The sequence below is a fragment of the Phoenix dactylifera genome, chromosome 14 (genome assembly GCF_009389715.1).
Source record: "Phoenix dactylifera cultivar Barhee BC4 chromosome 14, palm_55x_up_171113_PBpolish2nd_filt_p, whole genome shotgun sequence".
Classification (NCBI taxonomy): Eukaryota; Viridiplantae; Streptophyta; class Magnoliopsida; order Arecales; family Arecaceae; genus Phoenix; species Phoenix dactylifera.
The window spans coordinates 17,394,950-17,539,128 of NC_052405.1; the positions used below are offsets into that span (position 1 = coordinate 17,394,950).

A 144,179-nucleotide genomic window follows, 5' to 3' on the forward strand; every position below is an offset into this window, starting at 1 on the left:
CAGGGATTTGACAGTGAACAAAAAAACTAAAGGCTAAATAATATTCAGATTTACGAAAATATAACTAAGGCATTAGGATTCAGCCTAGCACTTAAACATGCTTTTCTTAAAATCATATATTAATCATAATAAAATAGATTTAGTTTTATGGGCAGCATTACAGTAATTCTATTTTAAACTATAGGGATTTCTAAGCATCTGTTATACCCGGGGGAAATAACAAATCAAAGAAAATATATAAGTTTGAAATAATTTGTTTCAATCTACTGCACCATAAATCAAATCTAAAACATTAAAATCCAATTGATGATTAAAGGAAAAACATGAAGAAAATGCTAGGCTTTTCCCTAGCCTTAGCTAAGAGAGATTTAGCTATCCATATGAGATGCAAGCATTTTTATAAAAGGGATTAGCATAGAATAAATAAAATAAAGCATAAATCCCCTTTATAGTTTTTTCTTCTTTCTTCTCTTAAGAAAACAGGGCACTCTATTTTTTCTCTCTCGATGACGCTTTCTCCCCTCCGTGGCCTGGCTGGATGGATCCGCGGCTTCTTCTCCTCTCTCGCCCGGCTGAGAAGATGGATCGGAAGAGGAGTTAAGATGTTTTTCTTGCTGGTTCCCTTGGCCTCTTCCTCCTTCGTCGCACGCTGGTCTCCTCCTCCCTTTGGTTCCACCGGATGCCTTCCTCCTTCCTCCACCGGATGCCGCTCAGACTTGGATGGATCCAGCCGGCTGCCCTCCCTTTACTGCTGTCTCCTCCCCTATGCCCTCCCCTTCCGTGTGGTTGCTCCCTTTTATAAACATCTTCAGCGGTGTGGCTGGGAAGACCGAAGGACACTGGAAGATTTTGTTGCGGACGCTTAGGAACTGGGAGCGGATGAGACGCGGGATGGAATGAAGAGCCTGTTTGCATTTGCTGGGAGGTTAAGAAACCATGCGGCTGTTTGGAAGTTGAGAAGACTTCATGGAACAAGTTGGACTTTAATTGCTGGAAATGAAATGGAGGACTCGGCTTTGAATTGAAGAGCCGGTTTGGCCTTCCTGTTCCCTTGACCTATGATGTGCCACGATGCTTGGAAGATTCACGGTCGATGGGATGAAGGAACCGTGGATGACCATTGGGAAGAAACAGGGGAGACGCTTGGAGATGATGATCGTTTGGAAGCTCCTCACGGCCGCTGGCTCGAACGGATGGAATGTGGCGACGGTTGGGAAGCTTTGAAGATGTTGGAAAATCACTTGCTTCAGCCCGTTGACGTGGATACATGGGAATTTTAGGTTAGGAACTGTTGAGTTGCCTCATCACGGACACTGGAGAATTTGTTGAGCTCGGGCTGACAGGCGTTGGGCTGAAAACCAGCATTATTGAATCTCTTGAATTACTTGCACTCAGACAAAAATAAAACATTAATTAATTAATTTTATTAATAAAGATTAACTATAATACTAATTAAGATAATATGAAAATTTTACTTTTGTACTCTCATCATTGGATTCAGTTGCATCAAATCCAATTAGATGACATCCATATCTTAACTAATTTTACACTATATCTTAAATTAGTTTGTAATGGCATCAATCCTTAATGCTTAGTCACTTTCACTTGTATAGTCCTGCATAACCTGCTTTCTATAGTTTTTACTTATTGCAAAAAAAAACCAAGTACAAAGAATGACAAGTACAAGGACCAGACCTAATCTTGATCCGGACCTGACTCAGACCTAAATTTTTTTGGTTGGGACTGGGTTATACATGAACTTGACTCGACCTGAATAACCTGTTAGTTCAGAAATTTTAGCCGTGGACCTGATCTGACCTGATCTAATCTTCTATTAGGTTGGGTCTAATATTTGGACCCAAACAAGAAATTGGGTTGGATCGGGTCACTTATGACCTGGTCCGATCTGATCCATTTGCATCCCTACCTAAACTTCCCCAGTCTCTCTCATATGTAAATAGGAGGATGGTGTCACCAACCTCGGATCCAGTCTTGAGTCAGGCTTGCTCGGGCTTGATTCCTGTCGGGCCCATTTGGCTTTGGACTGGGCTTGGTTTCAATCCTTGGTTGGGCTCAGGCTTGGTCGAAAATTTTTTTCTTGAGGCTGAGTTCTGGCAGGATTGTAGCCTAGCCTACCCACTTCTAGTCCTTTCTGTAGGCATTGCCCTAAAATGATCTTTACTCCTCTCCTATAGGTGGTCAGTGAAAATGTTCTTGGGGTACGATTGATTTTGAATTCTTTTATGATGTCTTCTATGATAGGGTGAGCACATGGAAGGATAAATAACCCGATCAAATTATTTAATTTTGCGGGGAATTAGTTTAAAAAAAGTAGAAGAGATAAAGGAAGAGTATGTAGAATGATGGTAGGGAATGTTTGGAAGTGTAAGGGAATGAAAAAAATGAGGGCATCTCATGGAAGCTATCAACAGAGAGGAGAAAACTTGGAATATTTGTGTGGAGCATTTGGAATTGGGCTTTATTATAGAGGTTTGTTTAATAAACCCCTTAGCTGAAAAAAGAGGATGAGCTCGAACAGCTAGTATTTAAGCAAGTCCATTAAATCTCCAATAAAAGCCTGAAGAGTTATGTCTAGGAAGAGCCATTGTAGACTGCTTATAGCAAATGCAAGGAGGCAAATCCACAAATCCAAGCTGGATCCACTAGCTGATGAGTTTTAGCACTAAATGCAACTCAACTTATATTAATCTTCTTACATGATGATAAATGAAGATGTTGAGCAAGAAAGTTTCAATAATTGAATTTTTCCAAACAAAAAATTAGAAAAATCTCCAAATTCTGAAATTTTTTTACAAATCAATTATTTGACAATAACTCCTCACTTTTGTAATTGGACATGATTATCTGTAAGCTAACTAGAACAAACTTCATTTAAGGGAACTTGAATTGACAATTTTGGAGGCTGCTATGGACAAGGTTCATGGTACCGGTGCGTGATGCCCTATACTGAGTTTATTGTACCGTATCTATAATAAATTAGGACTCGATACAGGAGGGTACCAAATCTCGATATGCCAAACCAACTTTTATACTAGGACTATTGATACTGTACCAATATAGTATCAGATAGTGAATCTTGGTTATGGTCATGTTTAGGTAATAATTAAATTGATCATTTGTTTATAAGCATCCCATAGGACTAGCTTACTTTTCTTTGGTTGCCTCTTGTTCTGTGTCAGAGTACATATTTTTCCTTTTCCAAAACAGCTTGATAAGTAACTTGTAATCTAAGAATTTAAGGCTAGTCAAAAGTCCGCAATCTTCCCCCTTTTATGTGGTTCCTTGCAATTGAGATCAGCCCAATTGATTCTCTCCCCAAAGAGATCATATTATCAAAGCTCTGGTCAACATACCCTTCTATTCCACAATCACACGAATCCAATGTTAGATGTAGCAGCTTATTAAATTAGGACGCAATCTCATTAAAATTGGAATCATCAATCTATTGTGATCTGGCTCCCACAACCCGAGACCACATGAATGACTGGCAGCAGCCTGCAGTTCAAAGTCCACCCCCCGTTGATCACGACAGTCACACCGAATCCAGTTGGCTGATGCCACTTCATCCATTCAGCCCATCCAGATTCGAGTCGTCTCTCTCAGTCTTCACAGATAGCTTTGGATTTTTCTTGCACGCAAGCATTTAGAGGCCAGGGGTCCAAGTGCACCGCACTAAAAAAGAAATTGGAAGACAACTTACTTTTTGGTGGCAGAGGTTGCTGTGCCGCATCAATCTGGATCAGCTGCGGTGGGAGCCCACATGGTGTGTGATGTCGGATGGTGGTTCATCTCTTGACGGCAGTCATCTATGGCTGCACAGCATTTTATGGTGCTGCACACACACCGTAGAAAATCTATGCTCTCCTTGATCTCGGCCGCATAGCGACCATCAGCAGCCCAATCCTAGCAGATAAAGAGCATATGCACTTCGGGACCTCGATTCCTAGGGCAGAGATGCGGGCGGCCTGGATGGACATGTGTTGAGCATAGCGGGTGCTTCACACGAGTTCAGTTCTACTGGGGGATGATTCGGCCACAGTGATCAGCTGTATCTGAAAGGGTCCGAGCAGTGATGGAGGAGTTCATCCTCTGCTCCGCGATATTTGGATGATGATGAGAGAGGGCGTTATATTTCAGGCTATGCATGTATATCGTGAAGCTAATGGGGCGGCCGACTGGATAACGGCATATATAGCAAGCCACTTAAGAGGTACTCTATGGACTGAAGAGGGAGAGATACCCGAAGCACTTCGGAGCCTTTTGTTTTTCGATTCTATTGGATATATTCGTACTCGTGATGTATGAAATGCCCGTTTTAGCGCAAAGAAAAAAAAAAGAAAGCACATGCATGCTTAATTGTAGAGTTCTAATGAGATCTGGAGATATTCTTTGGATTGGGAAGAGGGAGTTTAGTGTGCTCCGAAATCTGTTATTTTTTGACTTTTTTGAATGTATATGTGCCCGAATTATATAAATCATCTATTTAGAAAAAAAGAAGAAAAAAAAGAAAAGAGAAGAGAAGAGAGCACATGCACCTATTCATGAATGAAAGATAGGCTTAAGTCCCTTCCATTGGAGTCTTGCTATGAATCTGACAGCTCTCTTGGCATCACATGTATAATCAAGGAAAAAAAAATTATCAGAGTTGTCAGTATCCACTGTCCGTTCAAGATAACCAAGATAGAACAACATGCAAGCTGGAAGGGGCAACCAAGGATCCAGATGGCAGGATTAATTATTCATTAGATTGAAAAAAAATCTAGTTATCTCAAGAAGTAAAACCTTTGTAGGGCAAGATAATCACCTTCTAATAGAAAAATAAAACAAAAACGAAGAAAAGAAATCATCTTCTTCAAGTTAAATCCTTCTTTGAACCTTTTTCATTTTCACTCTCTTTTTCATTTTAATTCGTTTCACTTCATTTTCTACATGAAATAAATTGCTAGGAACATGATTCCTTTCTTTCAACAAAAAATTTTGGTGCTTTTAGCATGGAATGGGAGAATAAATGAAGAACAAGTATAATCTCTTATGTGGATATGGATGTGGTGTGTATTGGATTTGGAGGATGCAAAGAGGTGGAAAATAGAGATGCTTGGATGTGGGAATTATTGGAGTGCGTAGTAGTGTGAAGCCAACTTGACATCTCTTTATGGCCTTCTTTTGTTCAGACAGGCTGTAGCTAACTTTACAATCTGACACTGGAACCCACCTCCATGTGCTTGCCACCCATCTCTCTCTCTCTCTCTCTCCCTCTCTCTTTCTCCTCCTCATTGCTAAGTGTTCACACTGATCACCTTTTGCAGAGAAAAAACTCTACTACCATACGATATCTTTGTCTCCCTCGATCTGTTTCCTGAAGGAAAAGAACTTTAATCCAACATAAATTGCATGCAAGGTTTAATCGAGCCAACCTCTCAATTCCTTCTGAATTGTAATTATAATAACAAGGCATTAGACTAGCGTAAGAAATCCATCATTCTAACTTGCAGGCATAAAGAAACAAGCAAAATCCAGATGACCCATCTACAGTGGCATTCTTTCCATCAAAAGAACTCAATGAAGATGATGTTGGCGCCGAAGAACGCAGTAGTGGCGATGGCTTGAATATGAACAATGCATGCCTTGGACCAGGGCTGAAGATCCAGTCATGAACATCCCAATATACCTCCACTCTAGCTTTGTTAACTGTTACAGATTGATTGCCTCTGAACTTCCATTGGAGATGTCTCACATGGATGGCGACATGCCCGTCAATCTTTATCACCATCTCTGGATCCATGTTCCCACCGATGCTGCTGCCGCTGCCATCACTGCTGCACTCTATCAATATCTCATGGAGCTTCCCCTTCTCGCTGAACTTGGCTCTTGTCGCGAACCTTCTCCTACCGAAGACATGCTCCTTTCTGGACACCAAAGTGGCATCTATGGTCGCCGGCCGAGACCCCGTCCTCCGGTAGGCCTCCGTGTTAAGATCGCCTAGGAGGAGGACCACCTCCTCGTCGGAGACCACTGCGACGTAGTAGTTGGATTGAGGCTCGGGTTCTCCCGAGAATTTCGCACTCTTGAGATCCCAGAACACGTCGACAGGCTTCCCTTCGACATGGAAGCGCTTCGAGCCATGCTTGCGCCAGAAATACCATGGCCGCAGCTCCACCTTGCAGCTCATGTGCTGGTTGGTATTAATGTTGATGTTGGTCTCATCAACACTGTCTGATCTTTCCTCCACTGAAACGGAGAGGCCATGAACTAGGACATCTTTGCACCAAGTCACAGTGATCAACCGGCAATGGCCTGCGATCTTGGTCCGATATACCGATGTCACGATGCTCTGGCCTGACTTGGTTGCAGCAATAGATGTGGGATCATCGGCCATCGGCTCGCCGGGTGTGAAGCAGGAAGGGAAGTGGAATTGGTCTTGCATCTTCTTGTGGTAAGAAGATGACTTGCCAAATGAATTGGATGAAGCCAGATCGGGGGAGAGGAATTCAGAGACCGTAGAGAAGAGAGAGATATAGACTGTTGCCACCCATCATCAACAATATAATAATGATAGGAAAGAAAGCAGTGGTGGTGAGTGGTCAGTGGGAGGGAGGGAAGGTCCTAGTGATCTGGGGCCTCTTCGGTACTGGCTTTTCCTTGACCAAGGTGATTTATCTAGGTTTATATACATAGGCTTCCATGTTTACTTCTCTCTCTAATTAAAGAAACAAGAACAAAATCTCATGCACAGTAAAAAGGAGTGAATTTTTGTAATTCAAGTAATTAACTTCTCATCAGTTGTACTTTTACAATGGATTTTGGAGCCTGGGATTTTAACGTACGCAACCAGTTGCATCATTTTTTTTTTTTGCTAAAGTTGCATCATTCAGTGCGGATGGGGGACAAAGCAATGTGAGCAAAAAGATTTGAGCAAAAAGAGGCATGTGAAAATCCCAGGGGGTATTTGTTAAAAGGTCTTTCCAAGGGCTGCTGAAAAATATGCATGGGTACCTATGGCGGCAGTGGCAGGATAAAGTCTGAGGAATCCGGGGCATCGGTTGCAGAAAAAGATGGCAGAAAAATGGGAACAGTGTAATGGTCCTCTCTATGATGAGGATTTCAGAGGGACAATATATCAGAAAGGTTGTTAGCTTTATTTGGCAGCTTAAAGGACATGAGCGGAAAGAGGAAGGAGAGTGTGTACTAGCTTGATTTGTTTTCGAGCAGTCAATGTAGTCATATGACAACTTATCAGTGAACCTTCTCTCATTGATCATTTATTTACAGTTAATTAAGCTATTTTAACTGTAAACTTTCTTAAGAAAAAGCTTAAAGAAACATTTTGCTTGTAATCTTTCAAAAAATTTGTCAAAATCTCCTAAATTTTTCTGTTGGTCAGGAAGGCTATGCCAGCCCATGCTAAATATGGTTCAACCACTTGGATACGTGCCCTTTTTCTTTTCTTTTCTTTTGCATGCGTGTGTGCGCGCCTGTGTGAAGGGGTTGGATGAATGCATGATTAGAGTATTGTTCGATGAATGCATGATTAAAGGATTGAATTGTAATGCCTCCCAAAATGTTTTAGCTAGATATTTTAATTGGACCAGATTTCATGGCCCTGTTGATATATATGAAAGAAGCCATTCTATAACGAAGATACACATATTAGAAGCATTACAAGGGCAATATCAGTCAACATTTAATATTCTCATCAGACATGGAAGAAATGTGAAGTCAATCGTTTTCTTCAAGAGACCAGCATGAGCTGATTTCACCCATTCAAATGATCTAAACTCTACTCTTTAGTTGGGGATTCCATGCCTAAAAATAACTCATCCATGTCTACCAAAGCCCACACCTACCTGAAATTTTTAGTTGGACTAGATCCATCGTTGAGCTGGTGGACCAGTACAACTGCAAGGAGAAGTGACCGATCAAATGTACACAGAAAAAAGTAACACAATGTACATTATGTTCTTTCATTTTTATATGATGATTATTTTCTTTTCTAGCTTAAGAATTATGTGATCGTTCATGTTTTGACTTATATAGAGCAATTCTTTTTTTGAGGGAACATTAATATAGAGATATTCATATATTTATATTTGAGCAAATGACCTCTATTCATGCTTGGTTTTGGTTATTATTGGCTTTGATTGCTTGACTGTTATATTTAAGTGCTGCTATAAGCAAAAAAGAATGTTGCAAATATATTTTTTAGTATTTTTGTGGTATTTTCTTATGTATCGCCTTAGGATGGTGTCGGCAATTAATTCATAGCATTTTCAAAAAATACTAATATGCTAGTAATAAACTATAGTATCCGGTAAATATTCTCAAAAATGAACCGTATGATCCTGAAGTTGAACCAAGGGTGGATCCGAACCAATGATCCCTAGTTTTAATACTAATCCATTAATCATCAAAATACAAGATTCATTATTATTATAAAATGAAGTTTATCTAATTTATTCACATCTATTCAGGCCATTAAATAATTATTTGATGTACATTGTGATATTTTGTATTTTATCCATTATTCTTAGAGAAAAAAATTTTCTCTTTCAAAGACTTATTGTTAAAATATTTAAAAATTAACTTATACATATCCCCTATATTCATATCTATTTTTTCTTACAAGCCTCTAGGAATTAATAATTCATGATTATTTTTATTTATACTATAATAAAAAAAGTATAATGATATTTGATGCAAAAAATATTAATATTCTTATATTCTATTTTTATCTTAAACAATTTTTAATTTTTAAAATTTTTATACAAGCATGCTCCAACCACCGATCTATATATAGTAATGCTAAGAAGATATGCTAAATTATCGTAACTATCTTCACCACAAGGGTTTTGATTGCAAGAGATTTGATGATCACCAAAAAATACGTATGATAACATATTTGATGGTTTGGGTGACTAGACACAAGCTTCATAAACTATGACAAGAAAAAGAAAGCGACAAGCTTAGACCGAGTAAAATACTACCAACATCTCGAGTCGCATCAAGTATATAATAACAAACAAATACTTAGATAAATACAAACATCACTATGGATCTTAAGGAAGTAATTTCTATATTCATAAAAAAGTATGGCATTTAAGCAGTTAATCTTTCAAAATACTAGTGAAAAGATTGATTTAGCATACTGTTGGGAAACCACAATTTCATGCAATTATCACAAATATTTGCAGACACAACCCTCTTTTAGTCTTTATGACCATGGCTACAGTTAGACCCAGCCATGACAAGAGCCAGAACCATATTAGGCCCTGTGGTATAGGCTCGAGTCATATTTTGACAAAGAAAGGTTTTACACGCATTCTCTTTTTTGATAGCATTCTAATTTTTAGTCCAAATGGTATGTGATGAAAAAAAAATAAAAAAAACCAAGAATAAGTTTGTGTAGACTTGATCAGAACTAAAACAAAATATGCCTTGGCCCTAATAATTAAATGGTAGAAAAAAGACCAAGATATGGCCTTTTGCCTAAATTATTCAACAAACAAAATATTAGTCAACATATGTTATATACGTGAACTAGAATATCTACAGATTATTACAACACATATTCCACTAATCCAGTTGAAAATTTGACAAACCCACCCACTAATCTAATCATTTCATAAAATGTCTCCTTTATCCTTTGGCAAAATAATCTATAAAATGTTAATGGATGGGTGTATATATCATAGCCAATTTAACAAGTTGGTTGGGAACAACTTTTGTTCGGCAAATTCATTGGCTCAAGGCAACCATGTTCAATTCAAGGTAGGGGTGCAATCGAACCGAGCCAAGCCGGGTCGAGTAGCTGAGGCTCAAGCTTGATTCGATTCAGAATATTCAAGCTCTGAAACTCGACTTGAGATCGATTAAGTTTTAATATCCAAGTTCGAACTTTACTCAATAAAAAATAGTAATATTCGAGATCGACTCGACTCAACTTGAATATCAACTAAGCCATACTCGAGCTTGAGTTCGAGCCTTGGTCATAATTAAAAAAATACTTAAAATAAAATAAAATAAAATATAATTTTGTATTTAAAATATTAAATTAATAATATATTATAAATAAAATATAATATTATTAAAAATATATGTACTCGACTAGGCTCGTGAGCCTTCGAGCTAAGTATTTTGCTACTCAAGCTCGATTTGAAAAACTGTTCGAGCTATTTGAGTTTAACTTAAGCTTGATAATAGTCGAGTTGAGTCTAACTTGGATTCTAGTTGAGCTCGAGCAACTTGCGAGTTGCTTGACTTATTTGCACCCCTAGTTCATAGCTAAGCAAAGGTAAAGTTATGGTTGCTCATTTAGTATTGCACATATAGAGAAGTCATGGTAGTGGTTAAGTTGGAAAATCCAAAGGGCTAGCGAAGAATAAAATATAGGTCAAGATTTATATATTATGTACTATATCAAGCTTAACCAAGTGATTTTGAGCAAGCCACGTATAGCTCTTGCTGGTCCAATTGTTATGTCAAGATGGGAAACCAACTCAAGCCAAACAATTTATTTAGGCAAGCATATATTTTATTTGAGATCCTGGACAATAAAAATTGAGGTTGAAATGAAAGGAGGGGTGGGACATAAATCAAGTAGTCCCTACCAAACTTCAAAGACTTTATCAACTGCATTAGTTAGCACCCTCATTTTGGTAAGCATATTTATTAAGCCAAATTTTCAACTTTGGGCTAATACACTACAGGAAAACCAACCTATCCCGACGCATTTTTCGACCTTTAGCGACGCTTATAAGCGTCGGCTAAAGTCCAGCCGACGCTTCTAAAAGCGTCACCAAAGCGTTGTTTATTCCTGCGTGGGAAAAGTTTTTCCCGACGCTTTGGGAAAGCGTCGTAATATGTTAGTTTTTAGCGACACATTTTAGCGACGCTTAAAAGCGTCGCTAAAATAATCAAAGCCGACGCTTATAAGCGTCGGCGTTAGCCAACATTTTTTAAAAAAAATATTTTTCTCACTGGGTGGACCTGGGGAATGGTGGGGAGACGAGTGAACTCCAGAAGGGGATACCGGAAGCAAGTACCCGGCAGGATTCTCTCATCCATGGCCTATGATCAATCGAAACCAAGAAATCACCCAAAAATAAGACGAAAACGAGGACTCCTCCTCCTCTTCTTCGTCTTCGCCTCCCCTGGCCTATGCACGGAGGGGCGAGAGACCCAAACACCAGAAAGAGGGCTTCGGGTTTTCTTTCCTCCAGTACGCCCCAGATCTCCTCCTTTTCCTCCTTTGCCTGGAGTCAAGTTTCTCAAAATAGACAGAAAAATAAATAAACAAGGAGAGGGGAGGAGATCTGAACACCTGGAGCCACGGCCCGCCCCTTCCCGGCCACCGCCTGTCCCCGATGGCGTGACACCGGCGCTCCGGCCCCCCTGCATATCCGCTTACTCCTGTCACCCCTGCAACAAAAATAAAGAAGGGGGAGGCGGCGGATCTACTCTTCGGAAATATAACAACCATCCCTCTCTCTCACACACACAAATATGCTCACCTGGGCTTCGGAGGAGGGGGGGATTGGATATGTCGGCGCCGGAGGGAAGAGAAGGGGGAGGAGGCGGATCTACTCTTCTTCTTCTTCTTCGGAAGCGAGGTTGGTGGCGATGTTGGCGCCGGAGGGAGGAGGAGAGGAGAGTGGCTCAGATCCAAGAGAAGGGGGAGGGAAGAGAAGGATTGATGTCGGCGCCGGAGGGAGGAGGAGAGGAGAGTGGCTCAGATCCAAGAGAAGGGGGAGGGAAGAGAAGGATTAACGTCGGCGCCGAAGGGAAGAGGAGAGGAGATGATATAAGGCTAGGGCATCGAGAGGAGTTTTGAGATATAGAGATGGTTTTGGCCTCCGACGACGCTTATAAGCGTCGTCGTAGATCCCAATTTTCCACAACGCTTAAAAGCGTCGTCGATTGCAAAGCTATACCGACGCTTTTTAGAAGCGTCGGCACAATTTTGCGCGGGACCAACATTTCCCGACGCTTTTCCCTAGCGTCGGGAAAAAAGCGTCGGGAAATATTACTTTTCCTGTAGTGATAGCTCATAACATTCGATGACCTTATAACTACGGTTGAAGAATCTAGGTATTTATTTCATAATTTTTCATAAAACCTTATTATGATGAATATGATGAAAACTAGAGCAAGGATGGAAGAACCAATATTGACAAACAAGACAGCTGATGACTTGTATAGTATGGTACTGGTCCATACTATGCTGAACCGCAGTGTATTCTAATCACAAGGAGGGGGAGGCAGAGCATCAAAGAGGAAGAAGGAGAGGGACAGATAGAGAGAGGGAAGAGAAGAAGAAGGAGAGGGACGAATAGGGAGAGGGAAGAGAGAAAGAAGCAGAGAGGGAGAGAGAGGGAGAGGGAGAGAGAGAGAGAGAGAGAGAGAGAGAGAGAGAGAGGGAGGAGGGACTTACCTGGTCGGTTTACCAGGTTTGGCAGCTATAGCTAGGGAAGGATGGGAGCAGAAGAAAGGTCGGAAGGAAGAGGAGGAGGAGGAGGGAGTTGGCCGTGATGAGTGGAGGTACGAGAGAGCTGAGGGTTTCAAAGAGCCACGCTTGGCAAGAGAGGGGGAGGAAGGGAGAGAGAGATCGAAAGAGGTAGCAAAGGGACTGGGTAGCGTCTCGATGTTGGGGTGGAAGGTGGCTATCATAAACAAAAGATGGGGTACGATTATTTAGTCAACGAGCACAAATTAGGGATGATTAAGATTGGCCTATTTAATGAAATGGGCTAACTAAGGGCCTTTTTAATTCAATTTGCCTGTTTACCATGCTAACAGGTGAACCATCCTAGTTCCCCATCAATCCGATTCATGACGGCTAACCATAAACTAGAGTGTAAGCTATAATAAAGGATGTTGCTTTGTTATAATCAAATTAAGTTAGAATTACTTTTAATTAGGCCACCTCAATGACCTAGGAGTTTCATTAAACCTAGTTTTGAGGAGTTGATTTATTCATGGTACAATTCTCCTTACAGCTCCCATGCCTCAATTTAGGACAAGTGACAACTCAGGCAAGTATAAATTTAAGATAAGCATATTATTAATGGAAAGAATTAAAGTTGTACCCAATAACTTCATATGAAAGGTATAAAACCAAATCAAAATATCTAGTATATCAATCATGACCAAATAAGATAATCCAAAAAATAAAGTAAAATGAAATAAATTCATCATCCACACATAAAACACTGTAATCCGTTCATGAAACACCATAAATTACATAAAAATCATGACCAAAATTAGGATATTACTATCTGTAAAATGCATATTCTATAAATATATACAATATGAATTCCAATAATTTATAGGTTACATTGAACAATGAACACAAGTTGCTCAAACTTGCTTTAAGAAACAATTTTTCTCTCAAGCCAGAGCCAAGATGAACTTTTGCTCTAGAATAGCATCTATCTTGAGCAGAAGTAGCATTGAAGTTGATTTGGATATGCAAAAACCGTAGCATGGTTCTATGATATCAAGTTGAAAAGACATTTTTACCGCACTTTTTTAATAGCAGAGCCTTTCTAAGATTCCAACTTATCTAAGTTCTTACAAGATTACGCGCATTAGAAAAAAACTAGGAAGTAGGATCAGGACATTTGATTTGCCTCTAAAAGCCAACTCATCCATCTGTAAAATTAGTGGCCATCCTCTTATGAAAATAGTGCCTGGTGCAATGCAAGGTCATCTAAAAACACCATCCACAGTAGAGCTAGCCATACAACATGGCAACGGCGACTGGTTAGAAGGAACAACAGCAAGAAATATTCTGCACAGGATTCCATCTAACAATGGACCATATTGTTATTAACTTTCAAGCGGAGTTTATCTAATATCCTACTATGAAGATGAGGAGGTAATCCTTTTGAAACAATTGGTATAGCCATCTCATGCTTCTTTTTTAATTCATCAATTTCTCTTTGTTGCTGGCAACTGTTTATCAGTGGATCCATGTTGATTGTAACCCAAATGACACAAAGAAGTTACTTCATGATCATGCATAACCATATCAGCTGGGGTTGCATTTGGTCCCTCCGATTTAGATAGTTAACTATAAAGAGGCTAGGGCAAGAGAAGAGGAAAAGAAGTGGGGTTGTAGTGAGGAACAATATGAATGCATGTGGTCACTATGGGAAAAAAGACTAGAGAGCTATAAAGAGATAAATAGAAGACAAAATAAGAAAAAAAGATTGGATCTTTTTCATCAATGAGAGATGCAGAATAGCGAATTTTACCTCCAGCAGCAACAAAAACCTTACAATGCCAATGCAGGTCCCTAATTTTCTCATTATAGAACTTCCTGGTCTTGGAATACTTCGGTACCCAACCATTTGAAGAAGAAGATGGCGTTGTCAAAGGCTTACTATTATTTTTCTTCTTTTCCTTCTTTTCCTTCTTTGACGTCTTGGCCTCGACCCTAGAGTGGAAGAAGCGAGAGGGAGGGGGGGACTAGAGGGTGAGGTTTCTCTTCTCATCATGGATGATCAATGGGATGAGGAGGGGGGAGGGGCGGAGTGGAGGGGTCCTGTGGGGAGCAGTTGGCTACTAGGTTGACTTTGGGAGCCATGTGCGGCCAGAAACTCCTCCTTAGAGGTGGCAGCACTGAAGGAGATATTGAACTCTGTCAGAGAGGCGGCGGCGGCCTGGATTGTTCGAAGGTAGAGGCTAAGGTTAGAGAAGAGAGCAATGAGTGGGGATGAATACAAAAGAACGCCTTTGCGGCCGCCAATGGCTTCGTATGTCCCTCCTAGTTAGATGAGTAGCTGTGCTAATGGCTTCATATTGTCCCTCCGAGTTTCCAAACGAAAACGCAAACATGCATAAGAAATTAAGGATCTGAGAGCGCATATTGGATAAGGTTCCCACTTCATTATCCATATCCATTAGCGTTAGATGACTAATGGCAATTCTCTTTTATCTTTGGTAAGATTACTTGGTTTTCCTAGGATCTATCCACTCAGCCCCACCATGATACATGTATCACTTCCACAGCTATGATCTTCACATGCCGATAGACATATTGATCTAACCACCCAAGTAGATAAACCCTCTTACTCTATGAGTGCCTACCATCTTCACTAAGCCATGAATAATATTAGTGACGCAATCTATTTCGTTTGATATTGGATTACAAATTAATGTCGCTCTCTTGATCAGCATGAACACTTGGCATTCCATCTAACAGATTTTTACCACAAAGAAGATGAGATAAAGATCGACATTGATGTGGCAGCTCATCAAAACTTCCTCCTGCTCTATATAAGGGTGCAACACTTTGAACAGTTGGCAGATATTTCATCACTCAAGGTGCAAAGAGATTGATAGTACGTAGTACGAGCCCTATCATTCTCCTAAACACGTGTGAAAGACAATATTGTATATTATGTTGATTTCTTCATTACAATACTATCCTTCTGTTTCTTAATAGTTTCGTGATTGTTCATATTTTGATATATATAAAGAGCTATTCTTATATTTATATTTTGCTTAGATGGCTTCTATTTGTGCTTGGTCATTATTAGCTTTGATAGCATGGTTGATATTGGTGAGTGCAACTGATGCTGAGGAGATCAGATATGGCACCATCGGTAGAGATGGTATTCCTTGCAAATCTAAGTTCGATAAAAATTGTTGGCCTCAACCAGCCAACCCTTATACAAGGCCTTGCTCCAAATTGTATCGATTGAAGACAGATCAAGTAGCACTCAATCACACCAAGGAGTTCGAAAACTTTTATGTGGAGATCGATCTACTTTACGCTAATATGCTTTTAGTCTTTTCTCGAGGGCCATAAAGTCAGGCTTTTACTTACTTAGATTTTATATTTGTAGATCAGTTTGCATTCTGTAGCTAGTCATGTAGTCTTCTATATAGTGAACAAGGATGGCCCCTCTTCTGTTAGCAACATCTCATATCAATATAAAAATTGAAGTTCTTTGTCTTTTTAGTCCTTTTCTAGATTATATTGCTGACAAAGTATCTTATATCATTGATTGCGTAATTGATTTTTGTGTCCAAATCTTAGCTCGCTGCTTATGAAGGGATGTGCAGAACAACCGATATTACTATGATGCCATAATGCACATAGCATTACTAGATGTAGCAAGAATTTGTGTGGAGCAGGTGATGCAACTATCTCATGTACATTGGTCATTTCTCTGCCATGCATTGCCACAGAGGATCTACTAAATTAGTGCATGTGATAAGATCTTGTTAATTAATAAATCAAAACCTAGGGATGAGAATTAATATAGTAGCATATTGTCCCAATGCATGATTTTTCTTGTTTGCAACCATATTTGGCCAGGCTTTGGGACCTTATTTATAGCCCAAAGCAATGCAACTATATATCTATGCTTTGTACGACAGCTTCTTTACTGCCAATTAACTCTTTCCCTTTTTTGTGCCTTCATTCGCCAATTTAAAAAGTGAAGGTCGAACATAAGTGATACTTTGATATGGCGATGCTTATATTACCAATGTGATATCAATCATAAAATGGAAAGGAAGCAAGGGTAAAATAACTCTCCCAACAAATGTTCCGCAAGATAAATAAAACTAATCAAGAAAAAGTCAATGACAAGTTTTCAACTAACTGTGTCAAAGTTAATTCTAATACAACACAAGAAAAGATCATTCTTTTGCAATGCAAGAACTTAATTTAGTCTCATGTTGGACAATAATCTGAAATTTAAGGAATCTAATGCTATATGAGAAACTTATGTTTAGACACATGTTGGATGCTAATTGGATTAGCTTAGCAATCCCATGTGTACGTTGAATTTTACTCTTAGGCATATGAACTTAACAAGGCCATAAAGTATCATGGAAACACACCACAACAATTCCATCCTAAAGAAATCAAGCACAATTGCTCCATGGAAGATAATAGGTGAACATTAACATTTGGTCCAAGTTGACCAGAAAAAATTGACACCCATTTTTTAGTTTTTGTAGTAGTCTAATTTTTCTCCTAATTTTATGTGTAAAATTAATTGATAGTATGTTTGTATAGACTGAATCAGAACTAAACAAAACATGCTCTGACCCTAATAGTTTACTGGTAGGCTAAATAATATTTTCTTTCATCAAAATTTTATGACAAGCATATATATCAGCTTCAAAATCTAACAAGAATATTTTTCTTATCCCCAACTCAGCCCACCATATGTAATGATTGTGATAATTCAACACGTCTTAGTGCGTACAATCACATGAAGGTTGCTTAGAGCCTCTAAGTACTATTGCAGGGTTCACCAATTATGTGCACAAGTATTAGGTTGCACTAAAGTTCTAATATTTTGTCAATCAAATCCACCCCTTTTAAAAGTTCTAACAAAATAAAAAAATTATAATTTAATGATTTTTAATAGATTGTTAGTGTAGAAGAGCAAAAAACATGGTAGTTAGCAGCACAAACCTCACAAGATAATGATGCACAAGGTCATGGGTCCTTTCATGATATCTGAAGAGTCGTCGAAGATGATAACCCAAGCAGGGGGAGAGGAGTTGAATTAGGTTTCTCAAATCTTTTTATAAACCTAAATAATTTTTTTATTAAAACTAATCTGTAATTTAAGTATGCATAGAAAAATGAATGATAAATAAGTGCAAAAAGTAAGAATAAGCACAAATAACTCAAACACTAAGATTTATAGTGGTTCGGAGCCAAACTCAGCTCCTTCATCCACTCTCTAAGGATTTCTCTTTAAGAATTTTACTATAATCTCTAAGCAAGACTACATCTCAATTGTTTTTGTGGCTCACAACTAAACCTAGTTAATTTTTCTAGCAATCAACCAAAACCAAGCTGTTTTACTGGCACAACTAAACCAACCCCAAGTTCCAACACTTAGGAAGTCCTTGCTGATTTCCAACTTCAGCAAAACTTAGTCAAATTTTTTGGATAATCGACTGCAACCTAACTGTTTTACGTGTACAACCAAATCTTATAAGCCAGCTAATTTTTCATGATTTCAGCTATACTAAAAAACCCCAAACAAGATTTTCTAATCTTGTGTGCAAAAGAAATATTGAAAATACATGCAATATAACCTCTATAAAGATTAGATTGATGCCGTTGACACTCAAGTTTGATTGCTCTGAAAGTTCGGATCTTGGTAAATAGAAGTCATCTCTTTCTCTTTTTCTTTCTTCCTTGCTTTAGATCTTGTAGAGAAGCTTAGTGATAGAAGGTTGAAACTCTATTATCTATAGATATTTGGAAGCTCACTCTGAGATGGGAGGAAATTTTTGATGATCACTTCTCAAATTAATCCTCGAGTTAAAGCTCAAGAAGTGATGATAGACTTATATTCCTTTCTTTTTACCTCATCCACTCACTTTTCTTGATTCCCTCTCTTCTTCTTGCCTTTCTTGGGTATTTCCATACATTTATATCTTCAAAAACTAGTTAGAAGATGTTTCTAGCCATTAGAAAGTCTAAAATAGCCATTGGGAGTGAATATGGTCATTCTGATTTCGCAAAAAGACTAGGGTCGACTCAAATTCTTCAAAGATTGACTTGTGATCTTCAGGGGTTGACTCATGACCTTCATGGGTCGACTTCTAATCTTCAAGGGTCAACTCATGAAAGGACTATTTTGGGCTGCTTTCTGTTTTCTTTCTATGGCCATTTAGGGGTCGACTCTTGATTTTCAGGTGTCGACTCGTCCACTGTAGAAACTTTCAAAATCCTTCAAAAAACTTTTCAATGCTTCTTTAACCTCTCAAAGTTATTGAGCTACCTATACAACAAATTAACCCCTCCAAAAATACAAAATTATTAATATCATACTCAAATATTTTGTTTTCATCAAAATCAATTTATTAGGTCAACACTAAGTATGTTCCCATACCATGTCTTACTTAATTATCATAATTAAACTCTAATTTTATGTGGTTACTAATTGTGCTATGTGGTTCAAGTGCATATTTTTTCATGCCATGCATATGTAGCGATGGAAGTAATCATTGTATTACCTACATATGCAAAAAAACAACATTCATATCAAAATTTTCTAAAACATAAACTTCTCACTAGAGAAAGAGAATGTGTGGTTGTTTCACATATTGCATGTGTGATTTCAATCACCCATCAAATGCCATTAATAGGCAAAAAAATGAGATCCGCACTCAAAGAAGATTCTTAATTCGAGCCGGTAATTAAGGAACTTAAATTTAATCACAACTATAATTAGTTAATAGGAGGAACATTTCCACTTGCTATAAGGCTATCCATAAGCCTATCTAAAGGAGACAAACTAATCAAATTGGAAGTTTGACAGCAAACAAGATGATAGCTGATGTATGAGGCCCTTAAGAAAAGAATGAAAGCATATTTTCAAATGTGTAATATATCACCTACATCCAAAATATCTCTCTCTCTCTCTCTCTCTCTCTCTCTCTCTCTCTTCTCCCCCAATTGGAATTGGCATCGTAACAAGGTGCCATTAAACGTAGCAAAGTAATTGGCAGTATAAGAAAAAAGACACAAGATTTATGTGGCTTGGCCCATAGCTTGGCCTATTTCCATGGGAAAGGAGAAATCTTCCTTATTGGCACGCTTTTTAAAGTGTACATACATGAGTATATCTTATGACTCACTTGATTAGGAAAGTAATAAAACTCTATATTATCTCCATAGAATAAGAGTTAGTGAAGCAAATTAATTAAACATTCCTCACAAAAACTAACCTGTTGAAGCAAATCAAACTAGTCTATGTGATTTGTGGAAAATTGATTTCGTAAATATTATCATAGAAAATTGAGCTAGAAAAACATTGGAGGATGATATCCAAGGATAGTAGATAATCTAAAGAATTGTTGAGGATTTTTTATCACAATCTCCAGATATTCTCAACACTTCTTCATCCTCTACATAGAAGAATGACCCATTGAGCAGCAAGCACTAATTCCAACACTCGAGGTGCAACGAGATGATAGCACAAGGACAAGTATTACACAAGCCAATAGGAGAAGCGACCCCTCCAACATACACAGAAGAAAGGTAACACATTAGCATTATGTTATTTCAATCTATATGATGATATTTTCGTGTTCGAGCTTAAGACCTACGTGGTTCTTCATGTTAGAGCAATTCTTTTTTAAGGGAATATTATAGAGAAATTTGTATTTTTATACTTGAGCAAATAGCCTCTATTCACGCTTGGTTGTTATTGGCTTTGATTGCTTGATTTTTGTTGGAAAGTGAAGGGAATCCAGGGTGATCAAATACAATCTCACAAAGAAAGATCTCTGTCCTTGCAACTAAGTTCTACCCTAATTTCCAACTTTTACATAAGGCCTTACACTAAATCAAATAGATATTTTAGAGATGGAACCACAACCATGGATGAAATCGATCGAACAACAATTAATTATACAATGTGTCTTGCATCTTCACCCATCGGCATGAGTTGGGCATGTCGCAAACTGTCGTACATCCCACAAAGTTTGGCCCTATAACACATGCAAAGCCTGCGTAAAACTCATATATCTAAAAACAGATCCTCTGTAAAATTATAAATAGACGATGATAAAATATAAAACATCTACAAACTCTACCATAAAATTTTCAATAGCAAAATTTAATAATCAAAATCAACGATCCATAATTAACAAATTAACACTATATCCAAAATACTAACAGACCAAACATCAATTTTCTTAATTCATAATAAACATCCAAATAAGGAAACAAAACTAATTCTTATGCTTGCTTGCACACAACCCACAACCCAATTTGTGCTACTCTTCACCATCTAATATATGATAAGAAAAATGAAGTAATGAGCTAACACCGAATAAAATACTACCAACATCACTAGTTCAATCAAGCATATGATAATAGAAAATACTTAGATAAATGAAGACATCACTATGAATTTGTAAAGAAAGTAATTTTCAAATTCATGAAAAAGTTACATGTTTGGCTTATAAATATTCAACAATTTAAGCAGTTAATCTTTCAAAATACTAGTAAAAAATCTTGATTTATTATATATTGAGAATCCACAATTTCATGTAATTTTCACAAAATATTTGCAGACACAATCCTCTTTTAGTCTTTATGACTATGGCCAATTAGACCCTCCCATGACAAGACCCATTTCAAATTTGGTCTTGTCGTATAGGCTTGAGTCGTATTTAGCCATGTGATGGAGGACTGGGAGAAACTAGTTTTGAAATATATATGTGCCAACGATTAGTCTCATTGTCCAGGCCTAAATCATAGTTAGATTAGAGAGTAACCCTTGATTAGTACCCACGTCAATTCCAAAATAATAATTTCAGTCATATGCATATTATTAAGCTCCAAATGCTCATTAGTTTTGTAAATATATTTTCCAAACACCTCTGCAATCTCCAACTTTCAAGTCATAGACAGCCACTAGATTCTCAAAAACTCACTAACTCCAAAAAATATTTTTCATGCCAATGATAGTACGAGCAGTTGGTAGTAATCCAAAAAATAAGATAGAATAGATTAAAGTCAACTTCCATACGTAAAACACTATAATCCATTCATGAAACACTAGAAATTACAGGGAAATCATGACCAAAGTCATGACATTACCACATATGAAATGCAGATTCTGTAAATATATACAATAAGAATTCCAATAATTTATGGGCTACATTCAACAATGAACGCAAGTTGCTCAAATTTGCTTTTGCGAAACAATTTTTCGCTCGAGCCACAGTCCACATGAACTTTTGCTTAGAAAAGCATCTTGAGCAGCGGCAGCATCGAAGTCGATCTGGATATGCAGAAACCATGGTATGGTTCTATGATATCAAGTGAAAAAGATGCTATACTGCATTTTTTTAATAGGAGAGCCTTTCTAATATTCCAACTTATCTAAGTTCTCACAAGATTCCAAAAAAGCCGCATCTTAAAAAAAACTACAATGCAGGATCAGCACATTTGACTTGCCTCTGAAAGCCTACTCATCCACCCGCAGAATTAGGGGCCATCATCTTCTAAAAATGGTGCCTTATACAATGTAAGGTCATCCCAAAACACCATCCAAAGTAGAGCCAGCCATACAACATGACAATTGACTGCTGGCTAGAAGGAACAACAGCCAAGGAATATCCCACACTGAATTCCACCTAACAATGGACCTTATTATTATTAATTTTCAAGTCAAATTTATCTAATATCCTAGTACAAAGATGAGGAGGCAGTCCTTTTAAAACATCTGCTATAGCCATCTCATGCTTCTTTTTTAATTCATCAATTTCTTTCTGCTGCTGGACCAACAAATTCTCTAACTTCTGAACAACAGATCTCACATCCTCAGATTCACTCTCCAATAATGTATCAGGAGGCAACTGTTCATCATCAATCCCACACTGCTCATCAGTGGCTCCATGTTGATTGTAACACAAGTGGCATAAAGAAACTACTTCATTATCTTGATTAACCATATCAGCTGGGGATGGGTTTGGTAGATCAGGAGAAGCTGATGGAGAATCAATTTCCAAATTGTCTTTGCCACTGCCATTAGAATGGGGGGAATCTTTCTGCTGGTTAGATGAAGTGCTTCCATTAGAGTGATATTCCCTCTGGTCATTATTATTTAAGCTAACATCTTTCCCTTCACAAACCTCCACAGGTACATCATCACTTGCATGCGAATTCAATTCAGCAGATACATTTGACTGTGTAGGCCATGGTGGAGACTCCTCACCAGTTCTCCTAGGAGAACACCAGTACTTCCGACCAGAAGGTAGCTGTTCTAGAACTAGAGGATTATCTGATTCGTTGGGCAAAGGAGAATGTACATCTTCACCTTCAGAGTCATGGCTATCCGAAGCTAACTCGTTGACATGACCATCAAGAGCTTCACCTGCCATCCATCCTGGAACATGGGCCGATATTTCTGCATCTATCATTGCAGCAATGGTCGTAACATCTTGATCTGTAAGGTCTAGTTCAGCAACCATTTCAGTGGCAACACTGATTGATGTGTCTTCTTCAATATCAAATGGGAAGTGGATGTTACGAACTTGACCTGCAGAAAGAAATTAGGGGCAGTACTATGAATGATATTATGAGGAAAATACAAAAGCCACATGTACAACTAAGGACTAAAATAAACAATTTGATGAACCTGTTGAATCTGCAATTCGTAGCTTTAGAAATATCGTCTTTATGTCTTTGCGTTGACCCTCCACTGTGAAATCTCGGCCAGTAATTGACGGCTCTTTTGCACATGCGTAACTGGTAACATTATCTGCATTTGCAATCTAATATTATGAAAAGAAAAAACACGAAACAAATCTCAGAACATCTATATGACAAACACCAATACCAAAAGCTAGGCCCTTTGCGAAGGTAGTTTGTTTTAATTTATTTTACGTGCATGACTGGAAACATGCTGCAGATGATAGCTTATGCTTTCATTCTCACCATCCGATAGCAGAAAAGGATCCATTAGTAATTCTCTAGCAGGCGATCGTTCAGAAGCACTGGCAATGCATTTTTCTATAAATTGTTTAATTGTAGGGTCCTTCACCTTTGCCAATGATGCAGGCTTGACTCCCTACACAACAAAAAATAAAAGAGTGAGAACCAGATAAGTGGGAAATTCACTGTTCTAAAAACACCAGTCTATGATGAGTGGATATGAAACATGGACACGATATGGCATACAAACACGACAACATAAAGATAAGCCAGTCCAGCAAACCTTAAAAAGTAGGGATATGATACAACTAGAATACGTTAATGGTTATATGCATGCATGAAACATACAGATATGCATACATATACAAATATATACATATGCATGTACAAAAAAAAGCATCTATAAAGCAAAGCAGGTCATCGAAATTACATAGCCCACACTTTATACAATAGCATCAACTTTTCCGGGAAGACCTCACCATTTAAATCCATAGGCCAGAATCCATACTCCACAATTTCATATTAACATCATAGACTATAAAATTGATAGACCATTCAACATTAAAAAGAAAGCAAACACCCTCCCCTTCATATTTGGAGATATTGGGGATGTATCTTGACTGTATCTTAAAAGTAACTAGAGTGCTTTTTTAATTATGGAAAATAGGATGCTGTATACAAGTAACACAACTGAGAATAGTCCAACGAGTTTTGCTATCAATATAGATGATTGAATGAGCATCTACCATGCTGAATCCAATCAATCACCAAAGCTAGATCTTCCTCAATTCATGCACACCAATTGCTAATATGGAAACTGCATAATGTAAATAGAAAAATATTTCATAGGATTAAACAAATCTTTGCAAATAGATATGAGATTCAAGAAAGTTTAATTGTTGAGAGGGAAAATATGCTCTAAAGATTGTTAATGGGCTGAAAATGATCAGGTTCTACTATATTACAGATAGATAAAGATCTTATTGGATGTGAACCTTCTATATCATTAAAAGATAAAACTTAATAGTTCTCAGACTTACAAAATAAGGACCTTGCAAGAGATGGGACTCATCTACAAACGGCCTCACCAAAATGGGCTTAAAAGGCACATTGGATAACTTCATGAAAAATATTTTTGACTCAAAAAATATTTGACTACCAAAGTAAGAGGAAAGCTAAAAGCACTAGCCTATAACAGATATGACAGCATTTTCATTTATTATTGTATTTTTTTGAGTGTCTATATGTTGACCAACAAAATAAGTATGCATGTTGCTTAAGAACTCTTTCCTGAACCAATATGAAACTCCAGTAAAAGTCTAGATAGTATATAACACAAATGTTTATGCGCATGTCAAATAGAGGCTTTAGTTGTGATTAATATCCAACAAATGGTTTTGCAAATTAACAAACTTTGAGAGATTACATGAAAAAACTCAGCTGATAAGAGAGAAAAAAAAAGAGGAACAATGTCTTTGTTATACAGGTTATGAGTTAACTCATATTTATAGATGCAAGAGTATGCAGACAGATCTGGCAAACGAAATGCAATGTTCGCATGCACAAACACAGTCACACCAGGAGAGAGAGAGAGAAAGAGAATGTTTTAAACTATACATCTATTGTTAAATATTTGGTAGTGGAATCAACAACTTTCTAGCCATTGATGTCGTTAAGATTTGTGCTCACAAGGTGGTATCCCTCTAGAGTATTTGGCAAGATGCATGCACCAAAACTGAAAGCCAATGCAGGCATGAATGCTAAATGCAAATGAACAGCCAAAAAGTCCTTAGCTCTATCACTGAAGGTCTAAAGATAAGTGTGGACCACCAAGACACACGTAAGCATACAGACATCCTAGTGTCCATGCACACACACATACACAGACAGTTGCATCCTCTAGTTATTCCCTATATCAAAACATATGGTTAGCCGCCCAACTTAATTATCCACACCTTTATATGTATGTATGCAGATACACACACACACAAAAAAAAAAAAACAAGACATATATCTACTCACTTATGAACTCAAACACTTCAATAGAGAATATATGAAAAACCATCTAGACTGAAAATTTAGATTGTCAACGAGGTTTAATAATTTGAAGTTCATAAAAATGAAAATTAAATGCTTTGGAGTTTTCTTAGATTATCTTATACATGAACTACATTTGAAATGGAGAATATGATGTAGTTGGGTGAAAAAACACAGTGAACAATATAATTCAGCATCTTCATCAGTAACCATGCTTCTCACATCTTAAAAAACATGAATGAATACTCAGCAGGCTTGGATATTCTAAAGAAACCAAATAAAATTTGAATTACCCATTTTAGAATAAATGACAGATATATCAAAAATATGTAAACATTGGATTTTTATTTTTGGTCATTTCTACAATGCTCAACACTAGTATAAATGCATCTGTATTTGAAGTAGGTGTGATGGAGGCATACAAGTCAAACTCGGATGAAGATGCAACAGACATAAGGGAATGAGCATGAAGATGTTTAAGGTGACAGTACTCTAGTTCACAAGACCTATCAATCTTTTAACCTAGGTACTTACGGGTATATTAAGAAAATAAATATGAGAGGGTCAATAGTCCTCTAAGATATGAAGCAGGGGTAACGGATCCACGGCAAGAAATAGACAAGAGAGACTTAATGAGTGGATCTAGAAGGAATAATGCATGTGACAGTATCCACAAATTACAAGATCTATCAGACGAAGTGTGAATTCATATTGGTAGACAGGCTTCCCCATCACCATCATTTCCATACATGCTTTCATTTATAATTTGAGCTAGTAACAACATCAGGTCATTAAAATTGTCCATGAATGTTTAGTCGCTCCTGGCAAGCCTCCTTAAAATAAATATAGAATTTATAGTGAATGCATTATTAACGTATAGAATGAGGAAGCATAAGGGCTAAAAGCTAGGTGAAAATAAAATACTAAACTAGCTCTCACTGAGGGTTGTAACATATCTAGAGTATGGAAGCAAAGCTCTTCAACTTGGAGCTTAGTGAGGCAATCTAAGAAAAGCAACTATATATTTATCTATTTACAATTCCTATTTTGTATCAATTTTTTTATCTTATGAGTGGTGTTATTAAGTTTAGCAGATGATGATTTCTCATTATATTGTGAAACTTTACATTATATGGATGTTGACATGATATTATGATGTTAGGTGGATAATATTTTACATTTTTTCTTGATTCTTTTATTTTTAGATGAATTGGTGCAAATATGTGATATTTGATATATAGCAAGAAAAAATATTTATATACTTTTGCATCCTATTTTGGGTACATAGCACCTGCTATAGTATCTGCTATTCATTATTTGTTATGAAACCTCTAGATACTACGTGCCTGCCTCTTTTTAATACATTGAAGCAACTTGAACTCATAGGATTCACTAATGGTAGCATAATCTCCAAAGAAAGATGAAGAATATCTTTTGAACAATTTGATGCATTAGATTTATAGGAAATATGTTAGGCTCCAAAAAGGTCATGATATAAAATTTAATCGTTCAACAAGTTAAATTCTAATTATTTGAGATATCCAGAATCGAACTCATAGCACTGAAGTATGGATATAGCACATGCCAAATCAAGGATCATGCCAACAGAGCACAGTCTACTGTGTCAATACTAAGCACCGTACTAGTTGCCCGGCGATACGACTCGGTACAGGCCCATGTCATGCCGGGCTGGGTCTATACCAACACAAGAGTGGGTGAACGCAGATCGTGAGAGAGAGGAGAGAGAGAGAGAGAAGGGAGAGAGAGAAGGAGGCCGGCGCCCAAGCAGGTGGCGAAGGTCGCTGGGTCCCCTGTTTTGTTCAAAATTTCGTGATTTTCAAGTGAAGTCAGCAAATCGACTTGCCAACTTTACTTAAAAATTGCAAATTTTTTTAGCGGCCGAACCTATGTTTCAAACGAAACAGAGGACCCGGTCGTGGCCCCCATCTCTTGCCCGAGCTCCGGCCTCTCTCCCTCTCCCTCCCACTCGCTCTCTCTTTTCTTCTCTTTCCTTCTCCTTCTCCCCCTCTGGTGGCGGCGTCTCGATTTCGTTGCCAAAACCGTCCCGGTCCGCCACCAGTACAGCTCAAGATGCCTCGAACCGGATGGTTCGGAACGGTTCCGCCGACCCTGCAACAGAGGGCATTGATGAGTATATATAGATACACCCTAGACACCCTTGGTATAGAATTAATTTTTTGGTCTATGAATCTGTTTGTAGCCTTTATATCATGCTTTCTTGTCTTAGTGGTACAATTTTGCAAAAAATATGGTAGGAGTATTGATACAAGTACCATCGGCATTGTCTTCTTTGATGCAGAAGTCAACGAAAAGCCTATTCAACGCATGAAATCAAGGTTCTCCATCTCGATATTAGAACCCATGTCCGTATCATCCTATTATAGTGTTGGTACGTCAGGTACAAGAGCCAGTTCGGCATACCGAGTGTCGATACGTCCTCCATACTGCATACTTCAGTACCGGTATAGTAATATGGACGGTATGCATCGGTATTGATCGGTACCGCAAACCTTGCATAAACTATATAACTTAGAATCAAAAGTAAATTACACGACATCATATTTGTTAAAATACTAAGCAATTAGGAATAGCATCAAGGTTTTTAAAAAGCCACTTTATAAAAATAGCATTACATGGAAATATAGTAAATCTTTCAATTTTATCCTCGTTCACGTAAAATAATCTATAAGAATCCTAGGAGTAGCATGCAATTCTATTTTGTATTGACCAAGACACATGACAAGAGGCTAATTTCTACTAATTTTTAATTAAATTCCTCAAGTTTACATGCTTTACAACTTGAACTGTTTCTTTATGTCCATTCAACTAAAGTTCAAACAATATCATTGATGTTCTAACCCTAAAACTCAAAAATCCAAGGTTGGCATAGGATGCCCCTAGGATCTCCCTTACATGTTTCCACCAACAAGAAGTGGAGAACATTCCTTTTTTCCACACTAAAAAACACTCCCAAGCGATAGCAAGCAATACTCAATCTGGTCATTGGTTTGGCCTTGGCACAGGGTAAACCCAACCTTGATCTATACCAAACTATTTGATTTGATATCAATTCAAGATATTTTGTGGTATTAGCCCAACCTGAGACTAGGGCCAGAAACATGCCAGGCCAAACTAGGCCACCGCTGCTTGAGACTGGCCCCAAAATTTTTTAAAGCTTCTAGTAGGGCTTAGGCCCGAAATATTTTTTCCAATATTCGGTCCATGTCCAGCCTCGGCCCAACCCGAATAAACTCGTATGGGCTGAAAGGCTGGGCCCAGCTTGGATTGGCCCAACTAATGTGATTCTTATCCCAATTGGCCCATAATGCTCAACTCAGCTCGAAAGACTCTGACAAAAAATCTTAGTAATGAATTCAAGCCAACATTGCATTAGGTTCAAGTCCTCGACTTCGGGCTAGAAGTTGGGCTCGGGCTTTGAGCCAGGCTCGAGCTTGGCCCAAAATTTTTCTAAGCCCTACTTTTAGGACCAAACCTGATCCAAACAATCTCGGGCCTCGCCCAAGGCCCAATCCAAAGCTAGCCCAAACCAGGCCCATTACTAGCCCTACCTAAGACCCCTAGTACATACTATACTGAGCTATACATACCAAACTGGCCAATTTTCTTAGTCCTTGATATGGAGCAAGGATTAATTTTCGACTAAGATTGAACCAAAAGTAGCTCATACTCTTAGATTTCAATCAGTTTTAGCTAATATTAACTAATTTTGGTGGTTTGCCGGTTTGGCCAAAACTTACTAAAACTAATTATAAATGCCCTGTCAATTTTCTTTTGGTATTTATTGCCATATAGGGCCAATTTCTTTTTCTTAAGCTAAACGTGGGAAATAGATAATAAACATGATGATTGATTGACCAAAAACTCCTAAATCGCCTTTAGTATAGTACTGTATAACAATGAACTTGAATAACTAGAAGACATTTTATAAGAATAAGATCTTTTTTATATAAAATAAATATGCCACTTAATCTTAAAATATGAGAAAGAAATGCCCAAATTCAATATGGTTGAATTTCACTACAATGTGATACTGCTTTCAGCTCAAAATTGTCGAATTAGATAGGTAGAGAACCTTAGAAAATAAAATGACAACTTTTGTCGATTCCTTTGTCTTTCTTCAAATTTTTTTTTTAATTTTCTTGATTTTTGGACCAAAACTCCAAAACTTGAAGCAAAAATTCTAGCATCGTTGACACAGCATGAACTTAAACTCCATGGAGCTGTCCAAAACCAAAACCAAATTTTCAAACCTTTGGAATCAAGGAGACATGTGAAATGAACCATGTTGCTGCCCCCAACTATCATAACCATTAAAAAACTTATAGTCCATGCTAGACAATTTACAGGAAACGAAACCTAACCAGTCCATATCCAGTTGGTTTATATCCAGAAAATGGCTGGCCCATGGGAAGAACAAGTCAAAGGTGCATCAACCAGCCAGAAAGATGGGTAAAATAGTTTTGTAGTTTGATTTAGTATTATCCCCATTATCGTCAACTTGGCTATTTTGGCTTTAAATGGTTGCAAGTGATGAGTTACTAGCTATTCATGCTCTTATACTTTTACATTCGTATGTCTGAAGAGAATAAGATAAGCTAAAAGAAAAATGAGAAAAGGAGGATAATTAAACATCAAAAAGGTTTAGTTGAGGAAGTGATAATAGTCATATAATCTTCTTTCTAGAAGAATTTCAATAGAAAAAGTCCCAAGAAAAAGTAGGATTCTTGATTCATGTTATGGAGTATATGTGCAACAAAAAAAATTTAAAAAAAATTATTATGGAACACCATTTTTGACCAAGATACTTCAAAAATAACCGATATCAAAGAACTTATGATGTATAAATAACATGCTTTTTCTTCCGAATGCAGTGCACATCCTTGATTATTGATTCTAGAAAAAGATTTATATCCCAAAAAGGAAGTAAATGACAACCAATGAAGAGTGCTCATGTGCCACAAGGACCATAAATGGAATACTGTAAGAAGCAGGTTAAGATTTGTGCAGAAAGTCAAATAAGAAAAAGGAAAAATAAAGGTTACAAATATATATGTAAATCAATTAGTTTGAGTAAAAATTTAGCTTGTGAATATGCACATGATGAAGAATTCATTGAGCCACAGACCAGTTAGAAAGCTTAAGATTCATGCTGAGTACTATTGTAGACATATAGCTGCAAGAAAAATAAAAATAAAAGTAATATGAATCATACAATTCCTTCATACATGAAACACATCAATTCTGAGCTTTGCATGTCTCAGTTCTAGTATAAAGCAAGAAAAATATGATTACTTTAAGGGCTCGTTTGGTTCGCAGGAAAAGGAGGGGGGAAAGTGTGGTCAATGGGAAAGTAATGAAATGCCTCTTGTTTGGTTGGAGTTTTCAAAGGAGAGAGATGAGAAAGTTGTATTCCCATGGGAATATGATTCCCACATTTCATGGGAAAGTCTTTCCCATGAGAAACATGGGAAAGTTACTTTCCCATGAGGTGGGAATCACTCCTTTTTTATTTTTTCCCAAAAAGACCCTTCAGCATTAAAGAAGCATTAAAGAGGCATTAAAGACCTAATTTTTATTAAGGGCATAATAGGAATTATACATAACTTTCCTAGGAAAGTGGATGGTCAACCAAACATAAGCACTTTGAAAATTTGTCACTTTCCCATGGTTAACCAAACATGCCAAAAGTACTCTCCTAGGTATCCTCTTCCTAGGAATCTGATTCCCAGGAATCATATTCCTAGGAGGGAAAATACTTCCCGCGAACCAAACGAGCCCTAAGGTAAACCTTGAAAAGAAGAAAATATGGGTTGCCTTGATATTCGGCCTTTGATTTGAAGTGGTATAAACCATTTTCTGTCCTTACCTTGTCCAGCCCAGAAAATCAGGCCTTTAGATACCCGAAGAAAATGTTTATGAAGAAGAACAGTTATATCAATCCAAATAGAAGTGAGCTTTTCCAAAACATTTAGGTCCAGTTTGAAAAGAAAAGGCATATAGACCAGTCCTGCTACGGTCAAACTATACTATTTGCTATGTGAAATCGAAGTGATAGAAATTGAAACAAGAAGATAGTGAACCATAGTGGTTGAAAATATGTACCCTATAGCCAGCCCATTACCTATCGGCACTGTATTAATCATAAGAGACAAATCAATATGGAGAACCACTTGATCCATGGTATTAAAAAGCAACAGTCTTCATGTACGAGAAAGTTTCGGGGTGATACCCTTGACATATGTTCCAAAATTCAAATATATAATACATAATATGACAAAACATAGGAGTAAATATAGAGTTCAAAAGAATTATGTGCGAGCTATTTGCATCCACCCACCCTACGTCATAAAATCATCAACTTTGGGATAATTGGCACAAATTTATCATCCTAGGTTTGATATATTTTGCATACAGGCTGACCTTCCTTGGGCATAGAAATGCTATGATTGCTTCTCAGGTCAAGTTTAAGATGAAGCTTCTATGAGGAATTGTCACCAACATTCGGACTATGTATTGATGCATACAACTATAGATCACATCTTGAGAATTCCTGCTCTTAACTCATTAATCATCTTAGTGAAATATTTGATATGATGGCCTTCCTGGTCAAGTAAACATACAATTCTAGAGTTAATGTTAACCTGACAATAAAAACGACTAATTATAGGGTAGCAAACTATGCATTTTGGAACTACGATAGAAATCTAAAACTACGGAGGGTTTTACTAGATTAAAAGTTTCCCATTAGACTGTTGAGTGCACCTAGGATTTCAAGATTCAAAAAAGAGACTCCAGAAGCTAGGTTGATGACAAAATAAAGATATTGCAAAAGGTGATTATAGAACACTTAAATAGAGATATTTAAAGAAATTCACTCCATCAAACAACCCAAAAATATTAATGTCAAGGAAAAATCAAGTTTGATGTAATCAAGGGTCACAACCCAGGACACGGTAAATGAGAGAAGATTTAGGTCATTAAAAAGAGAACAATTGTGTTGGAAATTTACTATTAAAGAACAACTTCAACAACTGAAGTTTCAGCTGACATTGGATATGCTTGCACTTTTCTATTCATGCAACAAAAAGGGAAGGGACCAAGAATGAAAAAAAAAAAGTAATTTTTGCACCTGGGCAAAACAAAGGAAAGGGAAGAAGAACAAAAGAAAAAATTATGTTCCAAAGGAAAGAAACACAATCTCTACTATTTTAGAGAAGGTGTATATAATAAAACTTTCTTGAGTAATTATGCTGCCCTTTTATAGCTAGACTCTTTACCTTTTTATATAATAAAACTTTCTTTTTACCTTTTTCCTAAATATGATCTCCCGAGTAACTCCCATCCATTTCCAGCTTTTGTTTTTCAAACTCATCATCTTTTCCACTTCCCCCATTTCCAGCCTTTTCCTTTTCTTTTTACTCATCTGGATCTTTTTCTTTTTCTTCCTTTTTGCTATCATGGTCCTATGCAAGATTTGCTGTACTAGTTTCAGTACATCTACCAATACCCAACGGTCCCAACCGATATAGTGCCAGTGTAGTCCGGTTATTCGTACCAACACTTAGTACAAAGCCATACCGAGAATCTACAGATAAGAGGCAGTTTGGCCTGTATGGACTGATGGTTACTGCAGATCATGTTCCCAAGTCCCGAGCGCTCCATTGGCATCCTCCCCTCCCCCCTCAGTTCTTTTTATTCTCCTCTCTCACACATGGATTTGACTACACATGCAAGATACTACTGCCGTTAAGATTACAAGGGGTGCCATGGGAATGCAAAGCCTTTAGCAAAACAATGCAAATTCTATTTAAAGAGTTAGAATTTAACCAGAAAAGGTAAACTACAGTGCAACTTATACATTTATTTAAGGGCCTACTTTATTATCACATTATGGTATCTAGTATAACAAAATTTTTCAACAAGGTTTACCAATCATTCAGAAACAAAAAGAGAAAAAGGCTAAAATAGTCAAGTAAGATGATGCAACAAACAACTTTACCAATGACAGATAATCAATACAATATAGTAAACAAACAACTATGCATGAATTAAGCAACCTTGTCATCTAAACATTGTAAATAAATAAGCTATTATATACAAAGAGATGGAAAATTGATAAACTGCCTATTTGACATCTCTAGAGCCCAGCGAATATCCAAACCATCCTAAAAGATAAATATAAGCCTCACCCACACTTCCGCAATATATCTAGCACTGAAAAGCTTGTTACGAGACTACCAAATCTTGAGGACACTTAGGTGGCCAAGCACCAATTAAGATAGATTATGGCCTTCATAATATTTTGTGACCATTTCTCAAAATGTAAGGAGACATGAGAAATGGGAAGGAAGAGGGATCAGAGGTAAATAAATAAATGACAGAAAATGAATGCAAGGGAAGAAGGAAAGTCAATACATTTTTTTTTTAAAGTAAAACAAGATTCTTACTAGTTGCTTTTTAAAGAACAGGCAAAATGATGCAAGTAAAACATAAGAAAAAGAAAATAGGAAAAGGAACGAAGCGAGAGAGAAAAAAAGGAGAAAAGGAAAGAATATCAAAATAAAGTAAAAGAAGCAAGGTAAGTAGACAGGGACAACACACCAATGTTTAACAACATGGATCTTTTGCCAGAAAAGTTATGGCGTCACTAGTTCAATCATCGGATCAACCAAAAAATGAATTGTGACATCACTATGAGATAAATTATATTCATCACTAATTAACTATAAATAAAGCATTAAAATATAAATAAATAATATCGATAAAATTTCTATTCTAGAGGTAATAATAAGGTCTGATCACCACCAACTCTACATCCAATTCCAAATTAACAACTAATTATAAGAACAACAATATATGAGAAGATATCAAATTTTTATGCCGCAAGGACCCTAAAGACAAATGGTAGTGATAAAATCTCAAAAATTTCTCCTATCATGGACCCTAGAGAATAAGAATAAGGGAAACATGAATCATGGGTTAGGAGTGTGGTGAACCCACAATCTCTCCACCAATTCCTAAATAATAAAATAGAAATGATAAAATAAGCATATAAAAATAATCAAAAAAAATCCTTGGTGGTATTCTATTGGTTTCCCTCTTCTATTCCTTGGACCACTACTTTGCCCCATCCACAAAACCTAGTGCCATCTCCTCCACCCATGGTCAACACCAAAGACCGCAAGCCCTACTAATCCTCATATCCACCTCTCATTCATTGCTATTAGGACAATTATGGAGCATATGAACATTGAAAGGAGAGAGACAATTTTTTGGGAAGCCAAGGAATCACAGTCTTGGGTGAGCTGGTGAGGGAAGGAGGGAAACATGGCCGCTTTCCACACTCTCGCAAGAAGAAAAGAAAGCTTTAACCCCTTTTGCTCGACTACAGTAAAAGCCAACCCCTCTTAAGAGAAAAAGGGAAATCTGGCTGGTTCATCAAAGACTAGGATGGTTTGAATGGCTCCCAATTGAACCAACAGATTCTTGCCAGTTTTCATATAACATAGGTTTGTTAGCATATCCAAACCACAGACCTGGCTTGTTGATAGTTCAACTGGTTTAATTGACTATTCAGGTCTAGTTTTTCAGACATTAGAAGAAATAACTATAAGAGGGAAAGAAAGGAAAGAGATAGAAGATGATGAAGTGAAAGGACAGGCATTAGAGAACTTGTTGAGGACATAAAGTGATACATAGAGAGAGAGAGAGCCAGATTCTAGTTCAGGGAAGCTACTAAATATGAAAAATCACTTAATAGAGAACTTTCAGCCCAAAAACTCTTAATTTATATATTACATCTCCTTTAAGTTATTAAATTTGTTGAGGACATAAAATTATACAAATGATTTGACGAAAGTTTTTATTGTCACCAAAAGCATGTATTATTACGGTATACAATGAGCACAACCAACCATCCAAACAATATAAATAAAAAGAAAATAAAGAAGTAATTAGTGCACCAAGTAAGCAAAGACCATTTAAATATTTATCTACCTACCTTTAATCAACAAATACAACCTGGGCACCCCTCTGACTTTTCTCTCCCTCAAAACAAAAGCCACCTACTTTAAAATCTTCTCCTCCTTGAATACACGGATATCCTCTCATACTACAGCACACCAAGATATAGGCCACAAAGTTAACCACTTGTCTAATCGCCGTTTCTAAATAAGGCATGTAACTAACACGGATATCCTCTCATACTACAATGCACACCAAGATACAGGCCACAAAGTTAACCACTTGTCTAATCGCCGTTTCTAAATAAGGCATGTAACTAACTCAAGCACTCCTCAGAATTGATCCCTGAGAGTTACACATTTGATATTTTAGGGTTGTTCTAACTAAAATGGATTCATTAAAAACCTGCAGTAGATGATTTTTACAAAATCACTTGCTTGGCTGCTTTCCATAAGATCTCTTTGTAAAAACTAGCATGTCATAAAATCTGAAAACTAGCTTCCTGAAAAATAAGTCTCCCCCAGTTTCTTATAAGACCTGTCACAGAAAATCAGGTTTTATGATTGTCTTATAAAACTCACATTCAACTGAACAGCCCCTAAATAACATAGCTTCCCAAATTGTCAGAGTATGAGGATTAACGGAGGAAATGATTCATCATTTCTCATTCAGCAAAACACAGATATATCCACCACTATCATACTCTGAGAATGCAAAACTGCCAACAAAATCGATCTTCCATGAGCAGCCTACAGCATAGTCAGCATGTTCAGGGACAATTACTTCGACCCAAATGATGAGAGATGCGATTTCCTTGACTTATGTCACAGGCTAGCTTATGGATCAGTGCGATATCCATCAAAATCAATGTTTGAGAACAATTTATGGCCCCCTTACCATATTTAATAAAAATAAATAGCTCAAATTAAAAATTAACTTATCGCAATTTAAGTCTACAATTTTGACAAGGAAAAAAAAATAAACCTCAAAAAGGTATCTTAGAGTCTTGATAATCAAGTATAAATGACAACCATCACAAAGATGGACAAACATGAATCCCAGTTTTGTTCGTGAACACGAGACAAGGCCTTGAAGTAGTTAGTTTTCCAACATATTAATCCAAAAGAATGATAAAAGATGACAAACATAATGGCACAAAATTACGCAAGCTATAGACCTAATAAATAAATAAAGCCATAATCCTGTATAGACATGTTAGATTTAGAAATCTCACCGATGTCACCTTCTTATATATTTGTGCCGCATTGGTACATTCCGAATATGGGTACTCAAATGTCACCAGCTCCAGTAAGCACATGCCAAATGCATAAATGTCAACCAACTCATTATATTCTTCCTCATACAGCTCTGGAGCCATGAACTCCGGCGTACCTACAATCAAAATAAAAAATATGAGAAATCCATCAAAACCTCCGGGATCATCTACAAACTAGACTACAAAAAGCAGTAGTCACCAATAACACTGTGAGCTGAATGAGCATGTCGAAGAATGGCTGCCAATCCAAGGTCACCAATCTTCACCTCACCCTGGTTTCCATTCACAAATATATTGTCACATTTCAAGTCCCTGTGAATAACTGGAGGGTCATGACTGTGGAGGTATAGAAGGCCACTCAATATTTGTCTAGACCAATTTTTCAATGCTCTTACATCTACATGCTTGTGTTTCTTGCGATACCTATTAAACAAATAAATAAATCAACAAGAAATCATGATCAAATGAAATCCTCACAATGAATGAATTATCATCGGAATTGGAGGTGCAAAAATACTGACTGGTGTAATGTCCCGGATGTGAAGACTTCAGTGATGAAGTTGATATTGTCATGCTTGGTGTCAACCCACGAGTTGTAAAACTTGATTATATTCTTGTGCTTCAGAGTCTTAAGCAAGTGGACTTCAGAATAGAGGCGCTCCAGGTCATCCGAATTCCGCAGCACATCAGCCACCTTCACCTGATTCCAAGCAACTTCTATGCCTTCCAATTCATCAAATGCTTTATAGCTGATAAATCATCCCCCAAATTAAGGATCCCAACTAATCGAAAAATTCAGTACAAAACCCAAATCCATAGAGTAATAATAAATAAAGACTATCTTGAACAAATTATAGCATTAAGAGGATACACGGTCTTGAAAGCACCCTTTCCTAATATTTCACGATACTGCAAGATGACAAAAACAACCCCATTTAGACTAACATAATTTGTTCAAAGATAAAAAAATTTCAAGCAAAATCATCCAAAGAATCGGTTTAGACCGCAATGTCGTAAGCACAAGCACAGATTACATGAATTCAGTAACAAATGCATAAAAAATGTATCAAATTATGGTCATGGTCTAAAAATTCATCCGAGAAAAACTGACGCCAAATTCCGAAAATTGAAACAAGAAAAGAATAAGTTTGTGAAGTGAATGATTGGATGAGCTTAGGGTTGAATTAAACCTACCCGGCCATAGCGACCGGAGGGATCGACCTCCACGAACACGGCGTCCGGCTCGTCCTGCTCCTGGTCGGACGAGCACGAATCTGCTACCATTCCTTCGGAATTCGCAAATTCCAACCTCAATTCTCGCCGAGACCCGACCACCAATTTCTACGAAATTATCACCAAAACCTTCAATACATATACAATTACAAAGCCCAACGAGATCTGGGATTAGAAATTCGATCGCGATGGGGAGATAAAAAGAGTGCAAGAGATCTCCGGAGGGGGCGTTTTCGATGACGAGCCAAGAGTCCGAAGAGACGAAATAAAACGAGAGATTGAGAAACAACTGACCGAGCTGCCCGGACTGACCGTATTTTGTGATGGGTTAGTTTTGTTTTTGGGTAACGCTACAGTGCTTCTAATTGTCCGTATTTGGGTTAGTTTTTCCCCACCATAAAAGACAATACGCCGAATTTTCCCCTGCACGTTCTAAAGCGGGTTCACTTAGTTTATGAGCCCCAAAATTTTGGGACTCGGATCTCACTCTTGGTTTGTAATGTTCGGGGGACAATTATCGGCGGTGTAGCAGCGTTCCAGGAGGGATAGGAGAACGAGCGTCCCTTATCCGAGCTCAGGTTTCTCTGCTGGTGTTCGGGGGTTAACATATAAGCTATCGAGGATCTATGAATGTGTCTGGTTCTCTCCTCTTGTGAGAGAGAAAAAAAATATTAAAAAAAAAATTAACTTGAATATATTTTAAAATTTTAAATTTATATGAATACCTTCTTAAAATTTATATTATTTCTGTATCTTCATAAAATACTATTTTTGCACAAATATTCCTAATATAACAGTTTTTCTAACATGGTTAATAAAAACTATATTTATTTTTATTAAAAATAAACTAAAATTTTAAAATTATTTTTTTCTCCTATGGCGATCGCTTTATAAATATATTTTTTTTGTATATATACCTATTAAGGATATCTTAGTCATTTTAATTTAAAACCTTTATTTTTTTAATAGTGTTAAATGGTATGGGTATATATGTAAAAATAAAAATAAAAAAAGTAGAATAGTAAAACAAATGTTGTACGAAAGTATGCATGCAAATATCAATTTGAAAAAAATATTTATGTAAAATTTGATTTTTTAAAATATATTTATTATTAAAAAATTTGCAAATTAGCCATGGGATATGGATTCTCTCCCTATGTGAGAGATAAAAAGACTAGTGGTACAGGATATGGAAACGTGTACCGGTGGATCAAGGAGTTCTTTGGTACAAGATCAGGAAGGTTTGAAATAGGATTGGGCTTGAGATGGACGTTTGACCTCTAGAATGATGGGAAAAGCAAAATAATGTGATTAGTGGTGAGATCCAATGCGCACACACTGTTTTATTTTTTGGTAGGTTGATGGAAACCAAACTCTTCACATGCAGCGTCTATTGCTCTGTGCCATCACTATCGCGTGTTCAAAAGCAGTCGAAAGTTTGACGGGAAAGTGGATAAAGTACTTCCCAATAAATGATTATTATATTACTTACTGCTTGGAATGTTTGTTATTTGAATATTGGTAGTTGGATCACTTGGTCATGCACAATCAAAATGATATACCTAGCCAAGTAGTGTAAGATATGCTGGAAATATTTTACCAAAAACCTGCTATATCTTTATTTTATAAAAATATTATAAGAGAATAATTTACTAGAATAAAATCAAAAGATTGCAAAGAGTTTATCTAGATCGAGGCGTATAATATACACTGATCTAAGAACATTATTAACCCCCTACAAGTAGGTTTGCAGTAATCTCGCCCCAAAGATACAACAACCCAGCTCAGCCCAATCCTCCTCTAATGAGCACGATCTTTAGAGAGGTTTGACCCGACCGACTTCTTCAAATGCCTAAATGAAAAAGAAAACTCGAAAGAGGTTTGGAAGAAGAGAAAAAAAAAAGAGAGAAGAATACTCTGTTTCATCTCACGAAGCAGAAAAGTAGTAATGTGGATTGAGTAATCCAAAATAATAGACCCAGAGCCTATTTCTATCATATTGAACCTTCTTCATGGGATCTCCAATCACAAAAATTGGGTATCCACTGTCGGTGACCAAATAATGGGCTTAAGCCCCGTCCCCCTCGATGACTCTAGGACTCCACTCCTAAACAAACACTTGGTTAAATGATCTGCCAAGTTTCTTAGATTTGACAAATTCCAAAAAAATGACATTACTCTTTTTGAGTTGTCCTACGAATTTATAACAAATTTGGATATATCAATTCATCCTTTTGTTAGTACTCTTTTGATTTGTCAGTTCTATTATGATCTTATTATCACAATGGATTGGTATAGCCAGAATTGGCTTAGGTACTAAAGATAGCTCTATGATAAGATTTTTAATCCACTATGCTCATTATAGGTGGTATCCAAAGCAATCAACTCGGCCTCCACAGTGTTCCAAGATATAATAGTTTGCCTAGATGATCGCCAAGCAATAGCAGCACTGCCGAGAAGAAAGAGATATCCGATGGTTGATTTAAGATCAAGAGAATCAGTAATCCAATTTACATCACTGTAACCCTCAGCCACCTCAAGATATCTAGTGTAAAAGAGAGAAAAATCAAAGATTCTCTTAAGATATCAGAATACCATTTCAATGGCCGACTAAAGAGATTGATTTGGATTTTGAGTATATCTATCTAGTCTCCTTATAGTATAAGCAATATCAGGTCTTGTCTTGTTTGCCACATATAAGAGAGAACCTATGATTTTTGAGTATCTAATTTGATCAACTCATTCACCTAAATTCTTTTTGAGATGAATACTTGGATCATAAGAGGTAGATATAGATTTTTGATAGACTAACCAAATTTTTGAATCATTTTCTTGATTGAATGAGCAAGGGAGAGAGCGTGCCATGCCCCCGACCCGAGATCGCGAGATAGAAAACTCTCTCCACGAGTATCCAAGAAATCTCATCATGATATCAAAATTAGGCAGTATAAATAATTTAACTAATAATATGCAATCTTTATTTCATTAACTAACTCAACTTGCAATATCTCATAATTTAAATAAACTCTAATATAAGATAACTTGTGCCACAGTTCTTCTAGTTGATCTCCCACATTGAAAAATTCCGGTAGGCTAGTTTTCTGAATCTGTAAAAAAAAAAAAAAGAAATCGCATAATGAGCCAGACAGCCTAATAAGTAATGATCACTTTAGCTAGATAAATCAAACAATAAGATAATCATAATAATACACTAAAATTAAACATGCAAATTACATCGATTCAAAGCCAAATCGATACGCCATCCAGTCACTTCAAATTTCGAATATTGTTTCATAAATCAATTATCTTTCAAATTATCAAGTTCATCTCAACAGCCACAAACTATGACCACATTTATACTCTATAGTTAGGCCAGAATTTGAGCTCATCAAAGTGCCAACGCATAATCCCCACTGGTAGTGTATCGATATGCCAACGTGTAATCCCCACTGACAGGGTGTCGATATGCTAACGTATAACTCCCACTAGTAGGATGTCGATATACTAGTAAATAACCTCCATTGGTAGGGTGTCGATATGCTAATGTATAACTTCCATTGACAGGGTATCGATATACCAGCAAATAACCCCCACTGGCAGGGTATCGATACATAGTCTGGCTGTGAGTCCAAATCTATTTTAAAATAAAACTCGTTATCTCATATTCAGTATTCTAAATCATAAGATACATAAAATCATACGATATTGAAATCAATCGAACATAATCTATATCGAAGCTTACATGCCTACCCTAAGAGCCCAGCCAATCTCCCATTTATCTTTTGTACACGACTGTCTTCTGCTAACTAGGCCCCTATGAGGAATGCAGCAATTCAGAGATAGATTTTGAAGGGCTATTGCATGGCCTCTGGCCAGAACAAAAATCTCCTTAAGTCTGCCATTTGTTTCAGCACGAAGATCAAGTCAAGGGTGAAGCTTACCATTAGGGAGTTCTTAGGGATTAGGGAGCAAGAAGGGCCTTGGACTTATCAAGGCATTCCTATTACTAGGAGGAGACTTTAGTCGATTAAGTGTACCAGTATGATGCATCACATTCAGGAGCGGTTGGAGAGTTGGAAGTCCTCGACCCTATCCATGATGGCCAAACTGATCCTGGTGAGATCAATTTTGAGCTCTATGTTGGTCTACCTCATGTCCAACACTGTCATACCAAAGTCCACGCTTTGGAATGTTGAACATATGTTCTTGAGCTTTCTATGGGGCTCTTATGGTGGGGACATGGGGGCATAGTATACGTGCATCTAGTCATATAGGGAATGATCTGCTAGCTAGTGTAGAATGGGGGCTTAAGCGTCCAGTCACTAATGACAAGGAGAGTGGTGCTAGCTGCTAGGCATGCTGCAAGGTTTCTTCTTGAACTCGAGTGCCTCTTGAGTACGATAATGGGGACCAAGAATGGCCCATGGACTGCAAATGGGGTGACCCAAGGTAGGTGGAGAAGCTTCTTCATGTGGAAGGAGATTTGCATGCATGCTTTGATGGTGCTAGCCAACACCAGGTGGCTGATTGGGAATGGGTGCAGTATGGATGTCATAAGGGATCCATGGATGGGTGATCTTCCTCTAAGACTTTGGCCGATCACAATCAATGTGGAGGCTGCAGACGGTATATGGGTCTGAGATTTGCTTCAGCCCGAGGAGAGAGTGGGACGCCAGCTAAATTGGTTGTTTCTTCGGGGAGCACTTGGCAAAGAGATTGCAATTTGTTATAGTTCTGGGTGTCATACTTTTGATGTGAGGGTTTGGAGTACAACTTGTAGTTCGAAAGTCGAAGCAAGAGATCTCTACGGCCTCTTTAGAGATGAGCAGACTTAGAGACAGGATTTTTCTGGATTTGGAGGATTGGTCTTTATTTGAGAGTTGCCCTGTTCTTATAGAAGGTGACCTAAGGACAACTTCCGATCAGGTTTGTCCTGAGTAGATGCAGCCTGAGCATCCCACCGACATGTCCCTGTTGCGAGATGGAGGAGTCTGTTGATCATGTCTTCTTTCACTGCGGAAGGGTGGAGCGAGTTTGGAGATTGACTAACTTCCCCCCGGAGGTGCATCGGACGATGACTTTGGCTGACTCCTTCCTTCAGATCCTGAGGGGTTGGTCGGGTAGGCCTCACTTTCATTCTGAGGCGGTTTTGGCTGCAAATGTTGCCCATCATATTTGGATTTCTAGGAATACGTAAATCTTTGGAGAGAGAAATTTGTCGTCGAGGATAGTCCTAGAGAGGGCTCGGGTGTGGGCTGCTGAGGTCATCCATACTAGTCATCCCGGAGAGCCTATGACAGCTTAGTTACCTAGGACTCTACCTCTACTATTGTAGCGTCTCAGTCGATGTTTATCACCTGGGAGCCCCCGCTCCTGAGTTTTCTTAAAATCGACTTCGATGAATGTGAGATGGATGGTGGTAGGAGGGGTCGAGCGGGCTTTATAATCAGAGGCCCGACCTCTAGAGTGGTAGCAATAGGTGAGAGCCTAATCTTTGACATCATAGTTCTTAGAGCAGAGTTGAGGGCTTCTTGAGCTAGCCTCAACCATGCCCGACGTGTATTAAGAGCTAACACCATTTTGTTAGAGGATGATTCAGCTATAGTGGTTGGCTAAATTCAAGAGCATGCGAGGAAAGTTCGGCTCTATCCCCTACTTTGGGACATCTAGAGCTTGGTGAGAGGATGCGTCTCCTTTGAGGCGAGGCACATCTACAGGAAGGCGAATGCTATTGCGAACTGAATGGCTTCTTTCATGGTGGATCGCTCAGGTGGGGTGCTCTAAACTGGTGAGGCACAGTTGCCAAAGCTCTTGCAGGATCTGTTATTTTCTGATTTTTTTGGATGTATTCACATTAGAGTAGTGTGAATCATGTGTTGTAGCAAAAAAAAGAAAAAGATCATTCTAAACGAGCAAATTTTGGCATTAGCAATTGCCAACTATTTTGAAGATAGCTAAATTAGGAAGAAATGTTTGCAATATACTTGCTTGCAAGAGGTTACCATAAGAGTAGCACCTAATTGTAGGAAGATAACACCTCTAATCTTCAAGAGCAAGCAGACATGACTCTTCAAGGATGGATCTAAGCCAACCCTTCACATAGCATTAAACAAGAGAAGAAATTCCCTGCATATACTCCAGACCTGTCCCTAAACCCAATTGGCCCCTCTAGGATATCAAATCTAGTAACCTAAACAGAATCTCTGTAGAAGCTCCAAAAAAACTGAATAAGAAAGAAAGGAAAGATATTTGGGGATTTGAAGTAGGGTGGCAATACGTAACCTATTTAATTTGATTCAATCTGATGGAGGTCAGGTTGAGTTATTTGTTTAATAAAATGGCATGTTGGGATGACTGGCTTGAAAATCCTATTGGATTTATGGATTGGACTAGTACACATTTAAGGACCTATTGAGATTTTTTTTTCTCCTTATGGGATTCGGGCCAGTCTGGTCTTAAAGTAGGTCTACTGATTGTACTGGCCCAATCCACAAATTCAATAATATTTTCAGTCTAACCATCTAAATAGGCCTTAAGTTGGGATGAGAGAGGTAGGTCTTGATTGTTTTTTTGGGGGGGTAAGTCTAAGTCTTGATTCTTTAAACCTAACATCAGGAGTACGGGAGGCTCATCGCAACGAGGGGAGAAAACAGATAATTTAGTGCAAGTGAGAAACACCAAGCATAACCTCACAAGTCTTTAAGCGAAAGGTAGAGGTTGAATTCTATAGGCATTATCTATCACTTCAGTCTTTAAGGGAGGGAAGGTAAAAAAGCAATTTGGGTTGATTTGGAGGATAAGCCAAATTCAAGGTTGCTCTTCTCTGCAATACTTGATTATGTTAATCTGAGCCCTTCCCCTCCTCCTCCCACACTCACTAGTATCGTGGAACAATTTTGATGGTAAGCATAGCACCCATACCAAAGCTTCTCTGATCGAGCTTGGTAATAGCACTATTGGAGAACCCAAAATATTAATACTCTTATGGACCAACCGTGAGCTAGGGGTGGCAATCAAATCATGTCGGGGTCGCTATGGATCGAGTTGGATGTGGGTCAGGTCAAATATTTATCAACTCGAACTCGACCTATTTATTGAATAGGTCAAAATTTTAGATCTGAATCAATTAAATAGGTAACTTGATCTCACCTGCATAACCCATTTATGAAACAAGTCTAAGTCAGGTTAAATAGGTTAAAGTGGGTTTTTGATAGGTTAATTGGATTTAAATGGGTTAAACAAGTTAAGCGGATCGGATTAAACAGGTTCTAAACAAGTTAAACAAATCTTAAATAGGTTAAATTAGTTAAACAGATTAGGGGTCAAAATTTGGAAACTCGAACTCGACCCACATGTTAAACAGATTAAACACGTCAACCTGTTTACAACCCGAATCCATTTAGCTCAAAACCCAAACCTGCTCATATTAGGTCAAACATGGGATGGGTTACATTTTTGAAAGTTTGAAGAGCACGAATCTGCAAATGCAAAGAAAATAGAACAAAGATCGCCAGCGTAATGTCCGATGGAGAACTCTTTGATGCTTAAGAGATTTTGGAGAATAGAAGAGAACAAAACCAGGATAATGAATCAAAGAGAAGAGTCTTTATTTTAGCTGCTATGCCAAGCCTCTCTTTTATAGACACGAAGTCTTTATCCCACCAGTATTGACCTCCTAAGTCGTAAGTCAGGTGAAAAACAATCTCTTGGTAATCAAGTTCAATCCAGAAAGACTTATTCAACTAAAATAAGTTCCCTTTCTCGCATAGTGCCATATGTCGTCTCATGATCGGTGGGTCGGAATTTGGGCCACATCAAGCAGGTCCAAGACCATCACAGCAGCAACTCCTCTTAACAAGATCATCGAAAGCACATCCCTCGCGCTTCCTCAAGCAAAAATCTTCGGCCATATCACCATGCTTCGTTGATTTCGAGGGAAACTGCACAACGCATGAGATGTAGAAAGCAACGGAGGAAAACAGTGGAGAAGCCAAAGTAAAAGAGCTATACAGGGCCATGAAAGGCTACCCATAAACAAAAAACAAAAAAAAATTGGCTAAAAGCACTATACGGGGTCATGATTGGCCACCAATTGTGGCTAGGATAGAACATGAAAAGAGTTCTTTGTTTTTGGTTAGAAGGGTATGGAGAATAAGGGGCAGGAACTGTTAGAATAATTTCAAAATATGGGCTTACACTGATTGCGTATTTTTGTTTTATAAAATGGGTTAGACGTATGGCTCAGAATGGTACTATGATTAAGCCCAATATGATGTGTGATCATTTTGTTTTATGGGCTTTGGTGCACCTTGGATGTATAGGATTGAGTCCTATTTATTGTGGTACTTTTGGTTTGTAGGCCAGGAAACCCAATTAGGGTTTTGGAGCTTTTAATGGGAAGGCTCCTCTATGTTTCCTATATATAGGCTAGGTCCCCCTCTCCTCTCCATATGGTTGATAGCTTGCCCCATTGACGGCTATCTTTTGTGAGGAGCAAGGAAGGGAAGATCCACCCGCTATTATTCCAGGTGATTGAGGAACGTATTCAATATGTCTTCCGCAGGTATATCTCTTAAACTTGAATACGGTATTATTTGTGATTCTAAATCTTAGCATGTTATAATTTATTACTAATAATTGGTATCAGAGCCTCCATGCTAGGATTAGAATCCTTCATATACAATTATTATTTTATCTGGATTTATAGATTTTATGCATTGCTGAATGGATCTTCTGCATAAATAATCAAGTATCTGGTTTGATTTTAATAATGATTTGAATGAAATATGATTGAATATAATTTTCGGATTAAAAAAAAAAGGAAAAAAAAAAAAAGGAAAAGGTTCACTGTTCATCTTTTTCCTTTTTCCTTCCCGTAAGCTTCACTGTTCATCTTCCATGGAAGATGTTCTCAAAAAAAAAAAAAAAAAAAAAGGGGATGAAGGGGAGGCAAGGCCTCCCTGGACTCGCGTCCGGCGTCCCCGGGAGGCGGACGGCATGGTCCCGCGGCTGTGAAGCCGGGGGCGCGTCCCAAGCCACCCCACGGCCGGCCGCAGGCCGTGGGGGCCTTCTCCCGGCCACCCCACGGCCGGCCGCAGGCCGTGGGGGCCTCTCGGCGTCGGGGGCTTTCTTTCGGCCACCCCACGGCCGGCCGCAGGCCGTGGGGCCTCGCGGCTTCGGGGGCCTTCTCCCGGCTACCCCACAGCCGGCCGCGCAGCGGCCCGGGGAGCCTCGCCGGCCGCTCGCAGTGGCAGGCGTGGGTGGCAGCCATGGGTGGCAGCCGCGGGCTGCCACCATGGGGCAGCCATGGGTAGCAGCCACGGGCTGCTTCCCAAACAAGGGAACAGCGGCGGCCAGGAAGAAGATAGGCCAAAAAAAAAAAAAAAGGTTTTAGGGTTTTTGCCCTTTGATTGGGCTTGGGCCTACTAAGCCCAACCTGAATGGGTCCATGGTTGCAGGTTGGGCTCTTTTATATAACCAACCCAATTTTATTTAATGGACCATAATGGGTTTTTGGACCTGGGGCTAAGAGTTAGTAACCTATTTAATTATTATTTAAATATTGAATAAGCTGAATCAAGGCCCTCATGCATATTAATTATTGAGGTGTTAAATTAATAAATTGTTAAATTTTGGACATCCCTTGCTGCCATATATGTCTTTTGTAATTAACATTTTTGTTTAATCAATCACATATGTTGTTTTTTGATTATTTTTGTAGCATGTTTAATGGTTATGATTTTGTCACATAACTATCATTTTGTGATTGAAATTGTTGGGCATAAAGACTATCCTTATTTTCCTATTTGAGAATATTTTGAAATTGAAGTGGGTGGTAGCCGCCAAAGTGGCACACTCACTGATATTTAACTGATTTTCTCAAAAAAAAAAAAAAGGTAACATTGCATTTTGCCAGATCATTGAATGCAATATCTTGCCCGAAGGTGTTATTGTGTATAATGATTTGGAAAAATGACATGAAGTGATTAATGGGATTACATTAGCCTAGAATCATTCTTCTGCCCAAAGGTGATGGTGTTTTTGAAAGCTGATGTGATTTTGTTAATTGGCTTCATGATATGTCTTAAGAGGACCTTATAGCGTGTTGTATTGTTAGCCCAAAGGTGACTTTACAATGATGCACCAAGGCTCTTACCGTAATTAGACTTATATGTTTTTCAAGTTTGATTACGGACTATCTAATTAATAGCCCAAGTTGATTAGATAGATATGTTATCATCCATTGATTGCATGCATCACTTTTGGATGATATTAAATAAAATATGTTGTTTCCGCAGTTTTTGAATGCCTGTTCCCTATCAAGCCAAATGTCTGTCGTTGAAACCTTGACTGGAAATAATTATGTGAGATGGAAACGAGGCATAGAAATAGCACTGAGTTTTCTTGGGTTTAGATTTTGCTTTAGAGGAGCAGCACCGAGCTACGACCTCTCTAATGCACTAGTAATTTCAGCACCTCTTCACTAATCTGCAGATCCTCTCAAGTCATGAGCTAGGCTTCGGTTTCAATTTTTGATAGTCAAGTAATGGTTTAAGTTTTATGTAGGCAAACAGATAGATCCCAAGCTCATCTACTAGGTTTTATTGGGGAATTCTGAATGTGTCGATAAGCATTAGGCTTTTCTAGGCAGAAGTTAATGAGGGTTTTCAAGTTAAAAAAAAATAAATAAATAAATGATGATGGGTTTCTGGAATCAAACAACAGTTGAACTGATATGGAAAACAAATCGCCCGCTGATCACAGATCCATACTTAGCAGCAATGGATGGAGTGATGTGAGCAACAGACCAACTTGCTAATCAAAAATCTGCACTTAGTAGTAGACTGGTCACGGTTAGTAGACAATTAAGAGCTGAGTATTGAGACAGCATGTTTGTAGACAATTAAGAGATTGATTTGAGCATCGGAAAGGGACTATAGGGGCTGCTTTAAGAGCAGACCGAGCTAGTATAATCAAATCTGAGCTAAGTCGGACCAGAAACCCTTATTCAGGCTGGTGGCTACTTCTGATAGTTGAGGCTATATGCATGTAGAATTTGAAGCAGATTTAGGTTGGTTGGGTGCAGAAAAAGAGAAAAGAATAGAAAATATTCTGAAGAAAGAAGACTTGCTCCAGACTCCCTATCTTGGTCAAGCCTTTTACTGAAACAATAAAGCCCCTAAGTTGGTTCAAACTTGAAATTAATTTTTAAGGAATCAAAACATTAGAGAAAGTAATATGTGACCTTTTCATAACCAATACAAAGGTCAACTCATCTCAACATTTTTGTCGAGATTCATCCAACATCTTTAATATGTCCTGAAATCATGGCAGACTCCATGAGGACTACTACAGCTAATTGATATGTCCTAAATATGTGGCAGACTCCACAAGTCCTACTACAGTTTATTGGCATGCCCTATCTCCTTTGGCAACCATGACATTCAATATGAACCTGTTAGCATGGTCGTTTTATGGTCCAATTTCATGATATAGTCACCTATAATAAGGCATGTACTATACCTACTATTAAAGGAAAAATGCAATTTCCCCAATTGCTTGGAACAAAAGATTTGGTCATCGAGCCTCTGTTGGTTTTGATGCAACTGACATATTTTAAGCCATCAATAAACATCCATTTTCTGTGTTGTGGCATAAGCATTTATGCCACATTTCAAAGGAGCGAATGAAAAGATTGATGAAAGCTGACATTCTGCCCTCTCTGAATTTTTCAGATATTTACACTTACGTAGATTGTATTAGGAAAAAGCTGACTAAAACTATAAGGAAGAGATTCACTAGGAGCGATGGTTCTTTTGGATCTTATTCACATCGATATTAGTGGACCATTACTTTCTACTATATGTGGGAACAAATATTTTATAACCTTCATTGATGATTTCTCGCGTTATGGTTATGTTTACTTAATTAATGATAAATCCCTCGCTCTTGAAAAATTCAAGATATTTAAAACGGAAGTTGAAAAACAATGTGGGAAAAGTATCAAAGTTGTGAGATCTGACCGTGGTGGTGAATACTATGGTAAGTATGACGAGTCTGGTCAGAACATGGGTGATTTTGCAAGATTTTTACAGCAAAGTGGGATAGTCCCTCAATACACAATGCCAGGAACACCTGAGCAAAATGGTGTTTCTGAAAAGCATGATCGTTCTGAAGGATAAGGTTAGCAGTATGATTAGTAAAACAAATTTGTCAGAATTCTTATGGGGTGAAGCATTGAAATCTGTCGTATACATTCTGAAAAATGTTCCTAGTAAAGATGTTGAGAAAACTTATTTTGAATTGTAGACATGACGTGAACCCAATTTAGCCCATTTTAGAGTTTGGGGTTGCCCAGTTGAGGTTAAGATTTATAATCCTACTGAAAAGAAATTAGACCCCAAATCTACACCAGAATTTATAGATCAAAGGGCTATAAGTTCTATAGTCCTAATCATGGCACCAAAATTATTGAGTTCATTATGGAGAAATTTCTTTCTTGTACTTGGTACTAGTGGGAGTTCTGTATTAAAGAAAACTTTTACAGAACCGAGTCAAGTTGTGGTTTCAATTTTCGTTGTACAAGAAAGAGTTATTTTTCAGCTGATTGCCGCAGTTCATGAAGAACGTGAGCATCAAGAAGAGCCTCACCTTCCTCCTCAAACAGTGGTTGAGTTAGTTTTTTGAACCACAGGTTAGGAGACCACAAAAAAAAAGAAAGAATGTCTGCCCTGCCTAATGACTATATTTTCTATTTACTAGCGAGTGATTTTAATATTGGGCGTAACATTAATCCCGTCCCTTTTAAAGAAGCATTAACAAGACCTGACTCAAATAAATAGCTGAATGCCATAGAAGATGAAATATTTTCTATGAAGAGAAATAGAGTTTGAAAACTTGTTGGGCTTCTACCACATGTTAACACCATAGGTTGCAAATAGGTTTACAAATCCAAGTTAGACTCAAAAGGGGATGTTGAACGACAAAAGGCTAGACTGGTTGCCAAAGGGTTCACTCAGCGAGAGGGCATTGACTATAATGAGACTTTTTCACCGGTTTCATCCAAGGATTCCTTTAGAATTATCATGGCACTTGTAGCACACTATAATTTGGAGCTTCATCAAATGGATGTTAAGACAGCGTTTTTAAATGGAGATCTCTATGAAGAAGTTTACATGAGGCAACCTGAAGGTTTTGTCGTAGAGGAAAAGAAAAATTTAGTGTGTAAGTTGAACAAATCCATATATGGGCTCAAGCAAGCATCCCGACAATGGTATTTGAAATTTGATGAAGTTGTGACTTCTCTTGGTTTTGTTGAAAATACAGTGGACCAATGCATTTATCTCAAGATCAGTGGGAGAAAATTCATTTTTCTTGTTTTGTATGTGGATGATATTTTACTTGCCAGCAGTGACCTAGGGTTACTTCATAAGACAAAGAAAATGTTATCTGCTAATTTTGAAATGAAAGATCTTGGAGAAGCTTCCTTTGTACTTGGAATTGAGATACAGCGTGATAGAGACCGTGGCTTGTTGGGACTTTCACAGAAGACATACATACGACGCATCCTAGAGAGGTTCAATATGCAAAATTGTGCACCCGGTGATGTACCTATAGTAAAAGGGGATAAGTTTAGCAAAGCCCAGTGTCCAAGAAATGAACTTGAAAGAGAATCTTTGAAGAACATACCCTATGCAAGTGCTGTAGGGAGCTTGATGTATGCTCAAGTTTGCACTAGACCTGACATAGCCTATGCAGTAAGCGTCCTTAGTAGATTTCAATCGAATCCAGGATATGAGCATTGGAAAGCAGCTAAGAAAGTTATGAGATATTTGAAAAAGACTGAAGGTTATATGCTTACCTTTCAGCGTACAGATCATCTTGAGGTGGTAGGCTACTCAGATTCTGATTTTGCAGGATGTCAAGATGATCTGAAGTCAACTTCAGGTTATGTTTTTATGATGGCTGGTGGTGTTATTTCTTGGAAAAGCGTTAAGCAAACTCTAGTGGCTTCTTCTACTATGCAGGCTGAATTTGTGGCATGTTATGGAGCTACGGTCCAAGCCATTTGGTTAAGAAATTTTATTTCTGGACTAAAAGTTGTTGATTCCATCTCGAGACCAATTACCATCTATTGTGATAATAGTGTAGCGGTATTCTTTTCAAAGAATAACAAGAGTTCTGGTGGCTCTAAGCATATAGACATCAAGTACTTGGTGGTCAAAGATAAAGTTAAAGAAGGGCAGACAAAAATAGAGCATATAAATACAAAAGCAATGATTGCAGATCCATTAACTAAGGGACTCGCAACGAAAGTCTTTAAGACACATATTGCTAATATGGGCATTGTGGAAACCTTTGATGTTTTTGGTTAGTGGGAGTTATTTATGTAAGAGAACTATATTTTGGCTTGATCCTTTTTACAGGGTATGTAGGCAACCCATATGCTTCGGGTACAGCCTCTTCCAATTATAAAAAAAAATATTTATCTTCCTATTTATAATTCTGTATTTTGTGCACAGAAATTATAATTATGTTTGAGCATGCATTGCACATATGTCTTTTATTATGATATCATTTTGATCTCGAGATATAATGCATAAAGACATGATGTGAGTCTCTTTTGAGACATGTGGCTTCTTTTGAAGCATTTATGAGGACCAATATGAATTAGCACACCTTTGATCACATTTTGGTGCTAAGTTCATACTACATACTACCACATTGGTTGGAGAATGGGGATCCATGTCGATAAGGATGTTAGCATTTGTAGCTGTGGAGTGGTCTTACATCGATTAAATGGTGTAACGACTTCCATGTTCAATGTTGATGTTCTTGTTGGACCGGATCATGTATCCAAGGTGATTATCATTTGAGCTATATGTGTGGCCACTTTTGTAGTCTAACCCGAGAGTCGTTTTCAAAACAAAGTTTTTAAATTAATATGACAATCCGTGTTCGCCCAAGTGGGAGAATGTTAGAATAATTTCAAAATATGGGCTTACACTGATTGCGTATTTTTGTTTTATAAAATGGGTTAGACGTATGGCTCAGAATGGTACTATGATTAAGCCCAATATGATGTGTGATCATTTTGTTTTATGGGCTTTGGTGCACCTTGGATGTATAGGATTGAGTCCTATTTATTGTGGTACTTTTGGTATGTAGGCCAGGAAACCCAATTAGGATTTTGGAGCTTTTAATGGGAAGGCTCCTCTATGTTTCCTATATATAGGCTAGGTCCCCCTCTCCTCTCCGTATGGTTGATAGCTTGCCCCATTGACGGCTATCTTTTGTGAGGAGCAAGGAAGGGAAGATCCAGCCGCTATTATTCCAGGTGATTGAGGAACGTATTCAATATGTCTTCCGCAGGTATATCTCTTAAACTTGAATACGGTATTATTTGTGATTCTAAATCTTAGCATGTTATAATTTATTACTAATAGGAACTACTTGCACGCTTGGACACTTGTGCACCTACTGTTTCTTTTCAGGCTAGCTTGTACACAGTTTCTAAGCGACATTACCTTGACTGAAAATGTTACCCATCAAGTTACTCTTTATTAGCCAATTCTTCAGTTCAATTGTTGACAAAAAGAAAATAAAAATTCATGCTAGTTGGATTCCAAGAAGGAATCTTTAGCAGTGCCGTATTGAAATAATAAAGAAAATACAAATTAATACTCCAGGGCAAGTATTAGCCTGTTGCTCCAGAACCAATGGGGTGTAGGCTATGGTGCAGTCAGTCCAAATTTGCAATGACTGCATCAACAACTTCTTGGGTGGTACTGTTGCCACCTAAATCTTTGGTCCTGTATTCGCCTTCTGCAATCACACGCTTGACAGCAGTTTCTAATCGATCGGCAAATGATGGGAACCGAAGATGTCTCAGCATCATGGCAGATGATAGAAGCAGGGCCACTGGATTTGCTTTCTTCTGCTCCACTAGCTTCTCATTTCCCACATTGCCTGCAGAAGCACCTTGCTCAAAAATTGCATGATCCTGACCAACATTACCTGAAAACACAATCGAATGATTTAGGCTCTGAAAGAGAATTTTTAACTCTTAGAGACTTGTTAGCAAGATTAGCCATATACTTTTCCTTTAAGTTCACCATAACAGAACTTCACTGCTACCCTGTGCAACAATCCAAGGGTGCCGCGATAAATTTTAGGCTATCAAATGAACTGGTTAATTATTCATAACTAAGCCAAAAGTGCTGCATCTATGAGGTAACTAATGGGAGTCGTAATCCACAAATAATAGCCTGCAAGAATTTGGTCCCATGAAGGATCTGCAAAAGTAGAACCCCTCAAGATGCCTCGCAATATTCTGAATCATCACGACCAGAACATCATTCGCTGGATGCTGAATCACTCCATGGTGAGGGATTGGCTATTTAGACATGCTAGTTTGTATTTGTGGTATTTGTCATTCTCGAGGAGACAGAATCCACACTTATACAGTTTGGAGTAAAGCTCGCGCAAGAAGAGAGTATAAAATATTTTGCTGAATAATGTACCACATGCAAGAAAGTACATAAATAAAACTACAGTTAGCAGTTTCTGAAATGTACCTCCAGGCATGACACCAGTACCTCCAGCAATGCCTGCAGCTGTATTTGCCACCAAATTGCCATAAAGATTTGGTGTCACCTGCAAGGGGACATGGGTCTGCATAAATCCAAGCAATGGGAAACCAGCTTGAAAGATAATTATACATCAACATAAGTGACCTTTTGCCAATGATTTTGAATTCTTAAACATTTTACCAAAAATATAATGTGCAGCATGTGTGTTGTGTGTGTTGTAATGTAGATTCACAGGCATTATAGATATAGAAAATGGAAGAAACTGGTCTCATTTTGCATAAATGATGGAAAAAATCAGAAATATGTTGTAAATGTTGCAACACCTAGTACACGCCTATGCTTGAAATGGTTTTATATATCATTAGTTGAGTTAGCTTAAGCTATCGCGCCCAATGCTCAAAGTATGGAAGCTATGCAAGTAACCATAATTTTGTTTGCTGTGTATTCTTGCACTTGAGTGGAGCAAGTAATACTTTATTTCGAAGTTGTCACACAGAAAACATCAGCTGAGGATTTTGTTTGAACAAGTTTACGCCTTTAAAAGACTATCTAACAACATACTAAGTAATGCAGCCCAAGATCAGGCAGCATAAGGATAATTATTATGCCATGCAGCAGAATGCTACATCTCCTTGATGGAGCTACAGCACATGGAAGATCATAGATGGTGATATCTGAAAATAACAATTTAGAAGTTTGATAGCATGATAATTACAATCTGATAAAGTGAATTTAAAAGTTTGTTATCATAGATGGTGATATCTGAAAATACAATTTAAAAGTTTGTTTTTCTCCTCCTTATATCTATTTCCTGAATTGTTTATGTTCCCTGAAATTTCAAACTTTGCAAGTAAGGAGCACACAGTCATCCATGATCCACTGGTTCCAGAAATACATAGCCTCTCATAAGATTGCAAGAAAATAAATAAATTCATGATGATGCATAAGTTCCCTTTACCATCGGTAGATCAAACAAATAGTGAAAATAACACTAGTGAAGTTTTATTAAACACAAAAGTCGGGAACCAACTTAAACTTCTCATTTTTCTACCCTATCTCAGCACTTATCCTAAGCACAAATGCATTACTAAACACCAACTGAAGGATTCTTAGATTCAGAAAAGAAATAATACAAATCGGAATCAATTTATGATATGAATGATTTGACCTAAAATCATACATTAAATGCAACAGAACATGGAAATTATAATTAGACATACCAAAACATGAATATATTGTAATCATAGATAGGTGGGTTGAATTAGATATAGTCCTTTCAAGTGTAGGAAAACAGTCACAAGATGCAGAAAATTTCACAACAGCACTTAAAATTTAATGAAAGAGCATACCATTACGTCAAACTGCTCAGGCTTTGAAACAAGCTGCATACAGCAGTTGTCAACAATAATTTCATTATACTTTATCCCAGGATATTTTGTTGCAACCTCACGGCAAGATTCTAAAAATAGACCATCTGCAAGCTTCATAATGTTGGCCTTGTGCACAGCTGTAACTTTCTTTCGGTTGTTAAGGTAAGCATACTCAAAAGCATATTTTGCAATTCGCTCCGAACAGAACTTTGTAATCACCTAGCAGAGCAGTTGAGTGAGGGAGAAAAAAAAAACAGGAGAGAAAACAAAAACAAGAGAACTTCCCAAACAAGTATTGCAAAGGGAAATTAATTAGAAGGGCATAATTGCATATTATTTCTATATCTGAATGATGGCATGTGCTACAATAAAGTTATTATTTCAGCATGAACAGGTTATATGTTGCAATAAAGTTCTTATTTAATTATTAGAACTTAGAAGGTCCTCACAAGATAAACACTGAATTGGCAATATAATAATTAAGAGTAAACACACAAGAATATAAGAAATAGCCAGAACTTTCAGATTACCATGAAACTGACCATGCAACAAAGCTAGAAACAGCAAATGCAATCAAAATTCTACAGCAAGAGATAAACAATTCAGTTTGTTGGTATTTTCGACCTTCAAGTTCATATTTGTCCATTGGGAGTCAATCTAAGTAACATAATAACAGACACTTCGTGAAGTAGTACCTATCAGCCATATTGATAATTGATCTCAAGCAGCAGGATCAATTACTTTAGTGAATTATCATAACAGCATCAAAACATTTTCATTACGACTTATCAACATCCAACTCATTAACAAAAAAAGGGAAAAAAATCTCGACACCATCTGTAATAGACCAATTAATGATCAGTGTTTGTTTTTTTTTTTTTAAAAAAAAAAGAAAAGAAAAAAAGGTTAGCTTGGGAGTTGGGACAAGAAATTTGCATGTATGGCCATCCAGAGCAAAGTCCGAAAAACAAAAATCAACTAGGGTAAAGGAAACACAAAATAACCCAAAACAAGTAAGGAATATAAATAAATTTTGACGAGTGAACTATAATTGTTTACATTAAGACTGAAAGACTGTTTCGAGCTTCCACAACCCACCAAGAAAAAATATTTCATGTTTCTTGAAGGGCTTTTCATGCATCAATTTATATATGAGAGGAAAAAAAATTGTTGGCCGAAAGAAACCAATGTGTATGCTAGTTTCATCTTACCTTTTCTTGGAAAAAAAAAAAGGCAATAGATGAAGATTACATAAGAAGATTAGATCCAGACTGGCTGATAAGGTGAAGCATAACTTAAAGGGAAAATATTACAAAACAACAACATGGTCTACAAAATTGCACTATGGTTCAAAGTGCTGATGAGAAGATTGGAATGAATTCGTAATAGAACTAGCGTGAATACAATGAGATAAAAGCATATTAGAGGAGAAATGGGGGACACATCAATTAAGAAAAAAGTGATTAGAAACCAACTGAGATGCTAAAATATAAACAGCAAAGATAAGAGGTGGCCCAAACAGTGTGGTTTTTATGGAAAGGTTACAAACAAAAAGGGAAGCCTACACTATCTCAAACTGAATTTTGAAAAAGGATTTAGAAAAGCTTGTGGAAAATGAACATTGTTCTTGACTAGAGTTAATTGACAAATAAGGAAACATGTAGTTGACTAAAGTAGTTGGCTTGGAATTAATAGCTGATCCAGTATGTTGGAATGGCTGGCATGTCCTCTGCCCAGCCAGAGCTGCCATCCAACAACAATCGCATTTAACCCTTTTCAGTATCATTTTGTTAATATATTTTTTTTTTCTTTTTTTCTTTACATGCATGCCAGTTTGCTGCAGCTCAGCAAAGCACAAATCATGTCAGCGGGTGATGGAAACACCTGATGATAGCAGCTTTGAGATGTTAATTAAAAAAAAAAGAAAAGGATAAGTGTAAACAAAAAACTATTCTAAAGCCATATTTGAACTAAACAAAAACTTGAATGAACGATCAAAACTGAATTAGCAACAAAGGTGACTAGTCATAGGTGCCAGTTAGGAGAACATATATTTAAATGGTCACAAAAACTGTTGTCGGGATCAGGGTCAAACTTAAATTGTAGAGAGGGTTAGATTGGATCAATTCGTGGATCAAATTGTGTATCATAAATTACTTTCTGATTTCTTTCAGAAGGGTAACTGAAATGGACAACAGAAAACTGGGGGGTGGGGAAAGAGAGAACCACAAAGTAGATGAATGGGAAATAGATTGCCACATGATTTGATATGTATAAAATAGGATCAAGTTGGATCCTTTGATGTAAGTGATAGTATAACCCATAATACAAATCTAGATTTTACGATCCAAGCTAATCCAGATCCAAGGATGAGATTCCGAACATTTAGGGCCATTTTGTCCGGGATTGTAAGATCCAGAACATGAATGGATTTTAACAACAATAGATACAGGCTTAGCATGCAGATTACAAGTTTTTTGGCAGGTGCAATATCTCCAGCACTACATAAAAAGGGGAGTCGAGGGCTGGGTCCAAGTGCAGATCCATCTTAAAGCCCATGTTTGTATGGATTTTCCTGGCTCTGATCCACTCCATCACAACCAAATAGTCATTCAAAAACAATACCATATCTTCCTTACTACCTTCCATTACAAATTTAATTATATAGTAAAAGACCTTCCAGCATAGAGGAATCTTAAGCTAGTATGAGGGCATGCACATGCTAGGAAGCCATCTGGAAACTTAAAATCATCTGACAAGTCACAACTGTTTTCCTTATGAGATTGAAGAAGTACAACTTAAAATTCCTTGGTACTTAAAGTCTTGCCTTGACTTATGAGCAAGCTGAACTCCCCTTCACAACACCTTCCCCTTTTTTCTTCTAGAGATTGGGTGTCCCGCTCGAAGCAAGAGAATCAGACATCTTATTCATTGAATCAACCAGATATGTTATTCGAATATTAAATGTTATTAACTGTTGTCATGAAGTTAAGAAACGACCTAGAAAATACTCAGTTTTCAATTTTAAAAGTAATGTCAGTTGCTAAAACGAAAGAAGCCCTATAAAAGAAGCCAATGACACAATTCACACAATATTACCCAAACACTTTAGGTTTACACTACAGAGATCGTTATCAATACAAGCGTACAACAAAAAATGTACAACACTGCAAGAAGAAATTCTTGAGCATGCATCCAAACTGAAAACTTGTACCCAAGTCCATCTCACACAGATCATCATCCAGACAATGAAACATACCAAACAGTGAATAAATTTGTAGTTCAACATCTAGTCCCCTCCCTCACAAACACATAATTTTACTATGGACTGAAATCCTTCTAAATTATTTTATGATCTCAACCTGTTTTATTTATATGGACTGTGATTCCCAAGCTCCTAACTTTAAACTGTGATAAAAGCGAATAAAACCAAGCTATACCTTGAGGCTTTCCACGACGCCAGGGACGACCTCGTGCTCAAGCCCGGAATACTCTCCCTCGGTGTTCTCCCTAATCACCACGATATCCACGTTCTGGTGCCTCGTCGGCAGCCCGGGGAGGTTGAAGCAGTTGACGAGCGAAGCATAGAGATCGAGCTCCTTCCTCAGCTGGACGTTGAGGGAGCTGACACCTCCCCCGACGGGGGTAGCCAGACCGCCCTTGAGGCAGACCTTGTTCCGCCGGATCGACTCGATGACCTCCGCCGGGACGGTGGTCATGTGGCCGTGAACCTCGTAGGTCTCGAAATAGACCGGAGCGTGCATGGCATCCATGACCTTCCGGACGGAGTCGGTGACTAGGGGACCAATTCCGTCCCCGGGGATGAGGGTCACCGCCCTCGGCGCGCCATCGCCGGGGCGGGGCATGTAGGTCACGGATCGCCGGCTCCCAGCGATACCCGGAGGCGAAGAAGAAGGGGCGGCCACGATGGAGTCGCGGAGGAGGTGCCGAAGAAGGGGAAGCGATCTCCTCGCCATGCTAGGATTTGCGCTCTCCGATCGAAGGAGACCAGGGTTCCCCAGAGAGAGAGGCTTCGAGACAGGACACGAGGAAGGAAGGAAGGAAAAGGAGAGATGATATTACCTAGATGCCCTCAAAAAGGACAACGTTTCGCCTAGTTGATAGGGGTATAATCGTCACCTGGGATGACGGCCCGACCGCGAAATGGGATGCTGGTCGCTTTCGGGCGACTGGAAAGGGACGGTGTATAGTGTATACCGACGCTTTGGCCGTTTTATTTATGGAAGTAACGAGCCAACGACGGCAGCGGCTGCTATTTATAAAGAAATAAAGAATAGAGAAGTTGCAGCCTCCAACATCTTAATCATTATGGAGAACTTTCATTATTAAAATACTACCTACATAACGGTGATAGATTAGATAATGAACTAAATTACGAAAAATTTAATATATTAGTGGATGATTTGGTTCATATTCACGGCCTCATATTTATATATTCTTTTCTATAACTCCAAGGCCGGTAGTTCATTTTTTATACTAACATCTGTCCCTATAGTTTCATGTTTCCACCATGTATAATGGTTTCCATTCCTTCCATCATCTAGGCCTTGCTCTCCCGTTCTACGTGAACAAAACCTTGGGAACCGTTTTATCAGTTACTCCATTCCACCATTATATATTGTTCTTAGCCGACTAGGGTACTGCTCTAAGTTGAAGACTTGTCCTATTTGTATACATACACCTTAGTGGTGAGGTTCCCTCTATATCTCCTCACTAAATCAGCCAAATCATGGAGGCCAAGGCAAAGCAAGAGCAAGGCTCATATCCGCCTAGTGGCCATCTTTCATTCTTGGGGGCACAACCGAGGTTCGGCCAGCCTTGGCAGGCAAAGGCTGGACTTATGGCAGCATCGACAAGGCACGGCAGAGGCACGCCCAAGGCCGCAGACCATCGGCTGCGGTGCCTCTGCAATCGGGACAGGCGTCTGGTCAGGAGAGCCAGGCGCAAGGCAAACCGAATGGCCGGAAAGGCTAAGCCAAATATCCAGTCGCGCGCAAGGTCTGGATGCCTTTGGTCCAGACCAGTGCGCGCGCGCACCCACAGGCAACCGACAGAGGGACCGACGCGAGCGCGGCCAAGGCAGTCCCAGCACAAGCTAGGGCATGCGCACGCAAGGGACAACCAACGGGCGGCAACTGCCGGCGCGCGCCAAAGAACAGCGCACGATCAGGCAAGGGGCAACCAATGGGCGGCAACTGCCGACGCGCGCCAAAGAGCAGCGCACGCGCGCGCAAGGGGCAGCCAACGAGAGGCAACGGCCGGCACGCGCCAAAGTCCAGCGCGCACGCGAGCAAGGGCCAACCGCCGGGAACCAGCTGCACGTGCGGGCCCGTGGCGCAAGAGACCAGCGCATGCACGCCATGTGCAACGGAAGGCAACTGCCTGCGCGCGCGGACCATTGGCAAGCCAGGTCCGTGTGCGCGCGGGCGCAAGTAAGGGGCGACAACCGAGCAGCCGAGCGACCAGCGGCTAGACTGATAGCGCTCAGGCGGCCAATGGGTCAAGTGGCGGCAGCAACCGTCTGGCCTAACCAAAGGGTCAGGCATGGGAGATCAAGGGCGGCCCCTGGCTTGCCCATGCCCACGCGCAGTCCACCAAACCGCGCGCGACAGGGGCTTGGCCAGCCCACCAGGCCCTAGCCACATGTCCAGCCAACTGCAGAGGCAAAGCCAAGGAAGTGCCAACAGCCAAAACCATCCAACCAAAGGCCTCTGCAGTAGTCAGAGCTCGGCCAACCGCAAGGAACCGCCAGCAACCACCACTGCAATCAAATGCCATCAACAGCAAGAAACTGCAAACAACCACTGCCAAGACAAGCAACAGCCAGCCCAATGTTAGCAACCAAATGGCAACCGAATTAAGACAGCAGCCCCTGTAGTGGGAGTTCCGAAGGAGTTGCCAAAGGATCCCAACAGCCAGCCAAAAGGAAGCCAATGCAATGTAAAGGGTCTACAAATAGACTCGAATTGAGGTGGGGAGGGCCTTTGGGACATTGTAAGGGACTTGGGCCAAGGCAGGGTACATCAACCCCCTTTGGATTTGGCTAAAGCAGGGACTATCCTCCCTCCTTAGATTATTTGTATTTCCTTTTCACCATTGAATCAAAGCTGCCTTTGATGCCTCAGCAATCTCATGTGAGTTGTCTTCATTGGCTACCACAGTTTTAGGTTCCGAAAAGGAGTGCAAGACTCCATTCTTAGCCAAGAATACTTGGACTTTGGAGGAGCAAAGTGCCGATTTTTCCTTTGGCTGGCGCTATCTACATTCGGTCAAGGCGGCACACCTTGTTTAGGCCAACGCCAAGAAGCAGGAAGGGACTCTTTGGTGTGGGAAGTGAGTGACCAACACTTGGTCCCCACCACTTAGCTCTAAGTTGTACTCCTGCTTTTTAACTCGGGGGTATTCTATAGATTAAAAAAAAAAAAAAGAGTTGTCTAGAGCACTTTGGAACTTATGGAACTTATTATTTTCTGATTTTATTAGATGTATTCATACTAGGCGGGCCACACCCTGTTTTCTTTCCACTCCACCTGCTTTTTAACTAGGGGGTATTCTATAGATTAAAAAAAAAGAGAGTTGTCTAGAGCACTTTGGAACTTATTATTTTCTGATTTTATTAAATGTATTCATACTAGAACTATATGAATCATCTGTTTCAGCAAACAAAAAGTAATTGAGCAGCAGATAGGTAGGGCCGGCTTGGGTCACACAATCTCAAACCCCAATATTAGCCCAGTCAACTTGGCAGCGATCGAAGGCGGTAATCTTTTGGGGGGGAAAAAAAAAGCAAAGGTTGAACTTTGCATAGGGCTACTAATGAAACACGTCTGGCTCAAAAAGAACAATTACTGCTCATCGTGGCTTCATAATAAACTTGTTCGTGCTCAGTCTGGTTGACAAAAGAGCGAGCTCGAACATCTGGTGGAGAACTCAGCCAAAGCTCTAGTATCCCCTTCCACACAGTTATGAGCCAATCCTGAGCAACTTAGAATTAGAGCCCAACTTGTTTGCACCCATAATTTTATTAATTATATCCCCAATCAGCTTATATTACTTATGAATAAAGAGTGAAGTCATCACCAAATAAGAAAAGCTATGGTCAATTTTGGTCTCCAACAATCCAGGAGACAAAACTATGCGTATTTTAAATATAATCTACCGTGACTAAACATGACTAAAATACTACCAAAAAAATGTGACTACAAGCCAAAAATGTTAACAGCTCACAAAGACTGTAACCCAACAATTCGAGCATATTCATTTTTTTCACATATTTGAGAACGCATGCTAATAGCTCATTATTTAGTTAATCCAGTTAAATTGCTTCTCTTAACAGCAACAGGGAATCACAAAGTTTACACCAAGAATCCAGCTTGATGGTAAAGTTGGCAAAGACATATAGTTTTAAAAATTCATATACAATGAAGGAAAAAAAAAACATCGTAAAGCTTGTGCATTGAATATTGCACAATAGATATCTCAAACTAATTAAAAAGCATCACCGCAGACCTATATCATCCTAATAAAAGCACATATCAGCATCCAACTGCACTGAGTATCAAAGTCTGTTTCTTACATGCAAAATTCTTGCTTTTCAAAGGAAGAAGATAATTACATGTAACATTTTGTTTAAGGCTTTAAGCAAAAACAGAACTCTCATTTGAGAGCTTCAGACCTGATATGAAATTAAAACTAGTAGCTTTTTAAATGTGTCTGGCTTGTCAAACTATTCGATTCCCTGCTGCAAATGGATTCGTTGTCCTTCTGAAACCTGTAAGACTCCAATTTAAAAATCACTAACAGTGTTGGCCTGCGATTTAAAAAATGGATAATACTGTCCTTTGAGTCTTACAAAACCACTTAAACTCCTTGAGAACTTGTTCAAAAGAAAACCCAACAATTAATGATTGGAACTCCTAAAGATTTAGAAATATCAACATCCATCATACATCTCTTACTTCATAGCTAATGCCTGATTCCTAAGACAAAGTGCTGTTTAGCATTTATTAAAGATTAAATTTTATAGAAAACCTAAATTTTTGTAATGACAAACATCTAAATGCTTCATTGAAAATATTAATTAAATCAACTCACTTTTGCTGAACAGATCTCAAGCCCAATCCATTTTCTTTGCTCGAGAAAAGATACAATACCCATCTAATCTCCTAAACATAACACAGCCACTATTAGCAGTTTTGAGGCCTACCACTTAGTGAGAAAGAAAAAATAAAATGAAAAGGTCAAATACATAGCCACTATTCTCGTCTTGACAAAATCCGGCCAACATGCCTATGTGCAAGACCTCCCAAAATCAAAATTGTTGCACAAATAAATTGCAAGCTAACAATAAATGATGTAAATATGCTGTCAATTAGAGGCCATCAGTTCCATGTCTCTATTAAGATAAGAGGGAAGCTGCAAAAAAAAGAATATCAAGTTACTAAGCCATATTACTATCTACTGAGATGGTCAAATTAACCTGGTTCACATTATGCGTTCAAATAATTTAGCCTAAAATTTGATTCTGCAACCAAGTAACTTGACATTCTCCTTTGAAGCTTGCAAAGGAAAAACTCCATCCTACATTAGGATGTTGCTTCCAGGCAGAAGAGGTTCCATAAGGATACTTTTCCTAGGAACAATAACAAATACCAATATTTAGATTTAGATCTATTAAATTGTGATTAATCAAGATGACCAGAGAAATAATGCACAGAAACAAGTCCTCTTATTGTCTTCGATTATTAGCTGAGTCACTGACAGGCAAAACAACATTTTATAAAAGAAAGCACAACGTAAAGAGAAAGAGCACTTCAGAAGAGACTATAAATCAAAATTTTCACAATATGCCATCATTTAATGATTTCATGTCTAATATGAAGCAAAAACAAAATCCATTTTGGTCAATGAAAAAAGTCTTAAGATTACTTTACTCAAAAGTAACCTAAATACTTCTGGAACATTCTAATTAACTGTAGAGTCAAGAAAGATAAAATGAGTTTCAATCTTGTAATTCACAATTGGTACAAACCACTCTCTGACACAATTTATGTTGTGTCATCAGCGAAAGAAGCCACTTAGTTCTTTCATCTAACATCTTTCATCGCGACCATTTAACAGTTTTGAGTGAGTAAAAATGTTCTCAGAGGAGATATTTAAGTAAACAGGAGATTGGAAGAGTCTTGACAGATTGAAACATGAAGGCCCAATTTTTAGATATCATTGTGAATGCTGAAAAGTTTGTTTTGCATTGTTCTCTAACATCTTAAATCAACAATTGGGACAACAGAGGCAAATTTTAGGTTAAAGACAAACGTCAAACAATAATAACAAGAATTCTGCATATGCAATTAATGTTCAGCTGTCAAAATATTCAAAACAATAGAAATAAGATGAAACCAACAACAAAATCCTACCGATGGATGCGGACATGAGAGCAAAAATATCTGAGCATATGGCTCTCAAGCTAGCCTTTTGAGAAACAGAATTCGAGTTAGGCCCTCAGAAATTTACAGCTGTATGCCAGCATTAAGAATATCACATTATGGGATGAATAAACCAATAGGAGAATTCCAAGTAAATTTAAGTGAAAATTGCAGTCAATAACACCTTCAGAATAACAAGATAAAGTGTGAGAACCCGTGCAGAAGTGTGTTTTGTCCCACATCAGTTATTCACTGGATAGATCTTGGATACTTATACAGGATCGAGAAACTCAAATAATACTTTCCGGCTAGCCATTTTGGGTGAAGTCCTGAGTTATTACAAATGGTATCAAAGCGGACCCGACCCATAACCTATATGAACTAGGGGATACTGCGACACAAATCCATAGGGCTGAATAGGGGCCGATCGTAGTACTTGTGTTAGATTTGAATGGATTTGAACCTTTAGCCCGACGAGGACGTCAGAACTTAAACGGAGAGAGTATGTGAGGATCCGTGCAGATGTGTATTAGTCCCACATCGGTTATTTGCTAGATAGATTTTAGGTACTTATACAGGATCAAGAAACCCAAATAATACTTTCTGACTAGCCATTTTGGGTGAGGTTCTGAGTTATTACATAAAGATGGTGTTATATGCTGAATAGTTGTGAAAGAGGTACTAATCGATGAATAATAAACAAGCTCTAAGTTCCTAACCCAGTTTTTAACCGACAGCCTGCAAGCATAGGCAACAAAGTTCGTTGTACCAGTGCACAGCGCCCCATACTAGATATACCATACTATACCAAACCGAGACTCGGTACGGGGGACGTATCGAGTCTTAGTATGCCAAACCAATCTCCGTACCGGACTTATCGATGTTGTATCATCATGATATTGGTCTAAGTTAGTAGCAGGTTTCCAACTTAATGTTAGTGCACCAATATCGAAAGATCCATTATCAAAAATTGGAAACTTTCTATAAAATGGTTTTACATGCTGAATAGGTGGGCTAAACAGTAGAAAACAGTAATATGCAAGAAGCCTTTGGGCACCCCCTTAGCCGCCCCCCAACATTATTGAGCAAGGAATAGAGCATCCTATTGAAAAAGAAAGCAAGCATCAGTATTAAATAAGATGACAGACTAATAAAGTTTCTCTACAAATTTGTGCTTCAGTTATTAGTTTTCTGTTTTCTTTTTGTGAATATATTCCTTAACAATACTAGAAAAGACATCCGTGCATGGAACCACATATTGAAAAAGCAGAAAAAGAAAAAAAGAAGAATCTACATGAACAGGACACCAACAATGTTTTATTGTACGACTGTATGTAGACATATAAAATAATTTGTAGTGTATAAATATGAAAAATGCATAAATATAACAGGGAAAGCAGAATGTTGAGTTATTTTTCAAGGTTATAATGATTTTCAGTTATCAAATATTTTCAAGGTTGAACATCTTTAGAACTAAACATTATAAGTTGGGGGACTTGTTATTTTTACTTACATTCATAGCAAAACATGACAATCAGGAAACTGATATAGCTGCAACCCTTTGTAAATTGTAATGCATGTAGAAACCAGCATTAATGAAATTGGTCATTGAAAGCAACAGAGTTCCATAATTTCTAGTTTGCAAAAAACCATCTAAGCACATAGACATATAACAACATAATTTGACATTATTGATACCTTTCATAGTCAACAACTCAGTAGTCGTGATGATCATAATTTGTAATCAAGTCTATCAGGCAATAAGGTAAAGAAAAGCCATTGCTCCCTATCCAAGAGAAACTATCTTAAGATTGAAGCATTAATAGTACCTTCATTTCAAAGCACGAATTTCATAAACTAACCTAGTGTACTTCATAAAAGCAACACTCTGCTATTACATAGGAACTACCACTACCGAACACCGGTCATCTAAAACAACAATTAAAATGAAATTACAAAGTTAATTGCTTCAAGTTTCTACCCACAAGGACAGAACAGCACAACAAAAAGAAACACAAAACTGGAAATATATGACAAATGTGGATCTTTGGTGGTCCTGAGATTGAGAACCAGCAGCTGGGGTGTCTTTGATTTAATAACGGCTGACCTACTAACCAAGCAGTACAACTGAGTCAAGCAGCCCCTATCAACAAAGTGGTAAGAAAGCAATAGAGTAAGGAGCACAAGAATAGGGGATAATCTTATCTATCTTGTTCCATCACTCAATAATGGACTGAATGACACCGGCCCCAACAGTCTTGCCGCCCTCCCTGATGGCGAACTGCATACCCTGCTCGCAGGCAACAGGCATGATAAGCTCCACAACCATCTTGACGCGGTCTCCGGGCATGACCATCTTCGACTCCTCATCCTTATCATTATTCATTCATGATGGACGAGACCTTCCCAGTAACGTCGGTAGTCCGCATGTAGAATTGTGGCCTGTAGCCAGGGAAGAAGGGCGAGTGGCGGCCGCCCTCCTCCTTCTTAAGCACATACACGATGGCAACAAACTTAGTGTGGGGCGTGATGGTGCCAGGCTTGGCAATGACCATTCCACGCTCGATGTCAGCCTTCTGGATACCTCTGAGAAGCAGGCCGACATTGTCACCGGCCATGGCCTCGTCGAGGGTCTTCTGGAACATCTCGACCCCAGTGACGGTGGTGGTGCGGGTGTCTCGAAGGCCGACGATGTCGACGGTGTCACCAACTTTGATCGTGCCACGCTCGACACGGCCGGTGATGGAGAAGACGTCTTCGATGGCGAGAAGGAAGGGGAGGTCGGTCTGGCGCTGGGGGATGGGCATGTAGTTATCCACGGCATCCATGAGCTCATAGATCTTGTCGACCCACTGGTTCTCACCGCGCTTCATGCTGGGATTGGCCATGAGGGCCTGGAGAGCGAGCAGGGCGGAGCCAGAGATGATGGGGACGTCGTCGCCGGGGAATTCATAGGACGTGAGGAGCTCGCGGACCTCGAGCTCGACGAGCTGGAGGAGCTCCTCGTCGTCGACCTGGTCCTGCTTATTGAGGAAGACCACCATGTTGGGAACGCCGACCTGCTTGGCTAATAGGATGTGTTCTTTGGTTTGGGGCATGGGGCCGTCGGCGCCGGAGACGACGAGGATGGCGCCGTCCATCTGGGCGGCGCCGGTGATCATGTTCTTGACGTAGTCGGCGTGGCCGGGGCAGTCGACGTGGGCGTAGTGGCGGGAGGCGGTCTCATACTCGACGGTGGCGGTGTTGATGGTGATTCCGCGGGCGCGCTCCTCGGGGGCGGCGTCGATCTCGTCGTACTTCTTGGGGGCGCTGTTGCCGACGGAGGCCAGGGCCATGGTGAGGGCCGCCGTCAGAGTGGTCTTGCCGTGGTCGACATGGCCGATGGTGCCGATGTTGACGTGGGGCTTCTTTCGCTCGAACTTGCCGCGGGCGGCGCGGACGACAAGCAGGCCGCCGCGCCGGTGGGATGGAAGGCTGGTGGTCGGTCTCCGGGAGACGGCGAGGGAGATACTGTGGGCTCCGGACAGAGACCCCGAAGACGAGAATAAAAAAGAGGTGGTGGTTCGAGGAAGCTTGGGAGACGAAGAGGGGAGGAGGGGTTTCGGGGTGGCGGCGGCTCCGGCTGCCATCACGGTGGAGGCCGTGGCGGCAGAGAGAGCGGAGAGGATGGGGTTTTAGACAGGGAAAAGTAGGGAAGAGAAAGGAAGGGAGTACGGGTGCTTATCTCCAAGCTACCATCCAGATTGGGCTAAGGAGGGCCTCCGGTTGCCGGTCCCCGAAATGAATCCTGAGGGAACTGGCGCCGGGGCGGAAACTGGGCAAGGGGTGTCTTCGGAACGTGCCAGGCTGACTAAAAGTTAGGGATTATGATTGAGTTATTTAAAATGTAGATTTGTTTCAAAATTGTTCGTGGTAATATATAGCCTTTGAAAGTTTTGTGGTGTTAAGCTAAAGTTAAGAATATGTTCCTCATGTAACTTTGATGTGAAAAATCTTGGCATTTGTTCCACGTTTAAGGAGTCCTTGTCGGATGGATTGAGAGAATTGTGACATTTTTTTTTTTTTGGGTAGAATCTGTCCCTTTTTTTTTTTTTAAGTGGGAACTCAATGTTTGGAGAAAAATTTAGCATGTTTCGAAAAAGAAAATCATGATTTATATTTATAGAATGAAAATTTTCATTTTTTATTATATGATAATTTTTGTAGTAGTGTTTTATTTGTCTTTTCCAAAGAAAGTTTTATTTTTTTAATAACTTATTCATTTTTTTATTTTTTTTATTGAGAAAGGGACAATTCAACATATAATCAAAAAATGAACCTTGTTTGCTTTTTTTTTTTTTTTCTTTCCAAGTGAATAGAGGACTAAGCCCCAATTACAATCTTAAGTAAGGAACACATTTGACTTGAATCCTCGACTAAACTGTCTCACAAGTTTAGCTCTTTAAGGTGCCTGAGTCGAATGATTTGGCTCACTTTGCTCCAGCCATCATCAGCTTCATCGTCTCATGGTCTAGTTTGCAAGAATGATGACTCTAGATTAGAGTCACCTTCTCCATCACCTGGCAAAATAAGCAATCTGATACGCCATGGCCAACTCTCCTGCAGTCAACAAAGCCATACATAGGATGCCCATTGGCAAATAGGTTCGCCCTTGTCGAGATCCAGACTAGGGACAAGCAGATTTTTGAGGACGGCGGAAACACAAACCTATATGTAGTTGCCTTATGCAAAATATGTAAGCTTGCTAACTAGTGAAACTTTCACTTAAACAATATCTTTCTTGGAGTACTCCACCAATAGGCCATCCATACAAAGCCATACAACAACCTTCTTGATAGGGGTGTAGATGGATCTGGAATATGGACACTAAGATCAAGAGCCAATATTTGCTTGGCTCTTATTCATGGGCTCATGGCCCTCTAGTGGCACTTTCTAATAGGTAACTTCATAGAGGAACCAAAAGATGTACTCTATCACAATGGTAATGGTTCTGCCGGTCCTTGAGAGCAAAGGCATATTCAAAGCCAACAAAACAGACACTCAATGGGTTAAGATCACTCTAAAACATAACAATTTCCGGAACCCTAGATGATCAAGAACCATCTGAATTTCGACAATGGTGGCCAATGAGTTACAAAAAATCAATGACATGGTTGGGACCGTTATTCAGTATTACCTTGAGGACTTACGCTATTAGATAGATGGAGATCCCTACTCCTAGAGAAAGGTAACGAGAATGTTCATCGGCAATGGTGGTTCAGGGCTAGCCTTGCCAACCCCTCTTGTAGATCTCTAAAATCTTGAAGGAAGAAATAGCAGCCTTTTAGAGTCACTTTGCTGATGTTTTGGTTGAACTAGAAGATGAAATAAAGGATGCTTGCCAAGAATGGAAATCCATGGCATGGTGGCCAAAAGTTTAGGATGATGAGTGCCGATGGAGTTGATAGCGAAGGAGTTCAAGGAGAAGGAAAAGCTGTTGAATGAGGTGAACACATTTTTAATGGCAGAGGACCATTACCTATTCCTATTTCAATCTAAAATAGAATGCAATATATATCCTGATAAGAGATCTATATCTAATTGCTAACCAAATCCTTGAGTATTAGACTTCATCCTACAAGCAAAAACAATGAAGTTAACTTTTAGTGCAATATTGAAGAAATCAACCATTCTGAATATAATCTCTACAGCTAGCCAATCCATGGTTATGGACAAGTTCAATGATCATCTAAGTGTCGACAAAGCCCATGTATATATGAAGGTGGACATTACCTCACCATTGAAGCATGGTCGGTCCATATAAGAGAAAGCAGGGTCTTCTAGTAAGAGTTAATTTACAATGATTGTGTACCTTGGTGTAGTCAAATAAGCCATTGGGATGTGAATTGCCAATTTCCAGCACTAGTGTCATCTCCTTGAAATAATACATGGACCTTCAAACTGGATAATTTTGTCATAATAGATCGGAACAATAAGGTGCCCTCTCCCCTATTACGTCCCTAATTGACTTTTGATTTTGGTAGCATGGGCCCATCCAACATGGTTTTGCGTAGTGGGATAAAATATAGAATATGGAACAACACTGCTCTTTTTCAATCAATCATCATGAATACATAGAATGCACTCACATCTCTGTAAGGAGATATTAAGGCAACAAAAGCACATGACCCTCTAAGAACTACTATCCTCAGCCATTTCAATTTGCATATGTATCTAGAACTTATCTAGCTTTGAGTCTCCAAGAATTACAAGCCAAGAGTATGCTCTGCAAGATAAGTCCAACAAGAATTCTCTCATTTTCTCCTACTTTTCTTCTTGAAGAAGAAAATCCTAGTCCTGTACCTCCATCTCTCTCCTTTGTGTGGCATGTGGATTGGATTCAATAAACCCTAAGGGCACCCCTCCTCTTATAGATAAGAGGAGGCCCTAGGGCTTTCCTTGTGTGGACATCCCAAAGTCCTAGTTGGACTCTAATGAGAGAGATGATAATGGAGCGGAGGTGGTATACTTATCCATGCTACCTCTTGGGCATGCTAATTGGACTCCAACTTGAGAGACCAAGCAGTGTCGGATATGAGGGGCAACCCCCTTCTAGAAAGGTGCACCCCAGCAAACATGCACCCTCTAATAGGTGCATATAAGGAACAACCACCGGCCCCTACTTGAATCCCATCCAAGTGGGCTTAGGCTTAGCCCAAGTCCGATCTTGCTTGACCCCAATCTAGCCAAATCCCTATATCCGGACTATTTCTTTAACCCAATCTATTCTCCGATGAAATCCAAAACTCTCTTGATCCAATCTATGAGAGAATAATTAATCTTATTCTAATTGACCTAGAGATAGATAGCCCATGCTAGATGCATTATTGGGATAAATTAACTCAGGTTTTCGCTCATCAATGACCTATCGATTCAAAATCATTTAGCCACACATTAGCTATATAGCTCGACACGGAAATATTGAGCCCATATCGCATTACTGAACCTCATAGCAGATAAGACAAAATTAATTGATCTTCTTGTTCGTGCATAAACTATTTCTTCAATTTAATCCTCTCATCATTCTAGTGTCTTCATATGACTATTAGTATCGCACTATCAAACCCATAGCCATAAGGTTTTATGGCCTATTTGAAACTTGGATCATATCAACCGTCCTTTTATAAAAACTACTCATACACATCACTTTTGAAAATAATTAATTCTTAACTATAATAATTTATAAATGATAATTATTTTCAAAATCTTTCAAGTCATTGCTCAGCCAAGTCTATTATGCCTAACTACATTTTTATTATAATATAAATACTAATATGATGGTTTTCATGTAGGAGAGCCTAACCCTCATTTGTATCTGAATCTAGTAAATCATTGTGGTCCTTATCAAGGACAAAGTGTAAGATATTATGGTTGATACTCGAGTTTGATCACAAGTTTATTGACCTCTAGAGTACAATAAGATATTCTATCCTTCAAGTCAAGGGACCACTTGCAAGCTTGTGCACCTTGTTCGTACCTCTACCCCGACAGTACTTTGTGAGATGGATTGCTAGTATTGATTATTCAATATGATGGCACTCCAGGATCTTAATGAGAGGTCTGATCTTAATGAAGGAGAAACTCTATGATATTTCCATCATGATAGGTTTATGATGCAATGCCCAACCTCATCCATAACTATGGACAAATTTTGAGTACTTAGAAATATCCAATCCTCCTTGTGAAAAATACTTTATCTATTTCGATAAACCCTTGGAGTATTCTTGGACACTTTTCTAACTCTATGGTTGTATGACACATACCATATAAATGTATAGATAAGAGACAGTCATGATTTCTTAATAACTCTTTATGTTAGATATACAAATGATTTTTAGATCATACTTTCATGGATTTTAGGTCATACCCCCAATTCCAACAAATCTATGGCCAAATGATGGTGACCTGAGTCAAAAATCCTCTCCCCATTAGCCATTGTAGAGTCCTTCGTTGGTGACCGTTAGAAATAAAAACTCCAAGAAAACCAAGATGGAGGCTAGGAAGGAGGGTGGGTTGACTCAAGCTCCAGAACCAAGTTCTCCACTAAGTCATCCATTTTCACCAAGTTCTCCACCGACCTCAGATGGATAGTAGAAACCAGCCAAGGTTGCTAGGTGACAATCACTTGAGCACTCATTTTCTAGATTTACTACATGTCCTAGTGGTGGCGGCAAAAAAGGTAGGATGGTTCAGGTCAAACCGACACTAACATTGATTTTCTTCTAGAAATGGACCATCTAAAGGAATCTCAAGATCCAACTCAGATATGAACCAGCATTTTTTGGATATCCAAATAGAGGAAGCCCATTTTGTAGTGGACTTAGAAAATAGTTCAGCTAGGTTAAGTAGGCCAAATGACACAGTTTGCCTAGAGGATTGAGTGGAAAGCATGCCATTGAGCCTAAATTTTCTAAGTATAAACCCACAATAAAGCCCCAAATACCTAAATACAAGCCCATACCTCATGCTGAGATCATTTGTAACAAGGCAAGATGTTGTAATCCCATCTTAGTGTGGTCACCAAAGCCCAATCCCCCAAGTCTGGTCTAACCATGATGAGGATTGAGTTGGCTAAGGAAGGCAAAAACTCTTTTAGTTTGGCTGCTATCTAGCAACCGGACAAGAAGAAAAAAAACTTATCAGGGGTCGAGAACCTCATCTAGCACTTCCCCAACCTCATCCGCCTACGATGTCACTGTAGAATTGATAAAGAAGGCCATTGGGAGAAACTATCCAGTATCGAACTATTAGAATGGTGATACAAGAAGGATAAAAAATAGATGAAAATTAAGCATGGAGAGGGGTCACAGCGATTGCTAGCAAAGTTATAAAGATCTCGGCCATCCATCTGATCCAATAAAAGTGCTGCTATGGAATTGTAGGTGGGCAAGAAAGCCCTCGTTCACAATAGGAAAAAGGCTTATTCAACTGCATAAACCCTAGATTTGTATTTTCTTTGAAACTTGTCTTGCTAACCGAGGTCTTCTTCTTGTCCAATGGGGACTTTTGATTCACTGTTATTCTCAAACCATTGAGTCACGAGGCCTTTCAGGTGGTATCATCACCATTTGGCAATAGAATTTTTGCTTCTATAGATATCTTCAATAATAGCATCTCGCAAGTGTTTGCTATTATTAGAGAACCAAATTCTGACCCTTAGCTCCTAGTTGCAGCCTACACTAATATGGAGCATTGGTAGAGAAGATCGTTGTGGAGAGAACTGTAATGTCCGGGCCCAGAACCTACTAGGCCCAATAAGAAATGGGCCCAGTTAAGGGTTGGGCCCAAATTCCACTGTGGGCAGTGCTGTATAAGGATTGAAATAAAAAATAATAAAAACGAAGGGATAAGACCGACAGGGAGGGGTGACCCTCACCCCTGCTGACAGCCGCTGCCGGCGCGCCGGAGACAAGGGGGGCGGCGGCCAGTCCCAAGGTATGGAGGAATGGAGAGGGAAGGGACCTCTCAGAGGGGGGTCTCATCCTTAAACAGTCCTTTAAGCCTATGCCGGCAACCCCAAAATGACAGACCCCCTAAACACCGAACGAGAGAAAGAGAGAGAGCCCGGAAGCTCCAAGAGGAAGGAGGAACCCCTAAGTCGGCAGAGGTGTTGGAGAGGAGGCACCGCAGGTCATCCCCGGAAATGGTAAGCTCCTGTTACCAAAATAAAAATAGAGGAGGGACTCCATGGACCTCAGTTGCAGTCACTGCCGGCTCTCGGTAGGGGGCTGCAGTCGGCCGGAGTCCATTCCCCTTCTTCTTCTTCAGTGGGATAGGGGGTCTTAGTGAAGAAGAAGAAGGGAGGAAAGAAAAGAAAATGAAAGAAAGAAGAAAAAGGAGAGAGGGAAGAGGGGACTCACCCGTGTGTGGCCGCGGGCATCGGCCGCAGGCGCGGTCGTGGGCTCAGCCGCAGGCGCGGCTGTGGACGCCGCGAGCTCGGCCGTGGCACTGCCGACTGTGGCTCGGCCCTCCCAAAACCCCCTTCTTCCTTCACAGGGGAAGAATGGAGAGAGGAAGAGAGAGGGTTTGGGAGTGAGAGAGAGAGAGAATAGGGGGTGGTGCCGGAGGGAAGGACCAAAGAAAAGAAAGAAAGAAAGAAAGAGAGAGGAGGAAGAGGCCGTAGATCCGGCCGGAGGAGAAGAAGAAGACCGGAGGACCGGCCGAAATGGCTAGGGCTTCCGATCGGAACCAAGGAGAGAGAGAGAAAGGAGAGGAGGAGGGGACTTGCCGTGTACGGCCGTGAGCGTCGCCGGTGCGGGCTCGGCCGGGGAAGCCGAGAGCTCGGCCGCGGGCTCGGCCGGGGAAGCCGAGAGCTCGGCCGCGGGCTCGGCCGGGGATGCCGCGGGGCTTGGCCGCGGACGCCGCCGGTCGTGGGCCGTCTCCCTCCGCTCGCCATCCTCCCCTCCGCTCGCCGTCCTGCCATCGTCGGAGAAGAGAGGAAGGGGGAGATCGGGAGAGAAGGAAGGAAAGAGAGGAGGAGGGGAGGAAGCTTCGGGAAGGAGAAGAAAAGAAACAGTGAAGAAAAAGAAAGAAAAAGAAAAAGAAAAAGAAAAGAAAAGAAAAAAAAAATAAAAAGAAAGAAAAGAAAAAGAAAAGATCCTATCGGGTTAGATCTGGGTTCGGGTCCGAAACCCGTTAAGCCTAATTGACCTATATGAACCCCATCTGGTTTTAAATCGAGCCCAAAGGTTCCAAATTGGGTAAATTGGACTTGGGCTAAATCCTTGGATGGGATCCAAGCAAGTAAATTCATAATATGATGAACTAAGAGATTTTATAATAAATAAATAGGGAATAATGTAATCCCTATTATGTTGTTTTAGGTGATTAAGGATTTGTCACCTGGACTTGAGCAATTTGGAAAGCGAATTGAAGTAAGTAATCTGTCTTAATCCTATCGTAGATCTTGTAATACGTTTTATAAGATGAACCAGTGTTTTTTTATACAATTTGAATTGTATGCATGATTAGTGAAGAATGTAAGTAACCTGTCCTAATCCTGTTGTGGATCATGTTATGTTATTAATGTTTCCTAAGCATTTATTTTAAGTATATATGTTTCATACATGATATGTTACAATGCATAAGTAACTTTAATGATCCCAGAAGCTATGGCTATGTATGCAACATGATGATACTGATAATCATGCATGTAAGTTTATAAAGTCTTAGCTAGCCCAGAGGCACTATAATGGGCTCAAAGATGCTACTGAGAATGACTGAGCCGTCAGTGGCTGAATAGTAACTGAGCTGCCCCGCCAGTGGCTGAATAGTAACTGAGCTGCCCCGCCAGTGGCTGAATAGTAACTGAGCCTGCCCCGCCAGTGGCTGAATTGGAATTGGGCCTGCCCCGCCAGTGGCTGAATAGTAACTGAGCTTGCCCCGCCAGTGGCTGAATAGTAACTGAGCTGGCCCCGCCAGTGGCCGAGTCTGACTTCGCAGTAGCATCCGAGAGTAAAAGGACCACGGCATGCCGGGGCACGGTTTCATATGCATATATTATGAAAATTGTTGTGATTTGCACTACTGCTTTGTTTAAATCGCATACTTATTATGCCATGATGATTATTAGATAAACATGCATGTCAGCTTCTCAAAACCCTGATTTACATGTTTAGTCTACTGGTTGATCCGGTAGGATTATGCAGGATTACTTACTGAGCCGTGTAGCTCATATCCGTTTATTTACTTTTTTCTTTCAGATCCTCACCACTGATAGCTGCCAGAGACACGTTAATTTGGTATTAGCGCTTCTTTCTTTTGGGGTAAAGCAAGTATATACTTTTGTGTATATAAACTACGTAGAAGCTCTGTATTTGGGTACTGACCAGCATGTTGTACTAGATGAATACACATGAAAAGATTTGGTTGGTTTGACTACCCTATTTCCCAGGTATGAGGCTGCGTGCTATTGTGGGCGGTAGTCGGCAATAGCACGGCCGTGTCACGGATCCGGATCCGGGGCGTGACATCTAGTGGTATCAGAGCAACAGGTTAACCATGAGTAAAAATTTTAAGTTTTAATAAGGGAATGGGTAGTTAAGTCTCATTCGGTGAGATTCCGCATAATTGGAAAGAAAGAAAAGATTTTATTAGTCGTATCATCGGTCAATCACGAAAATTGTTTGACACAAATATTTTAATAGGTGACAATGAGCAACAAAAAGAGAGAAGTTAGGGCTAATACAAAGCCATTCTAGGGGCATGGTTATGACAGGTATGGTATCAGAATTCAAGATTTAAGACTACCAAAAATTTTGGTGTTTTCAGACAGAATGGTAGCGAGCCATGCCAAAATAAAAATAAGCTAGTTTGGAGATTTCTCGATGGAGTAATTTGTATTTTGGATTATGATTAAAGTATATTTTGACTGATATAAAGTGGAGTACTAGCTATGGAATATTAAGGTACATGGTGGTTATTGGTGTATCAGTATATAGGTGATTTTGGAAGTTTAACTTGATACCGGATACTGTGGATAATACTTCTAGTTTGAAGTTAATTATTTTGATGGCAAGATAGGGTTCATTCATAAGTTGTTTAAGGCTTGGACAAGGAAAGCTTTTATATTCTTCGAGGTTAAAATCGGTATGACAATTATGCATGAAACTATTGTATAGAAAGAAAATATATCTGAGAATGACATTTAAGAGTTCTCCTTTGTTTACTTGGAATGTGACATATTAGATCTTTTCAAATTACAATGCAAGATTGGTATTTTGATTGAAAGTCATTTAGTAAATTCTGGGATAATTTCCAATCTTGAAGAATATTTTTGGCTCATTTTATATGAATGAAGTCGCTGAAAATGTAAAAAATTTAGTTAAAGCATTGTTATTTATTTAAGGGGATCTTATGTTGGGATACCCTTTCTTTACTCGTTCATGAAAAGGTAAAAGGAAGTTCTAGCTAAGTAACATACGATCTAGATGGAGGAAAGATTTGAAGTGCAAATACATATGAAGGATTAAATAGTTCTGTTGGTAGACAAATAGTATGGCGATCAAAAGTTATTAATGAATTCAAAAAAAAAAAAAAAAAAATTGATGTTTTGAATCAGAGTGCGCAGCGAAAACATAGTGGGCTGAATTAGTTCTCTAAGTTGGTCTGTAGTATTATTCCATTGATTCGGAAAGTTGTAATAATAAAAAGATTTGATCTGTTTTCTTCTGTAGTAGGATTTTCCTTGATAAATGAAAAGAAAATGATCGGATTTTTTGGGATATCGCTGTGCTACCTTAAATTCTCCAGTTTTATGTCATGCTAAGAAATTCTTAGCATCTCGAGACTAGAATTAACGGATCATCAATTTTGATCTCAGATCTGGAATATGCTGATATAAACCTCCGTCCTCCTAAACTTGAAGCTTGAGTTTCTTTAATTAATATCAACCCTCCATCTGATTGAAAGAAATTAAGGTTGTCAATTGACTTTGATGAATAACTATCAAGGGTGGATTGAAGTTGTTTATGATCTAATCTTGTGATAGATCGGGTAATCGAGAGCAGTTGATACTTGGACAAAGAAACTTGATCTTCTTATTCAGAATTAAGATGTTGATTCTATGAATAATCTGGAGAGAGAGCTATATAATTTCACCAGTGAGTTTTTTCTACTGTGGCAACTCCCGGAAGATTTTGAGCATCTTAAATTTAGTATTAACGGATGGATGGTGCCTTGGTTGGGCTTAGACCTGAAATGTTCCCTACTCCTAGCTATGACATCTTCGATCTACCTATCTAAAAGGGGTTTGAAGTTTTGCTAGGATAAAAGTTGATCATAAAATTGTAGGCAGGGTTAAGAGAAGAAAGAGGATTATAGATTATGAAAAGTATTTGATGCTAATGCTCTCACCTATTTCTATTAACCCGATTACGACCGTTGTGTGGACTTAATCGAAAGCAATTAATTTCTCGGGCCAAGGATTATAGCATCTAAGGTGGGAAGATTAGTCTTCTTTTGGAAGAGATCAAAAGAACTCCTATATCATAAATAGAAGGGATCAAGTTTTGAGGTGCCATAAATTTGCCAAAATCTTATCAGCAAGCATTTTAAGAGAGACTAACTGAGAACTAGAGGATGACTCAATGGTTGACTACTTTTGAAAACCAGAACCTAGGGTATGTTTAATTTCGAGGACGAAATTTATTTTAAGGGGGGTAGGATGTAATGTCCGGGCCCAGAACCTACTAGGCCCAATAAGAAATGGGCCCAGTTAAGGGTTGGGCCCAAATTCCACTGTGGGCAGTGCTGTATAAGGATTGAAATAAAAAATAATAAAACGAAGGGATAAGACCGACAGGGAGGGGTGACCCTCACCCCTGCTGACAGCCGCTGCCGGCGCGCCGGAGACAAGGGGGGCGGCGGCCAGTCCCGAGGTATGGAGGAATGGAGAGGGAAGGGACCTCTCAGAGGGGGGTCTCATCCTTAAACAGTCCTTTAAGCCTATGCCGGCAACCCCAAAATGACAGACCCCCTAAACACCGAACGAGAGAAAGAGAGAGAGCCCGGAAGCTCCAAGAGGAAGGAGGAACCCCTAAGTCGGCAGAGGTGTTGGAGAGGAGGCACCGCAGGTCATCCCCGGAAATGGTAAGCTCCTGTTACCAAAATAAAAATAGAGGAGGGACTCCATGGACCTCAGTTGCAGTCACTGCCGGCTCTCGGTAGGGGGCTGCAGTCGGCCGGAGTCCATTCCCCTTCTTCTTCTTCAGTGGGATAGGGGGTCTCAGTGAAGAAGAAGAAGGGAGGAAAGAAAAGAAAATGAAAGAAAGAAGAAAAAGGAGAGAGGGAAGAGGGGACTCACCCGTGTGTGGCCGCGGGCATCGGCCGCAGGCGCGGTCGTGGGCTCAGCCGCAGGCGCGGCTGTGGACGCCGCGAGCTCGGCCGTGGCACTGCTGACTGTGGCTCGGCCCTCCCAAAACCCCCTTCTTCCTTCACAGGGGAAGAATGGAGAGAGGAAGAGAGAGGGTTTCGGAGTGAGAGAGAGAGAGAATAGGGGGTGGTGCCGGAGGGAAGGACCAAAGAAAAGAAAGAAAGAAAGAAAGAGAGAGGAGGAAGAGGCCGTAGATCCGGCCGGAGGAGAAGAAGAAGACCGGAGGACCGGCCGAAATGGCTAGGGCTTCCGATCGGAACCAAGGAGAGAGAGAGAAAGGAGAGGAGGAGGGGACTTGCCGTGTACGGCCGTGAGCGTCGCCGGTGCGGGCTCGGCCGGGGAAGCCGAGAGCTCGGCCGCGGGCTCGGCCGGGGAAGCCGAGAGCTCGGCCGCGGGCTCGGCCGGGGATGCCGCGGGGCTTGGCCGCGGACGCCGCCGGTCGTGGGCCGTCTCCCTCCGCTCGCCATCCTCCCCTCCGCTCGCCGTCCTGCCATCGTCGGAGAAGAGAGGAAGGGGGAGATCGGGAGAGAAGGAAGGAAAGAGAGGAGGAGGGGAGGAAGCTTCGGGAAGGAGAAGAAAAGAAACAGTGAAGAAAAAGAAAGAAAAAGAAAAAGAAAAAGAAAAGAAAAGAAAAAAAAAAATAAAAAGAAAGAAAAGAAAAAGAAAAGATCCTATCGGGTTAGATCTGGGTTCGGGTCCGAAACCCGTTAAGCCTAATTGACCTATATGAACCCCATCTGGTTTTAAATCGAGCCCAAAGGTTCCAAATTGGGTAAATTGGACTTGGGCTAAATCCTTGGATGGGATCCAAGCAAGTAAATTCATAATATGATGAACTAAGAGATTTTATAATAAATAAATAGGGAATAATGTAATCCCTATTATGTTGTTTTAGGTGATTAAGGATTTGTCACCTGGACTTGAGCAATTTGGAAAGCGAATTGAAGTAAGTAATCTGTCTTAATCCTATCGTAGATCTTGTAATACGTTTTATAAGATGAACCAGTGTTTTTTTATACAATTTGAATTGTATGCATGATTAGTGAAGAATGTAAGTAACCTGTCCTAATCCTGTTGTGGATCATGTTATGTTATTAATGTTTCCTAAGCATTTATTTTAAGTATATATGTTTCATACATGATATGTTACAATGCATAAGTAACTTTAATGATCCCAGAAGCTATGGCTATGTATGCAACATGATGATACTGATAATCATGCATGTAAGTTTATAAAGTCTTAGCTAGCCCAGAGGCACTATAATGGGCTCAAAGATGCTACTGAGAATGACTGAGCCGCCAGTGGCTGAATAGTAACTGAGCTGCCCCGCCAGTGGCTGAATAGTAACTGAGCTGCCCCGCCAGTGGCTGAATAGTAACTGAGCCTGCCCCGCCAGTGGCTGAATTGGAATTGGGCCTGCCCCGCCAGTGGCTGAATAGTAACTGAGCTTGCCCCGCCAGTGGCTGAATAGTAACTGAGCTGGCCCCGCCAGTGGCCGAGTCTGACTTCGCAGTAGCATCCGAGAGTAAAAGGACCACGGCATGCCGGGGCACGGTTTCATATGCATATATTATGAAAATTGTTGTGATTTGCACTACTGCTTTGTTTAAATCGCATACTTATTATGCCATGATGATTATTAGATAAACATGCATGTCAGCTTCTCAAAACCCTGATTTACATGTTTAGTCTACTGGTTGATCCGGTAGGATTATGCAGGATTACTTACTGAGCCGTGTAGCTCATATCCGTTTATTTACTTTTTTCTTTCAGATCCTCACCACTGATAGCTGCCAGAGACACGTTAATTTGGTATTAGCGCTTCTTTCTTTTGGGGTAAAGCAAGTATATACTTTTGTGTATATAAACTACGTAGAAGCTCTGTATTTGGGTACTGACCAGCATGTTGTACTAGATGAATACACATGAAAAGATTTGGTTGGTTTGACTACCCTATTTCCCAGGTATGAGGCTGCGTGCTATTGTGGGCGGTAGTCGGCAATAGCACGGCCGTGTCACGGATCCGGATCCGGGGCGTGACAAGAACCTTCCGTGGCATTGCATAAAGGACTACCAACTCTTATAGCTAGAGACTTCAGTTGTATTGATGGGCCAACTAGAAAAGAGAGGGGGGGGCAAAGTGATCATCGATAAGATAAGGCGTAAGAAAATTTAAAGACTCTACTTTAACCAACAATCTACATGATTTTGGCTACACTAATGTTCAATAAACTTTATATAATAATCGTAATAGCTAGGCAAGAGCATAGGAGTGGATCAATAGAGCATTTGCAACCAGAAACTAGGTTCAAAGTTTCTTGATTATTAGGTACAGCACCTACAAAACATCTCCTCTAATTAAATATTCCATTCATATTAATACTTTTACTCTGATTCGTTCAAAATCTCCCTTCTCATTGACAAGTTCTGATTGTCTAACCCTCAATCTTGGAACATTATGCAAGGTACATGAAATCTATAAGTTCAAGGGAATGCAAAGCATCAAGTCCATAGAAGCCGAAGCTCACTAAGTGCGAGTTGAAACAGTAGAAGAAACTTAAAGATAACATCTTTAGAAGGTTGGACGAGATGGAATCTACTATTTTTGACTTGCAACAAAAGAAATGTGATCAAGGAGGCCTTTTTGGAAGAACTTGTGTCTCTTCATGCTTGCTTATTCCAGCATCGTTTTCTCCTTCACTAATAGGTACCTGAAGTTTAAAGTAGCTTGGCTTTGAAATGGAGATAGCAATGTAAGTTTTTTCCACAATTTGACTATGATCAGAATGCATAGAAACATCTAATATGATACCAGTGCCATTGGAAATGAATTGCTTTAGCTCTTCAAGTCTAGATAGGCTACGGATGTTGATGATGAGATTGCCCCATCTATTCCTCCTCCAAGTCATATGCTATTTAATTCTGATAATAAGATGTTATCAAGGAAGATGACTGAAAGAAAATTGAAAAACATTCTTTGACCGATGTTAGGGGATGAGGCCTTAGGCATGGATGGTTTTTCACCACTCTTTTCAATACATATTGGTCAATTGTTAAGAAGGAAGTTTGTCTTGCTATCAAACAATTTTTCATCACATTTTTTTCTACCTCAAGCTTGGAAAGTACTTCCATTACCTTGCTACCCAGAAGGCCAGACACAGTCGAATCTTTCCATTTCTAGTCAATCAATTTATGTACAATGCTTTACAAAATTTTGCCAAGTTTTTGGTGAATAGAATGCAAATTGTTTGAGCTCTTTAATCGATCAGCATTTGTTACGAGCAGGTGAATCTCTGATAACATTTTACTAGCACATAAGATTATGTGATCTTGAGAAAATTTTAGTATGGCATAGTCTAATAGTTATAAAATTGGATATGAAGCATGCTTATGATCTGATAAGATGGGCCTTTCTATACTTTTTCCTCCAGTAGATGGAATATCATGAGGGCTGGAACAATTGGGTGTGTAGTTACACTGTGAGTCCCTCATTTGCTTTGTTGCTCAATAGCATATATATTAAGGCCTTTTAATGAACGAGTGACTTGCAACAAGGGTGTCCCCTTTTACTACTTATTCCTTATTTATGTAGATGCATTATCTTGGATGCTAAATGCCTCAGTATCTAGTTATACTTTTCTTGCTCATCATCTGATACCTTCAGCCCCTTCAATCTCACACCTATTGTTTTCAATAATTGTGTGTTGATTGCCGGAGCCACTATATCAAATATTGCAGTTTTCAAGACTATAGCCAAGGACTATTTTTCAACATCTAGTCAGTGGGTAAATTTAAACATGTTTGTAATGAGATTTAACTTCAAGACTAATTCAATTGCAAAGAACCTACTAAATATTGCAAAATGTAATGACAAATACTATTACTTGGGAGGTCCGATTTCAGGAAGGAGGCCAACTATGTCTAATTTTAATTCTCTAATGCAAAAGATTCGTGATTAATTAGAGGGTTTGGAATGGATATCTTTATTTATGATGGGCAAAATTATGCTTATAAAGTTAGTAATTTATTCACTACCTATCTACCTGATGGCTAACATTATCATTCCAAAATATGTTATTTTAGAAGCTTGATCAAATCATGAGAAATTCCAATGGGGCTCTTTTGATAACTCTAAGAGAGTTCATCTACTAGCTTCTATTGATAACTCTAAATGATTAATCTACTAGCTTGGAACATGGTGTGTTAATATATGCGATATGATGGTTTGGGGGATCCCCCACTTTCCAAGTAGACATGAAGCCTTAATGACTAAGCATGTTGTTAGGTTTATTTTGGACTGGATAATTTCTAGTGTTTGTTGATAAGAACTATGTATAAATCATAGACTATTCATTCTCCTTTTATTCATACTTGTAACAGTTCTTCTATCTAGAAAGTTATTTGCACATGTTACTCTCCAATCTCAATTGAGTCGTACGAGATAGAAGGTCTACTAATGTCTTGGATGATCTATGAATTTCTTTATGCCACTTAAACACATTCTTACAAGTGTCAATATTGGCATTTTGTAGAATATGTTAGTGAAAGACTTGTTTGTAGAAGGAGAGAATAGGTGAAATGCTACTCTCATCTATCAAGCTTTTGATGAAGAACTAGCAAGAAGAATTCCATCCATGGTTGTGCTAGTGTTCAATTCTCCTTAGTGGCTTGGGTGGAGTACTTCTTCATGCTCTAAAGTAAAAGCCAGAAATTTGTACAAGCTCTATTGGGCCATCCTTTGACCAAAGATGTTGCCTATATTTGGAAGTTTGGTACTCATCTGAGAATACTGTGGTTCCTCTAAAAAGCAACTTAGAATCATCTTTCCTGCTGAAGTGTTCTTCATCAATGTGGTCTTCATATATCTCCTCATCACAACTGTTGTCTGGTATATATGAAACTGTTAGCCATACTCTTCTTGCATGTCTGACGCCAGTGAGTATTTGGAAGATTTTGCCTTTTTCTAGTGCAGTTACTATCCCTTCCTTCATTACGGATACTGTTTGTCAATATTTTAAGAAAAAGGTGGAAAGAAGCAAGGGTAGGAATGATGTGATTCTCATATGCTATATTATTTTATGATATTTGGTTGGCTAGCAATAGTTGTATATTTGAAAATACATCCCAAAGCCCTCGTCTAATCATTATAAAGGTTGCTCTTCAAACTTCAGAATCCATTCATCCCAATGCTACTCGGGAGTTTTTGATAGTAAAGAAATCTAGGATTTTCTATCAACAATCTTTGTTTCCACCTACATAACTCTTTTCACTTGAGCAACTCCACCTCCTAGCTTGCTCAAGACTAACTTTGATGGCAATGTGATCGGTGATGCAGCTAATTTTGTTGAGCCAAGTCTTTGTTTTTCTTGTGGCTACAAGTGGGTCGCACCTATCTGATATTACAATCTCAATTATAAAGTTTCGAGGGGTTTATGTTTATGCAATTATAATACTTTGGATGACTCACATTATGCTGGAAGATGACTCAAAAACTGTAATTTACTAGATAACCATGCCAGATGCTCATGTGAATGGTACTCATCTACTATATTATGATATTTGGTAGGTTACATTTACTATGAATTTCTTCAAGACAATTTATATCCACATATAGTCGAACAATATTGTGGACTAGGTATCTTTTTATATTGCAAACACATGAAAGACATCCATAATTTTCTTTTCTCTTTCTCTATTCAGCTTTGTGGCCTCTTATTTTATGATTCTAATAGATATATTTACACTAGAACAATATAATATTTTTATTTCAGCAGAAGGGGTAAAAGAAAAGAAAAAAAGAGCAGAGGTAAGAAACCCTTCGCCTAACCATCATGGTTGGTTGCCATTCAGCATAGGATTCCTTAAGGACTACTTTAGGGATGTAGCTAATTCTCCTACAATTCTTCAAGGTTTGATAATAAATATAATGATTTATTCTCCCAATGGAGAGAATTTGTTATTACCTTTCCGAAAGAGTGTCCAAGGAATAGTTTGAGTGATAATATAATCATAAAGTCAATAACCTAAAAAGAAATGATGAGGTCGCATGGAGATCTCTAGCAAAAAGTTCCACTTCTTATGTGCGGCTTTCCTATTGCTTCGCTATTAATCCTCATATATATATAGTATATAGAAAAAGAAACAACAAGATAGTTACATATCAACTATCTCATGCTTTTTATGTGAGGCTTTCTTCTCATCATATTACCACTCATCTCTAAAATACAACGAGGATTAAGCTACTTGGTAATCTATTTTCTGAAAGCAATTTTTGTCCTAATATTTCACTAAGGAATAAAAAGATGGAGGGTGGTTCTTGACTGGCCTAGCTTCCAAATATGAGTAACCAATTTTGTACTAGAGCATATGGGAGGTATGACAAATATGCCCTAGACTCTATGAAAATATAATGTTTCAACTATGAAGTAATCAAGCATTTATAAAGTTATTAAAGGATTATACAAGCAATGCACCCAGCATAAAGATTCTCAAGAGGAGCTTCATTATTAGTACCTTGAGTGATGTAGAGCAAGATAAATGTCCTAAATGGAGCCTCATGAACGTCAATGGAGGTTTGAGATAAATATCTTTACATATAGTTACCATTCTATGAATAATTTGGAAAGTATGTTACCACCTTTCTTTCCTTGATAAGAATGTAGATCCCTCATATTTGCTTGAAGACTATCCAGTTTACCTTATAATAATGGTTCCAAACGTCTCATGGGCCAATTAAACTGTAAAAATATTTGGGTTAAGGGGCAGCCTTTTCACTTTGAACAACGGACCAACTTGAGAGCTCCCTATAGGCAAGATGGTTAGGTTACTAGGGTTAGATTCTTCTTGCATGTCTCTACCGGATTAGTTATTGCAAGTCGATACTTAGCCAATTTTAGCAAAAATGTCCACAGGTAGAAACTAGGGTACCAAGATAAATGGTTAATTTTTCAAATAAGAGCTCTTTATGCTTATTATCAAAAATTATTTCCTTACCTCAATCTCCTTATTAAGGAGGTAAGTATGTTTCTTGAAAGACTATCTTGTAATCATAGAAATTGTGAGTAGTATTGGCACTTAAGGTCTAGCACCTTTCATTACAATATACATACTAGGAGATTAATATTGCTATAGACTAAGTGACGGGACGTGAAGAGCTAAAAGTACAACGAGACTATAGCTTTAACTTTTAGCTTTAAAACATGTCGATGAGAGCTCATTAATTTATTAATGTATTAGCCAATTGCAAAGAGTTTTTTATTACAAAAGTTTTTCATTTAAGTGGTTGTAGTGGCTATTTAGAGTCTTTAAATGCTTAAAAGGAACCATATTCTTTATATTACACAAGATTCTAGTATTAGAGAGTTATACTGGGAAAGTTAGAGTATTGATAATTTAGATATTCTGTATGCTAAAAGATATGGACTCCTTTCTAGTGATGCTGCTTTCTTTGAGGTGTTGTTGAAATATACAGTATTTTTTAGAAGCACCTCGGAAGCTAAGCTTATAAGTTTTGTAACTTACATGGAAGTTGTTTGACTTAGATATTTGATTATTGAAATCCCATTAAGCAAGAATCATTTCTAGGGAATATGATCACCAAATTTTAATACGGTTACTGAGCCTAAAAAAACAAGATAATTAGACATATTCTAGGAAGACATCAATATATAAAAGGCCTTCTTAATAAATGTATCATCTCCTTTGAATTTGTAAGTATTGCGAAAAGGGTCTCTCTAGGAATGCAGCTCCAGGGTGATCAAGGGAAATGGAATGAAAGCCGATAACATAGTCATTGATGGTAAAAACCCAAACATTTATTATTGAAGATCTCATAAAGAAAGTTTGATGCAGAGAAGCAAGTTGAATGCTTGATTATTAGAGTGCCTCTATTTTCATTACATGATAGACTAGAAAGAGTCAATGACTGAAAGAGCCCAAGGTAGAAATTTATGAGGTACTAGTCTTGGTACTTTTGAAAGGCTCCTTTATGGTGTTGTTAGGCCATATAAGTATTAGACGGTTCGTTCTCTAGAAACTCTCAAAAAACGTCAAGATACCAATATATGGATATAAATAGTGAACTAGTCCAAACTTTGTCCTATATTTGCTGTGTGTATGGCTAGTAGAAGTGTAGTTCAGGGACTCGAGTCAAAACTCACTTCACCACAGTTTCTTGGATGGAAACCACCAATACTATGTATAGGTTCCAGTTCAAATGACACCTTATATTGTATAAGTTGCCAAATAATTATTTTGTTAGTTGTGAAGCTCGTCAAAGATTTTGAAATTTGAGTTTTTTTTGATTAATTTTATCTATTTAATTTAAAATTTCAAGTATGTTATTTTCTTTAAATTTTTAAGTTTCAAAATTTTCATTTTATTTAGTTATTACCTCCGACTAGTGCGTTATTCATTTTAAAATATTAGAGGGTTATTGAGATCTTTTTGACATGATGGGAGAGATTGGGCCAACTAGGCATTCAAAATCTTTCTAGTCTATTTATTGAGAGCCTTGTGATTAGGATATCACCACATGAAAAAGAAAGAAAGAAAAAAAAAACAAGAAGTCTTTCTAACACCTCTATTATTTCCCTGCACATTTCTTTTTTTTTCCATCAACATAATTCCTTCTTTTCTCCAATTCATTTCACTCCTCTTTCTTCAATGGACATGCACATAAAGGAGGTTTTTAAGTAGCCAACATTTGTAGCACCTCCTTAGAGAGAGGCATCGATGGCTCTCGTTAGCAAACATGCACCTCATCTCAAGCTGGCCATTTTGTTTTTGATACATCAGATATTCTGCATGATATTTTAGCTTTAATTCTTATTTTCCAACATTGATCATTTTTAATTAATTTCCAACACTCTGTTGGGTAACCCGAGCAAAGAGTATACTCAAATGTCCTTCTATATGGTGGTAAAGTGACTAAAACTCATCAAAACACTTCAAACAAACAAGTAATTTCGCCAGTTCGGGAGCAATTCACCAAGTCCTAATAAAGGCAGGATTTCATCAATTGTGCCAGTCCTAATAAAGGCAGGATTTGATCCTTAATACTCCAAAGTTTTCGCTGGTTGCTGCAAACATTTGGCTGAGGGTGGCAAATACCTTGACCAACACAAGAGTCTTTTGGATTTTGAAGCCATGCATTAGCTGTTCAATTATTTTTATTATGAAACAGTAAATTCCTGCCTGCACCATGCCTTAACAAGAGCACAGAATATGTGTCCATCAAAATAAAAAACAAGAATTAGACTTGCCTTGTTTGTCTGGATTTTCTGGTTACTTGATTGTTTATGTTTCATTTAGCTACAGTTATTTTATTCTTTATTCAAGAAAACCAAAAAAATAAAAAAAGAAAACAAAGCAAGAATTAGTAGGGCATGTTCAGCTCCAGAGAGGAACATGCAAAAGATTAAGATGTAGGGGTTCTTCTAAATAAGTGCCTTCCTATACAAAATAAATAAATATGAAAAAGATCACAAAACACCCTGCAGGAATATCATTGCAGCAAGAGAACTATATAATTAACATTTACATTTCCCATCTAGTGCGCTTATAGCCTATGTATAGGCCTCTATATATGTTACTTAGTTTTGACATACAAGGAGGAGGAGCAAATGAGTTTTGCTACAATTAGCTCCCTCCAGTTTCAAAATCGACGACATACTTGCATGAAGTTACTTACAAGTTCATAACATTTATCAGACAAAAATCTGTTTTAGATTTAACATTAACTTACTAGCTCTAATGCTTGAATGATGCTTGTGTTAAGACAGCAATGATGATGATGATCCAACAGCTCAAGTGTGTTGTGGGAGCATCATGATGAAGTAGACATGACTCTGTAAAACAATGAACAAAGCACCACCTAAACAGCCCACATATACAACATCATGAGAGTCCATTTGTAGCTTGAAGATTAATATCTGAAGACTAATAGCAGTTGCATGATTTCACTTCATCGGCGATGGCCCTATGGAAGTGGAACCACCTTGTAGAATGGTACACTTCTTTGAGGTAAAGATCCATCTTCTTCGTCATCATCAAACTCAAGCACATAGCTGCCAAGAACAAAAAGACAATGTAGATACAAGAAAAAAAAAAACTTAAATACATATAGTTCCATAATACCAACGGATCTACACTAAAGGTTGGCCCTAAATCTCTCATCATAGATAGAAAAGGCATCTTAACACTCAGGAGGGAGGCTTAATGATATATGTTATAATGTCAATTAATGAGATGGGGGGTGAGATTTAGTGCCAAAAATTAAATGATGGGCAAGAGCTTTGCAGGACAAATTCTAAGAGTAAAGAAGTATGGAATGCAACAACAGTGGAAAGAGAAGTGAAATAAATACCAAAGTAACACAATTTTATTATGGCATTTATTATTTATTATACTAAAAAACAAGAGAGTTGAAGATACAATTTGAAAACTAGTTGAAGATAAAATTTGAATACTAATTCCAGATTTATGTGATCAACGCATGCCCTGAGCTTGAAAACACTTCAACAAGACAGCCCTAAAGACCAGCAAAACTCTAGGGCTCCAAATGTAGGGCAATAAAGAGGGCTAGAAATACATGATAAGCATTGTAAAGATGAGAAGACTGAGGTGGATGGTTTACCATGAATATTATGGTGAAAAATTCACCAATAGGAAACAAAATAGAGGAGAACTAATTGAATTGGTATAAGCATTCAAATCAAATATTCAATAAGGTCTTTGGGAAAGGACTCAAATTTGTTGAGAACTAATGATGACAGCAGATCTAGTTCCAAACAAAAATTAATGGCAAGCTATCATTAAAACAAATTCTGATGCTCGGTATTGCTCATTATGGTTATTGTATGCATGCATAACAAAACGTCATCAACAATAGCAAAGCATTTTTTTTTGAAAGTTATAGCAAAGCATGTTAAAAGCTGCATATTCGTAGTTAAATAATTTCATTCTTGGTGGTGTAAGTTGTTTTCAATAACTTCTCTATATTGAAAAATATATGATGCCTCAGATCCTTATATAAAATAGCTCATCTGGAGTTATAAGCATAGCACTAAACTAGATTAAAGATAATATCATTCTTGGTGGTGTTAGTTGCTTTCAACAACTTCTCTATAGCAAATAACATAAAATGCCTAGGATGCTTTTGAAATAGAAAAGAGCACATCTGGAGTTATAAGCATAACACTAAACTACATCGTAAATATCTTTCTTGGTGCTGTTAGTTGCTTTTAACTGCTGCTCTATATCGAATAACATATGCTGCCTAGGATACTTGTGAAATAGAAAAGAACACATCTGGAGATATAAGCATAGCACTAAACTAGATCATAGAAAACAACATTCTTGGTGGTGTTAGTTGCTCTTCTCTATATCGAATAACATATGATGCCTAGTATACTTGTGAAATAGAAAAGCGTTCATGTGGAGTCATAAGCATAGCACTAAACTAGATTATAGATAATATGATATGAAATATCTCTTAACAGAGAGAGGACATGGCTACAAGGACAAAAGACTTACTCATCAGATTTCCTCTGGAAGTTTGCAAACCATTGTAAGCACCATGTAAAGAAAGAGAAGAAAGTTAGTATATTGTACCACTATCATGAAGAAATATCAAAACCACTAGAAAGTAAGCTTTATTGCCTGCAATGCACGAAAGAATGAATGAGAGGATTCTATTTTACATGTATTCAGATCAATGAATAATGTTTACATAAGATTTGAAGCAAGGTACGTCAACTTGATACCAAGACCCATACCGATGCCACCCTGTTACCATACCGGTACGCCCAGTGCGGGGGCCGGTTCAGCGTACTGAGTGGCAGTACGCCCTCCATACCATATACTGGCACCGAATCGGTATGGTACGGTATGCCCTATACCGCCCGGTTCGATATGGTATGATGTACCTTGATTTGAAGTGAGTGTAAATTGAATGCATACCAAAAAGTCCTTGACATGCACATGATCATGCTCTAGCAAGCAGAAGTAATCTTAAATGGTTTGAAAAATCATAACATGCATGCTCAAGCATATAAACAGGTAGAACTGCAATGTAAACATCATTGACCCAAAATATCTACTAAACCAGATCATAGTGTCAATTAGGATGAGATAATCATATATGATAGCTTTTATGGCCATTGATCAAGATGCATACCAGATGGATTTGGATGTACTGCAAGTTTACAATGGACGATGGATATGAAAGTCAGAAAAAAGGGATTGAGAGAAACCAAGGATGTGCACATGCATGTTTATATGATTGTATGCATGTGCATGTATTCCTCATCTGTTTCTTTCCATCTCTTATATTCTTATATGAACTACTGCAAAAAATACAATAAGGTAGGGCCCTCAGAGGACACATCCACCTAGTATCTAACTCATAAATTCTTTATTGGAACATTAACAAAATAATAAAGAATTCTTTTACATGTCAGAACCACAAATTTAATGACTGAAATCAAACAAATCATGCAGATTACATTCAAGAAGAAAACATGAAAGAGATCTCCTATACAAAAAATTCTAAACTGCAGTGTCAAATAAACGTCCATCAATAAAAGGAGTCCAGATTAGAGGATCAGAAAACCAATTACCTAATCATAAATCTTGTTAAAGTTGATATGAGTAAATAAAATTTAAAAAAAAATTCTTCCGCATTCACCTAAAACCAGAATTTTTCAAATATAAAGAAACAAAACTATATGCTAGTCATATTTCTTTATCAATAAAAGATGAAAAATTAGTGATTGATGCCAAACCAAAAACCACATATTTAGAGATTATAGGATACAGTATAAAAAGTGCAGTTCAACTGTTATTACCTTACGGTGATTGACCACAGTTGCCTTATACAAAGCTGTAGTTCCAGGATAAACAGCCAAGACCTGCCTGCCTGGGAGAAAATCTAGTGCACTAGAAGGATCATTTTTCTTTGGAAAAGGAATGATGCGTGACATAGGCAGCTTGTACTTCCTGAATTATAAGAATACAAGAGATCATAATCACCCACAGATTGGCAAATTGTGATTAGTACATTTTTTATAAGCAAACTATAAACCAACAACATATACATAATAAAAGCCTTAAGTATTTTGTTTCAATCAATTCCTGAATCATGTACAGGTGTGAACAATAACAAATTTTTAGTGCATTTGAATATCATTTAAGTCATATAGATATAAATGTATGGATATCTCATGCAGCATGAAATCCATAGTCCCCACACAGAAACAAAATTAAACGGTAATTTTACCACTGTTCAATGTCTACCTGGCCAATAAGGCAGTAGTTCATAGAAAAACCCAAGGTAGCATAAAAAGGAACAAAAAGAAAATAGCTGGATTTGAAAAATGTATCTAACATGTATGGAAAACAATGATTCTCCATAGTTGCATATATGACAATTGTTAACAGTAAAAATGAAGATGCCAATGTTGCAGTGGATGCAGTTCCTACCAAGGCATAACGCTAAACATAAGTTATAATATGTGGGAACCCTTTTTACATAAAGTAAAATAGAAACACAAGGTTGATTTTGTTACGAGGCATATGGTATGAGAGAGGAATCTGGCCTCAAGGTATACAATTGATCTGCTGACAAGAAAAAATAATTCAAGAGATACTACACCAGTAAATTTAAGAGGTGATAGAAAGGTCCGCTGTTGTAATAACCCCAAAATTTTTTTTATATATAAAAAGGGATAGAATAGTCCTTTAAAATTGATATAAGGGGTAAAATTGGAAGGAATCAAAAGATAATGGCATAGTTGTAGATATGTTGAAGTGTTAGGGGCAAAATGGGAATTTAATAATATTAAACAAAGGTGAATAGTGCTTTGATGTGATTTAAATGGGGTGGTTGGTGGCTCACGGGAATGAAGCAAAGAGAAGAAAGGGAGGGGTTCTCAGGCGACAGAGAGGAAGAAAAAGAAGAAGAGGAAAGGAAAGGAGGAAAGGAAGAAAGGAAGAGGAAGAAGAAGAAGAAAAAGAAAGGGAAAGGAATCCCGGGTGCACTTCCAGCTGAAGGGAAAAATGTAGATCTCCTTCTCCTCTACGCAAGGACCTCGATTTCCAAAAAGAAAAAGGTAAATATCCGTCCCTATCTAGTCTTTTGATGACATTAGGCTATACAAAGGGTGGATATAGTCTAGAGGGGTCGGATAAGGGTTGTAGAGGCGGTTAAAAGAGGAAGAATCGGATTTTGACAAATTTTTCCGGCACTACGGAAAAACTATGTCGAAGTCCCAACTTCGGCAAATTATTTAGAGGGTCAAACGACCTCCGATAGCAATGCATGTTACCTCTTTGGAATCCCCTATGAGTGTAGAATGTTAGGTAAAAATTTCATCAAATTTGGAGTTTGGAAAGTGGATCAAACCCAGGATGAAGTAACCGGCTGTCGGTCCGGGTTACTGTTCATCCGGGTGGAAAATAAGGGATTTCATGCTATAATAAAGTATTAAGCCTAGATCAAGCTAAAAGGGACCTTGTACTCATGCAAGGGAATCCCTGGTATACATAAATGATGAGTTAATTAATAGAAAAAGAAAAAAAGAAAGAAAAGAAAAGATTTAGGGAACGGGGGAGTTGAATCAATTAAAGTTCCCTATATTATAATTGGCACGTAGATTATAGCCCTTGATACAGGACTAAATGTATTGTAAATGCATGTCACAATTGGGCAAGAAGCTAGGGAACAAGAGGAAGAAGTTCCCCACTGCCAGCTGTAGATTTTTGGAGGCGTATCAGGGCTGTGCCAGATTGACAGATGAGTGGGAGTCATGTACTTTGCACTATGAGCATCCTTAATTCATTTTCATGAATGTCGCCAAGTGTGAATTGATTCCACTTGAGCATATTGATTGATATTGTAGTAGATTCCTCTATAATCTTGATTCTCCATGCTTGATTATTCTGTACATGCATTTGAGGGAACATTGAGAGGAATTACGAGGGGTTGATGAGTAATCAAATTGATTCCGAATTGTTGAATGATTTCTTTTGTAAATTGATTTCATTTCCTCTATTTTAAAGACTTGTGAGTCGTAGCTTGATTATACTCTTTTATGAGTAATTAAATTGGTTCCAAATTGTGAAATAACTTCTTTTGTAAATTGATTTCGTTTCCTCCATTTCAAAGATTTGTAGAGCCCTTTTTAGTGGTATATTGAGTTGTATTGCACTTCCTTGACCCTCACTCCTAACCCTGATGTTAGTTTATGATTGGGTCATGATCGAGTGAGTGGTAATCTTGATTATACTCCTTTTTAGTAGAGTATTGGGAGGGTGCATTATGGCATTTATGCATGGCTTGGCAGTATCTGCAAGACACCTATAGTCGATGGGGTTGAACATCGGCCTTTGTGCACATAGTAGCCTTCTGGGTGGGCGGAGCCCAGTCCCTTCCTAGGGGGGACACGGCCCTAGGCGTAGGATCGGCCGGTCCTACGACTTATATTCTGCTTGCCGCCGGGCATAGTAAGACCCCGCGAGGTGCAGTATGGCTTTCCGCGGATGTAGAATTCCCGCGAGGTGCCGTTTAGTATGTAGATGTGAGATGGATTTCTGTTCTGGATACTGGCCGGCATTTACATGATTAGTGTGGTGTTTTATCCTGCATATGCATGTGACAGTAGGGAGTTGTTGCTGGTTCGCCTGGGGCGTAAAACCCACCTTCCGACAGCTGTCTAGCATTTACATTATCGATATGGTGTCTTATCCTGCATATGCATGTGACAGTAGGGAGTTGTTGCCGGTTCGCCTGGGGCGTAAAACCCACCTCCCGATAGCTGTCTAGTGATGATTTCAGCATATTGACACCTGATTTGTATGTTCCAGCATTATGATCTGTTGAGCATATTCATGAGTAGCATATATGTTAACTTGATTATTCCATATATGCTTCAGATGAGTTGATATTGTTTGTGGTGATATTGATGACTTACTCCATATTCTCTATGTTGAGATCATGTTCATCTTATTATTGATCTTGAGATTTCACCTCGAGCCATGATTATATCTGGTCTCATGTGCATAGTACTCTCTACTCCACTCACTGAGTATTTATATACTCACTCCCCAGTTTGGTGTTTTTGATTGCAGGGCAGGTATTGTATAGAGAAGAGCAGGGTTAGAGATTGCCTGCTAGCTGTGCCGCTCCATAGTATAGTATAGTATAATGTAGATAGAGGTTTATACCCTTTTGGTGTATTATAAACCTTCTGTTGTATATAGTATATATTTACAGTCATAGATCCTGTTGTGGATATGGGTTTGACCATGGATGGAATGGGAACCAGATTTTTATACATATGAGTTATATGCCTGAGATAATGTATTGATATATATTGTCCAGGTTCATTATGTGACGGATTATGTGATTGCTGCTCTGACAGGTAGTGTGTTGTATGTATTGAGATAATCCTGACAGGTCACTATAGGAAAAGTGATCATCTTGTGCATGCATCATGCCAAATTTTTCAAGATTTATTGATGATTGATAGGTAGTAGGGTTCTACGCGGTAGCTGGTGGCCTTATGCCTACCCGCACCCTAGGACCGTCGCGGCGGCCCGCCGGGAACGGGACGGGGGTCGTGACAGCTGTACCGACCATACCGACGTACCGGTGGGCACCGGTACCGGTACCATACCGAACCAAACCGGTATTGTACCGGTTCGGCTAGTTCGGGCCAAAAGCCAAAAAAAAAAATTGACATCGGTACGAGCCGGTCGGTACGGGCTGGTACCGGTTCGGTACGGGTCGGTACAGGCCGGTACCGACCGGTACGGGTTGCGAATAGTCGGAACCGAAAAATATAGCTGTACCGTACTGGTTCCGTCCGGTACCAGTACGTACCGGCCCGTACCGATCAGTATGGCAGACCATGGGTGAGAGTCTAAGATACATGCAGAGGTGATGTTTAAGGATGCACAACCATGAATACAAGGCCAAAAGAACAGTATGACCAAGATAACTAATCAACAGAAAGAGTAATGGTGCAATACTAACATGCAAAGTCTGATGGAGAAAGATTTGCCACACAAAGCTGATCACAGAATGCAGAGTAATAAATACAGACATAACAAGCATAATAAACGCAATTTAGTTTTAGCTTATGAATGATGTACTTTGACCACCAGTGAACTTTGACATGGTGAGGTTGACAATAAAACTTCAGGTTGACAAAGTGCATGGTGAACAGGTTGAAAAAATCTTTTGATAGCATAGTAGATTGCTGAGCAAGATACAGAGCGGAAATGCAAAACCTTAGGCAGATGACACTAGGAAATAGGTAGTCAATGCAGATGAGAAGCAAGCCACTTATAGTTACCATACATGGTGATCAGCAATTTGTGCCTAAAGGCACAATTCACAAAACTCTGAATGTGGTGTGGAGACAACGATCACAGGAATTTCAAGATGTGTTCTTCCAAGATGAAGGGTCTGGTGACTCTCGTACTCGGTATAACAACAATGTCTATACAGAAAATGAAACTATTCCCAACATATCATGTTTTATATGTGAATTGGAAGACTCCATAAAACAAGAAATTAACTGAATTCTAGGCACAGGGCTAGATAAATAGAACTGGACTGTTTTAATGATAAAAAGATTAATTCCAGAAAAGGGATTCAAGAACAAAAAAAAAGGATGGTGAAATTCATCAATTGAACCAATAGTGTGCAATAGTAAAAAATGGTTTTTTCAAGAGCCGAAATTGAAAGCAAAGGGATGAGAAGGGTGAGGCAGAGAAATGCCTCCAACAGGAAAAGAGAGATGTATTAGGTGCTCATAATCAGTCAGAGAACAAACAAAGAAACAGTTAATAAAGTGCACTGAACCAAATAAATTAAAAAGACTGACACAGAGATATCTGAGATGGCAGGTTCAAAAACTAGCAAGAAGATGTGGATCGCATGTGACTAAAGATTTGTTAGTCAAATAAGCTAATGTCATGTATTTTGAGCCTTATTTTTGCAAACTTGCATATTTTAGACAACCTGTTAGTTATCAACATTGCTTTAGGGCTTCTTGATTACTCACCTCAATAGTATGGTTAAAAAAATTCATCATCGCTCTCCCTTTAATCTATTCTTTCAGCCTCTCCACCCATCTTCTATTTTCACAGATATATATATAGAGAGAGAGAGAGAGAAAGAGAGAGAGATTTAACACCTTTCTCCTTTTTTCATTGTTTCTACCTTTAACAGACAACTGGCAGAAGTGCTAATTGTAGGACATCAAGCACATGTTGGACTGAAATTATCCATTCAAGGATACCTGAATCAAAACAGAGTACTAGACCTTGTTCAGTCTATGCACAATGGATCACCTATAATACGCTTACTGCATTTAAACAGACCAGTCATTACTCTGCCATCATTGCTCTTGAGCTTACTGCTTCTTGTCAAGCTTATATAGTATGAGACCCCAGGTCACCATATGGTATTAAAGTATATGAGAAGTGATACAGCAGTGATTGAAGATCACTTGTTCCACATCACTAAAGGATGCAATGGATGAAAGAACTGGATCCAAAGTCTTTCTGATCATTAATCTGAGCCACAAAGTGTCAAAATGGCACGATTATCAACTTATGAAAGTGTCTTGGACTAATCCATCCAATCAAAATGAACAAGGAACAATTTGAAACCTGAAATCTGCTTAACCAGTTCAGATTTTGCTGAGTCTTCAGTTTTTAGTCTTGTGCATTTTTTTTGTTTAATTCAGTATGGTGATAGCTTAAGAATTTTTTTTTAGCAGAAAAAGGGAAATCCAATGTTTGGCACTATTTACACTACCCTAAAAAATAACGCCCCATGAAATCCCTCTTTCTTTCATTTCTCCACTAGTAAATTCTTATTTCATGTCAAAGATAGCTGGGGGCTAAGTTGTTTAACTTTTAACTATATTACCTGGACACTCCGTTTAAGTTGTTTGTTTGGAAGTGTCGATACTTTTGGACACTTTGACACGACATGACAAGACATGGATGGACACTTCACTCCATACCCTGTTGACATTAGCAAAAATTAGTTTGATGCTTAGGACTTTTTTGGGGAGTGTCCGGCAGCACACTCTTAATTTTAAATGCTGAATACTCAAAAGTGTCCTTATATTTTTTTCAATACCAAGTTATCAAGGTTTTGTGGAGATTCAAGTGAAGTGTCCTTATGCTTTTAACATAAAGTTATCAAGATTAGGTGGACATTTCAAGCAAAGTGTTATTATATTTTTCATATAAAGTTATTACAATTATATGAACACTTTAAGTGAAATATCATAATATTATAAATATAAATATATCACAGTTAGTTATCAACTTATGTGCCTCAACACATCTTAATTAAATTTATTACAATTATATGGACACTTTAAGTGAAATGTCATTATATTATAAATATGAATATATCACAGTTAGTTATCAACTTAAGTGTCTCAACACATCTTGAATAACTTTATATGTATCTAACAAATAAATTAAACAATATACAAAACCGTGGCTATTTTATTAATTTATTTGTTAGATAGCATCTATAACTCTCCCCTGTAAATTTCTTTTTTTGAATAAGCATCAAAATGCACAAGCACATGTGTCCTTGTATGTTATGTATACCTGTGCCTAGGTTTTTAGAGGTTGTGTGTGTGCGCGTGCATGTGCACATGTGTGGGTGGGTGGTTTTATAAGTGGACTGCATTGAGATCCAAAGCACTGTAGGGAAGACATTATTGAGAAATAAACAAAAAGCCTGGTATGACTGCTTTTCCTTCTCGTACTCCTCCTTGTCATATTTCTTCTTATTTCTCTCCTCTATCTGCTAGTTTTCTCTTTTCTTATATATTTCTGTTGTTATTCTTCTTCTTGCTGGAATATTTGAACTGTAGATTGGTTTTTCAGCAGGATAATATATCAGATTTGTTAAAATCTTATCTCTCTCACTTATGTTTATTAATTTATTACTGTTATTCTTCTTGTGTTTTGGTAATGCTGTTATTCTTCTTTAATTGCTTAATTCTTCATAGCTGACTCAGTTATGTGTCGTAAACTAGCATAACCTGACATGAAATATTTCTTTCGCTCCTCCTAATCTCCTTGAGCCTAACCACTGATTTTTGTTTTCAAATTTTGTTAAATTAACCAATTGACCTCAACAGCTTAAGCTGAAGAGAATGGGCAATGGCATATATTAGGCCTAACATCCCCCACTGATCACATACATTGAGACTTATGACCTCCAGCAAACTTAGACAAGATAACAATTAGGTTAATTAAATAATTATTGGCATTTTGAAGGGAATTGAACTCATGGCCTTCCAGCAAACTTTGGCTTTGTTGCCAACTGGTCCCAAAACCTTAAGCTGACAGGGAATTCCCACCCTATCAACTGGTCCCAAAAGAAGGGATGGACAAGGTGGCTCAACAAGTTCATCTAATTTGACATAAAGAAAGCCCTAGAAATCTTGGCCATAGTTTCAAAACATCCTATCTAGAAACCTTAAGAGAGCTACATGAACTTTCTTTTCCTCTCACAAGCTACTAACTTGTTTATCCCTTCTTTTCCTAGTGTAGGACAGGAATTACTCAGTTTTTGAACAAGCCTTGATAAATCCTTCTCTTTGGCCTGTCATCAGTTATATGCTTTACATCCTCCATGCTGAAGTGAGCCAAATACTGAGGCCTTCCTTGACTCAGTATGATTTTTCAATCTAATCCTGTGGAAAGAATATGTCAACATCTATTCCAAAACTTTGAAACATTGTTTCCTTCTATTTATGTTTGCTACTTGGTTTCCATGTTAGATCATTCTGCTGATCAACTTTCCGACACACAGAGCAGAGAGGGCCTCAAAAGCCCTCTCTCCCCACTCCCTTGCCCTAATTCTGGTCGCCGCCAGCCACTCTCTCTTCCTCTCTCTCTCTCTCTTTCTCCCTCTCTCCTTCCGCTGGTTTCTCGGGCAGTTCAGGACGGCCCTGCCAACATTGGTTTCAATGCCTTCCCCTCAGCCTCAACTAGTTATTTGATTGCTCCTATCCTGAATCAACTCCGTGGCAGATTTTTTTTTTTTGGGGCCACTGCATCAATCTGGACCATTAATTTCAGCATCTGTTACATGATCATTCATCTATCTAGTTTGGTAAACATGAAAATACAACTATTTCTGATTTAGTAAGAATGTAGAAAAAGAAAAAATCAGTCATCAAATAAGTATGTGTACTTCATTTCAAGGACACAGAGAAGAAGTATCCAAGTCATTCTATACATATTAAAGATATTATTATGGTTGAAAAATGAGAGCTAGAGAATGCTCCTCATCACAAATTTGTGATGAAAAAATACTACGCCATAAATTAGTTCAACATCCTGTTTCTGGTGACTTGGAATTTTTAAGGGATGCCCAAAAAGAGATTGCTAATACGAAAACAGAATAACACAGAATAGCATGCTCAGTCTTTTTGCAACAAGTAAAACTGAATGCCAAAAAGTTAATAAAAAATAAAGATGAGAGATTGTACATAAGCTACCTCTGAACACTTTCTTCATCATCACCAGGCTCCTCATCAAGCACTTCAAATCTGCACATTTCATAAAGATTGGCAATATAGAGAGTACAATATGATATCCCAATAAAACCCACTAAATGTAACTATGATCTTGCATAAGCTTTTCAAAAATAGAATTTAGAGTAAGGCGTAACACAATCAATAAAACGGTAATGATTGCAATTATCTCATTACAGTACCAAACTATGTTTATTTTTATCTTTGTGGAAGCCATCCAAATAATTTTAGTTTTCTTTTTCTTTTTAAGCAAGTAATGATGTCTACTATCAACTATTGCACCCTAAACAAGTCAGATCATGAATTCACGGTTTCCCCTCAAAGAAGTAAAAAGAAACCAACCATAAATAAACCAAGATAAATCATATTAATTACAGTTATCTGTAACATAAAAGAAAATTCTAATTAATAAATAAGGTAATCATATTATTAGCTAGTGAGAATTCTTGATCTCCCTCAATATCTCTCTCAATTCGAAGATCCAGGATTTGAATTGATGTCGTTTCATTGATTCCTCCTAAAGATTTCATTTCAATTAGAATTTGGTTATTCACGATGTATGATGATCCCTTTAAACATCCATGGTTGAATGGTTAAAGCGCCCAACTCATAATTGGCAAATTCGTACGTTCAATTCCTGTTGGATGCACGAATTGGCTCTATATCGATAGAATCTCATCATCCATACATAACGAATTGGTATGAATGGTTGACAGAAATGAGGATCCCAAATTGCATGAGCAATAGGTCTTACATGTAAAGGATCATGTATCCATGACTCACAATTTCCTTGCCAAGCTATGTTAGATGTGTATGCAGCCGCATTCTGAGACAGTATATTTAGTTGAGACACTACACACAATGTTTCCTGACAATGTTCCAAAAGATACAGTGCATGTGGTTATGTACAAGGTTTTAAATCCTGTAGGACGGGGGTGTCCTAGTTTCCCCACAGAATAGGATCCCTTGCATCCTTCCCCGTCCCCGCGGTCGTCCCGATCGAGCGTCCTAGTTGGTGATCGAACCATCTTTCCACCATTGAGAGGGGGGGAGGGAGGAGGAGGGAACATCTTTCCACCATTTAATCATCAACTGCTCGCTTTGAGATCTATACAGATGGACGAATGACGGAGTTTTGAGCACTTTGAGATCCCTGTGGTTGGCGATCAAATGATGGAGTCTTTTCACGTGAAAGATACCCTAGTTTTGCATCCTTGTGAAGGGGAAAAAAATGCAAGTGTTTTTCTGACTTCCCCAATACTGGCTTCAGCCTCGTGACTAGCTCAAGTCCCATCTTATCCGGGGGAAAACGGAAGAAGAAGAAGAAGAAGAGAAAGGAGCCCTACGAACTAAGCATCATCGGAAAAAAGGTAAGACTGAACCGATTTTTCCTTCTCTCTGTCGACAACGAGCAGAAACATCGTTAAAAAAAGGCTGAGGGCATGTCCCGACCAGAATGGCTGTATCGATGCTGGACCGGCCGGGATGAAGGCAGGATGACCAGGACAAGGGATGGAAGTGGGTTTTTGGGTCCCGCACCCATTCCACGTGCCATAATCTCGCTAGAATGGGACAGGACGGCTAGGACAGGCCCCGTGCCACCGGATCTTCAATCCTTGGCTGCATGAAAGATACCCTAGTTTTGCATCATTGTGAAGGGAAAAAAAACGCACGTGTTTTTCTGACTTCCCCATTACTGGCTTTAGCCTCGTGACTGGCTCAAGTCTCGTCTTATCAAGGGGAAAACGAAAGAAGAAGAAGAAGAGAAAGGAAGCCTACGAACTAAGCATCATCGGAAAAAAGGTAAGACTTGACCGATTTTTTCTTCCTTCTCTCTCGACGATGAGCCGAAACATCATTAAAAAAAGGGATGAGGGCATGTCTTGACCAGAACAGCTGTATCGATGCTGGACCAGTCGGGATGAAGGCAGGATGGTCAGGACACGGGATGGAAGTGAGTTTTTGGGTCCCGTACCCGTTCCACATGCCATAATCTCGCTAGAACGGGACAGGGCGGCTAGGACGGGCCTCGTGCCACCGGATCTTCAATCCTTGGCTACATGTACGTCCACATACGCAGATGCAGTCACTTTACCGCATCGCATTGCCTACATGTGGTTACTCTATACAGCCACACCACTTATGAATAGGAGAAGATGATCAACTTAGCATTGTGTGACAGCATATGTGGCCGGCTTAACAATGTGTGAATGCATATGCAAGCTCACTTAGCATTCCGGAGCCACACATGCATCCCAGTCTTATATGGGCCCAAGTAAATGAAGTAGATTCAACCTGATGAGTAGGTTTGACATGGATTTCAAATTGACCTAATAAAGCTATCAATAATGTTAATGCATTGACTATGGTATAACTATTGCCATTGGGCATTACATACTAAGTCAAAAGCGTTTGGTTGTTATTGTTATTAATATTCGTATTATCTATTGAAAAAGAATTGCTATCATGATTGTTCTCCTTATTGCATTTAATGTATTATGTTTATTTTTAAATAGTTAAAAAATAGTAACCACGTATGTACCTTCATATGCAGCCCTCATACTACATGTACATTATATGTTCCCCTAACTGGCCGCATACAGAAGCAACCTCTTAAAACACTATTTCCTGATTTCAGGTGCATCACTTCTAAAGATCCAATTACTATCAATAGGTGGCAAGATTTTAAAGAGTTAGATTAGCTCCTTTATGCACCTAACATTTTATTGTGTAGATTGGGACATTGCACCTTTAACAACAGCCATCAATGAAGCATCTAGGATTAAGTGACCATTCTGGTCATCGAGCACTGTTAGCCTGACCTTGCACATGGGTATGGAATGTTGTGTTGTAAGTGGTTTGTGGTTTGTGTCTGCTTAAAATCATATTGCTATGTACCAGATTTCACGAGACTGACCATAGAGCAAAGTGCTATAATTGCTCTTGAACCAAATCAGTGTGCAAGAATAGGACATTGTAAAGAGTTTACAAGGTAGCTGTGGTCAAGCATGAGAAATGGCTTCTTGTCAAAAAAGAAACCATTGATAGGGATGTCCATAGGCTGACCAATGGGCCTCATTTCTATGGTTCTGGGCATTGTAGTATGATGGATTTATTTAAAATTCTGGATATGCTTTTCTCAAAACCTATATATGATGTATGTATTCACTATTAGCGGGAAATCAAGTCTGGAAAGATATTATATGGCACTTCAGCATGTGTCAAAATTACAGTGCTAGTATTAGCTAGCGTTCTGTTGGACATGATTTTCTATCTGATGATGCATGGAACTCTAACACTGCACGTGCAATCTTGGACACTTCAAATTTTGGGCATTTTGGCATGTGCAAACCTGGAAAAATATGATGACATCATTATTAAATGTTTACTTTTGGCACTTACAAAATAGGATGACAAAATTTTTGAACTCAAGGAGAAATAAGTTCAGTTTACTATTCATTGTAAATTTGCATCTTATATATTTTCAAATATTAGTTCTTTTTTTTTCCTAAGGTTACTGTGTTAGGATTCTTCATGACCAGGGGAAGAGCCATGTGGACATGATGGGGGATTAGGTGCCCGCCCCTCCAATATGCTTCTTGCATCTTATGTCATTGGTTACTCCCAACTCTCTAAGTTTTCTAAGTCTCCTATAGCATGGTCTGACGAACCGGCCCATACCGGCCGGTTTGGGCCGTATCAGACTGATCCGGCGTGTAACCGGTACGCCGGAGCCATGAAAACCGGTACGGGCCGAACCCAGCCGGAGCCGGGGAAGACGAAGAGAAGGAGAGAGAGAGAGAGAGCGGGGAAGAGAGGGAGGGAGGAGAGGCCTCCATCACCTGCGAAGGGCCGCGAGGGGCCGGCGGAGGCCGTGGGGGGGGAGGCGGAGCCCGCAGGGGGGCGGGGGAGCCAACGGGGGCCCGGCGGAGGCCGAGGTCGTGGCCGCGGAAAAAAATATAGGATTTTTAAGTGAAGTCCGCAAATCAGTTGCTGACTTCACTTAAAAATTTTCAAATTAAAAATCTCCGATTTGTCGACTTCACTTAAAAATTCTATATTTTTTTCCGCGGCCTCGTCCCCTGTTTCGAAACCTCGTCCCCTGTTTCTTTCGAAACAGGGAACGCGGCCGCGGCCTCGGCCTCCACAACGCCCCATAGCTCCCCCGCCCCCACGGCCTCCGCGGGCCCCCCCACGGCCCTCCACAGGCGGCCTCTCCTCCCTCCCTCCCTCCCCCGCTCGCTCTTTCGTTCTCTTCGTCTTCCCCAACTCCAGCGGGGAAGAGTCTTTCGGTTCGGTACCGGTTTAAACCGGTACGCCTACCAGTACCGGTACGGCGAACCTTGTCCTATAGTCTCTATCAATTAAGACGAAATTTCCTTAGACCTATAGATTAGCCCAAATAAGTCACCCAACTCACTTCTAGGGTGTTAATCTTGTCACCTGTTAAGTGGTTGGATATATTTGGCTCTTTTGTGGGGATTTATAATATAATTCAACTTAAAACACCCAAAATCTCTCCTGCATTTTGGAGACATGGTTGGAATGGAGAAACCCACCTTAGAAAAATTTGAACAGACGCCCTTGCCCTCCATCTCTCCACATCGCTGTCACATATCTTAGAAGAAATGGTCTAAATGGGTTAAGCCAGTGCAGAGCTTGAATGATCACTAACTTTCTACTCTCTTTCTACCCTTCGGGACAGGATGCTATATATTTAGCACATAGACTTAACAAAGAGATGGCAAAATCCTATCATGGTCCATTGTACCAAGCCTTGACTCGATCCTTCTAAGAGTCATCCTCACTTCTCATAACCTTTTAACTAGGGAAAATGCATCAATAAGAAAAAATGTAGGAATTTACCAAGGTCGGCCGAACTGGTACCAAAACCCATATCAGTCGTCAAGCCACTCGGCACAGTACCAGTTCCATACCATAACGGCACACTGTACGATCAGCATGCCCAATTTTTTTAAAAAAGAAAATTTCAAGTTTAATTATTGGTAATCAATCTTTTTCAACTTTTTCAATGATTTGAAATATAATTTAATATTTTTTGATATTTTTTGATGTTTCTATAATTCCGATTTAACCTAAATAATGCATCTCATTATTTTAAAGTGATACAAAATATAAAATGATTAGTGAGATGTTACATGCTACAAGAAGCAATATAAAATATCCTAAAATCAACTAGTGAGATAAAAAATATAAAATAATACAATCAATTACATATATTTGAAGTACATCATACATACCGATATTTAAAATCTCGTCGAGTAGCTATAACTCTCGTAGATATCCGGATCATTAACATAGTCCGGAGATACATCAACTTACCCCTCTAACCAAGCGGCGTTATAGTCTTATATGTTCATCTCATAAGAAACGTGCTTTGGGTTATAAGTACTCTCGGATCTCTCGCTGAAACTCAAGCTCTAAAAGATATCCTCTAGCTGATAATACATCTATGAAGGCCCATCCGAATAAGTCGGCAGCAAAATCCAACATGTAAGATGCTCCAAACTGCATAGGATAGTAGCCACCAGAAGACGATGCCTCAAATGCACCATATTCATATCCATATGGGTCATAGGCTACTTGTGGCTGCGGATAATAAAATCCAGTATACGACTCGAAATCTAATACATTTATAAATCCTACTCCACATGCGATGTCATTTACAGCTGCATCGTGTCCTCCTAAATGATCTCGAAAAGCCCATCTTCTATATATAATCATATCCTCACGAGCTCCACCAGATCATGCATCGTGGTCCCTATCCTATATAGCATGCATAAACTAGGACTCACTGTGAATCGAAGACCATCCTGCAACTATCTCATAAATGGTGGTCTCATGTCCACTTTCTTCCTGACAGCAGATCCATGACAACCAGAACTATTGCTCTAGCTTCCTGAATCTGAGTAAACTGGCTCCTCTGCGCTCTCCATAGGTGTTGGAGGTGCCTTTTATTTTTCTTTTTGGTATGTTGAGCAGCTATTTGCTTATCCTTCGTGCCCCTCTCTGCCTGCTTATCCTTCGTGCCCCTCTCTGCCTGTTTACACTTTGTGTTCCTCTGCCTCGTTATGTTGGGAGGATGGATGTCACCCTCCTGACCAAGTCGACCGAGTAGTATAGTGGCCTCATCCAATCATCTCTCGATCATATCTCTGAAAGATATCTCGGACAAGGAGTCATGTGATGACTGGCTCCCCAATGACTCCTGTAGTTGTGGCTGATCAACTGGAAGGATGCGTGGAATATTGCGATTTGCCCATTGCCCTGCATCAATCCTAGCCCCGCTGGCTACGAAACTGGTCGATCATGGAGGCAATCATCACTCATCAAGCTTTGGCTCCTGCTGCTAGCCCACAAACCATCCAATCATAGGATCATCCTCATCATCAACGAAAGCACTATAGATCAGATCTATGTATTTTAGCTCCACTTTCTCCTAAATAAACTTCAACCTCAACCTCAAATTGTAGTAAACTTATACAAAGTCGTTGAAGCGCTTTTGTGTCAGACGGTTCATCTACTTGCTATGGATGAGGGCGAAGGTGGACCAATTGCACTCACAGCCACTCGAGAAGACCATAATAAAATCAAAATGAATCTACAATTCAGCTACAAAAATATTAAAAAAATTACATATAAGATAGTATCATATTAGTAATCATCTAACACCAGGTAAATGTCCTCTTGATGTATAATATACTTGGATTCATACTTTCTTACTTATGATAGCTATCGAGACTCCAAAGTTGTCCGTGCCCTCTCTCAATATTTTGATTTATAAAAAAGAACCATATTGTAATATGTTAATAATTAAAGACACCAGTTCACTTACACAGATCACTTAAGTTAACCTACCTCTTCTGGACATATGGCCGCAACTTCTAGATCAGGCTCCATCTTGTAAATCACATTACGCAGAGCGGCAAAAAATTCGTCATCCATATCGATTCCAGATACAGTGTATTGAAACTACGGATTTAGGTAGTATGCTGCAGATAGAGTTCGTTATTGTCTTAATAAAATTGTACAAATACACATGCAGTCTAATTTTCAATATTTTTGCTTACCTGCTAGATACAAGTCTCTATGCATCTGGTAATCCCACCGCCGCTCAATGATGTTGATGTACTCCTAAACATATGTCGGATCTGCCTTCTTGATTTGAATTTTTGCCCTCTCCATCATATAATACAAAAAGCCCATCTAAGGGTACCTCTCGCTGTCCACGGTCTAAAGCACTCTGTGATAGAAAGGTGGCTCTGCCACTCGGCGGTCCACCTCTACCTTCTTCTTGAAAACTCTTTTCTTTGCTACTCTAAAATCAGTAAAGTGCTTCTTCATCAGCTGTTGAACCTCTTGTGGGCATTTCTAGCACATAGATACGTCGGAGTAACTACCAGCTAAGTACTGCTTCAACCTAGTTACCCCTCATCATTTGAATTCTGTGTTACACCAGTTGCACTTCTAATAGTGCTGACCGGAGAGCATTTGCCTACGATCCTATCTAATGTCATGCTCTGGCTCTCTTTTTTCCTGATGGTTTCATTTCTGTAAGTTTATCAACTACGTTAGTTTATCAATTATTTAAAAATAGTAAAATTTCGTTATGATCACGGTACGTCGTATCGGCCCAAATCAGTACCTAGTATAGGTGTCGTATCGACATTCGGTACAGCAAAAAAATTTCATTTTTTTCAAATTTAGGCTTAGGCCACTATGCGCATGATCGCATGAAAACTTTAGTAATGGACACCAAATTTAGCTAGAGAGTAACTTGCATGCCCCTAAATAAGCTTCTGATTTTACATATTTTTTTATTTTAATTTTTATATTTTTTATTTTTTAATCTGAAAATGTATTTTAATTTTTAAAAATTATATAAAATCTGAAAAATAAAAATTTTATGTCGTCATGTAGAACATCCATAGATCTACAACATATCATAAAATCAAGCCAAAATCAAAAATTTTGGCATGATCTTCATTTTGCAAATTTCGAGCTATTTTTTGAAGCCAAAAAAAAAGAAATTAGATAAAGGTGAGAAAGCACATCTTATTTAGACTTAGATCTTTTTTTAATCGTACTGAATCGGTGTGATTTTCGCAGTGGAGGGGAAGGAGGGAAGTGCGGAATAAAATGAACATTGGGCTCAGACCTTCCCAATGCCTCATTATAACAAAAGAAGGAAAGAGAGAGGGCGATCGGTTCGAAACTGACCCAACTCGGTGCGAATCGGACGGTTCACACCGGTTCCGCCCAATTCCAGCCGGTTCAATCCGGTTCATGATCGGTTCCGGCCGGTTCGGGACCGGTCCCGAATACAATAGGTGAATCGACCGGGTCCTAAATACAATAGGCAAACGAACCCAGTCCCCCACCAGGTCGGCTCGGTATAGGCCCAACCGAGAGGTTCGGCCTGGTTCGGCAGACATTGGAATTTACCTCTCGGTTGGGCCTGGTTCGGCAGACATTGGAATTTACCTTATCAATTCATAACTAACTCGTGTATTTGATAGTACTAACATTTTATATTTCCTACTGACAAAAGGTAACCCAGCCCTATTGTTCTCTAATTCAACCGCATCTCTTTCTACTGCCTATGTTACTCCCTTGACAAGACCATTGAGGCAGATAAACCAGACAGAAGAATAAGTTCCATGCAAAAAACCAAGTCAATCACCCTCAAAAGCTAAAGACAAGCCACTGGCGTAGATTCTATGAGCAGATTATCATACCTATGTGAACACTAAGAATATGCTACTACAATTGTAAATCATAGAAAAGCTGAAACTATTTATCAGTATTTAGACAATGAATAGCAAAAACAAGCTGTGTTGGCTCCATGCATCTTGAATTGCCATCACCATCCCATCAGCATATCAAAAATGAAAGCATATTACAGTATGAAACAGACTACTTTATTTAGAAAACGCTTGGAGGATCAATAATATGACTTCATTTAAAACCAAAGAATGAAGTCAAGATGGCAAAAAAAGAACTTACTCCTTGGCATCCTTATCAAAATGAATTACTTTTACAATAAACCACTCATCCTTTTCAGCATTTTCAGCATCATCAGTGACCCTAGCTGCCACCTGAAATGAATAGCACTAGTAATTATAGAAACAATACCAAGTTTTAGTGATATTTATAAACTAATGTAAGAAAAATTGAGATATGATAGCTACTCAACGTGCCTGAGTTACAGCAATCCCAAAATGAGTTGCAAGCAATGGGAAAAAAGATAAATTAAAGCACAAAGTCAAGCAGTACACTTGATTTTGGAAAGATGATAGTCTGATTCTGCAAAGATGCTACAGTCCACAAAGTATGAAACAAGCATGAATGAATCAGACTTCTTCCACTTGGCCCCAAGAGCACCTGACACCTAATGATCTACTCTGATCCACTTCCAAAGCTTTCAGTTATGAATGATGGTCCCACACAGAACTCAGGTAAGAACCCTGGTAAAGAAGACTCACAGTTTCATTGTCAATAATTTAATACAATTGCTGAATGGAGAGAGCAAAGATAAGTTAGCTTTGTAATTATGAATGTTTGTAAAACAAAGATTCTTGAGCCAGGAGCCCTACTTGCTCTTCGCCTGACATGTCCACAGGTTGGTCCATCACTCGTAATAGTAGCTCTCCTTCAGCCTGTTTTCTCTCTCATGCATTGGGAACATGATTTTATTGGGTTTACAAACCATTCCATAATAAAGCCATTATTTTAATAACCTCCATACTCCACCCCAATCATTTAAGCCTTGGTACTATACCCCATAGGGGTTCGGTAACATATGGTACACCCTTGTACCAATACATGGTACATTGGTGGAGCAGCACTGCACCTGTACCAGCACCATACTGTGTCAGCATGGTATGCCCTGTGATTCCCAGTATGTGTGGATACTTAAAACATTGCTCCACCCTCTATGCTTCATACCATTTTATTACAAGAATTAGATGATGATGAAAAGTATCTCCCCTTCTTTACTTATGAGAAAACATGGATTATGATGGCCCATTGAAGATATTATGTCAAATCTGGAATACGACTAATTTGACATAAATGGTTCCTAGCCTAACTGGATCGGCTATCATTTTGGGGTTCTGCTATATTCAGAATTCAAATACCAGACATAGAAAACAACAGCCGCTCACAACCAAACAGACTTGTTAATAGGATATGGCTCAATCTTCCTATCAGGTTACTGTGGTACAGGAGTGTACCAGTCACATACTAGCACAGAATGCACAGCACATGCTCGTATTCACTCATGATATGCCGATACAGCACACAGTACATACTGCAGTACTCGGTGGCACTTATCACAGTACATTCTATTTATCCTTCTTCTACATGGAAATACAATGCAAAGTCAGCTTTTTTTCCTTGATAGTGACTACACTACCATGTATTACCTGTTCCAATCACATGTATGAGATAACATGATAAGATCCTCTACATTGACTATTTGATATTAGGCACCCATTAAGCGATCACCATTGACAATGCACAACAAAAATGTTGCAGAAAACAATATAAATTCAAGATTTATTCACAAGAGTGATTTACTGCAGCCAGCACTTCTTCTCTATCAAAAATTACATAGGAGAAACAAAGAAGCAAAAAGCAAAGAAATTATAAGAACAATTTACAAAAATATTATGGCGGCAGAAGGAATCAAATAAGAGATCATGACCCATGACTAATAGAGCTGACCTCTAGCGTCTTCTAAATACCATAGTTACACTAAATTCTGTCCATATAGCCCTGAGATTGGAACTAATATGCCCTACAGCTGATTGTTTCTTTTTTCTTTTCTTTTCTTTTTTTTTTTTTTGAGACAATACAAGATGTGAAAAAACAGGAGCAGCAACATGCCTTAAAGGAAAGCACAGTAATCAGATTTGTCATAAAGACCAAGAGGCAGGAAAAAATGTACATCTAAGGCATTCAATAGAGAAGATGAACAGAGAAGAGAAAAAAGAACAAAGGCAAAAAAGAGGGAGAGGGAGAGAGAGATGATGATAATGTGAGCATATGAATTGCTATAGTAGACTCATCTCCCCTCCCCCCACCCCCCCAACTTGTTTTATACTATTAGAAGCTTAGAGTGGCCTGACCCTTTAAAATAATGGATAAAATATATTCCAGGTTTCATATGAGGTTGTTTGAATGGTTTAAGCCTTCTGTCCACCAAGTAAACTCCTGGTACAAGGTTTCCAACAAATCTCAAACAAATATTTGCAGTCAACTTCTTGAGAGGAACATGTCGCATTCCCTATATCAAGTAAGCACAATCAAATCTTCTTTGGCCTACAAATCATGATTCTAACAACTCTAATTGCTAGGCCTTATGGGTTTGCAAGCAATAACTTCTGGATACCTAGCTAAACTAGAATCTTTCCACCTAGACATAATATGAAATTTCATTTTCATCAAACTTCTCGAACTCAAACCATGAAACCGGAGTAAACTAATTGGTTGGTTTGAGAGCCAACTTAAATATGTGATGTGATAGCCACCTACATCATGAACCTTATGGATCACCATCACGATGTTCTCAATCTAAAATGGTAGGCCTAAAGGAGGAGCACATCATAGAAAAGTTAAAGAGAAACAAGAGCAAGAGGAAAATCAAGTGATTATGTATTATGCAGAAAGATGCCTATGTCTATGGAGAGAATGAGCTAAACTGACCCCACACGGATGAACTTTTAGCATAGAATGATCACTTGGCTCCTATGCACTGCTTGACCTCTTTGGCATTCTCTAGCTTATGGTAGCAAGTGTTCTCTTACCCCTAGAAACATACAAAAGGGGCTCTCTATCATTATTATACCATGTTGGCTAACGTGCTATTGAATGGCATCAGCCACAAAGATCTCTATACATAATAATTCTTAGCCTGGGATGTCTATCTGAGATGCTCTTATATGTTACCTACAGTGGTCGATTAATCTAATCTCCATGGATGTCTTGACGGTAGTAAATGAGACGAATGTAGTTCTCCAGAGAAACAGAAACGACTTCAGGTTAAGTCTGATTTCGCTTATTGTAAAATAAGCAGAGGCAATTAAAACTACAAGAATAACTGGGAACAGGTATGGAATGCAGGGAGAAATATAGGGAAGCACGTGGAGGAGAGAAAATTTTTGGAGAAAGGGCATGAAGTGAAAAAGATACATGAGTTATGGAATGTGTGATGACAAATAAAAATGAAATTGGGGACTAATATAAAAGAATAGACTTCTCTGTTTTTCTCAAAGTAAAACAAAAGGCTTGAAAAGAGGAGAGCAAATTGTAGGAGTAAGGACATGAAGCAAAAAAGGAAATGCATGAGAAATGGAATGTGTGATAACAAATAACAATGAAATCGGAGACTAATATAAACGAATGGACTTTTCTTTTCTTTTTTTCCTCAAAGTAAAACAAAAAGCTTGAAAAGAGATAGTTTAACTGAAATCTAATGTTAAGCTTGAAGAAAGTTTCATATATTAAAAATTAAAAAAAAAAAGAAATACATTCTTAATGGGTTCTTTCAAGTAGGAATGGACATTCTAATAAGAAAGTATTTTAGAAAAATCATACATAACCAAAAACATAAATAATGACGAAACATTTCCTTAATTGTTCCATGTAAAGACATTTCTTGGACATTGCTTACAATATTTCCTCATATTTTACACATGTTTTCCTTTCAGGATATTGTTATTTAAGTCTCTCACTACTAACTTCTATTTTCCTCTTTATTTCTCATCTCTGCATTTGTCAATGCTAAAAACTATATTAAGGTCCAGATATTCAAAAAAAAAATATACAAATAAGAACAAATTAAGCCATATATTTGCAATAGATTAGGCGATAAATAAAAATATAATGAGGTCAAAAAGTGATAGATTATCCAACATAAACTATCCATCACAGATCTAATTGATTACCTGCTCTCCCTTCAAATTAGCAGCCTGCTCGAGTTGGCTTCTCATAGATGCAGCAGAAGGAAATCGAGAAATATCTGATTCTGACTTCATTCGCTTCTTTTTCTGCTCACTGACTTCTGCAATAAATTACCAACACTTATGCTATTAAAGGGGTTGAGAGTACAAAACTTTTAACCATAACCATCTTGACAATGCTATTAACACTAATTGACAAACTCAAAGTCAAAAAATATTTCCAAAATGAAGTTATCAACACAGTTTTTTATGTTAAATCTTTTTATTTAGACATCTGGAATCCCCACAAAACATTAAAGCCAGATGCTGATCAAATTTAACCAAAGAAATCTCAGTTATTAAATTTCCAGAGAAAAGGAAGGGAGGGGGGAGTTTTTTTTTTTCGCGGGGGGGGGGGGGGGGGGGGGGGGGGGTGCGCAACAAATGTTGCTGCGTCTGTGTTGCAACTCTTAGTTTTTTCCCCTTCCCACAATAGAAGAAAAAATGATTAGATGAGTGTCTCACACCCCTCTATATGAACAAGAAATATGTATGGAATAAATTTCTTGAGAATGGTCTTAATGCAGTTGCATGATTAAGAACAGATTGAAATCGATCTACACCAATTTTGTTGCACAAAAAAATCTCTACCTATTACATTGCGTAAAATGTGCCTTGATCAGATTTTACAATGATTTTTAAACTAGAAGTGACATGAAGCAAGTTTAAAAATAGGATTGCTGTCAATTTTGAGCCTGGAGGAAAAAAGTAGAGATAGATTTTTCTCGGTGCCAGCATTGGTACAAATTATGAAATACTAGTGAAGATGTTTTACTAGGGTGACCCCTTACAGTTGGAACTTGGAACTTACAGTTATAGTCACATTTTTTCTGAATGTTTCCAGTCCCACCATAGGCAGCTCGAAACATAAAAGCTTTGCCATGCTAGCTTTTTAATATGTTAAAAAGAATATAATGTATCACCATCTATCTACATTAAAGAATATATGACAATAAAATATGAACTTAAGGCTCCACTAACAACTTTGGTGCTAAATGGCTAGTGATTTTATCCACGAGGTCCGAAGGGAACTGATAAAGAAGTTAACCATATAGAACTGTCAAATACATCCTGCAAGGGAGTTTGTTTTACTAGGTACAAAAAAGTTGAAGCATCAAAATTTTTCAGAATATCAACCTTTTTATAGAAGTTTGAAGTTTGTAGGAAGCCTAAACAAAATATCAGCTTCTAAGTAAAACATGACGATTTCCATCTTGATTGCAGAAACATTCAGCATGCATTTCATAATTTGTATATATAAAGACACTCCGGTTCCAGGTTTATAATACTAACCTATCTTTTTCCTCTGTGCAGCTGAAAGTCCCGATTGTAGTAAAGCATCCAAATGGTTCATCAATGCACTTGAAACACTAACATTGGAAATTACATTACAATGTCAAATCAGAGATATTCTGATACAACATTAGAAATTTTCATATAGTTGAAAATAACGTAAACATTTTTATGTGCAGACACTATTCCAGACCCAGAAATACTAAACCTAAAACAGAAATAATCAGTAGCCGAAGTCAGCAGACTTGTGAAGCCACAATTTCTAAAGATGATAGTCAGTGTCCCAACAATAGTTTTGAATGAAAATTTGAAAGTTTTCATTTTGAAAAGGAACAATGACAACAAACTAAACACTATTTAGTCCGCGGGCCAAAAGCTCCAGATAGTTCAGATGTGAACATGAACTCCTTCTTAACCAAGAGATTTTGACTCCATTTTAACCAGACAAATCTAAGAAACTGCTTGCCAAATTCATTTTCATTGTTAACTAATAATTACTTTAGGTTATTGATTATCCAGCTAGAAAATAAAGTATTGGCTTAAACTGATTTAAAACATTGATTCATTAGTCAACATCTAAATGCTAGTCATGCTGTTGATATTTCAAAAACAAAAAAAAATGATCAAAGGAAGGAAATGATAGGGGATATGCTGGTTCATCCAAAGGCTGCAAATTAGAATTCTTCCACAAGCGATGAAATTTAGATTTCTAAGAGAGCAAAATGGAAAAGAATAAAACAAAATGAGAACTAAGAAAAAAACATTAGTTGTAGAGCTAATTTCACTTGGATATGCACCAGCATTATATTGTGATTTTTTACTCTTAACAATTGTTAATTTTCCAAGATAACAACAAGGGAAGCATTGGTTTCTGTTTAATGTGGTTTGATTGAAGGATTCTAGTGAAAGGATTTCAACCTTTTTGAGCAGCTTTATATGTTGTCATGTCAACTAAATACCATTACTATACAGCATGTGATCCACATATACATAATTCCCTCTTGGATTTGTTGTGATATCAAATGTAAAGCTTAAAGTTATCTTCAAGCATTTTCGCAAGATGATTTAAATAACAGCTGCTGGAGTAATTACACAGCCAGATCTATTTTCCTTGATGGACAGCAGTCTTTTTGTGCTTTTTGGAACATATTGCTTAAGATAACAACTTAACGTAGCTGATTTATGCTTGCCAGCACTTGACCCATTAATCAGATCACTTTTCTAGGTCAAACATCATAAAGGATCTTATTAAACAATAACAGAGTTACAGAACACATATGCATGCCCAGAAATTCTTAGTAGCTATGGTCCACAATTCTTAGCACATACCTCACTTCATTGTCAGAGAGTTCTTTTACTGTGACATATAAATTCCGGAGCCTAGTTAACATGATATCTCCTGATTTTTCAGCAACCGCCTCTGGAGCTAGACCGGCACGCCAAAATATAACAAAGGGAAAAAAAAGGAAAAAATGGAGGATTCAGGTTGTCAACAATAATTATGAATACAAAGGCATGTAAAAAAGTAAACAATCATTCTGATAGCTAATAGGAATGAAAATCCATGAAAAAGAGCATATATTCAGAATAGACAATGTTTAGAAGATACTCATCATATCTTTCTACGAGCATGTAACAAGCTTTCTTGAATGTTTGATTTGATATAACATACGCACATGATTGTCTTAGTAACTTAGAAATGCTTGCAGCTCCTGCCAATCATGCTAAATGTGTGATAAGAATTGTTATCTTTAACAAATTTGTTAAATTGCCGTTATGAGAATATCTTTGCTTTGTTTCTCTCTAAGATGACAGATAATAGGCATTGGAATGTTTTCTTTCAGTAAATAATGTACCTTGAGAATGATCTATCATGTTTGGTGTTGCTGTAAGTAATCGTAGGGTGGCTGTTGTAGCATGTTACCACTTACCACAAGAAAATAGCAACTAAGCATGTTCATTGTAAGTTGTTGGATCAGAAAGAAAATATCTCATGCCTTATGTTTGTCAGTTTAAAGATTGAATAGAAATTGTCATCTAAGATGCAACTTGCAGAAGCAAGGATTATATTGAAGCTTAAGTTGTTAAACATTCCATTCGAAAGTAATATAACAATCATGAGAACTCCCATGATAAGAATTATACATAATATTTCATGGAAAATCTCAGGAAGGGGTATCTTGCATGATTAGAAACATCTTGAAAGCTTTTCAAGCAATTGAAGTAACCACCTCCAATAACTAAGAGGCTTGCAAGGAAAACAAGCATAATGCAAATCATATAACTCATTGGATTTATAAGAGATGATTCCTACAATAAAATGAGGACAATGAGCTCTAAGGACATAATTAAGTAGATTTAATAGTAATGTCAGGTTCTCAGTCATTTTGTTGAGAGGTAACAGTGATGTTTAATCAGAAATCAGAATATAACAGTTAATGCCCAAGGTTTAGGACGTATAGCTCACTTTCTTAACGTTTATTTCCTCAAAGATAATTCTTAGTTTAGCAGGAAGCCTTTACTGTCAGGGCGCTTGAAGGAGGATTACAAGTAGTTTTAACAAGCAAATCAGCATTATCATGTTCCCATCCAAAAATTAGTGGTTCTAAAAACTACTAGTAAGCGAAGTTAGGCCCATGTGTAAGCTAACATCCAGGTTGCTTCCCATGCCCAACAAAAAACATAAAGTGGCATTACTCAAACCATAATTTTACATGCCTTGTCGAGGTCGTTCTCAATTCAAGATGTATGGCCTGATTTGAGCCCTAATGTTAAAGGGAGTTATTATTACCTACATTACTTCAACGAACGCACCTGCGCAAAACGTGAAAATTTTATGGAAACTTTCCAATTTAACTTGTGCACCTTCTTTCAGGCTTACTCTATTTAATTTTCTGTACGATATTTTTAGTAGGATTTATTTCAGCCAGGATCCCTTGTACTTAAATTATCCTCCTTTGAGTACTATTTTCAGCCATTTTAATTCTGCACGTAGTACGTGCGACAACTAAATATTCAAAATGATATTCAATTAAAGGCAAACTGAGATTTATCTTTGCAGAGGAATTAAATAACACATATGACCTAATTATAAAAATAAGCAGCACTGGAAAATAATTTGTGGGATCACCCAGCGGAACAGTTCCATTGGTTCTAACTCTAAGAGCGCATAAGAACTAGGGGGCTTCCTGAACCCAAAAGAGAAACTCGCCCAAATCGATGCAATCCAACATCTCATACGTGTGTTAAAAGATTTAATTTTGAGGAAAAAAAACACACTTATCTCATTTGTTTACAAGTAGCCTCGGAATCTAGAATATGAGATCATGGTTTTAGATTTACCATAATGAAACATGAATAGCCTACGAAACCACCTTTATGACAAAGATCAAGCAAAAAGGCGCTATTTTTATGACATAATTTTCCAACCTCGACGATAAATCATGCCAAAATCTAAACAGACAAATCCAAAAAGAAGACAAAATCAATGATTCCTTCACGGGGAAAAAAAAAAGCAAGGATGAGTTACAAATGATCATGCAATCGGATGAAAAAAAAAAAAAAAGAGAAAAAGGAAGAGGAAAACTCACTGGATTGGAGCTTCTTGTGGATCTTGTTGATCTCCTGGAGGTGATCGTCCTGTTGCTTCCTCAGCAAGTCCAGTTCCTTCGACTTCTCCAACAGCTCGCTGATCTCGATCCCCGACATCTTCCCCCCCTCTCTCTTGCCCTAAGAAATCTAAAGGAATTTCCTTCTTTCTGAAGACGATCGAGGGCGTAGGCCAACGTCGAGATTAATAACCTGCGAGACCACGCCTCGAAGGGTATAGTGGGGTATCACTCGGGATCACAACGTTCGGATACCTGCCAAGTGCCCCAAAATCCCAAATCGCAGCAGACACTTTATTTCTCAATTAATGATTAAAAGAAAACAAATGGGATACGAGGTTCAACTCATATTATTACTTGCATCTAAGCAAAGAATATTTGGAGAGAGAGAGAGAGAGAGAGAGAAACGGGCAGCTACGAAAGCCTGTACAGCTGTGGTGCAAAACACGATTCTAATTCTTTTTCTTTTTATGACGCTACTATAATAAATTTAGAAAGTAACATCCACTATATCTAAAAACAGAATACTTTGATTTTTTATGTAATAGATGCGTTGACTAAAGCTATAAATAAGTCAGGTTGACTCGTGACATGATCCGACCCCACCTGCTTAGATTCGACCCGATCTATTTTTGAAGACCCGTAGGGCTGGATCGGATGCTAAAATTGGACCTGTTCTATTTTTTTGGGTCGGATTTAGGTTTACTAAACACAGACCCAAACTGATTCGACTTAATTCGAATCTGTAAAATTATTTAGACCCGCAGGCCGCAGTCTATAAAGATGCAAACAAGTTTTATTAAGGCCCGACCCAAGCTCTATATCTAGGCCAATATCATTGACCATTGTCTCAATAAATTAATGGATATACGTAAGTAGGTGTCCTTGTGCAACAATGCTCTGTTTTGATGACCATGTCGGAGAGAAAGATGCAGCCTTTGTCCTTTGTGACCAAGAGATTCTTCTTCTTTGCCATCTTTCTGTCCATCTTCCTCTTAGTTTTCTCTTGCTTCACTCTTCTAAGGTCCGGCAGCAGTTACCTCATGCCTGAATCAATTCTTATGCTAGCACTTGCCTATAAGACATTAGAGCTCAACACCCGATTCAGGGATCATAGCAATCATCATCTTGACTTATTGCCTCCTCCTCCTCCTCCTATGATATCTCAAATCAGTGTTCGACAAAATTCCAATTCTAAGAAGGATGTGAGGGTCTCAGGCGAAGGAAAAAGAAAACGATGCGACTCGAATCAGGCTTTGCTCATATGTATGACTTGCCTCCTAAGTTTCATTTTGGACTATTAGGTTGGAAGGGGAAGAAAAAATTAGATATGGCTGGATGTTTGTAATCGTATCCCGACCTACCCGGGTGGCTTAAATTTGTAGCACAATATCGAATACTGGCTTACATTGGATCTTCTCTTTAAATTCTCTAGGTGTCATCAGGCCTTGTTCAGCAATTAGAGTAATGGATTCGAGCCATGCAAATGTGATCTTTGTGTAGTTCTTCTTATCATTAAGCTGCAACAGGCATTCTAAGCTCCATGGGTAGGGAAAGGTTGGTCAGAATGAGCTTTTGCAAAATGAATCGGTGGGCTACTTGATGAGCCAAAAGGAGTGGAGGAGAGCGAGTGGAAAGGATCATGTGATTGTAGCCCATCATCCAAGCAACATGTTGGAGGCTCGGAGGAAGCTTGGGTCGGCTATGTTTCTGCTCATAGATTTCAGAAGATACCTAGTTGAGATTGCGAATCTCAAGAAGGATGTCATTGCTCCTTACATGCATGTGGTGCCTTCAGTTGGTAATCATTCAGCCCCATTTGAAGACTGCCCTATAATGGCCAATTATCAGGGAGCAATCCTTAGGAAGAATGTAAGTTTCTTTACAATATAGGGAAGAGGGAGGCCATGGATGGTTTGACCCAAACAGAAACCCAACTCAGACCCAAACTAGACCCAAATTTTTTGAGTTGGGTTCGGGTTATACATGGATCCGACCCAACTCGACCCGATCCGAATAACCTGTTGGGCCAAATATTATAGCGGCAAATCTGATCCGACCCGATTTTCTATTAGGTTAGGTCTGGGTCCAAAATTAGGACTCGAACAAGAAACTAAGTTGGGTCGGGGTTTATTGCACCCATAGCAAGGACCATGCATTCTTAGTTCGGTTCAGGGTTACAATTGACTAACACGTTGACAAGATATATAGGTCTTGAAGTCCTTCGGGTCTCGTCTTCATCCATTTATGGTCAAAAGCAAAGTAATAACAAAGTAGTATTTGAGTTGGGAAAGGGAGATAACTAGATAAGTATGTGTGCGCGCAGGGTGGGAAAGGGGGTGGCAGGGGGTGAGAAGGTTTCACCAGGGCTCAATTTTGCCTTCTGCTGGAACTATGTCCTGATCGGCACGATCATTTCTAAAGCTTTGACATCATAGACGCATTTTAAATTTAAAGCACAATTTTTCTTTTAGGGACAAAATAAATATTACTAAAGATACATAGGTTACTCTTCATCAAATGCCATAAAATGCTACATTTAGCAAGAAGTAGCCATATGAAGCAAAACGACCTTTAAGTACATATAGGAAAACAGATTTGGATGAGCATTAGCATTATTTTAAATGAAAAAGTTAGCTGAACCTAATACTAGAAAATTGTCTACTCATCATTTATAGCCATATCAAAGGGCACGATCAATGAAAAAATATACAACAATTCAGAAGTAATGTGTAATGAACAATAATATAGCTAATATCTACCTATTTACCCCAATGCCGCCTCCCATGCATCTGGGGGTCTGTCAAACAAAATATATATCAATATTCCCAATAGAATTCCTCCATAGGTGCTAGCCAGTACATACATAGATGCTTTGCATTAGATGCTCTCCTTGAGCATATGCCCAATCAAAAAAGATTTGTCAAAAAAACTAATTTTTATTAGAGCATCCTCTTAAAGCATAAGGAGAGTGCTTTTAGCAGTACATTTAAATAGCAGTTGTGCATAACCTAACTAATCAATATTTTTTCATATCAATATATGCAACTAAAGTATTATCTTCATTTATCATACATATACGATACGAAAATTTAAAATGAAAATAAATATATGCACATCTATGTTATATCAAAATGGTGGCAGTAGTTTGCTAAGTTGTCCTCGATCACTTGATGGTAGGAGGGAGGGAGGGAGGGAGGGAGGGAGAGAGAGGGAGGGAGGAGGAGCCCTTACAACTGGTGACCTGAGCTAGTGGAGCAGCAAACTCCAACAAAAATGGTGGTAGTGCTTCCTAGGGATTATGATCGACTTAGGATGAAAGAGTAATGAAGAGAGGCAAGAAAAAGAGGGAGAGGGGAAAGTAGAGAGAGAGAGTAGATGGTAACCTCTACTTTTTTTTATCCTTTCAAAACTAACCATGCTTTTCTTTAAAATTACAAAATTACCACTATTGATGAGCCACTATCGAATATCATATTGATGGATATTGCCACATGATGCCAAGGTTCAGACACTTCTACGTGTTTTTTTTTTTTTTGTGAAAACGACAGTTCATGTAGCTCTAACATGAGTACATCGAGCCAAAATAAAAGAAAGTAAAGAGTACAAAAGAATGGAAATGTCAGCTATAGATGTTCAAAAAAGCTCTCCGGAGTGTCGGATGACGTAGGAGGCAATTCAATCAATTGCTCTATTCGTCTTTTGGTACACATGTGCCGTCTGAAAATCATCCATCTTCTGAACCAATCTTCGAGTCTCTAGGATGAGAAGATGACCGTCATCGTACCTATCCACATTCTGAATTCAGTTAGAGGTGGCAATCGGGTCGGATCAGGCATAAACAGATCGGATCAAATACAGGTCGGGTCAGAAAACTATAAATCTGAATCCGACCTGTTTATTAAACGGGTCAGAAATTACAAACCTGAACCTGACCTGTTTATTAAACAGGTAACCCGACCCGACCCGTTTAACCTATTTAATAAACAGGTAACCTATTTACCCAACCCGACCCGACCTGTTTAACCTGTTTGCCCAACCTGACCTGTTTAACCTGTTTAGACCTGTTTAATCTGTCCAACCCAACCTATTTAACCTGCCCAACCCGACCTGTTTAGACCTGTTTAGACCCGTTTAACCTGTTTAGACCTGTTTAACCCGTTTAACCTGTTTAACCCGTTTAACCTGTTTAGACCTGTTTAACCTGCCCAACAGTTAAAGGGGTTAAACGGTTTAAACGGGTCAGACATCTAAAATCCGTATCCGACCCAATTAATAAACAGGTTAAACAGGTTGACCTGTTTACGACCCGAACCTGTTTAGGCCAAACCCAAACCTGTTTATGGCGGGTCGAACACGGATCGGGTTGGCGGGTCGGGTCATATTTTGCCACCCCTAAATTCAATCGATCGCCATAGAAAAATTCTCCTTGAAATGCACCCGCTAGGCGCTAAGAATCCTCCTCGCATAGAATAAATTTTTCCAAGCAGCCCGCAGCTCTGCCCGACAACGGTGGGCTTTAGGGCCTTAAGGCTCGAGATGCACTTCCACGTGTTCCTGCACGGCGTTTTAAGGCTTATCTCCTGATACATAATTAATGCCATTAATAGAAAAATGTGACGAATACGCCAACCAAAATCCAGTTCACATCTCTGCTGAGAAAATCATAAATAAAATTTAGCGTAAATTAATTCCCGACCCCCCTTCCCCCCGATGACTACGGTGTAACGCTAAGTCCCTGTTGACCCAAACCGAGCTTTCCGGTCCAAGATTAGAGTTAATCTTAATTACTGATCCTTAACAGAGGTTTGTTTTGTTTTGTTTTTTTCCGATGTTGCCCTTTCGTTGCCGTTATGGTTTAAGAGAAGAAACAGTTGGGAAATCGTCCGCAAACAATGGAAAGGGAAAACAGTTCAGCTTCTTCATTTCTGTTTATTGTAGCATAAATAATCAACTAGAAAAGGGAGATTTTCTCCATTGGTATCGTGGTTAAGGAAGTATCTCCATTGGCAGTTGTCCGCAAATAGGAAAAAGGAGAAACAGTTCGGCTTCTTCCTTTCATGTTTGTTGTAGCAGAAAAATCAAGTGGAAGGGGAGATTTTCTCCATTGGTATCGTGGTTAAGTATCCGCATTGGCAGGGAGTCGGGGAGAGCTACTCGGTTGGTTCGGCGCCCACGTTTCTTTTTCCTGTTGCGGTGAGTCGGGGAGAGCTTCTCGGTTGGTTTGGCTCCCACATCTCTGTTTCATGTTGCGGTAATTACTGATTCTTTGCGATATCCCTTTTGCAAACTTATCTGTTGGCAGAGAGTCGGGGAGTGTTTCTCTATTGTTAGTGAGGCAAAGAAATGTTAGATGTTATAGGTGAACCGTTGAAGAAACAACGAGTTTCTTATCTCTGAGTTGGCGAAAATTCAGATTCTTCCTCATTCGTTTGCTTAGAGTCCCTTTCGATTTTTAGCTGCATGGTTTCATTGCACAAGAGTATAAGAGGTTGAAATTCTAATCCGATTTCTCATAATCCACTGAGACATCCCTCTGTTCTTCTCTGTTTTCTGATTGTCATCAAACGAAAATCTTGTTTTAGCTAAATTAGCTTCTTGTGTGTCTGCCATTGCTCATATCCTATTTGCAAAACTTCTTGTGTGACTTCAATTGTTGATATCCTATACGAAAAATAGTTCCTGTGGCAGCATTTCCTTTGCTTCATTGTTGAAATAGCATTCGAAACTTCAATTAGTTCATCTCTCTATCCTTTTTCCATTGTCATGGCTTCAGAAAAAATAAGTAGCCATGTTTTCATGGCTATTTGTTCTTATGGTGGCAAAGCTCCTATTATTTCCATCTTCGAGGACACTAATCTCGATCAAATTTACAAGGAAATAGTGGAAAGGTGGAGACATCTTTTTAATACAATGGTAGAAGTTAAATATTTTATTCTAAACAAGTCTAGAATACTTGTTACTCTCCTGAGCGATAAGGATGTTCGGAATATGCATCAAATACACGTCAACTTAAATGCGCCGGTGATTGAGTTGTTTGTTAGTCACATTCCATGCTTGATCGAAGCAGCCGATGTCATCATTGATATGAGGTAATGCAGAAGTTAATTGCATAGTTTCTATTTTGGTAATCTTATTTGAAACTTTGTTGTATTGCATATTTCATATGTAAGTTTGTTCATGTTAAGCACAAATTTATTAGTTAGTATGCCAAATTTTTGTTTAACTTATTGTAGGGATAGTGGCCCATCCCAAAATGTCGAGTGGAGTTGCAGATCTAAAAAATTTTCGAAGGATAGCTCAAGTAATTTTGGTCGAGTTGTTGAAGAACCAAGAGCTGCAATTGAAGAGCAACCTAGTCAAACAAATTCTTTAGATGCTTGGAAAACCTCTATAGAGGGTGTCGGTCAGGAGTTCAATGATGTGGACACTCTTCGCGACACGATTCGCAACTTCTGCATTGCAAATTGTAGAGATTTTGTATTTGTAAAGAATGATCGTATGCGACTGACCGTGGAATGTTTATACGAAGGATGTGAATGGCGTGTCCATGCTTCCCGACTTGGCAATCAAGAAAGATTTACAAATAAAAAAAATGAACAGTCAGCATACATGTGGCGGAGGGTTGCAAGTTCGCTCGCATCCTAAGGCTTCGAAATGTTGGGTTTCAAATATTGTTAAAGAAAAACTTCAAGATATGCCATTATATAGGCCGATTGATATCGTAAAGGATATTCGTCGAGAATATGGTGTTGAATTGCCGTATCATCAAGCTTAGCATGGGAAAGAGGTGGCTATGAAGGACTTTATGGTTATAGATCAAAATCTTATGACCGGATACGCTGGTATTGCGACGCCATTCTTGAGACCAACCCCGGTAGCATAGCTGAGTATGAAACTATTGAAGGTCGATTCAGATGCCTATTCATTTCATTTCATGCTTCAGTAGTTGGTTTCATAAGAGGATGTAGACCTCTGATTTTTATGGATGGAACATTTATAAAGCATAAGGATGGAGGAGTAGTATTTGGTGCGACTTCCAAAGATGCGAATGACGATATATTTCCTATTGCTTACGGTGTGGTCGATACAGAGACTGATGACAATTGGGACTGGTTTTGTCAATTTTTGAAAGAAGCAATTTATAGTTGCAGTGAGTGGCGAAGTGAGCAAATCATATTTATGACGGATAGACATCAAGAAATTATTAAATCAGTGCCGAAGTACTTTTCTGGTAGTTACCACTCATATTGTTTCCGTCACGTGAAAGACAACTTCAAGAATTAGATATGGAATGTCATATTCTTAATTTTCAACCCATAATTTATCTAACTAATTTAGGATGTTGTAGATCTCATCGTTTGATTATTGTTAATGCAGGTGCTTGTCCATTATCGTGCAAGTGAGAGAAAGAGGCTGCTCGATTTACTAAATACTGCTGCCTATACTCCAATGCTGAATGTTTTCCACAAATTAATTAGCAAGCTTACATTAGAAGCTCCAGGAAGTAGAACTTTTCTCCTGCATGCAAATCCAAAGCATTGGACAAATGCAGTATTCCCAGGTCCACGATGGCGGATTATGATGTCTAACGTGGCAGAGTATTTCAACAGTTGGATCATGGAGGCTTGCCATCTCCCCATTCCTCAAATGGTTGACCATATCAGGCTTCATGTTAATAACATTGATGCATGAACAGTGTAATCGAAGTTACAATATTCAAACACATCTATGCCCTGATCCTAAGAAAATATTGCATAGAAATGTTGAATACGGTCAGAGATTATCCGTATTTACGTCAAACATAATGATATATAACGTAAAGGATACAAACTACTCATGCAAAGTTGACCTCCAGAATAGCAATTGCTCTTGCGGCGAGCGGCGAATATTCCACATGCCATATAAGCATGCATGTGCATGCATTGAGAAGGCTGGTAGATCACTGTACCACTTCACTGACAATTGTTTCCAAACTGAATTGTATAGAGCAACATATGCCGAAGCTATTAGTCCAATTCTTGATATGAAGGAGCGTTATAGTGCCTCAGAAGAGATTCATATTCTACCCCCAATCACAAAGACTCGTCCAGGTAGGCCTAAAAAGAAGAGAAGACCTTCGCAAGGGGAGTTAGTGCGTCATATTAAATGTGGACACTGCGAGAAGCTTGGGCACAACAAAAAGACTTGTAATGTGGCCATCGACTAAATATTTTGGATATTAGGTGTAATGTATGGAGATCTGAATTTTTCATTTTTCTCATAGTCATGTGCTTTTTATTGGAGAAATATAAGACACAAACACCAAGAACTTCATATGTTTGCATGTCTCTATAAAGATTGGTAGTAAGCAACCCTTGGCAAACCATGGCACACCATGACACACAGTAACAATCTGTTTTGTTGAATCAGGTTATGTATCTTGTCAGACATAAGTACTTCTCAGCATGTAGCTATTCCCGGCACAACGTTTATTGTTACTGGAACACTGTATTTATAAGTCTACAAATAGTTAATATAACATGGCACACCATGGCACACATTAACATAGCATGGCACTCAGTTAAGTATACTTCGAACACAATTTCTAATTTCTGGCGCACATTCCATACTGGTGTACACTTCAGTGGCTTGCATTGGCTTTGAAACTAATACCCTTAATTGGAGGAAAATGGTTGAACTGGCACACTATTATGGATTCTGTTATTGCATAAATTCAGAGATGTTTAATAATTCTTCTTTCCCTTGGTCATCAACCCTTCAGAAGTTTGCATCGGTCTTGAAACGAAGGCTGCCACACATTTCAGACTACATTGCACATATTTAATTATGCATGGAACACAGTATGTGTAAGTCTGGAAACTGTTAATAATATAAGGTACACCATGGCACACTGTTAAAATCAAATGGCGGTCTTAGAAACTCAGTTATATTCTTATTGATGCCACAAACAGTCATCAATAATTTTAGAAAGAGTTTAATTCGTCTTCTTTCCCTTGGTCATCAATGCTTCACAAGTCTACATCGGCATAGAAATGAAGCCTGGCACACATTACTAATTACAGTGCACAGATTTAATTATGCTATAGCCGGTAGCAATGGAAACTGATGGTTTCACTCAGATGACATAAGTATAGTAAGAAACTTTTGCAATCCTAGCAGGCAATTGAGACTTCTATTTAAACAATAAAGTATGCTTGGAACACATTTCAGCATGCGGTGTACATACTTCTGAAAGCCTGGGACACATTTTGTTAAGGTTTGCACACAGCAACATTTGCTTGGAACACACTAGTTTAAGACTATCTCAGAAGGTTGCATTGGCTTTCAAACACATTCCTTAACTAAAATTGCTAAATGGAGGAAAATGGTTCAACTAGCACCATGCATTTCAGAAAATTCAGTGTGCCATTACAACCATTTTGCTCCAATTCTAGAAGAGAGTTAGGAAATTTGTTTAAAAGAATGATGGTCAATTGAAATATGAATTTCAGATATTGCAACAACACACTGCTATTGTTGCTGTTATTTCATAAATATATCACACAAACTTCAAGAAATTCATATTTTTGTGTGTCTCTATACCGATTAATAGTAAGCTACCCTTGTCACACCATTGATTGCCATGGCACACATTTACAATCCATGGCTCATTATCAGTTATATAGCTTGGCACATCAGTACTACAGTGCACACATTTAATTATGCATGGAACACCTGAAGTTTATCTTGGCACACATTTAGTAAATCACTGCACACAGTAACGTATGCTTTGAAGACACTATATTGAAGTATGCTTCAAGTATGCTTTGGACACACATTTAAGTATGCTTCGGACATACTTTCTAAAACCAAGCACACAATCAGTTCTTTTCTGCACACATTGTACTATGCACGGAAAATCCTAGCACACAATTGAGACTTCTATGCAATCAAAAAAGTATACTTGGAACACATCTAAGTATGCTATGAACACACTTCTAAAAGCCTGGCACATGGCACACATTTACAATCCATGGCTCATTATCAGGTTATATAGCTTGTCAGACATCAGTACTATATTGCACACTTTTAATTATGCATGGAACTTCTGAAGCTTATTTTGGCACACATTTAACATATGCCAAGATGACATTGTCTAAAGCCAAGCACACAGTATACCAATAATGAACACACATCTAATTGCCTGGCACACATTTTGTTAATGTTTGCATACAACAACATTTGCAACGGCACACTTGTTGAAGTCTATCGCAGAAGGTTGTTTTCAACTGAAACCTGCTTTTCCAATTTTGGACCATTTATGGATTTGAGCTAGGGAATTACTTGTGTGATGAGAGTGCCACATGAGAATTCTTGGCTCATTTTAAGAGGCATATTAGATACAGTAGCAATTCATTACACCCATTCATTACATAAGATCACATGGCTCACGGTCATGAGATTATGGCACGGCATGGCACATATAAAATTTAGCAAATTACACAGACGCAATATCATGGCATCCTCTATAGAGCACGACAGCAAAGAGAGATAGGCAAATTACTTAGTTGAAAAATCATTCAATTTAATCATCATATTTGTCTCAATGTAACATTACACAGAAATTAAAAATGTTAAAAGACTATTTTACATCTGAAGGCTCTAATCTCTATGCCTATTTTTTCTTCTCGTCATACCATGACCAGAACCTATCAAATGTAGGACAACGATTATTTAACAAAATTTTTCCTGCAACCCAGCTCCTGTATAAAGAGGGATCTTTGAACTCCTCCAGCAATGGTCTGCAAGTGCCACGTATCAATACCTCCGCAAACATGAGCACATACACCCCGTTGTCCACACTATCGGGTGTCTATTGTGCGCGCTCTCGAATTTCTCGAACGGGACAATCAGGGATATGGTATCCAATGCAGTCTTTTAGCCAATACCTCAAAAATGACGCCTACAAGAATGTCCACAATATATTATATTTGCTTAACTTGTGATTCAATTTAAAAACAAAAAAGATATAAAAAATTATATAATTGATACCCACATATTTGATAGCAACATCTGATGCATGAAAGCTTCACATTGAGTTGTAGCATTCAAAACGTTGCTTCGTCAAGTCCAAAGCAATTAGATAACAATGCCATCCCGTATTCATTGGAATAAATAAATATCTACACTGTTTGAGATTGGAAAGTTGAATTTGCCCTAACCACTTCCGAATACTAGGCTGCAAAGAATCAAAAATACTTCTAGTAACATCAGCTGTCACCTCACGGATGCTTGAAAGATGTTGAACCACAGCAGCCTATAAAATTTATAATGGCACAACTAAATATTTTTAATATGCAGTTACGAAATTTAAAATGTTGATGTAATGAACCTGTATCTCGCTACGCAGGTAAATACTTGAATTATCAATGGGCTCAACGTACTCTCGATGGAATAGCTCCATCATAGAAAAATACACGTTCATGACCTATACTTCAGAAAATATGTTAAAAAGCAAATGATGTAGATTAAAGTGAGGTACATCACTAATTTACATACGTCATTGCATAGTGGCCCATCATGAAGGAGCTGGACTACGGCATCACCAGTGCATGATGGTCTCAAATTATTTGCATCCTCCCAAATTGTGTGTCTACATATTTCATTGAAATGTTTAAGGTACTTTATTTGTGAGAAATGTGAGATTGCACAGTTAATAAAAGAAACTTACTCGAAGTTGTTTTCTTCTGGAAACTCTGTTCACAAGAATCTGTCCAAGTGAACTTAACTTGCTTCCGAGTCAGCATTGTCAATGGGGCAGCTATTTTTGAGAAGTCCTTTACAAACTTCCTATGGTACCCAGCCAGACCTAGAAAACTTCTGATTTCTGTTACATTTATTGGTCTCGGCCAATTCATAACTACCTCAATCTTCTTGGGATCCACCCTGATACCTTCTTTGCATATTATGTGTCCCAAGAATCCAACTTCTTGTAGCCAGAACTCACATTTGGTAAGTTTGGCATACAGCTTATGTTCTCTTAAGGTTTGCAGCACTATCCTCAAATGCTCTTCATGATCAATCTGACTCTTAGAGTATATGAGGATATTATCTATAAAGACATCACAAACCTGTCAAGATAAAGTTTAAAGATCCTATTCATCAAATCCATGAACGCTGCTGGGGCATTTGTCAGCCCAAACAGAAGCACTAGAAACTCCTAGTGCCCATATCTCGTTCTGAATGCAGTCTTCAATATATCTTCCTTTCTGATTTTCAACTGATGATACCCAGACTACATATCAATCTTCGAGAAGTACTCAGCTTCCTGTAGTTGATCAAACAAGTCATCTATTCTGGAAAGTGGGTATCTGTTTTTGATGGTCACTTTATTCAACTGTCTATAATCTATACACAGTCTTAGTGACCCATCCTTCTTCTTCACAAACAAAACTGGGGCACCCCACGGTGAAGTACTGGGCCTAATAAATCTCTTGTCTAGCAGATCTTGCAATTGCACCTTCAGCTCTCTCAGCTCTATGGGTGCCATACGATAGGGAGCAATTGATATGGGGTTTGTACCAGAAAAAAGTTCAATATTGAACTCAATCTCTCTATCAGGTGGTAATCCTGGTAATTCCCCCAAAAATACATCTGGATATTCCTTAATAACTGGAATCTATTGCAGATCAACAGATTCCACCTGGGTGTCCATCACATAAGCTAGATAGCCTTGACACCCCTTTTCCAGCAGCCTCTTTGCTTTCATTGCAGACATCAAATTCACTGGGACCTCACTCCGATCTCCCTGATATGCAAATTCACCCCCATCTAAAGGTCTGAAGATAACATTCTTTTCTTGGCAGTTAATGGTGGCACGATTGTCTGATAACCAATCCATGCCCAAAATGACATCAAAGTCTAACACTGCCAACTCAATCAAATCGACTGGGAGTGTTTTACCCTTTATCTCTACCACACAGGTAGGATATACATATCTCACTTCTATACTATCCCCTACAGGAGTACTAATAGCTAAGGGAATGTGCATCAGTATCTTATCCCTAGCTAACTTTTTAGCAAAATAAGGGGATACAAAGGAATGGGTAGCCCCAGAATCAAACAGTACTCTAGCTTTAATCTTATCAATAAGGAGCATACCTGTCACCGCTGCATTCGATGCTTGTGCCTCTTGCGGATTAACTGTGAACACCCTTCCTTTTCCTCTGCCTATGGGAGCTGACAGCTGAGATGGTCCGGCACTCTGTTGTGATGCTTGTGTCTGACCTCTGCCTCTGCCTACAAGCTCCCTACTACTAGACCTGTCCATCTGCACAGAAGGGTGGATGCCGAAGGCACAAACTGCTGGGTGGCACCCTGCGGGCATTTTCTAGCAAAATGACCCGGCTGTCCACATCTGTAGCACACTCTCTGGCCCATTCTACATCTGCCAGGGTGCTGCTTCCCACATATGCCACACACTGGCCATCATTGGAACCTGGATTCAGTTCTGGCCATAGTGACTGGAGGACGAGGTACTGATGGTAGAAAAGTATCCTGTGATCGACCTCTTCCCCTCTATTTCCTCTTACGTGGGGCAGGTGGAGCAGAGCGTATAGACTGCTCTATCGGGCCCTCCAGAAGACCTGCTCCCTCGGATCTACCTCTGCTACTTTGCCCTTTCCCCACATTTATTTTCTTCTGTTTTCTTTCAGCCCTTTCTTCTTTGCTTCTGGTCTCCCACTGTTTTGCTTTATCAATAAACTTGGACAAAGTGGAGACCTCTACTGCTAGCACTACATTATAAAGCGGAGAAATCAGACCCCGCCTTAATCTTTCTATCCTGGCAGCTTTAGTGGGGATAATGTAAGGAGCATACCTCCCCAATCTGGTGAACTCACGAGCGTACTCAGCTACGCTCATTCCGGGCATCTGCTTCAGCCTCTCAAGCTGAAGAGCCCAATTCTGCCTCTCCGCCGAAGATAAGAATTCATCCATTACTGCTTGCCTGAACTCTTTCCAGGTTGGAGGATTCCTACTATACAATCTATCCTCCACGTGCCTCTGGTACCAGTCCCAGGCATTTTCTTTCATAGTGAGCCCTACAAGCTCTATGGCCCTTGCATCAGAACAAGACAATCTTCGAATCATTTTCTCTGTTTCCTCCACGAATCTCTGAGGATCCTCACCTTCTTCCTCCTTAAACTCCGGAGTTCTGAGCCTCAGAAAGTCTTGTACATAAACCCCTCATCATCTAGAGCCCGTCTGGCCATACTTCTCGGCATAGGTGCAGGAGGTGGGATAGATGCCGCTGACGGGGCAGGAGGCTTTTCTCGAGCAATCTGCTCTCTTAAAGCCTGATTCTCCACCAAAAGTTGTTCTACCAGTGGATCTCTACTTCCTACCTCCCCTTGATCATCAACTCTCCGCCTGTCTGCAGGAGGAGATTTTTCTCTTTGGGGCTCGACATGTGCGGAACCCGCATCCAATGCTATATCTGGCTCCATCCTCCTTCCAGGACAAGCAAATCCTCTCCTTGGAGGTATTCTTTATATATCTCTAAAAGAGTCAAAAAGAGAGGACAGTCGTTACACACTGAGCCATAATATATTTTACTGAATTGTAAATGACTCATAAAATAACATACAGAAAAACCCTATGCTCCATAGTATAATCCTATACTTAATCCTGACTCGCCCTATTGCTCTGACAGGACTCTTCTTAATATTTGCTCTGATACCACCTTCTGTCACTTACCCCGCACCGATCCGGCGGGCCGCCGCGACGGTCCTAGGGTGTGGGTAGGCATAAGGCCACCAGCCACCACATAGAACCCTACTAACCTAACACAAACATCCTTAAACCTCCGAAACACTTTGGCATGATATATGCACAAAATGAGCACTTTTGATCTATGTTAACCTGTCAGGATATATCAAACATACAACTACTTCACCTGTCAGAGCAGCAATCACATGACCTGTCACATAATAAACCTGGATAATATATAGCAATACATTATCACAGGCACACACAACTGATCTATATAAAACCTAGTTCCCAATCCATCCATGGCCAACCCATATCCACAACAGGATCTATGTCTATAACTACACATTATATACAACTGAAAAGTTTATAATACACCAAAAGTATATAAACCTCTATTCTACATTATACTATGAAGCAACACAGCTAGCAGGCAACCTCTAGTCCTGCACCTCTCTATACGGCACCTGCCCTGCAACAAGGATATCAACTGGGGAGTGAGTATATGAATACTCAATGAGTGGAGTAGAGAGTACTATGCACATGAGACAAGATATAATTATGGCTCGAGGTGAAATCTCAAGAACATATGAGCAGTCATCAATAACAGGATACATATAACTCAACATAAGAAATATGGAGTAAATCATCACAATATCACCACAATCACAATCAACTCATCTGGAGCATATATAGAATAATCAAATAAATATAAATGATACATCATGAATATGCTCAACAGATCGTAACACTGAAATATGTAAATCAGGATGTCAATATGCGAAGTCATCACTAGACAGCTATCGGGAGGTGGGTCTTACGCCCCAGGCGAACCACAACAACTTTCTACTATCACATGCATATGCAGAATAAGACACCACACTGATCATGTAAATGCTGGCTAGTATCCATAACATAAATCCATAAAATCATCTTATATCTGAATACTAAACGGCACCTCGCGGAGTCTTACTTTGCCCGGCGGTAAGCCATACTGCACCTCGTGGGGTCTTACTATGCCCGGCGGCAAGCAGATATCGCAGGACCGGCCGATCCTACGCCTAGGGCTGTGTCTCCCCTAGGAAGGGACTGGGTTGCATCCACCCAGGGGACAACTATGTGCATATAGACCAATGTCTAACCCCATCGACTATAGGTGTTCTGTAGATACTGCCAAGCCATGCATACATGACATAATGCACCTTCCCAATACTCAACTATAAAGGAGTATAATCAAGACTACCACTCACTCGACCACAACCCAATCATAAACTAACATCAGAGTTGGGAGCGAGGAGTCAAGGAAGTGCAATGCAACTTAATATACCACTGAAAAGGCTCTACAAGTCTTTGAAATAGAGGAAATGAAATCAATTTACAAAAGAAGTTATTTCACAACTCAGAACCAATTTGACTATTCTTTTACCCCTTGTAATCCTCTCAATGTTCTCTCAAATGCATGTACAAAATAATCAAGCATGGAGAAACAAGATTATTGAGGATTCTACTACAATATCAATCAATATGCTCAAGTGGAATCAATTCACACTTGGTGACATTCATAAAAATGAATTAAGAATGCTCATGGTGCAAGGTACTTAACTCCCACTCACCTGTCAATCCGACACGACCTCGATACGCCTCCAAAACTTTATAGGCAGCAGGGGACTTCTTCTTCTTGTTCTCTAGCTTCTTGCCCAACTGATACATACATTTACAATACATTTAGTCTTGTATCAAGTGCCATAATCTGCATGCCAATCATAAATATAGAAAACCTTAATTGACTTAACTCTCCCCTTTACCAAATCCTTTTCTTTTTTCCTTTTTCCTATCAATTAATCTTCCCCTTATATGTATCATGATGCAAGAGCATCACCCACACACCTTACACCATTACTATAAGGTCAAGGTGCGTGAAAGAATCGAATTTCTCTTTCATCTAAAATTTTACTGAGGCGTGAGTCGACCCCCATCATTTTTTCTCACCTTCTTCATCCTGGATGAACAGTAACCCAAACTGATAGTGGGTTACTTCATTCCAGTTTTGATCCACTTTTCAGACTCCAAATTTTATGAAATTTTTACCTAACATTCTACACTCATAGGGGTTTCCAGAATGGTAACATATATCGACAACGGAGGCCGATTGACCTCCGAAACAATTCACTGAACTCAGGACTTCGACACAGATTTTCCGCAGCATCGGAAAACCTTGTCGAAATCCAATTTCCTCTCTTTTAACACGCTCTAACACTTCTATCTAACCTCTCTAGATCACATCCACCCTTTGTATAGCCTAATTTGATTAAAAGACTTGGTAGGGATGGGTATTTACCTTTTTCTTTTCGGAAAATCAAGGTCTTTGCGTAGAGGGGAAGGAGACTAGCACTTCTCCTTTTAGCCGGCAACACCACCGACTCCTCTTCCGCCTCTGCGATTCCCCCTTCCCTTCTTCTTTCTTCTTCTTCTTCTTTTCTTTCTTTCTTTTCCTCTGCCTGAGACTCCTCTTTTTCTTTTCTCTGTGAATCCCTCAGCTCAAATTCACCGCCTCAGCCTATTCAAACCCCCTTTTAAGTCTCATCACAATGCTAAATCTCCATTTTGTCCTTGCCACTTCAATGCATCTACAATTATGCCATTATCTTTTGATTCTTTCCAATATTAACCTTCTCTGATTAATTTAATGATTATTCTATTCTTTACATATAATTTTATTAGGGTATTACAATAAGTCTTCGAAAATTGGGATATGGCTTTTGCTTTCTCCGTTGCCTTTCTCTCGCGTGCTCCAAACTTCACGCGTCTGCATAAGGAGGAGACATATGTGGTGGTCGATCCATATTTCTTCTCGCAACCAGTATCAGTCGCCCAAATAACCTGCTAGTAATATGCAATTTTAGTAATTACCAATAATGATTTAATTGTGAAATTATAATTTACCTTAGGATGCAAAAGTTAGTCTACCTCCAAGTCATCTGCACTATGGTGCGTATCCTCTTCTTCCGCTACACCTTGGTCCATAGCCTCATCCAAAACTGTGGCATCTCGGAGGAACTTTTCGCCTTGGACATCAGTGGGCCAAATAATCTGATAGGAATATGCATTTTATGTAATAACGATATACACTACAAATCTAAAATCAAAGAATGCCGGAAGAAAATAATTACAAACCTCTACCACTTCTGCACTATGTTGCATATCCTCTAATTCCACTGCAACTTGGTCTAGAGCTTCAACAAGTGCAGTATGCTCTTCCCTCACCTGAGAATGTGTGGCATTAATTTCTTACAAAAATACAAGTTCGACAAGAAGAATGAGTTAATAATTCGTCAAACTTTGCTTACCACAGTAGAACCGGTCGCATGCTCACTTCGTTGGTCATCCGACAAGAGACCCTTATCTTAGATGACCTTCTCGACTCTGGACAACCTCTTATCTATCAGGACCGGCGATCGTCCCCCCCTTCGTCATCCCCAATGGTTTCAGGGTCTTGTAAACTGAAGCCATGTGTTATTAAACACCTCTCAACCAATCTCATGCGTTTCTCTATGCTTTCCATTGGATGAGGTTCGCTATGGCTAGATGAAGGTAACTAAAACAAAAAAATTATCCAACTAAGTGTATGTATTTAACTAAATGCCAAATGAAATTATATGTGCGCCAGGTGTTTGTAAGCATGTGCTAGCAAGAATTAATGATGTGCGTAGAGAAGATAGGTGTGTGCCAAATGGAGCTAAGTGTATGCTGGCAAATGAAAAGTGCATACCGAATAGAAGTAAATAGGTGCCAAATGGTTTTAAGTTAGTTTAATTGCGAAATAATAATGGTTAGAGATAGGATAGATTGAGTGCCATATAGAAACAATAACTTTCCATCAATTTAAAGATGCGTGCCAAGTCAAGAAAGATGTGTGCCGAGTGGTTGTAAGTGTGTGCTGCCAAGAAATAATGATGTGCAGATACATGAGAGGTGTGTGCTATATGTACATAAGTGTGTGCCGCCAATTGAAAGGTACGTGACTAAGTCTAGTATGCTTGTAAGTTTTTTGTACAAACATTGAAACTTTTTCGTACACCCTTTTGCAATGCATCATCGCTTCGCATCTCTATCGGAGCAACGTCTCGTGGCCTTCCTCGCGAGAGAATATGCAACTCCTCCTCTCTAGGCTCTAGCTTCTCGATCACCTGATGCAAGCGAAAACTTAAGTTCAGCATCAACTTAAATTATTTTTGATGTAAGAAATAAAAATTCAAACCTGATATCATTTTAACTTCTTCATGATTTCAGCAATCACGTCCACCTTGTGAGGGAATGGGGCATTGCTCCAACGCAGGAGACGTGGATACATGAAGGGGGGTCGTTGGCTTCCAACAAGGCTGTTCGCATGCTCAACAACCCATGCCTGCAAAAAATCAATGTAAACATCAAATTAGAAGTAAATATATATCTTAACAATGAAATTTAAAACAAACATTAAGATGTTTACCACCAAAGCGACCGTGCAACCGTTCATATATTTAGCTGATCCCTTGCCGGTGATATTCCTTGACCTTACACTATCGGCTAGACTAGGTATTTGTTGGCGAAGAAAAGCAAAAACAGCAAGACCCCAACTATATGAACCTAAGCAGTCTAAATAATCAAGATATAAACATAATGCCTTAGGAACATAATAGTGTATAGTTATAAAGAGATATAGAACCCATAATTTTGTGAAATCCTCTACATCTTGTTGTCCGCTCTTTCCAACAAGAAATTGTAATTTATTTTTAACTGCATTTCTATTGGTTTTTTTATGGTCCCCCTCAAAAAAATGGATGATGAGGTCAGACGTAACCCTCCTCTTCCTATGCAGTTCTACCTCATCGCCCGTCGCACTTAAACCAAGAATTAGTGCAAAATCGCTCCCTACAAAAGGAACTAAAATCTTACCAAACCAAAAACCCTCCTCCTCGTCATCCCAGAAGGAGAGCAGAGTGTCTAAGACAAGCCTACTCTGTTTAATATATGGAAGACCTAGCAAATGCCCTAAAGGTGTGCCGGTGATCCTAACCTTCTACTTATGAGATATTAACGGGACTAAGGTGACGATAAAATTGACAAAATAACTGAAGTAACACCTACTGTTGACCATATTTTTTGGGCCAATAGTAGATGCTTTGCATCTAGTCTGAATTGGAGCCATCAAAAATGTCTGCAACACAAATATATTCAAAATCTAATTGTGAATAAAATCAACTCAAATATAGAAACATATAATTGAGTAAAACATTGACGGGATAATGAATGATTTTAAAAAACTATAACAACGGACAGAAATGGAATCAAATAATCAGGCTTTTTGAAGACAAAAATCTCCATTTTGATATCACAACGTTTTTGTCTGATAATTTCTCAAATCCTAAGCATCCGCACATTTTTAAAATAAATGTCCTACAATACTATATAACAGTTTGTTGCTAGGAAAAATAAATCGAGAAAGTATAATGCAGGGTTTACAAACCGTAGAAGGACTGGCAATACGCCTCGGAGAGGGTTTGGGAAGCAATGTCGAACGAAGCGCCGTCGACCAACTATCAGGGCGAAGTCGCGAGCGTCAAGGAAAGCTTTTGGTGTGGGACTCGACAAAATGCCGTCGACTTAGAACTCTCAGTCGGAGACTTGCCGGAAAATAGAGTCGACAGAAGAACGGATTAACAGGACAAGGGAGCAAGAGTGATTTGCCGGTGGGAACTTGTTTACGGTCTTAAGGTTTGAAATAGGGGACAGCAGATTAATCGGAATCGTTGAGGAAGATGGAAAATTTCGTGGGGAGATACAATTACAAAAAGAGGAAAATATGAAACCTACGATGAGAGCTATTTCCGTGTGAAGATAAGAGTGAAAAAAGGGAGGGGATGAAGCCGAATCGGTGAGAACTTTAGAGCTATTTTCATCTCAAATGGAAAGCTGGGATGGATCGGCTGTTACAAAAAGAGTCAACAGGGACTAAAATTTATAGTCCGGTCCAACAATGGACTGGCCATTAATTACCCCTAAAATTTAATTTTAAAATTTTATTACCTGACGGGTTCATATACCAGGGGATGATGATTTCCCTGCTGAACTCCCCAGCAAGCGACAAATCTCGGGATAAATGTGCCATAAAAACTGAAACTTCGAAGCTTTTTCCCGAGCGCCTGGGCAAGTGGCAGTTGAGCATCTACAGGTAACCGTTGCCTCCACTTCCGAAGCCTCCCGTATGAACCTGCTCTCCGCCACGGCCAGCGCCGGCGCCATCCATATCCCTCTTTTCTACTCAACAGCGCCATCCATTTCCAACCCTCCCCCCCCCCAAGCCGACCCGAAACCACCACCCATCCCCAGTCCTCACTGGACTCCGCAACCGATGAATTGCCTCCCTCCTCCGCCGCCGCCATCCGTCGGGTCTCACCCGCCACGCCGGTGGAGTTCACGCACCGCGGGGAAAAGCGCGGCGAGGGCGGGCTGGTCCTCGCCTCGCTTCTCCTGCCCAGCCTCGAGTACCTGCAGTTCTTCGTCGAGATGCTGGATTTAATCCGAATAGTTGTCGAGCATGATGCCATCTTGCCGGTTTGTTGATCCTCAAACCGTCCCAGATGATGTCTTTGTTTTCCAAACTAAATCTTCTACCGAATGTTGATAAAGGAAATCTACTTCAGATTTCGATCATAGATTGATTGCATTTGTGTTTCAACTCCTGTCATGCACTTTATCTTTGGTGATGTTAATGTTACCATTACGTTGTTTGGATTACTAGTAAGCTGGTTAAGTTGGTGTTATTTTTCTAATTTTGATGCTCAATATGTGAGATTTCCAAGAAGGTATGAACTTTGCTGGTTGTTCTTTGCGTGATCGAAAAAGGCAAAGACTGTTCAAAGATGACTACTTTCATGAAAGCTTTTGTACATCAAAAGCTTTGTTGGATAATTTTTTAGTAAATATTAGGGCAATGCTTACATATATGTTTCGACTCCCGTCATGTATTTTATTTGTGACGTTGATGCTATATTGATGTTGTTTGATTACCAGTAAGGTGTTTAAGTTGGTGTTATTTATCTAATTTTGACAATCAATATGTGAGATTTTTAGGAAGTTTGGAACTTTGCTTCTTGTTCTTTGTGCAATTGAAGAAGATAAAGAATGTTTAAAGTTAGTTTTACAACAACTTTCATGAATGAATACTTCTGTATGTTCAAAGCTTTTCTTGATGATTTTTCAGTAAGTAGTAGTGGAATGCTTTGGTGCATGTCGGAGAGATATAAGAAAGAGAAGATCGAGGAGAAATAGCATGAGAATGGAAGAAAACACATGAAGTTAGTAGAATAAGCAGATGAGATGAAGATTACAGAGGAACAAGACCTATAAAACCAGTACCATGAGCCATTTTGGTGCATTATCAGTTTGGTAAGATATGGTTGATATGGTACGCAATGCATCCCTTACCGAGATAGATTTCAACATTTTATTCTCACTCTTAGCCATTGTGAGGACCCATGCGGGCGTGTGTTTAGTTCTACATCGGTTATTCGCTGGGTAGATCTTAGGCACTTATATAGGATCAAGAAATCTAAATACCTTCCACCTAGCCTTTTTGGGTGAAGTTTTGGGTTATTACAAATAGTATCAGAGTGGTCCCGACCCATAACCTATATGGACTGGGTATCACTGCAACACAAATCCATTGGGGCTGACCACGGGCCGATCTTGGTGCTTGTGATTAGATTTGAATGGATTTGAATTCTTAGTCTGACGAGGACGTCATGGCTTAAACAGAGAGAGTATGTGAGGACCCGTGCGGGCGTGTGTTTAGTCCTACATTGATTATTCGTTGGGTAGACCTTGGGTACTTATATAGGATCAAGGAACCTAAATAATATCTTCCGGCTAGCCATTTTGGGTGAAGTCCTGGATTGTTACACAAGAAGAATATATGAGGATCCGTGCGGGCGTGTGTTTAGTCCCACATCGATTATTCGCTGGGTAGATCTTAGGTACTTATATAGAATCAAGAAACCCAATACTATCTTCCGGATAGCCATTTTAGGTGAGATCCTGAGTTGTTACAACCATGGTACCGCATAGGTGGGTGTGGTATGCATCTCAATTTCAGATGGTATGGAACAACACGACGGTTCCGCTCGATTCGACTCGTATACTGAACTGAATCTCAGTACCGTACCGGTACCTTACTGGTATGATATGGTATGGTCCATATGGATTGGTATGATAGAGACCTTGTAAAAGAGGTAATTAAAGCATCTTGATTAACAAAAATCAAAAAGCATTCATGAATAATATTAATTGGATTGCATGAAATACAATAAAAGCTTGACCTTCATCTAATATTCTTCTAGATAAGTCTGAAAGCATATTAGATTAACACTCATCACTTTATCAGGCTAAAAAGCACATATGTGCGTGTAAGACATTTTATTGATCTTCCATTACTTTATACTAAGTAATTCTAGAACAATCATATTTTTTTTTCTAGGAACAACTAGTCTAGCCTAATCACTTTAAGCATCATAGTTGACATGATAAAGTTTCAAAACCTAAAACCATTGATAACCTACTTCAAGGCTGCATGTGGTTTGAGAATAAAATATTTGGGTTAGCTTAGTTAAACTGAATAAGCTGGAGAGAAAAATGGAGGAATAAACTATTCCACTTTTTCATAGGAGTAAATGATTCTTGGGTTGAGCAGAGTAAATGTGTTGGAAAGACAAAAACTGAAGCATTTATTGTGTACTTGTTTTTCTTAAATATATGTTTTTAAATTTTACCTTTTGAAAAATTGATTTAACCTAAGTGCTCAAATGAGTGCTTGGTTAAAAAGGCTGAAATAACTAGGATAAATGGCATTTTTCCTTTTTATTCCTCATCCAAACACAGCCCAAGAGTATATAGGTGTATTTCTTAGTGCAATTATTAAAGGATGGTTTGTGATATTTACCTCATACACCTCTAACTTTAAGTGAACTCTAATTTAGACTCATACACTAAGAATTTATTGATAAATTGAGATTTCTCACCTATATTAAAGTCTCAGTCAATGTTGCCACTTGTAGAGTTCTAGATTCACTTGCAAATTGGCATCTTAAAGTCCATGATCTGATCAAAGTAGTATTGGTTATTCACTTCATGTTGACCAGCGTGACCTTGTTGTTGGATCCTGAAATATAACAAGAAGGATATGAAGTCTCATACAATTGAAGAAAATCAACCAATGTGCTAGCTTATATCTTAGGCGTCTAGCACACAGGATGCTTTTATTGGAGGCATTATATTACATGTCATTAACAAGGTTAATAGAAGTATTGTTAGTGAATCTATCAAGAAATGTGGACATGGAGATCTCACTTGAAATCAAGGACTTTAGAGCCTGTTTTGAGATGCATGCAGGTAGATGATCCTGCATTTGCTAATGTAACTGTTGGCAACTGCGGATCAACAGATAGTTATTTACACTCTGTTATGAATTAAGGAAGTAAGGGTGCATTTGGATGCACTTTACAATCACTATATTTGGTGATTTTAGAAATTCCAATTCATTATTTTCAGAATT

The 144,179-nt window shown here is 38.8% G+C and overlaps 5 protein-coding genes across 7 annotated transcripts; all 5 read right to left on the bottom strand.

Annotated features, from left to right (window-relative positions):
* Positions 1–4,872: 4,872 nt before the first annotated feature.
* LOC103709963 lies at positions 4,873–6,661 on the bottom strand. Its single transcript, XM_008795514.4, has one exon. It carries the CDS (start codon positions 6,443–6,445, stop codon positions 5,498–5,500), a length of 948 nt encoding a protein of 315 aa, XP_008793736.2. The 5' UTR covers positions 6,446–6,661; the 3' UTR covers positions 4,873–5,497.
* A 14,863-nt stretch (positions 6,662–21,524) lies between these two features.
* On the bottom strand, positions 21,525–38,279 carry LOC103717556 (probable serine/threonine-protein kinase WNK3). Of its 2 annotated transcripts, XM_008805990.4 has the most exons (8): positions 37,968–38,279; positions 37,645–37,682; positions 37,295–37,522; positions 36,973–37,196; positions 36,732–36,889; positions 23,459–23,591; positions 23,160–23,282; positions 21,525–23,060 (listed from the first exon to the last, which is right to left on the bottom strand). In XM_008805990.4, the coding sequence occupies exons 1-8, from the start codon at positions 38,055–38,057 to the stop codon at positions 22,156–22,158; spliced, it is 1,899 nt and encodes a 632-aa protein (XP_008804212.2). In that variant the 5' UTR covers positions 38,058–38,279; the 3' UTR covers positions 21,525–22,155. The 2 variants fall into 2 exon arrangements, with proteins under 2 accessions (XP_008804212.2, XP_008804213.2); XM_008805991.4 differs by lacking the exon at positions 37,645–37,682 and having other exon boundaries at positions 37,968–38,278.
* Positions 38,280–53,534: 15,255 nt separating this feature from the next.
* On the bottom strand, positions 53,535–60,018 carry LOC103717557 (isocitrate dehydrogenase [NAD] regulatory subunit 1, mitochondrial-like). Of its 2 annotated transcripts, none has more exons than XM_008805995.4 (4): positions 59,409–60,018; positions 55,948–56,175; positions 54,584–54,662; positions 53,535–54,023 (listed from the first exon to the last, which is right to left on the bottom strand). In XM_008805995.4, exons 1-4 carry the CDS (start codon positions 59,943–59,945, stop codon positions 53,749–53,751), a joined length of 1,119 nt encoding a protein of 372 aa, XP_008804217.2. In that variant the 5' UTR covers positions 59,946–60,018; the 3' UTR covers positions 53,535–53,748. The 2 variants fall into 2 exon arrangements, with proteins under 2 accessions (XP_008804217.2, XP_008804216.2); XM_008805994.4 differs by having other exon boundaries at positions 55,948–56,187; positions 59,409–60,015.
* A 7,201-nt stretch (positions 60,019–67,219) lies between these two features.
* LOC103717558 (elongation factor Tu, chloroplastic-like) lies at positions 67,220–69,270 on the bottom strand. Its single transcript, XM_008805996.4, is given in 2 exon segments — positions 67,220–67,794; positions 67,796–69,270. Coding segments are annotated over 2 exon segments (1,410 nt in total). The 5' UTR covers positions 69,044–69,270; the 3' UTR covers positions 67,220–67,632.
* A 20,529-nt stretch (positions 69,271–89,799) lies between these two features.
* LOC103717559 (SAGA-associated factor 29 homolog A-like) lies at positions 89,800–120,238 on the bottom strand. Its single transcript, XM_008805997.4, has 9 exons — positions 119,822–120,238; positions 117,561–117,657; positions 116,232–116,308; positions 114,885–115,000; positions 110,941–111,032; positions 101,878–101,928; positions 93,175–93,325; positions 91,862–91,875; positions 89,800–90,393 (listed from the first exon to the last, which is right to left on the bottom strand). The coding sequence occupies exons 1-9, from the start codon at positions 119,937–119,939 to the stop codon at positions 90,306–90,308; spliced, it is 804 nt and encodes a 267-aa protein (XP_008804219.2). The 5' UTR covers positions 119,940–120,238; the 3' UTR covers positions 89,800–90,305.
* Positions 120,239–144,179: the final 23,941 nt, after the last annotated feature.

What these genes read in the sequence shown, in the direction of transcription:
- LOC103709963 (XM_008795514.4), bottom strand. Translation starts at nt 6,445, where the DNA reads ATGCAAGACCAATTCCACTTCCCTTCCTGCTTCACACCCGGCGAGCCG.
- LOC103717556 (XM_008805990.4), bottom strand. Translation starts at nt 38,057, where the DNA reads ATGGTAGCAGATTCGTGCTCGTCCGACCAGGAGCAGGACGAGCCGGAC. An exon ending in ACATCCGGGACATTACACCA is followed by an intron (nt 37,197 to 37,294) that starts GTCAGTATTTTT and finishes TTTGTTTAATAG; the next exon opens with GTATCGCAAGAAACACAAGC. An exon ending in TCCTTTTCTGCTATCGGATG is followed by an intron (nt 23,283 to 23,458) that starts GTGAGAATGAAA and finishes TTGCAAATGCAG; the next exon opens with ATAATGTTACCAGTTACGCA.
- LOC103717557 (XM_008805994.4), bottom strand. Translation starts at nt 59,945, where the DNA reads ATGGCGAGGAGATCGCTTCCCCTTCTTCGGCACCTCCTCCGCGACTCC. An exon ending in GCGTCGTGGAAAGCCTCAAG is followed by an intron (nt 56,188 to 59,408) that starts GTATAGCTTGGT and finishes CTGCTCTGCTAG; the next exon opens with GTGATTACAAAGTTCTGTTC. An exon ending in CTGAGCAGTTTGACGTAATG is followed by an intron (nt 54,663 to 55,947) that starts GTATGCTCTTTC and finishes GTCCCCTTGCAG; the next exon opens with GTGACACCAAATCTTTATGG.
- LOC103717559 (XM_008805997.4), bottom strand. Translation starts at nt 119,939, where the DNA reads ATGTCGGGGATCGAGATCAGCGAGCTGTTGGAGAAGTCGAAGGAACTG. An exon ending in CCACAAGAAGCTCCAATCCA is followed by an intron (nt 117,658 to 119,821) that starts GTGAGTTTTCCT and finishes GTGCCGGTCTAG; the next exon opens with CTCCAGAGGCGGTTGCTGAA. An exon ending in TTTGATAAGGATGCCAAGGA is followed by an intron (nt 101,929 to 110,940) that starts GTAAGTTCTTTT and finishes TGAAATGTGCAG; the next exon opens with ATTTGAAGTGCTTGATGAGG.